The sequence below is a fragment of the Miniopterus natalensis genome, chromosome 10 (genome assembly GCF_054644295.1).
Source record: "Miniopterus natalensis isolate mMinNat1 chromosome 10, mMinNat1.hap1, whole genome shotgun sequence".
In the NCBI taxonomy this organism is placed as follows: Eukaryota; Metazoa; Chordata; class Mammalia; order Chiroptera; family Miniopteridae; genus Miniopterus; species Miniopterus natalensis.
In genome coordinates this window covers 72777276-72891823 of record NC_142090.1, presented here as the reverse complement: position 1 = coordinate 72891823, position 114548 = coordinate 72777276, and the positions used below count along the sequence as shown (strand labels likewise).

Genomic DNA, 114548 nt, shown 5'->3' with positions numbered 1-114548 from the left:
TGTAGTTTCATGTTTTTCATTACTTTGAATATTTCTTGCCACTCCCTTCTGGCCTGCAAAGTTTCTGTTGAGAAATCAGCTGACAGTCGTATGGGTGCTCCCTTGTAGGGAATTAACTGCTTTTCTCTTGCTGCTTTTAAGATTCTCTCTTTGTCTTTAACCTTTGGCATTTTAATGATGATGTGTCTTGCTGTGGGCCTTTTTGGATTCCTCTTGTTTCGGACCCTCTGTGCTTCCTGGACTTGTAAGCCTATTTCTTTCCCCAGGTAGGGGAAGTTTTGTGTAATTATTTTTTCAAATAGGTTTTCAATTTCTTGCCCTCTTTCTTCCCCTTCTGGCACCCCAATAATATGAATGTTGGGCCTCTTGAAGTTGTCCCAGAGGCTCCGTATGCTATCTTCATATTTCTGGATTCTTTTTTCTTTTTGCTCTTCTGGTTGGGTGTTTTTCATTTCCTTATGTGCCAAATTGCTGATTTGATTCTCTGTGTCCTCCACTCTACTGTTGATTCCCTGTAAATTATTCTTCATTTCAGTTTGTGTAGCCTTCATTTCATATTGATACTTTATTATGTTATCGAATTCTCAGTTATTTCCCTAATAGTCAGCTTAAACATCCTTATAACCAAAATTCTGAACTCTGTATCTGTTAGCTTGCTTGGATCTATTTCATTTAGTTCCTCTTCTAGAGATTTCTTCTGTTCTTTCCTTTGTGACCTGTTTCTTTGCCTCCGCATTTTGGCTGCTTGCAGGTGTTTGTTTCTAGGTATTAGGTAGAGCTGCTATGTCTCCTGGAATTTATAGAGTGGCTTTGTGTAGTAAGTGTCCTGTAGGGTCCAGTGGCTCAACCTCCCTAGCCACCTGAGCTGGGCCTTCCAGGTGCTCCCCTGTGTGGGCTGTGTGCTCTGACTGTTGTAGTTGAGCCTTGGTTGCTGTTGGCGTCACTGGGAGGAATTGAACCCCAGGCCAATGGGCTGTAAGGACCAGCTGCAGCTACAGCCAAAGAGCTGCTGTGCTGGAGACACCCCTATGGATCAGGACTTACTTCAGTGGAGCTTTGGTGTTCACCAAGTGCGCCCCTTGAGTGTGTCACTCGTGGATGTGGGGGTTGTAATCCAGCGTGGTCAAGTCTGACCACCAGGTGCACTGTCTCTGGGGCCTCCCGGGAGGTGCAAAGTCAGTCTGTGCCAGTGCCTTGCCCAGGGCCACCCAGCATGAGCTACTCAGCAAACCGTAGTTTGCTCCTACTTGTGCTGGGCTTGGAGGTGCCCAGGAGAGGCCAAGCTATGAGCCAGTGCAGCTGCCGCTCGTGCCAGGCCTGGGGCCACTTATCAAGCCGTATGGGGCCCGCTGCTGCTTGTCTGAGAGATTTTAGGAAAGTCCTAAGCATGAGGCTCGAGAGGCCCCTTGCACAGAAAAGCCCCTGGAAAGGGCCTGGATGAGCTGCAGGTGGGGAGGGGCGGGGCCCCGGGAATCACGGGGCGGGGCCAAAGGTGGGAGTCAGGTGCTGGCGATTCAAACATGGCGCCTGCCTGCCGCCTGTGTGCGGGGAGGACTCGCAAAGGAGCCACGGCCTCCGCCGGCCCTTCTGCCTGGGAGGAAGCCGCCCCTCCAGCTCTCGCCCGGATCTCAGGCAGGTTAGTTCCTCCCCGAGTGTCCCAGGTCCCTTCAGGCTGCTGCCCGGCGCTGGGCTCAGAGGGAGCGTCCGAGTGAGTCCGCGCCGGGCCCTTTAGAGGAGCTGCTGGGGCTCCCGCAGCCTCCGCGACCCTCAGGGACAGTCCCTGCTGGTTTCACAGCCTGAAGTTGTGGGGGCGTCTCTTTCTGGCCCTGGAGCCCTGGGCTGGGTCCTGCTGTGGGGCTGGGACCCTCACTACTCTGGGAAACCTCCACCCCTGAGATTCCCTCCTGGGTTTAAACCACGGCACCCGGTGTGGGCCCGAGGCCGGGTCTCTGAGATTCAGCCCCGATCCGCCGGCGTCTCCGCCCCTCCTACCAGGCTCAGTGCTGCTTCAGGTCCCTGGTTGTGGGGCTTCTGTTCAGCCAGATTTCAGGAGGCTCCGAGTGATGGAGGTTCTGTATTTTAGTGGTGATTTTGATGTGGTTGCGGGAGGCGGCGGGTACGCGGTTACCTGCGCCGCCATCTTGTCTCTCCCTGGGTTCACATTTTTAAAAAAGAGCTTTAGATCTGGATTATGACAGGGAGCCCCTGGTCTTGGAAACATTTATCAATATGACAGGCAAAATGTGATTTTTCAGTGTTATTTTAAAAATGCCTAGTGAGGTTGAGCATCTTTTCATATGTTTATTGGCCATTGGTGAATTGCCTGTTTATGCCCTTTGTTCTTTTGATTTTTCCCCCCTTATTGATTTGCAAGTATTCTTTGTTGGGGTGGGTTTTAGGCAAATTGAGTTTGAGATAATGTATGTGTAAAAATGTCCAGTAAGTCATTGAAAATGCAGGATGAGGTCTCCAAGAAAAAATACAGATGTGCAAAAGCATATTACTGATCATAGCTCGAGGAGGGAAAGGACCCAGAAGAGCCAAAGAAGTATTCAGAGTGACCTAGAAAAGCATGTCCTCATATGATCCATAGCAGTCACATCTTTTACTACACAATTTAGTGTGGCATGCATGCCTGCAGGGAGTCCAGTCCTTTTTGAGTTTCACTCCCCAAGTATATCCAAGAAGCCCCAGGGGTGCTGGTTCATGTCCAAGTTTGTCCACTGTTTTTTCTTGGCAAGCCCCAAGTGAATGTGCCCCCCTGAGGCAAGAGGATTCCAAAGAGCCTTCCTGATGCTGTAACTCCAGAATGTGCTACTGATGTAATGTTGACTTAAGAGGGGTGGTGCACTGCCTTCTGAAACCCGAGCGGCCTGAGGACATGCCCTGACCAGGCCATGCTCTGGTTGCCCAGTGACCATGTGCCCTCTTGCTACTACTGCTGAAACTGAACCTCAGGATTGTTGTCTGCAGACCCAGGCAAGCCAAACCACTGAGGCTCTAATTATGCCACCAGGGATATTGCAGATCCTAAGTCAGGTTGATTGTTCCTCATATTACAGAGGAGAAATGCACAATGTTTCGTCAAGTGGGATCTACATCAAATATGATGTAGCCTTATCACCTTCAGGCTCTTACGATTCACACTCACTTCCCCGGGGCCCTGCCTGCTTCCGGGTGGCTATGTTGGGGGCATATCCACTAATGAACACAGACCAGGATTCACTTTTCCTAGCTGATTGCTCTACCTATCTTCACCCGTCACCCTGGTAAATTATCTCCGAGGGATCTTGTTCTTCTCTGTTGCCTAATTTAAGTCCATCAAATAATTGTGATTCATTTGAACTTGAGAGGGAAAGAGACAAGCTCTCACTTCCATTCCTCCCAAGAGCTGAAGGCTCTGACCAATACAGTCTCATTCCCAGCAGCATCTAAATTTTCAACAGCAATGGATATGTTTGGGGTGGGAGGGTGCTATCCAAATGTCCTCTTGCGACTCAGGCACAGAGAAGAAACTGATGGCTGCCAGAGGAGAGTGGGATTGGAGGGCTGGGTGAAAAAGGTGATAGGATTGAGAAGTACAAATTGGTACTTAGAAAATATTCATGGGGCTGTAAAGTACAGCATAGGGAATATAATCCTGTTGCATCACAGCAGCACATTCTCTCACTCTCTTAACCAGAAAAATTTGCCCTGAGATGTGTTACTTAATCTCTCTGAACCTGAGGTTCCTCAGCTAGAAATGGAGACTATAATGCGCATCTTCCAGGATTGTTGTGGGAATTAGAGCACCTAGAATGGTGTTCGGCACCTAGTAGGTAATCAAAAGTGTTGTATGTTATTATTATTGTCATTGTTGTTATTATCTATTTGTTAACTGCAAAAAGACCTTTCCTGGAGGAGTGGGAACTTATTTCCCATGTTATCTACGCATCTATTTATTCTCATTTCTTACCTAGGCGTGATCAAAAAGATCCCTGAACATGAGAAGCAGCCAGGAGAATGGGGCTCAGCTCTGAACTCTTAACTGAGTAATTTAATTGCTAGTCACAAATTTTATCTTTCATATCTCAAGTTTGAAGTTTTCTGGGTGATTAGACTGCCTTCACTTTCCCAATATTATATTACAAAAACAATTCATATCTAGGCAAGAAGGCTAGAAAATGTCTTTTGAAACCATTTGCTTTTAGTCTAAACCTCAAAGGGAAAAATCTGATACTGAAAATATAACATAAGGAGTCAACATTTTTTCAAATGAGATGGAAAGGGGACAAGGTGATGGTCCTCAGCCCATATGCCAATAGGTCAAGTGGCCATGCCCAGGAATGTAGTTGGGTCCCCCCCCCAATTAAAGTGCCAAATATATTTATTTATTTATTTTATTTATTTTTTAAATATATCTTTATTGATATCAGAGGGAAGAAAGGAGAGGGAGAGAGAGAGATAGAAACATCAATGATGAGAGAGTCATTGATTGAGCCCACAACCTGGGCATGTGCCCTGACCGGGAATCAGACCCTGATCGCCTGGATCCTAGGTCGACACTCAACCACTGAGCCACGCCCGGCCGGGCGCCAAATATATTTAGTCTTCTAAACTCATGGGAGTCTTAAGTGGGGAAAAGATGATAGCTTGGTGTGACTGATCGGTGCGATTCAGTTGGTTGAGCATCCTGTCATGTGCCAAAGGGTTGCAGCTTTGATTCCTGGTCAGGGCACCCACCCAGGTTGTGGGTTTGATCCCCAATGGGGGTGTGTACAGGAGGTGACTGATAGATGCTTCTCTCTCACATCAATGTTTCTCTCTCTCTCTCTCTCTCCCCCTCTCTCTCTAAAATCAATAAAACTATATTTTAAAAAAGATTATAATTTAGTCACATCCTCAGCTTAAAAGGTATGAATTACATACATAGATGCTCTAATGAAAAAAGACTCTGGAATGAAAGACAGTATCTCAGATACCCTCAAGGAATTATTTGGAACACAGAGAAAACCCAAGGAGACTGGAACATTTTTTATAACTGCTTAATTGACTGTTTTGCCTGTGGGTCATACACTAATTCACTGGAACCGTAGCTTGTAATTAAAATGCTGTTAAGGAGACGACATAACAATGAATCCATCTATGAAAGGATTTCAGCCCAAGGCATTCAGCTCTGCCTCGGAACTCAGGTCAGGTTGGCTGGAGAAAGCACACGCTCTTTCTGAATTCCTTCCCACTGAGCTTCAACGTCTTTCTCCAGTGTATCTTGAATATCCATCTGGGGCCTTTTCCCCCCAACCCCCCACCCTTTTGAGGACAGTTGTATTTATCTTTGTTCTTTCTTATTGCTCTTCTCCCCCTTTATCCCACAAACACACACATCAGAGTGACCCTGTAAACTCAGTGGAGTTCTGCTCCCCCAGCCCCTTCCCGCTGGGGACTTGGAGACCGGATTTTCTAGTTAGCTCTTCCCAGCTTCTCTAGGTTTATTTTCTATCCTCTTCCCCTCCACATTTCCGCATACCTTTCCCCATGCTCCACAAGCATTCCCAACGATAGATAAAACACACAGGAAAAATGACTGATTTTCTAAGTCTCCAAGTATTCCATTGCTGTACCAACATTCAAAATCTGTTGGGAGACTCTTTCATACTTGTGAGGCAATGGTTCAAAGGGCAGCCTTTTGACATGGAAAGGTAGCAGAACGTATTGAAACTACATAGAAAAGCTCTCTGGAAACCAAATTACAAACCAAAGTGCTAACAGTGCTTATATATAGGGGACAACAGATATTTGAACAGAAATAAAAAAGGGAAAACAATTATTCCCATAATCCCTCAACATAAGCTCTTCTTCTTCTTCTTTTTTTTTTTTTTTTAAATATATCTTTATTGATTTCAGAGAGAAGAAAGGAGAGGGAGAGAGAGAGAGATAGAAACATCAATGATGAGAGAGTCATTGATCGAGCCCGCACCCTGGGCATGTGCCCTGACGGGGAATCGAACCCCAATCGCCTAGATCCTAGGTCAATGCTCAACCACTGAGCCACGCCCAGCCGGCCATAGGCTCTTCTTATTTTAAGTTTTACCACTTGTTTTAGGGAAACAAGGAATGGCAGAAATATCGAATATAAGGGAGTTATAAATATTTCAGAGTTCTTTCAGTAAAGTCCCCCAAGCCCATTTTCTCCCGCACAGAGCTTTGGCATTTTATTATAGTGAGATGGTTATACTGATGTGTCTGAAAGTCCAGGTCAGGTCCTTCATGGTGGCAGTCAGCTGATGAGAGGCTGGGAAGGCCAGGCCTGGAGAGCTGCAATGAGCAAAAATGAAAAAAAAAAAAAAAAATCTATCCTTTTGATCACAACCACAAAGGCATTAAAACTATGAAGAAAGCAACGCTCTTGGGTGAATGTTAGGACGGCTCCTCCTTTAGTAAGACTAAGGTAGGCACTAAGAAGAAAGTGACAGGTCAAGTACCTGTGAATGTCTGTCAGTGTTGAAGGGCAGGCAGGTATCTCAGATAATGTATGGAACAATACAGACCTTTAAAAGCAAAATTCTTGAACAAAATTATTTGTTAGGGCGTCTCTGATTTTTACTGAACTCAGTGAGGGAACCAGGAATTACATAATAAGACAAAATATTTGGTTTTCTTAAATGCTTGTGCACACACACACACACACACACACACACACACACACAGAGTTAGCAAAAAACCCCGTTGTTAATTGAGATACAAAATTGGTTAACATTCTACAGGGCAATAAAACCACAACATCTTTGGGGTTGATTACTCTAAAGGCTATAAAATCATGACATCACAGTACAGTAGCACCATTTGCCCTTTTATCAGCTGTGGATTGCTAGTCAAGTATACTTTGAAAACCAAGTGGCCAGGTCCACTAGAATGAGATGAGGGACTGCTTGGTATTAACTTTGCACTTAACAGGGACTACCTAGTATTAACTTAACAGGGACTGCATGGTATTAACTTTGAAAGTTCTCAACATTAATCTTTGCGAGGGAGCCAGTATTTTCCTATACCACCATTGCTAGAATTGTATATAAAGTAGGAATAAATAGGCTCCAGGAGGCAAACCTGGGGATTCAACCCATGACTTTTAGTATTTGGAGTGTGTAAAATCAATTTTGGCTGCTCAGAAGCCTCTTTGGCTCACCAGCTAATTCCTTGTGGAGTTCTTCTATTTAGGCAAAATAATGTTTGTTCCTCCCTAGCTGCCTTCACAATCACTGCTGCTTCTCTTAAATGCAAGAGTCAGAGAACTGTTTATAAAACCAGGACCAAGAGAAATCTTGTGGATGGCAGGGGTTTATTTTTTCTCCTTGCCTTATCGGATCCTTAATCCTAACACGGCACATTCGGTAAATGAGGTAAGCGTATGCAAACTTAACTAGACTATAAATACTTCTTGTCCATGAACTTTACCTAGTGCTGGAATGTGATGAAACTGGGTAAATGGAATGGACAATGCCTGCTCCAATGTCAGTATCTTTTCAGAAAACAAGGCAATCAAATATTCTGTTAACTAACCCTCATGTCCTTTTTTTAAAAGGAAGAAACTGTTTTGGGTTCTTTTTTTATTTTATTGATTTTTTTTTTTTAAAGAGAGACGAAGGGCGAGGGAGGGAGAAGCATCCATTGGCTGCCTCCTGCATGCCTCCTACTGGGGATAGAGCCCAGTGCAACCAGGGCATGTGCCCTGACGAGAATCGAACCTGCGACCTCTCGGTGCATTGGTCGATGCTCAGCCAACTGAGCCACACCGGCCAGGGCCACCCATATGTCTTTGACAATGAAAAATCTTATATATATTTCTTCACTCTCTTGCATTTGTGAGGCTAAGCACCTCCAATTTTTTTTTTTCTTCTTTTATAAATGCTTCAAAAGATATAGTAACTTAAATGTGTTCCCAAATTTGGTTCACTTGTGATTTTTAAAAGATCACCTCTCTTCTTTGGGGGCACTATGAGCTTCTCAGTGATTGGAAATGAACACAGCACTTTGTTGCTCCCTGCACTTGGCGTGAACTGCTACTTGCTTCAGACAAGCAGGGAAAAAGCTGTTTTCAAGAGTAACATGTAATAATATCAGTTGACAGATTCTGTAGTGTTCCCTCGAAGCAAATAAAAATCATATTTTTTATTTGATAATCTGTAATATAGTCTTAGGAAGAATCTTATTGTAACATAACAGCATTTAACTGTTTTGTATGCGTGTTTGTGTGTGTGTATGTGAGAGAGAGAGGGAGGGAGAGAGAGCAGGGTGTTTAAATCTTTGATTTAATTATTTTTTGTTTGGGAGACAATCTAGATTTTTAGAGAGGTTGGGCCCGGCTCACATGAACTCTGTGCTGAGGCATAACGAATCCATGGGACAAGAGCGTGCTCTCTCTCTGCCCTCCGGCCGCCTTACAAAGGGACTGCGAGGAGGCCTAAACCCTCCAGCTCACACACGGCTGTATTTAAGGCTTAGATCCAAGACTCAGGCATTAGTCACGGTTCCTGTCCTCTGGGTAGGGCAGGATGCAATTTGCTCAGATGAAAACTGCAACTAAGGGGAGGAAACTCAGCAGGGAATTAACTAGTAAGAGGAGAAGTCCCTAGAATCAAGCGATAGCTGATTTTCATAGGCAAAGCGAAAAATCCCACAGTGGGAAAAATTGTATTTGCTGCTTTAGAGAAAGCTCTAGGGGATCACCAGCCGCAGTCACAGTGTCCTTGGAGAACACTGACTTCTCCGTCGCTGCCAAGGGGAAGGTTAAAACGAATATTTTACTTCATCCGTTTGGGAGCCCAGTTTAACCTCAGAGGAATGGAGACTGCCTGAGACAGAACACTGATTTCTTACTCACAGTTTATATCTTGCGCTCATTCTGTCTCTAAAGCGATTTCCCCAAATCGTTGTGATTTCCCACCCTCTTCCCTTCTCTGGTTATATGTAAATAAATATCCATATGAGATTAGAGCAAGGAAATAAATTAGAATTAAAAAAATAAATTTTTGTTTTGCAGCCTTCTCCCAAACCCTTCTTGGCCTCTGGAAATTTATTTCTGTGTTTTTCTACAGATTAGCGTCTTTTTTTCTGTAGAAACGTGGTAGAAGGTCTCAGAGATCAGTGAAAAACCCCAGCCTTTAAGAAAAGTAGGACATAGCAACTTAACATGCTTGGAAAAATCAGTATGAACTCAAGACTTTAAAAAAAGGCATCTTTTCCAACTCCGCAACCTCTCAAGTGCCCCAGCAAGACGCAGCATCACCACCAACTCCGGTGAGTACTTGTAATGCTCAGACTTGGGTCTGTGATACTTCTCTCCGCTAGAAAGAGCCTGAACTCCTCTGACTGTAGCAGTTCCCAAGATTAGAGAGGGGGAAAAATAATTAAATGGATCAGGAAATATCCTTTCTATTGCCAGAAAACAAGGATTCTTTAAAAATACAGTAAGGTCAGTGCAGAACCGTCAAAAGGAGAAAATGAAAGGTGTTCCCGCAGACTAAATTTTGAAAAATTAAGAATCGAATGATTATTTTTAGTATTCTAAGTTCATAATGATACTCAGAAGAAAACAGGTGGAGCAGGAGGTGCCATCGTGGGAGCAGGCATCCGCCACGACAAAGGCAAAATGTTCAGCACAAGGAACGCATGAGCCAGGACACCTACCTAAGGCTGTCGGTCACGCTGTACAGGTTTCTGGCCACACCAACCAAGACACCTTTAACCAAGCGGTGCAGGAGAGGTTGTTCATGAGTGGCGGCTGCCTCTGTTCCTTTCCCTGATGACCCAAAAGATGCTGCTTCCTGGCTGGGAGGGCAAAACCACTGTGGTTGTAGGGACTAGAACACATGACGTGTAGGGACTCGAACACACGTCCAGGAGGTTCCCAAACTTAAGGCGTGAGCGGCCCCGCTGGCGCAGCATCCTCAAAGCCAGAGGCAAGGTCCTCACCTTCTACTAGCTGGCCCTGGACTCCCCCAAGGGCTGTGGCATGGTCCTGCTCTCTGGTCCTCGCTAGGGCAGAGAGGTGCATGCATTTCAGCAAGGCCCCTGGCCCCGCGCGGACACACCAACCCTCCCTGCGCGCCAAGGGCCGGGAGTGTGAGCAGGCCAGGGGCCGAGGGGCCAGCCACTGCTCCAAAAACGAACCTCAGATCCCACCTTGTTATTAAAAATAGTTCGGGTGCTGACAAAGAGCAAAGTTAATGTGTAAGGATAAAGGTGGATATAAGACAAAATGGTGACTATGAATGTATTTGTTCAATTTTTACTTACTAATGAAATAATAAGATAGTTATTTGTTTTCAATTTATGTCTTTTTAAAGGATAATTTTTAAAAGGGCATTCTATGTATACGACTCTCTCATGCAGATATTGTTAAAACACAATTCAGCTGAGCAAATTTAAAGATGTAATTGGCATTATTTAATGATTTATGAGTTGGGCAGTATTCCATGTAGCTGATAGAAGGAAGCTCCAAGGAGCTGTACAAAGTGGAAAACTTCTATAGGCAGAAAGAGACCGGGCAAGGAAGTTGTTCTAGCAAAGTGGATTGTTTCAGGCAAGGTCACTCTCCTTTGGGGGACAGAAGGGATCTATCAGGTGGATTACCTCACTCTCACTGACCAGGTAATTCTAGATAGGCTGGTTAAAGTTTACAGTTATGGGAGAGGCTGAATCTGCAACTAGGTCTGTATTGGTTAGTCTCAATTATTAAGTCTTGGTTTGCTAATGTAAGGCTTAGCACAAGTGACGCTGTTATGGACCTGCTGTCTCTAACAATATAGAATGAATCCATGTAAAAGATTTTATTTAACTCATTAGTTAATGAGTGAACCAGCCCTATGTTACCACTTGGTCAAAGGAGAATTTTAAGAAATACACACACACACACACACACACACACACACACACACACACACACGTAATGAGGAATGTTGAAATGAATTTACAAATAGATGCAAAATGGATCTATCTACAGGCAATAATAAATTGCATTCAACTGTTAATCTCCATTTCTATGGACAAGAATCATTTGTACTATTATTAGTTTACTACAACTTACAGAGTTGTAAAATAGTTTGTAGTGAAGGGAAAATATCATTTCTCCTCCTTTTCTAAGTTCTCGGCTGGGACCCCTGTAACAAAGGACAGGCTCACAAGAGAAAAGCATATAAATTTGCATACGTTCTATGTGACACAGGAGCCTTCATAAGGAAATGTAGACCAGGAGAAGTGGTTATGCCAGAGTGTTTTAAAGCTGGGTTTGATGAAGAGTGGAGAGTGGTAGAAAAATATATTAGGACAAACAACAACAACAGCAACAAACAAAAACAAAAAAACCGAAGGGCGTAAGCTGAGTATAATAAACTGGGCTAAGCAGCAAGGCCTGTTTGCTCAGATTCCTATCTTGGAGTAAGGATGTTTCTTTCCTCCGGCAATAGGGACGTCAAGTCTCCCATGAGGGTTTTTATGACCTGTCTCAGGGGAAGGTCGGAAAGTTCTTCCTGCACATGCCATTTCTCAAATTCCTTTGGCTTAAAATATTCAGTATGTCAAGGTGCCATATTTGGGGATAGCTCGTCAAGTTCAAAGACAATGGAACATGGAAAATGTGCCAGACAAGACAGTCAATACAAGGATGGACAGTTGTTTATAAGGAAAAAGACATGCAGGTTATGATTATTATGTAGCTTTATTAACTCGAAAGAATGTCACTTACAACTGTAAACCTACTTTTGCCCACCCCGTATATATTTTTTCTGCTTATTTCAAAGTCTTTCACATTTTTTTTCTGACTATTTATAAGGCATATAAATGTCCTTATTTCTATGTCTGAATAAAAGAAAGAATATACACCAAGAACATCAGAAGCAGATATTGTTCCAAGAAAGAGAAAAATTGATCAACACCAGCAACAACATGAAGAATGGAAGTTTGGCAATTATTTAACATACATAATGGTCATGCTGGAAGATACTGTATTTTAAGAAAATAAAAGAGCCAGCTAGTCCAAAGAAGATAATTAACTCCATAGACTCAATCCCTCACTACCCAGGAGAAGCTAACTCTACATTCTTGCTGTGCAAAATACGGTTCAAGGACTAATAACCAGCGTTGCCATCACTTGAGAGCTTATTAGAAATGCAGAATCTCAGGCCCTTCTCCAAAGCTACTAAACCAAAGTCTATATTTTAACAAGATTCGCAGGTGATTCATATGCACTTTAAAGTTTGCAAAACCCTGATCTAGATACTCTAATTATAGTAAGATATTCATGCAACAGGAGTCTTTGATTGTACCTTCAGGCCAGACCATTATATCACAGTGGTAAGGCTACTGGTTAGATACTGCTGCACCTAGAATACATGGAAGAATGTATGATTTTATAAAGAGAAACCATGTATCAAAATCTTTAGGAAAGGCAACTAATTAAAAGTAAAAGTGAGTTTTAACTAAGATAAAGGTTTAATTTAATGACTAGTGGTTTGGGGTAGAATCATTTTGGACTGTGATTTGGACTGTGATTAGATTCCAAATCCAACTCAGCAGCAGTCATTTGACCACTCCAACCCTGCAGTGCTGGTAATCAATATAATATCGTGAATGTGTTTGTCTCTACTATAAATAGTTTAAAATATTTATAAAAACCTGATGGGTTAAATTTGCGATTTTAAGTAATTAATTAGAGCATATAATTAAATACCTTTATAATCACTGAATATCTGGAAAATTTTAAATAGTTAAATCTGTGATTTGGTGTTTCAATTGTATGAATAGTATATGAATGTTTAGGATAATGTTGATTGTTTAATATTTAAGGAAATGCTACTTGATTAATGCATTAGTTAAGTTTCTTCTGCAATATTGATGCATAAAATGCAACCCCCAAATCACTTATTTCATATTCATGGCCTGCAGGTGGTCTGGGGCGGCTATCCGCCAGACTGTGAATTGAGTTTAGGTAGGTTCCATGTGTTTCTGTTGTAGGATCAGTGGCTACTCAGGGCTTTTCTCAAGGCAGATGGCAGAATTACAAAAGAAGAGAGTGGGATCATGTGACTGCCTTAATTCCTTGGTAGGCTCTCTTTTTGGTCCGCATTCCATTGTCTAAAGCAAGTCACATGCCCAAGGCCAACATCAAGCAGGTAGGAAAGAATGCTCTACCTGTATTCTTATGGGGGGAGGGAAGGAAAAATTGTGAGCAAATAATGTAATCTACCACACTCAGCACATCCAAGAGATCAAACTATTGGATATTATTAACTGAAGCACAAATAGTAGTGATCGTTTTCCATGCACAAAAGCCTCATAAAGAAAAGACTTTCTATGGCAAAGTTCTGGGTAGTGAAAGACTGTTTTTGTGGGGTCGAATGCAATATGATGAGAACATAACATTATTTGATCTTAGTGTTTTTGTAGCAGGATTACAAAATTACTCCTGACATAGAAATTTAGGAGGGGTTTAGTTTCTTTATTTTGTTTATAGACGGTTTGGTCTTGTGACCTAGTAGGTAGCTGGAAAGAACAAAACCAAACCAAACTCAGTTTAATCTGAATTAAAATGTATTCTGATCCAGTAATTTAAACCATCTCTTTAGGTAGTTCTCAGGTTCTTGGATTTCCCACATTTTCACACCTCACTGCCCTCTTATCTGAAAGTCCATGGAAGAGTATAGATTACTGTATTCTTAAGACATGGGGTGGGCAGAGGGGCCCACATGGCCTTCTCCTGGTTCTTGATTGTGTACCGGTTAGTTCGCTCAAGTTTTGGCTATAGACTTCAGTGGCTGCCAAAGTTATCTACTTTTTTTCTGGTTTAGTCAGGGCCTAGTCACCCTTCCTTGTTGGCTTTCCCCCCCTTCCACTCTCTCTGCCTACAGACCCTTGAAAGTATCCCCCCACTCAGCCCCTGTCCAGGCTGTTCATCGCCTGAGGTCATCTCCCCCATTGCCACAGCAGGTCCCACGGCAGGCTGCTGGCTCTCAACTCTGTGTCTGTGTTACCAAGGGAGGCTCGGGAGTACAACTGAAGTTCTCCAATCCCCCTACCCCCCCGCCCGCCTCAGGGACCTCAGCACTCTAGTCTCCTAAATGCCAGGACATCTCTTGTTGAGATGAAGCCACTGAGCATAGACATCTCAGGATTCCACAGGATGGGGCCAGATGACCACCTTGGAGCATGCATTTCTCACTGTCCACCTTTCCCTTCCTCTGATCCCTCTTTTCCTTCTCACCACCCCCTGGACCACCAGTGGGAAAGTCCAGTTTTACTTCTATCACATCTTTCTACCACAGAGTAGAAAGTTTCTTGGCATAGTGTTCTAGGCAAAGAGGAAAAGCTCTATGATCTGGTTTGCCAAGTCTAGCTCCTAACATGTTAGGTGAGAGCCAAAGTGATGTAGAAAAATAATCTCCTTCACTTTGACAGTTTCTCACTGCAAAATCCTGGTTTATATGTCAGAAGCCGACTGTTACTTCTTTCATTCCTAATTACCATCCGCCTCCAGGCAGGCACGCAGATGGATGCTTTCAGTTCCATAAAGAGAAAGCCATGACTAGGAAAAGCAAAAAAGAAAAGCATGTGAATTTTTCAAAGTTTTGTTCTTGGTACACTGACACTTTGCATTTGTCAGGGCTCAAGTTGAATAATATTTGAGGAAATCAGATTTGTTTCCACTTTGAGGTACATGATCTTCTTAGGCAACGCTGTGGAGAGCAATCTAGGACGTACATGATATGAAGGTTGACAGTCACTTGTAAACAGCCATTAGCTTTATGTCTGTGTTTTTTGGGGGGGTTAAGGTGATGAGGATTATCTAAAAATAAGAAAGAAAAATAAATCAGTCATCTCCAAATCACCTGTCATTCCAGGCTAGGCAATAGGAATCACGTTTGTCACCCACCCTTAATCTCTGATCAAAAGAAATCATGCATTGTCATAATTCACCTCACCCTCTGTCTGTGGCCAGACTCTGGGGTATTCAGCGTCAGGACAATAAGCTGCTGCTCTGTGGTATTCAGCACCTCAGAAGGGGATACCACCCTTCTCTTGGTTGACAGCCACCTGGGAAGATTTGGAGCACTGTTCTAGCAGGAGCTATAACTCACAGAATTAATGCTGCTCCTGCTCTTTGGGTTTTTTAAGAAATGGAAACCACTTCATACATAGTGTTCAGTTTATCAAATCCTATCCAGAGTAGAGTTCTGTAGAATCTCCTAGAGGAATTTTCAAACAAGTCCTCAACTCCATTAGGACTTGCTACAATCTAGGAGATGAACTGATTTCTCTACAGAGATGGAAAGGCCAAGTCTACTGCTTCTATTCCATTCTGTGCTGGCACCTGGGACTAGCAGAGATACTTTGATAACAAGACACTGATAGCATCATGCCCAGTGGAGTGATACTATAAGAGTGACAACCTTATCAGTAGTAGATACTATGTCCCTCATATACGTCCCTGGGTCTTTAAAATCCCTTTAACACTCAGAATCGTATTGAGATAAACTTTATGGGGAAATCTAGACTGTCAGATTGGTTATCTAGTCAAAAGGAGAGTTGTAAATATTTTAGAACCATTCTGGGCAAAGAGAGAAACAACATCCCAGGGACCACTACTGTATTACTCACTGCTCTCTATAATATGAACTCAGCATGAGCACAAGGCCGGTGAGGCTAAAGTTATGTGTTCAGATCTCCAGGGCATAGTCATCTTGACTATATTTTATGGCTTTATATGAGCAGCCCAACCCCAACCTGCTTCTGGTCATAAGGAAAGCAAACAAGTGACTAGAATGATGTCCCAAAGCTCAAGTTTTACTGCTCCCTTGGACAGACCCTTTCCAGTCCTGTGAACCTAGGGAACCCTGATTGTATGGCCCAAGAGCCTCAGCCTTTTCACTTTGGGATATCAACTTTGTCAATTTAACCACCCTTTTACAGCTCATCAAAGTTAGATATTTTTTTTTATACCTGAGCAAAGTTCCCTACTGATCTTCGATCCCAGGCACCAAATTTGGGTGGTTGCAAAGATGTCTTGGACTTTTAGAAGAGCCTCAAGAAATTCAATATTTTTTATATATAAAACAGTGTTCCTCCTTAACTAGATGTGGGGTGGGCACCACCCCTGAAAAGGGTGTTTAAGAACCTCTAAGAGAGCCCAGCCGGTGTGGCTCAGTGGTTGAACACCAACCTATGATCCAGGAGATCAAGGTTCGATTCCCCATCAGAGCACATACTGAGGTTATGGCTTGATCCTCAGCAGGGGGCGTGCAGGAGGCAGCCGATCAATGACTCTTATCATTGATGTTTCTCTCTCTCTCTCCCTCTCCCTTCCTCTCTGAAATCAATAAAAAATATATTTTTAAAAAATCTGAGAAGAAATTAATTTTTAAATTTGATTTAATATTTTAATGTACTCTGGGAACTGGATATTAAATGAATTTTCCCTATTCCCTCAAAGTTTTAGCAGAAGCTTCTAAGGCCAAAAATAATACAATAGGTACCATGTACTCTCACGTCCTAAAGAAAAGGCTGGGCTACCTCCGTGTGGCCCCATCTCTGACTACCCACCCATGACCCACTCTCAGACTATCTCAGAGGATGGGAAGCATTCAGGTTTGAAGAAACTTACAAAGAGGGGCAGGGTGCTGTGCATGTCTCCTTCCCTCCTCCAAGAAGGCAGGATGCAGAAGGGAGAGACTTAACCTTCAGCTGAAGCCAGGTGCAATAAGCTTCAGTGGAACCATTTCAAGAACTTGGCATGTGTCCCTGGAGTTGGAGAGACATGAAGAGAGACAGACTCACACCTGAAAAGTTGAGATGCTGCACTTGGATCCTGCTAATTTCTGATAAATTTATTGTTTCTTTGTCTAAAAAGTATTTTTTTAATGCCTGGTTTGATCATTTCTTTGAGCCTCATTTTCTGACCTGAGCCTCATATTGTGATTCTCCCGTGTACAAGTATTTAATTGGTTTTTCTCCAGTTAATCTGGTACTGTGTCAATTTTATTATTTTATTATTAGTCCAGCCATAAGAACTAAAGAAGGGTAGAGGGCAGGAATTTTCTCTCTCCCTGACATAAGAATTAGGAGTTTAGATTAGGACTTAACAGGACTCATGATTTGTTGGGCTGCCAAGCTGCTTTCTGAGATAAAATGGTAATCATTTTTAAAGCCTAAGACTTTTTATAATGAAACTGACAGAGCAAAAGCAATTTTCGGTTTTTCATGAGGATCCAGGGAGTAGAACTCCCTGCCACACTATTAAACATTTCTTGGCACCAGCTTGCTAGATGTGCCTAAGAGCTCTTGGCAGAAGCTAAAATAGAATCGTTCTTCCTCCCTCTCTTAGCCCAGCAATTCACAGTCGATTTATAGTACTTTCTGAGAAAGGCAATTCTCAGTCCTAAGGGACATCAAAATGAAAAGCACACCAAGTGAAGTGTTTAATCTCATCAACCCAAGGATGAACTAAAAAAGTCTCTCCTTTGGGCTTATAATAGCAAAATAACCTTCTGTTACACTTGATTAGATGAGCACTTATAAAATAAACTTCTGGCATAGATGATGTGTCATTTAAAATGTAGCAGAGAAAAACAGTGGAATATAAGCCTGTTCAATTTATTTCTTATGGGACTGCATGCATTTTTTTTTTTTACTGTAACAAATAGATCCTATAATATGTTTCAATATGAAAGATGTTTACCTTTTTAATTAAAAAAAGTTAATAGGCTCTTTTTAAGAGCAGTTTTAGATTTACATAAAAATTGAGCAGAGCCCTAGCTGGTGTGACGCAGTTGGCTGGGCGGCCTGTGCCCGAAAGGTTGCCGGTTTGATTCTGGTCAGGGCATGTGCCTGGGTTTCTGGCTCGATCCCCAGTGAGGGGAGAGCAGGAGGCAGTTGATCAATGTTTCACCCTCACATTGATGTTCCTTTCTCTCTCTCACCCTCCCTTCCTCTCTCTCTAAAAATCACTAATAAAAAAAAAATCTTAAAAAAAATTGAGCAGAAAGTACATAAAGTGTCTATGTACCTACTCTCCCCACAGCTTCTCCTATTACTAACATCTCACATTAGTGTGATGCACCTGTTACAATCAATGAGCCAATATTGACATGTTGTTATTAATAAAGTCCACAGTTTACATTAGGGTTCACGCTTTGTTTTGTACATTCTGTGGTTTGAATAAATGTACAGTGACATACACCCACCATTACAGTATTGTGTTGAATAGCTTTACTGTCCTAAAGATCCCCATTCTCCACTGATTCATCTCTCCCTCCCCACTAACTCCTGGCAACCACTGAGCTTTTTGTTTTTAGTTTTGCGTTTTTCAGAATGTCATATATTTGGAATCATTCCGTCTGCAGCCTTTTCACACTGGTTCCTACACTAAGCAATATGCATTTAAGGTTCATCCATGTCTTTTTATGACTTGCTAGTTTATTTCATTGCTGAATAATATTTCATTGCTGAATATTTCATTGCATGGATGTAAACAGTTTGTTTTTCCATTCACCTACTCAAGGACAGTTGGTTGCTTTTAAGTGTTGGAGATTATGACTAAAGCTGCTCTAAATATCCATGTGCAGGTTTTTGTGTGGACATACGTTTTCAACTCATTTTGGTAAAAATAAGGAGCATGATTGCTCTGTTATATGCAAGATATGTTTAGTTATGTAACAAACTGCCAAACTGTCTTTCAAAGTGGCTGCAACATTTTACATTCCCACCAAGAGTGAATGAGAGTTCCTGTTGTTCCACATACTTGCCAGCCTTTGGGTGTTGTCCATGTTTTGGGTTTTAGCCATTCTAATAGATATGTAGTGGTATTTCATTGTTGTTTTAGTTTGTTCACATGCATTTTACAGTGTCTAAAAACATATTGCTGTCTCCTGATCTGGACCTGAGACATAAGGTTTAGGACCTTCATGAAATTGTATGTAAAATTGTGTGTGGTTTTTCTGGAACATGGGACATTTTCATTATTAGAATTTAAAAGAAGTTTATCAACCACAAAGACAAAGAGCCTCTCTTTTAGTGAATTTTATTAATGTTATTTTAAAATTTAAGTCATTTTTACATGTTTGGATACTGTGCTTTTTAAAAGCTTAGACTATAGGCAGTTACATTCATGGTCCTCTACATCATTTTGGGAGCATCTTTAATGTGACAAGCACAATATTAGGCAATGGAGATACAGTGGTCAAAAAACACATGATCTCTGTTTTTAAGAAAGTCAGACTTGTGTAACTCTGTGTTGTCAGCCAGGGATTGTTAGAGGATGACCGAAAGGCTGCCCTGCCAGTTTCCATTACCTCAGGGTGCTCAGTCCTGCTTGTGCCAGTAGATGGCACTGCTGTGTAGGCCAGCTAACTGCTCCGCTGGCCTGAGGCATGGAATTAAAAAATGTTTTATTTTTTTGTCTTGTTGCATGATGTACATACATAAAAAGGCATCATATAAGTTTTTTTCTCTTACTGACACACACACAAAGCTACTATTGTGGTTATTCTGAAAGTGAAAGGAGATTTCAAAGCCTACCTAAAAAATATTTCTACAAAAGGAATATGTATAACCAACAATACTATGACTCCTGACATATAATGTAGCAACTTGAGACTATTAAGCTTTCCACACGATGATGGAGGTTTATTAAAGCCTCCATGTAACAAAAACCCAACAATAACCGTTACTTTTATTTTATAATAGACTTTTTCCCTGTAAAAAAACAGAGACAACTCGAATACTTCTAATAGCAGTGAAAGCCTTAAATTTTAGCATGTATGACATATATGTTGTTTCAGAGACTACTCTTTTCTGATATAAGAAAAATTTTGTACAAGAAAAAAGCCCTGTTTTAATTTTTAAAGTGCTCATCTCTTCATTAAATAGATTGTGTTAATGCCCGGGATTTCCTAACCCTTGTAATAGCATTGTGAATACAGAAGATGGATATGGAATATGCCCTGTCCATAGGGAGATTATATTATGATCTATTGATTTTTGACACACGTGTTGAGGTAATTTGGTGGAAAAAGAAAAACTTGAAATGCATGCTGCTGGAACAATTGAACATATATGTGCAAAAATGAGAACCTTGACCTACATCTCATACCATTTTACAAACTTAACTCAAAGTGGATCAGAGACCTAAGTGCAGAATGTAAGCTATAACATTTCTAGAAGTAAACAAGTGGAAATCTTTGAAACTTGGGTTAGGCAAAAAAGGCCTTAAATAGCATCCCAAAAGTGCAAACCAGAAAAGAAAAAGCTGACAAAGTTGACTTGATCAAAGTAAAAACCATCTACTCCTCAAGACACTGTTAAGAAAATGAAGGAGAAGCCACAGATTGGAAAAACTGTTTCTAAAACACAGTCTAATAAAAGACTGGGTTCCGTAATAAGGAAAGAGCTTTGGCAATTCAATAACTGCAAACCCCAACATTCATCAGCTTGGGAAGGGATAACTAAACCGTGGTGTGTCCATACTGTGTACACACCTACTGTGATGCATCCCATGACACAGAAAACTACTCAGCAACAAAACAGACAAACCTGAAATGCATTATGTTAACTGAAAGAAGCCAAACTTATAAGGCTACAAGCTGTATGTTTCAATTTATGTGACACTCTGGAAAACTTAAAACTATAAGGACAGACGGAGGCTGGGGATTGACCACAAAGGGGCACATGGGAACTTTTTGGGGTGGTAGAAATGTTTTATAACCTAATTGTGGTGGTTATATCACAAGACATTTGTCAGAATTCATAAAATTATACATCTAAAAACAGGTGAATTTTATTCTATGTAAATTATATCCCCATAAACCTGACCTTTAAAAATGGCCATCAAGTAAAAAAAAGGATTTTGAGTAAAAGGTGAAAAGTTGGCTAATTTGTGCTGGGAGGAAACCCAGGATTTCAGCTAGAAATTTAATTTAGAAGAATTCCAGAAGCGTATATACACACCTGCATGTTCAAACATTTGGATCTGTGAGGTCTCAGGGTCTTCATTAATTAAAGCGCCTCATCAATCAAGCACTTCATTAATAAAGTGCTTCATGCTTGGTTAGATTAGAGTGCTTGGTTATATTAAAGCGCTTCATTAAAGTGCTTGATTAGATTAAAGAGCTTGATTAGATTGGAGAGCTTGGCTAGATTAGAGCACTTCATTAATTAAAGTGCTTCATTAATTAAAGCACTTTGTTAATCAAGTGCTTCATTAATTAAAGGGCTTCATTAATTAAAGGACTTTATTAATAAAGCGCTTCATTAATCAAGTGCTTCATTAGTTAAAGCTCTTCATGCTTGGCTAGATTACAGTACTTGATTAGATTAGAGAGCCTGTTAGATTAGTTAGATTAGAGCGCTTCATTAATAAAGCGCTTCATGCTTGGTTAGATTAGAGCGTTTGACTATATTAGAGGGCTTGGTTGTATTAGAGCGCTTGGTTAGATTACAGTGCTTTGTTAATTAAAGAGCTTCATTAATAAAGTGCTTCATTAGATTAAAGCGCTTGGTTAGATGAAAGTGCTTTGTTAATTAATTAAATATGAATTAAATATTTCTGAGCACCTAGCTCTATTCAGGTACTGGGTAAGGCCTAAGGAGATAAAGATAAATAAGGTATGGTTTCTGTTCTCCAGGAGCTCATGGGCTAGTACACACACACAGAGGGAGAGAGAGAGAGAGAGAGAGAGAGAGAGAGATTGCTGTTCAGAGATTTAAAAATAGGGGTATATGCATGTATGTGCATGTTGCTCAGAGACCAGAGGGTCTAACTCAGTGTGGTGGCTGTGAGCAACTAGTAACAAAAGGGTAAACGACCCAAAAAAGGATATTCAAGCTAGGCCTTGAAATATAAGCAAGGTTTTTCAAATAGACGGGACTGTCCTGCGAGGCAGGGGGAATGGCATATGCAAAACCAGAGAGCAGCAGAGGAGAACATGGCACTTGGAGAGAATGACCAGTCATTTAGTGTGGCTGGAGAGCAGTGGACCAGGGGCCTTAGAATGTATCTGCAAAGAGCTCATGTGGCCAGGAAAGTGGGCGAAGGGTCCTTGTATGCCGTGGTAAAGAATTTGGACTCCTGTAGACAGTTGGGAGCTACCGAAATATTTTACCCAGAGTAATAACATTATCAGACTTGAGTGTAAAAATGCCATTTTGCTGGCATTTTGGAATATGATTTGAAGAAAGAAGAAACTAGAGCTAGGGAAACTAGTTTGATGATTGCTGCAGAAATTTCATTGTGGGGTGCTGAGGACCTGGCCTAAGGCAGTGACAGCGCTTAGATGTAAGCAGAGACTAAGGAACACTTTCAAAAGATATGTGAGCGTGAAACTGATGGACTTGGGAATCGATGGCCCGTGTGTGGGGAGAGAAGAGGTGAGGGGGGAAAGGGAATTGAGTATATAGATCATTGTTCTGGTCTGAGTAACTGGATGGTAAAGCCATGAGTTGGTTAATTTATTATAGAAGAAAGACTGAATTTTAAACACAACTGTCTGGTAAGAATCCATTTTCTTATAGGAGATCTAAAACCAGTACAAATTTAAGTCAGAGAAAAAAGTCAACAAAAGAACCCTGGATTCTATTTCATCTTCCCCAGCCAAGGGCTTGTTTCTCTGCTCTTCATTCAAGTACTGAGACAGAAGGGAATCTGAGACCTTGCACACTATGTGCAATTTGCGGCTGAGCTATTTCACTAGCGCTACAATGGTTACCTTAGAGATGAGATAAACAGGAAAGTGTTCCTCTTTGTGCTCCAAATAATAGTCTTGTTGCCTAGGAAGATAAGTTCTAACCTCAGGCTGTCTGGGATAGGATACCACCTCTTCCCCTTTGTCGGTTCATTTCATTCTGCTTTGAGATTTATTTCCACTGAAATCTCAAAACATGTTGCTCCAAGTTTCTTTGACATGCCTACTTTTTCAATATACGATATACAATTATAACAAGAGTTACTGAGTGTCTACCATGTAGCAGGCTCTGTGCTAGTGCTTTAGTGATATTATTTCTTTAATTCTCAGTATACCTATAAGGTACAAATCAGCCTCATTTTAAATATGAAGAAGAAGCTGTGTGAGTTGAGGATCTTGCCAGTCTCCCTAAATGGTTAGTGAAAAGAATCAGTACCTGTACTCAGGTCTACCTGACTCCAAAGCCCTTGAAATTTCCGTATGTCACACCGATTAGATCTATATGTAAAAACCCACAACTTTTAAATAAAAAATTTAAACATAAACAAAAGAGATGATACTATAACGAACCTCACGTACCCTTCACCCAGCCTCTCCAATTATTATCTCAGCCAATCTTTTTAATCTTTACCCACCTACTTTTTCTCCACTCCCTCCCACTACCACTGAATTATTTTGTAGCACATCCAAGGCATCATATCATCAGTAAATATTTTTGTATGTAGCTTTAAAAGATAAATATTCTTAAAACAACAAAACTAAACTAACCACAGTATCATTATTACATCAAAAGAAGTAGACAGTAAATTCCTTAACATCATCAAATATATAGTGTTCATATTTCCCTGATTGCCTTTAAATTTTTTTTTACTTATTTTTTTATTAAATTTATTGGGGTGACATTGGTTAATAGGATCACATAGGTTTCAAGTGTACATTTCTATGATACAAAATCTGTATATTGCACTGTGTACCCACCACCCAAAGTTAAACCATCTTCAGCCACCATATATTAGGCCCCCTCCACACCCCACCACCCCTGATTGCCTTATACATTATTTTAAATAGTGGTTGTTTGAATTGGATGATTGGAGCTAATTTTTACTTCAGCGACATTGTTTAAATTAGTTAAAACACTACCTCATTTTGGCCTATGTATTATCACATCCACATGCATAGCAGCTAGGAGGAACTCAATAACAAATTGTAAGTGAAATACTGAATCAGTGAGTGAGCTGCAGGTCTTTATTTTTTTTAAAAAAAATTGAGAGATAATTGACATATGGCATCATATTAGTTTCAGGTGTACAATGCCATGATTCAATGCTTGTATATATTACAAATGAGCTCCATAACAAGTCCAGGTAACACCCACCACCATGCATAGTTACATTTTTTCTTGTGATGAGAACTTTTAAGATCTATTGTCTTAGCAACTTTCAAGTATACAATACAGTATTATCAACTATAGTCATGCTGTACATTACACCCTTAGGACTCATTTATTTCATAACTGGAAGTTTGTACATTTTGACTCCCTTTAGCTATTTCTGATATAGCCCAGGAAAGACACAGACAGAAGTCAACCCCATCGGTGATCTGTATGAACTAAATCACCACTTCGGCACCGTAACCAACATGCAGTTTCACAATGTTTGACTGCCTATGACAAGTCAGATGACCTTCCTGTGCTAACTGCTTCACAAACAAGATGAAGAATTAAGTGAGTGCAGAGTTTGAAATGTCAAATAAAATGTCATGCAATGTAAGAACTACACACATTTAGTTTCTGTACAACATCTGGTAATGTCCAGGGGTCAGAATCTATTTCAAGGAGTTCAAGTTTGTGGACTAGGTGATGTTCGTCTCTAGTGCCCTCCCTCTTCTTGTCCCTCTCCAGCCCCCCAGCTTCCTTGTGGCCGGGGTCCATTGTTTCCCTATGTCTCCCTAGAGGCTCCTACTGAAAAACTTAGGCCTGGTCTGACTCTAGATTCACCCATCCTTTATCTCACCCTCTAATCAAAACTTCTTGCCCCAAGGACAAGAAAAGGCAGTGGAGGGCCTGTGGGCTTTGGAGTTAGACAAGTATGGAGTGGAATTCCATCTCCACCACGTTGTGACCTTAGCCAAGCTGGGCAACTTCTCTAAGCATTGGTTTTGAGATTAACCACTGGGTTGTTGACAGGCATAGAACATTTTTGCACCCTATAACTTTCAGGTAGCAGTTTCAGCCAAGCTCTCTCTTGTATCCTGAATCAAAATGATTCGTCCAGGTCTCAAGCCCTGGAGGGGGGCTCACAAAGACTAGTGGTAGAGACTCAGGTGGCCAGAGAGTGGATATGATATCAACTGGCCTTTCTTTGTTTTGTTTTTAGCATAGACCAAGACTCACATGCTATCCGCCCAAAACTGCTTCCTCAAACCACCAGAGCAAAGAGGGTAAAACTGCTTTCTGTTACACCTCACACCCCTTGCAGGCCATGTACAGCTCATTCATGACTGGCAGTCACTTTTCTGGTCTCTTGGGATATTCCCTGAAACCCAATTTTGAGGCAGAGGGACAGCAGGGAGAAGGGAACAGGGTATGGTTTGCTTCAGTTTACTACCCATTAGAAAAAGTCCGCCCATAGACCTATTCATATCAATACTTGGAGGAGAGCAATCTCCTAAAAATCCACGGTTGCTGGTGTTTCATGGCATGGTCATGGGTGAGCAGAACTGGATCCAGGAGCTTCCTGGGTGGAGCTGCTTGTTGTGTGATTCAGCAGACTGCTCTGGGGCTCTTCCTTTCACATTTGAAATAAGCCTTTTTCTGGCAGCCGCTAAGCGAGACAACCAAGTTCTCTAGTGTCTGAATGGGAGGTTTTCAAACGGTGCTCTGGGAAGCCCTGGAGTTTCGATGACGAACGAGTAGGAGATAGGAGAGCAGAAGGGACTTTAGGCACTCCCCTTCCATTCTGTAGGTTCTGCTTCGTCCAGGTTCATTTGTTGAGTCTGGAAGAAATATCATTTGGCAAAAGAACAGGGCTTTGCTGCTAAATACACACACACACCCACACACATACACACATCCTGGCCGGCAAACTCGTTTTGGATATTCTGCTCAAGGGGAAATTAAAGAGGGGTAATGGAGAGAAGGGGCAGGCAGGGAGCAAGCAGCGAGCCTCTTGAACTTGCTATACTATGAGACTTTGTTAGGTGTTCCCAGTGAAGTTAAGAAAACATATGTGTTCATGTTCATATGTGGTTGGTAGAACCTTTCGGATGAGTGGCTCTCAGCCGCGCTTGTGCATTATGATCACCTGGGGAGCTTTAAAAAAATATTTGTGTCTGGGTTTGGCTGCATAGAGTTTCAAGATCCTTGGTGACTAACCCAGCTCTGGTGGCTAGTAATTAAAAACATTTATCTGTATTGTAACATCAGAACAATTACGTATTATATAAATATACATATATAAAATAAATGTATATTATAAATAAAAATTTCATAGGGAAACTTGGCACAGTTATAGAGTTGAATGATTAAGAATGACTATCAATAATGACATTTTGGGATATTTCCCAATTTTCTATTCTCCTCTGCTGATGAAGACACAAGCTATATGGCCATAGGCTTTCTTGGCATTGCGTTAGAACAAAAGAAGCTTTTATCATTTTGTGTTTTTTATATTAACCAGAGAGTTAAGAACATGCATTCATCTTTATGATCTATTACTGCTTCCTGGTTACAATAAAGAACATTTTAGAGAGTTAGTTTCTGAATGGCTAATGTCAAGTACTTGCTCCACAATATGACTATAAGGGGCATTGGTCATGGCCTTGGAAAGCGCAAGGCTATAAATGTTCACTCTGCTTGAATAATGTTGTAAGAAAGTATAAGAGTCAAATAACTTCAGAAGCCATTTATTGTAAATTTACTTTAAAAGTCTGTTATTCTTCAAGATGACAAAATTAAACAACTCACAACCAACTATAACATTAGAATTTAAAGCAAACATGAGAGCTTCTTTTCAAGCATTTGAAAGAGCTGTGGTTCCTAAATCGGTTATTTTTTACTTTTAAAAATGACGTGCTGATAGAGCCATAAAACAATTTGTGCTAAACAATCCTTTAAACCCCATGGAAGTGAGTCATGAAATGTTCACAGCCCACACTCTGATTTCGGAGGGTACAATTCTTCCCTTGTTGATGTAGCGGCTTTAAAGGGAAGATTCTTTTCCTAGGGAGACATGGCCTTTGTTGTCATGAGACAAACAACTTTCCCAAAACTCCTGCCTGTGGGTGCTGTTACCTAACCCTCTGCTGCCGTGGAGCCTGCGAAAGGAAGGAGGGGAATCCTCGCCCCACAGCGACTGTTCTGTTTTGAGATTAACACAGGTTAAGAGGAATACTTCTGAAATTTGGAAATGGCCTTCCAGATTCAAATGCAGACCTGCAAAACCTACTTGAAAAGACTCTGGGAAGAGATAGGAGAGCACGCAAGGGGGAGAGAGGGGGAGGACTGCTGGAAGTCCTGGGGTTGTTCTTGTCCCCGAGGAGCTTCTCTACTGGGTTCTTATGTCAAGAAAAGTTTTAGCCAAGAAGTCACAGGCAGAATCTTTCCATTCCTTGTGCTACTCAATAAGGTCACTAATGAAGGGAAATATTTGGGGAAATAAATAAATAAATAAATAAATAAATAAATAAATAAATATTCTACAATGCCTGTCATCCCTCCCCCCCCCCCCCCCGCCTCCCCTTATTCAGCAAATGACATTTCCCAACAGGCAATAGGCAGGGAGGAAATGAGCATTTATTGAATGCCAACTACAGTTCAGGTGCCGTGCTAAGCACTTTTATATGTGTCATCTCCTTTAATCCTTACAAATACCATGCAAAATTGTTATTTTACAGGTTGATGATTTAAGTTGCAGAGAAGCTAAATAATTTTTTCTAAAGTCATAGGCCAGGAGAGTGGTCAAGCCAAGATTCATATTGTAGCCTGAATTCGATGTCCACATTCTTTTCATTATACCAAACTGTCTTTTTTAAAAAGCGTGATGAGCTAAACCACATGAAACCAAATACATTATAGAATCATGAAGAGTTAGTATGATGGGGGGTGAGGGGTGGATGAGAGTGGGCCAGTATAGAGCAGTGGTTTAGCACATGGACTGTAGGGTCGGCTAGACCTGAATACCAGATTCTTCACTCAGCAGCCTGGTAAGTTTGGGGAACTTACATACTTCATAGGGGCTGTTCTAAGTTTTGAGTGATAGTGCATTAACTAAAATCCTTGGCTGTGCCTGGCGCATAGTAAGTGCTCAATAAATGCTGGCTGTAGTTGTTTTTATCTTCAGGAACTTAAAGACTCTCTGTTCCCAACACCCTAACAGAAGTAAAAGCTAAGGTTCAGAGAGTCTAAGTGAATATCTCAAGGAAATTGAGTTAATCGGTGACAGAATTAGAATTGGAACTCAGCTCTTTCGAGTCCTGATATATTCTCAATGTCTTTCCAAGACAGTGCATTCACAAGAGGCCTTCAAGAGAGCTTTTGAGATAGCCCTCTTAATGATGACCATGTTTGTAAATCCCGTGGAATGGAATATTTGAAATCAGTACTGTTCTTGAAAAATCTGGGATGTGGACACTGCTAGTATCTCAAGAGGCATAACTTTCTCTCCCCCTTTCCTAACACAACCCCGATTTGGTCCAGCTATCGGCCCTTTCCCCTCTCCAGGGGTGGATTCCGTTTAGTTTAGGGCAGTGGTCCTCAAACAGCAGGATACATGGAAGACTTGTTAAAATCAGATCGCTGGACCTCACCCTCAGCATTTCTCATTCAGCAGGGCTGGAGCGAGGACTGAGAATTTGCGTTTCTAGCAGATTTCCAGGTTCTCAGAAGCGTAAGCTGCTGGTCTGGGGACTGTACTTGGAGAATCACTGGTTTAGAACAATCAATGTCACCCCTCTGTTCTGGGCGTGAGGAAAGTGGCCCAGTCTGACTAGAGGCAAAGATTCCTATTCCTTGGTTGGAGGGTTTACTCTTTCCTGATGAAGATGAATAATGAACGGCTATTGGTTGCTGGCAGCATCTTATTGCCACGAGGAGAGAGCCAGCCTCAGTAATAAGCCAATGCTGTAGGTGGCAGAGTACAGAGAGGAACAGAGCCCAGGCCTTTGATGACAGTATTGAGCTGCTGAACCAACAGAGCCAGAGGCTTAATCTTCCTCTGCACCTCCTGGTATGCAAATTGTGCACATTTCCTTGTTTAAGCTACTTTAAATCAGAGCTGCTTTTACTTTGGCTACATGGAACTACTTAATGTCAAATAAATTCCTAAAACTCAATAAAATGAAAATACATGTATTTTTTTTAACTGACAGGAGGGGGGGGGGTGGACATCAATTTTTGTTGTTCTTTCCTCCCATCCATTCACTCATTGGTTGATTCCTGACCAGGGATCGAACCCACAACCTTGGTGTTATCCAGATGATGCTCCAACCAACTGAGCCACCCAGCCAGGGCAAAATACATGTATTTAAAATGAGTGACATTTTAATTTAATGCCAGCTTTCCTTTCCCAAATAACTGGCAATGCTATCTTCCATTAATGAGATAATACACATATAGATAACCATCTATTTCTACGCTTTAAATCACAGAAAGTACGCAATAAAAGCACGACCCTATTCTTAATGCTTTCACAGTACACCTTGAGCAGGAAAAACAATTTTCTTTCAAAAGATTTGATGTCATTTGTTAGTGGTTGTCACTGAGAAACATACTCCAGTACTTTTCTAAATTAGGAAACACTTGAAATTCTTAGACAAGATAAATTCCTTCTAAAGAAGCGGATCCACATCATCTTAACAATTGCAGTTTGTTAGAGCCTGTTTCATAAGTCCAGGTAGGAGCATAAGTGAAAAAAAATTGCCTTACCTCCTTCATGTTTCATGTTGTTATTGTAAATAACTGCAACTATGAGGAGGATATTAAAAATAAAAAAGCAAAACTCTCAAACAGTGTATTAGCTCTTCCTTCTTGCATCACAAAACTGCAATATATATATACATATGTATACCCAGTTCATTTCTTCCTTGTAGAAACATGCCATTCATGCTTCATGACTGTAAACAAGCAACGTATTTGTCCATGATTCTGGTACATTTCCATGTAAGACTTCTCTCCGCGAAAGGTCATATTATTGTGGCATGAGCATTAGGTTCTCTTTTAGGAAATGTATGTTACCTGAGGGCAGAACCTACCTAAGTCTTTCAGTTATTTTGAAAGGGGCCAATAACAAGTTTTGAGATTTTTTACCAAAAATCATGATGAGCAGTAATAACAGCATCTGTTAGTCCTCTGTGTCAGGCATTGTGCTAAGGGTTTGACAGGGATCACCTCATTTTATCTAATCATTAACTCATTCAACAACCATTTGTGGAACACACAGTGTTTGCCAGCCTGGTACTCCGGACCATTTTGAGCGAGAATGTTATCAGGGTGGAGAAGAACAGCAGTCTGACTTGGGATCCCAGGGCAAGAGCCACATTGCTCAGGAGTTGGCAGATGGAGAAGATAGAAATCACATCTTCTCCTTTTTACTCCTGGAGTTTCTGCTCCCAGTATGATGGGCTGTGTTTCTCAAAGTTTATTTCTTGATATTTCTGCAAGAGAGTGATAATCGGTGCTATTTTAAAAGTTTCTCTGACTAAAAATTTTGAAGGGAAGCATGGGGAGTCAACCATTAAACAGAAATCTCTACTACAGGAGTTCTCAGTGCCTTGAATATGCTTTTGGGCTCTCTGAGAAGGTGCCACATCCTGCATTGTGTATTTCCCAAACTTATTTGACCATAATCTCCGCGACCCCCACTTCTACCCTCACAGGAGGGTAGAGAAAAAAAAAAAGCTATTTTTTTGCTTTTAAAAGCTTTTTTATTCCTCCTCCCATTTCAAAGCTTTCTAGTGCTCTAAGAGCTCCAGTTTTTATTTTCCGCAATTGCAAAGTCCCCACCTCCCTGCCAATCTTCTGCGTCTTCAACACATCTAGTTTTCAGACATCACAGACATTTCCAGTCAAATTTGAGATACCTATAATAGATATTGGGTTCTCAAACCCCTTTGTTCCTAGATGACATAGTGGCCTCAATCCACACTGGCTGGGGGAGGAGAGAAGAGGGCATAGGGAGAAAGGTTATGCTCAGAAAGGAAAAAAATGTAAATTTCAGTAAATAAATTTTGGTACAGCTCTTCCGTAAAACTGCCAACTCCTGACTACAACGAAAATGCATAAATATTAAAGTCATGGATTGTGATATCTCGGATGCAAAAATGAAAGGGAAATCTTGGAACCTGCCTGCTTAATCTGGTTATGTTTCAAAGTCAAGACCAATAATTCTTATCGGAGGAAGTGTGGAGAGGGAGGGAATGGTCTTTGGAACTTGGGCCCTGTAATTTGACATTTATGTTAGCCAAATAACCCTTTCCAAAGCTGGATTTACTCTGTGCTGTGTAGCTGTGTATGGTTATGAGTTGCTGTTCTGATAAAGTCCAGTTAGAAAACAATAGTGTAAGTAATGAAAAGAAAACTCGCCCTCTAATACATCCGTCAGGTCTCAACGTTCTCTGGAAATGAGAAAAAGAGAAATAGCTGGCGTCAAGTGAGGAGAGGGGGAACCTAGGGAGTTCTGTAATTCACAGCTTCCTTTTTGAAGGGGAAGTTTTCGTGTGAGCCAGAATCCTGATAGGAAACGGAATTCTCCACTCAATATCGTCCAACGGAAGAGGTGTTTATTAGTAAAGGGACTATTTACAGAGTTGAGGGCATGGCTAAAAGGGAGCCAGCAAGGATGTCGAGGTACTAGCAACAGTGGGAAGCTATTACCACTGTAGGTTTGGAGAGGCAAGGAGAGCAAGGGCCTTAGCAGCTGGAGAAAGTGTCACTCCCTAGAGGCTGGACTTGTAGATGCAGGACATCGAAGCTGGAAGGAAGCAGGAAAGAAATCTCTCTCTCTCTCTCTCTCTCTGCCCTCAACTCTCCTGCTGGTATCTCCCACTGGCTCAAACCAGACAGAACCAGAGATCAAAGCCCAGGGGATGCAATATGAACAGTGAGAGCCTTCCAGGGACCAGAACAAGCAACCTCTGGGGAGGAGATGGACAATAAATAGGCCTCTTTTGCTACACTTCTAACTTCTGGGTAAAAACTTTGAGCAAAACCCCAATATGTCAACTAAGGGAACATTTTACTTTCAGATCAGAGTCCAGTTCCCTCATTTTACAGATGACAAAACTGAGATCCACAGAGCTTGGTCAGAATCACACATCTTACAAGGCCAATGTGAGGTTTCAGCTTACTCCTGACTTCTAGTTCCACAATTGGACCTTTCCACTATCCCACTCTGCATCTTTTAGACCCTCTGGATCTGCTCATTACCTTATTTCTGCCTCCAAATTCAGTTTCTCAGACCTTCCATGTCTCCTAGAGAGGAAAAAGAGAGATTGAGATTTTTCTCTCCAGGGAGGTAGATGCCACCAGCACTAGGCTGTTTATCTGAACCAGGTGCAAATTGCACAGAAATGGAAATGTGATTAAAGCCCACCTACATTTCTTTGAGCAAACAGGATGACTAAGAAGAAATTGGCTCACCAGGAGAGGTCAACTTGATCCTTCCAAATGCACCACAGGTAATAAGTGACGAAGTGGTCAAAATGCTGAGTCTGTTATTAGGTTCAGTGGTGGCTTTGGCCATCTAGGGAATGCAGGATACTTTAGGTTTCAAAACTTTGATGCTGGCCTTAGGGAAAATTGGAAAATGGTTGACTTTTGCCTTAAATCATTTCATGCCCTCTCCTCCTTCCAAGATTCCTTCCTCTCCTTCATTCCTTGTTAACAGAAAGCTAGTTCCCAGCTTAGCCAGGAGCTGGTCTTCAGCTCCCCCTCCCCCCGCCCCCGCCCCTTGAATGTGGCTCCCTTGGACGTGGCTCAGTATTTCAGACTGTCCTTGGCCCTTTGCTCCATGGAGGTCTACCTGTCTTTTAGGGTTTCCCTTTCAGTGAGATTTCAGCAGGAGATCTGCCAAACAAAAGTGTGTTTAACTGTTTAAGGTTGTTACTTAGCATGCACTGTATTACCCTTCCCAAGTACTCTCCTCACATTCTCATTCCTGGCCATTGTCTCCGCATTTACAGTATTTCAATCCAATAAATAGAGCCTATGATGGGATACTCACATACTCCAGTCAACCTGTGACAGAGGGGAAGGTCATCTAGCACCATTTCTTGGCTGGGATGCAGAAGAAGATAATTTGAAGGCAGCTCTGGAAAACTCTCTGTCAGATGAGATTTGAGGCCAAGTTAAAGCTTCTTTGGCCTTTAGAGAACATCACGCTATCAAAGGTTTACCCACATTTTCAGAACCTGTTCTGTCTATGAGTCATTCAAAGAAAGATCTTTCTAGGAGATTTTTATTTCACAACACCATCAAACACCTGTCAATGTTCTCTTTCCCCCTTGTCTAGAAGGACTAGTGTTATCTGTATCAGTATTAATCAACATCCCATTTTATGGCTGATAGGTTAAATTACTTAGTTGTAGAAACTGTCATTAACTATTTTCAGGCTATAAAGTCTGAAAACTCAGCTAGTTTTTACTCTTTATACATAACCCCTTTCCCACTCCTCTGGCCTCAACCCTGTTGGCACATTTTTTCTCAGAAATGTTCTTTCTACAATGTCAGCAACAGTATACTGGAGCTAAACCAGCAGGACTGACCAGAAATCACCTAGACCAGAAAAATCTCTTACCACCAACTTCAGGCCACCATGTACGTGAAGGCAACTAACACATGCAGTCTCAGGCTCACCACAGGGACTTAATGATTGTTGATCTTGCAACTAGTAGAAAAACAGGCCTTGGAGATCTGATGTACAGTACAGTATAGTGATTATAGATAACAATATTATATTATTGTATTTTAATCATTGAACTTGCTAAAACTTTAGGTTTTAATTATTCCAACCACAAAAATGATGATAATTATGTGCCACGATAGAGGTGCTAACTATAGCTATAATGGTAATCATATTACAATATATAAATATATCAAGTCAAAATGCTGTCCCCCTTAAATTTATATGATATTATATGACAAATTTATTTTAATTAAAAATGATTATTGATTCTGAATTAAAATGTGGCTGAGCAGTGATATGCAGTGAAATGGACCCACAGAGATGGTTTAAAATTGCAGAGCATGAAAAGGTCTGCATTAGTCTTCGGGGAAATGCAAATGAAAACCGCAGTCAGATATATTACATACCCACCCGAATAGCTGAAATTTGAAATATTGACAAGGATGTTGAGCAGCTGGATCTCTCATATTCCACTGATGAGTGTGTAAGTGATATAATTATCTTGGGAAATGATTTGACAGAATCGTGTAAATGAGAGCATATGCTGACCCTAGACCCAGTAATTCCACTCCTAGATATGTACCACAAAAGTGCACATACATGTGCGTTTGAGAGTCATGTAATAGCCCTCCACTGAAAACAACCCAAACATCCATCGGCTGTAGAATTGTCAGATACATTGTGACATATTCATATAGCAGAACACCATTCAGCAAGAAAAAAGAATAAACTATAATGACAAGAAACATGAATAGATTCCACAAACATAACATGGAGAGAGAAAGTCATACTCAAAAGTATATATTCTATATGATTCCACTTATATAAAATTTAATCACAGGTCTATTAAAGCAGTAGGAGTCAAAACAGGTTATTTTTGGAAGGAAGGAGGGAGTAATGATTAGGAGCAGGTCCAATCAGACTCCTGGATTGCCGTCAAATTTTTTTTTCTTGGCCTGGGTCAGGGATTGTAGTGTTTATCTGTAACAATCTACTGAGGTAATTAAATTTTTGTTTTCTCTAATTTTTTTTATATGTACACTTCAACTAAAACAAATGAGAATTGCAGAGTGGCAGGAATGATCCAAGTCAACATAGCCTGCCCCTCCTTGACCCCTTTAGCATATATATCCTTCAACAGTCCCCCCGGTTTTTCTCAGCTCCTGTTAGTGTCTTACTTCCCATGGTCTCCAGAGTGAGAGATCTCCCTAGATATTGTCAGGCTCAGACATCTACATTCCTTCCGTTTGCCCTCCCTATTTTCTTTCCTAAAGCTTTGCTCTGCCCTTTCTTAGGGACATAATCATTTTATATTTGCTAATTTTTGATGAATGATGTGACTTTTTCTCGGTGTAATTCAAATTTGGAAAAAAGATCCTCAAGAGTGACTTTAGGGATTAGTATCATGGTTCAGCCCATAGGATATTTTGGGGAGATGGCACCTTTTAAATGACACAAGATAGCTGGGCATGTATCCCGTGCTTGTGCTGAGGACCTGCCTCCGCTAAAGCAGAGAAACCTAGGGAAGGTGTTCCTTGGTTCTGCCAGCATACAGGTACTAAGAAAGAGCAGCTTGATGGTGTCCTTACTGAACATTGCTGATGATGTTGAATTAGCTCGCCGAAACTTTATATTGGCATAAATATCAGGGTGGGGTGATGGTGACTAAGCATATGAGAACAAAATGTGAAAAATGGAAGTATTATTCATGCACTGGACTCTCCTAATCCAAGAATTACATACTAGAGTGAGAGGGCTGGCAAAACTCTTTGGGTGTGTGGCTCTTCCTGCCATTTCCCTTCACCCCTCTCCTTCCCAGACTCATCTACCCATCAACCATTACTTGTGCTTGCTGAATTATTTGGGGAGACTACTGGGCAAGGAAACCAAAGAAGTATGTGACCCCTTTGCCGCCTCTGCTCTCTGGGTGAGAAGTTAACACATAGGAAACAATTTTGGAAATATTCAAGGTGATGCACAATGAAGGGCTACATGGACTACAGTGGAAAGACTTTGCTTCTGATGAATTCAATGAGTGGTCAGAAAGGGGAGAAACCATGTGTACACTTGGCCTATGGACTTGGGGTTGGGTGTGCAAACCTGAAAAAGATTCGTAAACCAAGCCAGGACAGTGAAGGACAACCACCGTCTTTTCATGTTCTTCATTAGCCTGTATTTAGGAAGTTCTTCTATGGGCCAACCTATTACTATGACGAAGCCCAGTTCTACTTTGAGGTGGTGGTGTCTCTGTTTAGTATAGTTACCTATCTGCTTTTTTTCTGTGTCTTCTGTTATCTGGGCCCCATTTGGAAGAGACAATCTACATACAAGTTTGTGCTTCTATACTAAGTACTCACTAGTGAGGTCTTTTGCTCCCGCAGTAACAAGAGCTTCCCTGTGGGGTTTCTGAGAGTATTTTAAAGAACTATGAGTCATGAATTGGCTGAAAGGAAAAGGAAGAATGTCTGTCTGAGATTCACTGGGCAGAATTAATAAGTGATGTGCAGTCTGTCATCTCTTTATTTTGAAAAATAATATATACCTCTTTTTTTGGTTATCAAACTAACTCCTGTTTACAGTAGAACATTTGGTAAATTAAAAACATCTGTGAAGAAGAAAAGCAAATTCACCCATGATTTCCTCATGCGTCCGTGTTCCTGATACAGAGTCCTGATGCAAACATTAGCGGAGCTGTGATCATGTCACGTGTGCCGTTTCATATGCATCTTCTTCACCCTTTTCCCAGGTCGTAATTATATTTCGACATGACTCACAAAAAGCTGCATAAGTAGGCTCACCCAGCAACAATTCTTCTAGAAGACATTGGTTAATAAAGTGCTTTAGAAGATATATGTGGATATTTTTCATTTCCAATCACTTGAGGGTAGCAGTTAGTCTTAGGTTTTCCAACCCTATATATATATCCTACATATATACACACACCTCTCTCTCTATATATACCTATATAGAGAGGTATATATATATACCTCTATATATATTTGCCATATATACACACACACACACACACATATATATATATATATATATTTGTTGTAAATATGAACAAGATTGGCTCCACAGGGGTGGGGGGGGGGGTGGAGATTGGCTCCACTGTTAAAAGACAAGAAAAAGAAGACTTTTCCCTTAAAATATCTTTTATAAAGATATTAAAGTTAATTTTAATAGATGATTTTTTTGGAAAAATACGGAGAATGTTTTCTTTTTTCTAGATGTTATTCCTAGAAAAACCTGTAAGCAACATTGAAGGTAAAGTTCTCTTTGCAAAATGCAATTGGTCCAGCTTCTTCCACTTGGTCCACAATTCTGGAAGTCTACTTATTGGCTTATACAAGGTGAAAGGTGTAACAATTCATTTAGCATATCTCAAGCAATACTGATGGGAATCTAATAAACTTATTTGCAAAGAGGTAAATACATTTCAGTCGTTAGTATAGAATTGTGCCTACGGCTAGCAGAGGCTAGCAAACATGGGTCGGGAAGTTCTGGAATATGCTGACTTTCACAAAGTAGGTTAAAAGCATTTCCCTTCTAAAACAGAATGTTCCCAGGCATTTTCCTGGCGCTTTGCTGCTCATATATTAATAGTTACGTATAACAGTTAACTGCATACTGTCATTGTTGAAAATTTTTTTTATGTGCACGGATTGCGATGGAAAGGAGAGTGGATTACAAACATAAACTCGTGGTTCGGTTTTACTCTGGAGGAAAGACAATTTCAAGTGCCTTCTACACCATCCTACCACTGCAAAACGGGAAGTGAAGTCAGGCAGTCAACGGCTTCCTGTCTTCTTGCAGAAAGGAAACAGATATGTAAATATACTAGGCAGCCTGCAGCTCGCTCTCTACTCAATCCATCCTATGCACGGTCCCGATTCGGCATTAGTAAATGCTATGCTGTCATTTCTATGTTCTCAATCCTGGGTGTACATTAGAATCACCTGGGAGGCTTTCAAAATAAACCCTATATCCAATCCCTACCCCCCCACCCCAATTTTCTGATTTATTTGGTGTGGGTGTGGTTTGGGCACTTACATTTTTAGAAGGCATCCTAAGTAATTCTAAGAAGCAGGCAGGAAGCCACTAGGTAAAAGGACAGAGCCTGAACATCTGAAGTTGCACTGAAGGCACTCTACTTTCTGTCCCCAAGCTAGCTTGCTAGGCTCTGGCCAGCCCACAGGGCCTCCCATGCCCTTTGTCTGTTGCTTGTGCTTTCCTCTTCCAGGCATTCCAAGAGGTTCTTCCTTACACATTTCTTTTTTTTTTTTTTTTCTAATTCAAATTTCTGTCCATTTTTCAATACCCAGATCACTATTACCTCCTTTGTGAAGCTTTCCCTGACTGCCCTTGACTGCAGGGCTTACTCCCTCTTCTGAACACACGTAACACTTATTGCCTAAGAAATCCTCTGAATAATTAGTCAGTCATGTACTGCGTTGTGTCATCTCTTTCATTGTTGTGGTGGATGACTAATCTTTGCTTAACTTTTCACCTGTTATCCAGCTACGTATACTGTAAGCTTCTCGAATCCCTTTGCATTCTTGTCAAGCTGAATGCCTTGCTCAGTGCAGAAAGTCAATAGATATTTGCCCCTCCCTTCCAGCCCTACTTCCACAGGTGTGGTTCAGGCCTTCATCTCTCCTGCAGTTTTGCCCTGGTCCTAATGGGCCTTCCTGACACTGGACTCTCTGGTCCTTTAAATCAAGCCAACACATGGTGGCTCACATGGATAATGGCCAGCAGAACTGATTGTGTCAGTGCACTCCTCTGTTCACTCTTGCTCTCTCCCTGTCTTATGAGCTAGGGCGCCCTTTGGATTCCTTTTTCTTTATGGACCCTCACTTTCCTACTCCCTGTTCTGCTAGGACTTGATAGCAGAATGCCATTTCTCTGGTTTTGACTACTTGTGTTCTTTAAGATGTCAGGGTATAACATACTCTCTAGATCTTCTTATCCTTTGGGTAAACACTTGCCCTGGCCAGGCTCTGGCCCAGCTGACCTAAATTATCTTGCCAATATTCCACCAATAACCTGGTCTGAGCTGTCAAGATTCCCCTTAAAGAGAACAGATACTCTCTACACTGGCTTTAGGATTCTCAGCCTTTAAAAGAAAACTGATTGTGTTGTTGTTCACATGATCAAAATATTCTGTTGGTCCCTCATTGCCTGTAGAATAAAGTCTAAATCTGAGCTGTCCAATATGGGAGCTGTTAAAATAAAAATTTAGTTCTTCAGCTATACATTTCAAGTACTCGATAGTCACATGTGGCTAGTCGCTATCATATTGGACAACACAAATGCAGAACATTTTCATCTTTGCAGAAGGCTCTGTTGGACGGTGCTCATCTAAATACCTTAGTGTAGCTCATGAGGCCTTTTCAATCATCTCAACCTTTTGCTTTAGCTTAATTTTTGGCTGCTACTCACTTTTCAGTCCTACCCATTTTTCCCAATGCTCCCTACCCACTCAGGGCCTTTTCACAACTCCATACCTTTGAACATGCTGTTTTCTCTTCCTGAAACGCCCTTTGACTTTATTCCCCGGTAAACTCCTATCTCTCTTTTAAGATCCCATTCAAACATCATCTTCCTTGTGAAGTTCCCTGACTTTCTTAAACACGATAATTTCTTCCTGTGTGTTCTCCTTGCTCTTTGAACTTAGCTCTGTTGCTCTTATCACTGCATTTTGTTATTATTTGCTAACAATACTGGCTGTGCTCTTGGAAGATAGATCCTGTCTGATGGTCCTATAGATCTGCTCTAACGATTGCTTGAGATTGTTTGCTTGAAGCCCTTTTGATATCAAGTAATATATTTTCTTATTTATGTGTGGCATGTTTGGAAAGGTCTCTTGCTGCTTTAGAAGTCTTTCCTCTTTCTAGTAAAAATCTAGAATGACTTCCTGTCTTCCAGGTTGAAGGTCCACTTTTCTTCTGATTAATTCTGTTTGGATTTGAAAGGATGTGGTAGGAGGAGTTGACAAGGTCAAAAGCAGAGGGACTCTATGTAGGAGCTGGCTCAGATGTGCTCAGGTTCCAGTTCTTACACAAAATAACGTGTGTTTTGGAGAAAAGAGTAGGGAGGCAAGATTGGGGGGCTGGGGAAAGCCATGGAAAGAAAATTGGGAAATTGTATTTGGCTTTTTCCAGGCTAAGGCCAAAAGCAACGATATAATAAATTAGGAAAAGTTTTTAATTACCATTTTGTGAAAACGTACATTTCTCCCCCTCCACCCCCCCCCCCATTAGAATTTAATAAAATTTTGATAAATTCTTGTGTCTCGAATTACTGGGAAGTCCTTCTGACCAAGAAATTGACCTATCAATTAGCTTCCCTTCCGTGATTATGGTTAACATCACTCGAAAAGGTTTCTTTTCTGCTGAGGGGGGCACAAGAGGGTCTCAGAGTCGAAGAGACCTTTACTGATCGCTGCTGCAAATCTCGCAGTCAATCATCTCCCTTCGAGCGCTCCGCCACGCCCACTGCCGAGACCACGCCCACCTCCCGGATCCGCCCCAGGCCCAGCCGAGGAAGATTCTCATTGGTGGAGAAGTTGTTCTGGTCCCGCCTCGGGCGACGGCGATAGGCCGAACTAGCGTGGGGCGGTGGTGGTTGGTTGCCGGGGGACGGGTCTCTCGTCTTGCCTGTCAGAGTGGCTGGCGGCAGTGGCGGCTCTCGGAGCTGGGTTGTCAGTCAGTGAGCCGAGGGGGAAGATGGCTCGTCGGGAACCGTTTTGCTAGGAAGAAGGGGGGCAGGTGCCGCTGCTACTCGGGAAAAGGCACAGCTGACGCCTTCGCCGTCGCTGCGAGCCAGACACGTCGAGTTCTGGAGGTGGAGCTCCGGGAGCCGCTCTGGTGAGTCCGGTCGAGCGACCCACGGCGGGGCCCCAAGGCGGCCGCCGGCCGATAACTTTTTTGTCAAGGAGGAGCCGGGGCGCGGCCGCGGGGAGGGCACCGGGACTTTGTCCTCCGGGCGGCGGCTTCGTTGAGAGTAACGGCTCCCGCGCGAGGCGACGCCGCTAGGCGCGGGACCGCGCTGGGCGCGGGGGGCGTCGCGGGCCGCGGGCTGCGGGGCCGGGTGAGGGGTCGGCGGTTGCTCGTCCCGAAGTTGGGCGCCCCCTCCTGCTGCTGCCTGGGCGGCGGCAGCTTTGTGCGCGCGGACTCGAGTCTGCCCTCCTCCCGGCGAGGAGCGGTCCAGACTCCGGGCGTGACCCGGGTGCCGCCGCCGCGGGGGAGACCCGCCGCCCCTCTGCGGAGTCGACCTGGGGTGGGAGCCCCCCCCCCCAGCCCGCGGTTTATGCTCCGGCCTGACCTCCCCCATCCCTTCCAGTCCAGCGGGGGGCTACCGCTCTGGGTCCGGACCAGTGGCCAAAATGGTCACCGTCGACCCCCCCCCCCCCCCCCCCCGTTCTCTGAAAGCGCTCGCTTGGGTCTTCGGTCCCCCGCAGGTCCGAAAGCAGCTCCGACTCCTTCCTCGGTCATTACACTGGAGCGAGGTCTCCTCTTCAGCCTCCGCCTCCCCCTGTCTGTGAGTTACTCCTCTCCCTAGGCTGATTTTTTTTTTTTTTTTTTTTTAACATATTCGAGAGTCTGGGTTTTGTCTGAAAATTGTTGCCTCTGAAACCCCAAGTTTGCACGCTTCGGCTCTGCTGGGTTGAGACGTTCCTGGGAGATTTTAATTCTGCCCTTAGCGGTGTGACTGCAGGGAATGGGCTCCCTGAGGAGCGGGCTCCCGCCGCTCGCCCGCGGCCGCTGCGCCCCTGGGGAGGGGGGGGGGTTGTTCCCCTGGCCCGCCGGGCCGCTCACCTCCCGGGCCGGGCTGCAGGCTGCGGGCTGCGGGCTGCGGGCTGCAGGCTGCAGGGCCAATCAGTCCTTTTGCAAATCATTTGTCCTGTTGAGTTGTTGGAGCAGGTATGCCACCTCTCTGGCTCACGGCACGCTTTACAGTTTGAGGTTTTCAGCTTTTAAAGCCTTATCTGCATAAAGTCCTAAGGATCGGGGTAACCTTGAGTCAATGTTACAGCCCTGGGAGGCTTGTTTTCCTCACATCCGAACTCTGCCCTCTCAATCCCCTCCCCCCAATTTCTAAGCTTTTTTTTTTTTTTCTTCCTTTTTCTTTAGGTTAATACATTTTAAGGTTTGCAAGATGAATATTAGTCCAAAGCACCATGTCTTTAAAGCTCAGGGAAGGGCAAGAAAGAAAGAAAGAAAAAAAAAATGCCTGTGGGATACTGCTTGGCTAATAGTAGCTTCACAGTCAGTTATTAAAATAATCCATTTAAACAAAGCGGCAAGGGGGGAAACACCGTCGCAGGTTTAGAAAACACATTCTGGATTTGGCTGCTGCTTTTTTGATTCACTGTGATTATCACCAGAGAGGGATTGTAAGCCCTCTTAGTTGTCAGCGTTAATGGTACCTGGATGTGGACCTGGCATCCACGTGAGGCACTGGCGAAGTCAGTGTGTTGTTCCTGCTTCCTTTCCCTGTTGTACTTCTCTTTTCTGAAATCTGCTCTTGGTCGCATCTTTTTAGAGTGGTGTCATTTTGACAGAGTTTAAAAATGTCTTATAGTCGAGATATTTGACTATTTAATTCGGGATCCTGTTGCCTGGTATTTATTTTATAATGCATATTAAGAAATCTTTAAAGAATGTTAGTATCAAGATCATTTTTAGGGTATCATTTTGCAAATAATTGAAATTATGCCAAACAAATTTATTTTGTACTGACCCAAGCTGATAGGTACTAGGGATACAGAAATGAGTGTCATAGCTCTGGTCATCAAGGAATTAACTGTCTAATTTACAAGGCAGGGAAGTAAAATAACAATTATACTACCATGTGACGAGTGTGATTAGAGATATGCCTGGTGTAGCAAGGGAGCAGAGCAGGAGCTGGCTAACAGCTTGGTGTAGGTAGAGTCAGGAGCACACAGTAGTTTTGAAGTATGATATAATTTTGCCAAGTGCAGGAGGTAAGTGAATCATTTTCCAAGAGGAGAATATAATAGGTGAGAGGGCAAGGAGGCATGAGAAACCATGACAGTTTAGAGAAGTCATTCTCAATGACAAGTCCAAAGTCAGTAACATTGACATTGACAGGGCTTGAATGCAGGGGTTGGGGAAGTGGAGAGAGTGAGAACCGAGAGGGTGGTAGAGGGCCAGACCAGGGCATTATTTCCTGGCTAAGGGGATTGGATTGAAGGTGATCAATAAGAAACTATTTAATGGATTTGTGTTTTAGGCCCTCACTCTGGCATAGTGAGGTAGAATCTGATTGGTCCTGTCACCTTTGGGAAGAAAGAAGGAGGAATCAGGACCCTGAGGATTTGACTTCCTTCCATTGATTGGAAATGAGGAAAACATAAAGGGAGGGAAGATGATAAATTCTGTTTTTCATTTTTTGAGTTTGAGCAAGCCATGGAGCATTCAGGTGAAGATGTAGGTTTTGGTCTATGGGTGTGGAATTTGTAAAGGAGATCAGGATTAGAGGGAAGATTGAGGGATAAATTGAAGCTGTATTGATTTGGTTATGTTGAAATGAGTCAGGGAAGCCTTTAGCATGATAAAAGCAGCAGCCAGAGAACAGACTCTGATAAAGAGCGGAAATAAGTAGAAGTATAGTGTGAAAGAGATAGAAGAGTACTGTAGTAGTTAGAGAAAGGTGGGAGAGCCATCGGGAGAGATGCTAAGAGTGAAGAGATGTACACATAGAGGGGGGTGGCTCAACAGTTTTGAATGCTGTAAAGAGGTGTCAAGTAAGGAGAGGACTCCACGGACCAGGAAATTTGTCAGCAGTCCATAGGTGACTTTAACAAGTACAGTTTTAGCTGAGTGGTGATTCAGAAACCAGTCTTCAGAAAATTGAGAAAGAATGGGTGGTGATAATGTAGACATGCTTGAATGAGGCATTTCAAGAAAACAAAGAATGGAGAGAGGAGATAACGATAGCTATAGAGCAGTGGTTCTCAATCTTAGCTGCACATTTACTATCATCTGGGCAGCTTTTAAGAATCCCAGTTTCCAGGGGGAACCCCCATGCCAATTTGTGGGGTGGGACCTAGACATCAGTATTTATTTCAACAGCTTGATTGAAGTGTAATTGGCATTTAGTAAACTACACATATTTAAAGTGTGCAGTTTGTTTGACACATGTTTACACTCGCAAGACCATCATCGCAATCAAAATAACGAACATATTCATCACCTCCAAAAGTAATCTTTTCCTTTCATCCCTGGAAACTACTGATCTACTTTCTGTTAGGATAGATTAGTTGCATAGGTATTTTAAAGTTCCCTGGGTAATTCCACTGTGCAGGCATGTTGAAAACCACTACAGAGGGATACAGGCTGAAGGAATGTTATGTTTGTTTCTTTATGTTCTTAAGGAAAGCAAGAATTAAGATATTCAGGAAAGATTAGATAGATATTTATTGGAACTAAGTCCCTGAGACAACAGAAGTGGTTGGAATTTAGAGCTTCGACCGATAAGAAAGGAAGACAATTCTGGAAGCAACATCTTTAACAAAGAATATGATGTTAAAGATGGTATATTTATTTGTTATCAGCATTGAAGTTGTCATTGTGTAGTATCAAGATTGGTTCTCTGGCTGAACCGGGTGTGGCTCAGCAGTTGAGCATTGACCTAGGATCCAGGAGATTGCGGTTCGATTCCCGGTCAGGGCACATGCCCGGGTTGCAGGCTCGACCCCCAGTCGGGGGTGTGCAGGGGGCAGCCGATCAATGACGGCTCTCTCATGATTGATGTTTCTCTCTCTCTCTCTCTCTCTCTCTCTCTCTCTCTCTCTCTCTCTCTCCCCCCCTGAAATCAATAAAGATATATTAAAAAAAAAAGAAATAAGATTGGTTCTCTGAAGTACTAAAAAAAAATTAGAGAGCATGTTAATTTTGTGAAAATGGATGCCTTCAGAAAACCCCTTAAATGGAGCCTGAGACCCCTGGCACCACCATGTTATGTTTTGTCATTTCTTGGAGGGGAGCAGATGGAATTAACAGTTGACTATTGCTTATTGTTGAGAGCCAAGTACTGCCAGAGTCTTTTTGGCCCTCTCCGAGTTAGGCTGCATATTTGCACTGAGGAAAGAGAACATTTAACGTTTGAAAATCTCCTGTTTACAACATCTTTGCTCAGAAGAAATCCTGCTTCCTTGCCCTTTGGATATATGCCTTTTAAATATATTGGGGGAGAAAAATCATTCTTCTGTCTCTCAAATGAGACTGAGAAGAGTTGTGATTAGAAGTGTCAAAGGCCCACACTTTCTATACTGAGAAAGATAATACCTATATCCCCCCCCCCATTCACTTTTTAGGAAAAAATTTCTGGCTCACAATTGGAATGTATGTAAAAGCTGAGCCCTACTGGTTCTGAGGTCCAGGGCTTGTTCCTTACTTTTGATTCTTACATTTGGCAGGGGGCTAAAAGCAGAATGGCTAATATCTAAATATTTTTTGATACTGTACTTGATCATAAATAAAGGTGGAGTGAAAACTTTTGTTTGACTGTTTTCTAGAGTTCTGAAAATTTCTTTCACTGTGATTAAAGTATCAAAGTATGACCTGACGTGGAGAGGGTAGGCATCCCTAATTTTGGTGCAGCCTAAACAGAGTGGGAATATCAATGTTGGCATGATTTTGGATACCATTGTTACTGTAGCCACAGTAATATTGTAAACATTCTGTATTTTCTTAATTACTAATGTACTACATAATAATTGTAGGAAAATTGTAAGATTCAGGAAAGCATAAATGATAAGTAACTTTATAATGCCTCCACCCAGAGATAATTATTATTAACACTTTGATGAATATTCTTACAGGTCTTTTTAATGGGTAATTTTTTTAACAAAAAGAAACCATATTTTATGTAGTGTTGTTGTTTTTGTATGTGCTGTTTTGTCACGTATTTTCACTTAATAGAATGAATACTTATCTGAGTTAGTAAAATATTATTTGCTTACAACATATAACATCATTTTAAATGTGTGGCTGTTATTCTGGCAAATGGGTTTATCATCATTTATTTAACTACCGTTCCAATTGCTGAAAACTTAAGCTTCTTTCAGTAATTGTGAGTGAATAGTGTAGCAGTTAGCATCTTGGCAGATTAATCATTGCCCATACCTTTATTTCCTTAGGATAAATTCTGAAGTCAAAAGTTATGTATATTTAGCCCTACCCAGTTTGGCCAGTGGTTGGAGCATTGTCCTGGGGACTGAAGGGTCCCGATTTGATTCCAGCCAAGGGCACGTACTGTGGTTCCAGGCATGTACCTTGGTTGTAGTCTCGATCCCAGTCGGGGTCGTGCGGGAGGCAACCAATCCTTGTGTGTCTCTCACATTGATGTTTCCCTCTTTCTCTCCCCTCCACTTCCACTCTCTCTAAAAGCAATGGAAAAAATATCCTCAGGTGAGGATTAAAAAAAAAAAAGATATGTATATTTAAATTATTTTAAATAGATATTGATAGATTGCCTTCCAGAATGGTTTAATTAAATTTGCATTTATTGTTTTGAGAAAGCAAGCAACCTTTCCATATTTGGCACTAGCAGTGAAAAACTGCCATTTTAATATGAAAAATTGTATCTTCTATTTTATTGTATCTTCTATTTTAAATTTTATTTCAATATTAGTGACACTAAATATTTGTATTTCTTTTGTGAATTGTCCATTAGTGTTCTTTTTTATTAAGATGTTGGAGATTTTAAAATTTGAGTTATGAGAGCTCTTTGTATGTAAAACTATTATACCTTTTTCAAATTACATTGCAAATAATTTCTCCAGTTTGTCATCTGCATCCTAATTTTGTTTTTGGTATAGGTTTTTCTTTTTAACAGGTTTTTTTTAATCCTCACCTGAGGGTATGTTTTTATGGATTTTAGAGAGAGAGGAATGGATAGGAAGAGAGAGAAACATCAATGTGAGAGAGAAATATCAATCCGTTGCCTCCTGTATGCACCCCAACTGGGGATAGAACCTGCAATCTGGGTACGTGCCCTGACTGGGAATCAAACCCGAGACCTTTTGGTGTACGGGACCACAGTCCAACCAACTCAGCCACACCAGCCAGGGCTTTTTACACAGATATTAAAGCATTTTTAGTGTAGTTAAATCTATCAAATTTTTCTTTTATGGTATCTGTCTGTTAGGAAAGCCTTCTTGAATTCCCAGATTATATAACTATTCACTTCTATTTCCTTATATTACTTTAACAGTTTTAAAAACATTTACATCTTTAATCTATTTTGTATGTACTTTAATGTAAAGTGCTAAGTAAATTATTTTAATACTATTTATTGAACAATATCTTTCCTCAAAGGTTTTATTTTTTTTTATTTTAATTTTTCTTTAGCTTTACATTTATTGTACTTCTTAAAGTCATTCTTTTTTCCTTTTAATTGAATTTATTGGGGTGGCTCTGGTTAACAAAGTTACACAGTTTTCAGGTGCACAATTCTGCAACACATCATCTATACATTGTATTGTGTGTTCACCACTCTAAGTCAAGTCTCTTTCCATCACCATTTGTCCCCCTATACCCTCTTTCACCTCCCCCAACAATCACCACACTATTGTCCATGCCCATGAGTTTTTTGTTTTTCTTTCTGGCTCAATTCTCCCCTCCCGCTGCCAGTCCCCTACCCCCCCCCCAACAGCTGTCAGCCTGCTCTCTATCTATGAGTCTGTCACTATTTTGCTTGTTAGTTCATTTTTTTCATTAGATTTCACATATGAGTGAAATCATATGGTCCTTGTCTCTCTCTGACTGGCTTATTTCACTTAGTGTAATGCTCTCCAGGTCCATCCATGCTGTCACAAAGGGGAAGAGTTCCTTTTTTATGGCCAAGTAGTATTCCATTGTGCAAATGTACCACAGCTTTTTTTTTGCTAATCCTCACCCAAGGATATTTTTTCCATTAATTTTTTTAGAGAGATTGGAAGGGAGGAGCAGAGACAGAGAGAGAAACAGCGATTGCTTGCTTCCTACACGAGCCCCGACTGGGGCCAGGGCTGGAGCCTGCAACTGAGGTGCATGCCCTTGACCAGAATCGAACCCGAGACTCTTCAGCCTGAGGGTCGATGCTCTAACCATGGAGCCAAACCCACTAGTGCTTGCAGCTTTTTTATCCACTCATCTGCTGATGGACACTTGGGTTGCTTCCAAATCTTGGCTATTGTAAATAACACTGCAATGAACATAGGGGTGCATATATTCTTTCAAATTAGTGTTTCAGGTTTCTTCAGATAAATTCTCAGAAGTAGAATCGCTGGTTCATAAGGCAGTTTCATTTTTAATTTTTGGAGGAACTTCCATTTGTTTTCATAGTGGCTGCACCAATGTGCCTTCCCACCAACAGTGCACGAGGGTTCCCTTCTCCCTACATCTTTCCTCAGAGGTTTTAAATGTCATCTTTATTATATACCAAATTATGTTTATATATATCTATACGAATTTTTCTATACTTTTTGTTCTGTTTCATTGGGATCTTTATTATTTTGATCGAGTAATTTCAAACATTGTAATGATTATAACTTTTAATATATCTAAAAGAACCCCATTGGAATTTCTAAATTAATGTTTTTAGAGATAATTGTGATATTTTTACAATATATTTATCATTTCTCCAAGTCATCTTTAATCACTCAGTGTTTTATAGTTTTCTTCATGTGATTCTGCCTATATTTAAAGTTAATTTGATATTTTAAAACTTATTGTTGCTCTTGTGAATGTAATCATTTTTCATTGTATTTTAAAGAGGATTTCATCTTCTAGATGGAATATAGAGAAGTTGGTGATTTGTGTATACTGTTTTCTAACTGGTCATCTATGAATTCTTAATTGTAATAGCTTTTATTGTATTTTTGTAATAAGGCAGTTATAGCATTGGAAATGATCACTTTTTCTTCTTGTCAATCTTTAATCCTTATTATTATTATTTTTTTTAAAAATTACAATTATCAGAACAACTAGGATAATGTTAAATTATAGTAGTGAATAGTAAGCATCTTTGGCTTGTTTCCATTTAAATGAGAGTGCTTTTAGGGTTTCACAGTTGTGTGTTATTTTTGACAATTTTTTTTAGCATGTTAAGAAAAGTCTTCCATTTCCTAAAAAAAAATTTTTTTTAATTGAGGTTAAGTAGATCTGGAATGGGAATGGGATAATATTTGTAAAATGCATTTTATATAATTCACATTTTAATTTATTGGGTGTTCAAGAACAATTTGTATTCCTGAATCCTGTTTGTACCTTGTAAAGAATGTTATGTTAAGTGCAACACATATAAGAGATTAAGGGGTTTTGGAAACTGTGTTTTTCCACTGTAGTTTAAATATTTGCCATTGTTGAGGCTTGCATCAGGGTAGCCTTTTAGTAGTAAATGTTAAGTGATATTTGTTTGGTGTGTGTTTCTTGAACAAAGAGTCTTTTGATTAGCTGACGAACATTAGTTGCTTTCTCATATAAATGCATAAAGATTCATTCAGTTATTTGCACTAGACTTAATGAAAACATTGTATTTCAGTTCTTAAGCTGTACTATGAAAGTTATTTGAGGTTATAGAGTGACTTACAGGCTTGGGAATTTAAGAGAATGATGTAAGCCTTAAAAGTGCTAAAATTGGGCCAGCAATTATGAACTCTCTTATTTTTATCTTTTTGAGCTCTTCTATTTTTTTTGCCCCTTTCAATGTAAGTAACATATAATTAATTCAGTTAGGGTATTGGTTCTAATCAGTATACACATACTATACTCCCCTCTTCCGCCTACGTGGGGCATAAAAAGTTGCCAGTTTGGCCTCTTTAAACTTGCTGGGTACACATATGCCCCCCCCCCCTTTTTCCCTAAATTTCAAGTTTCCTGCTGATTTGTTAACCCATAGATATTATGGTGGTAGATGGAGTGGCATCATAGCCCCCATAACACTATACACTTTAGTAGTTTAGAAGAAGGAGAGACTTTTCAGGAAATTATAAAACTTCAGGTGGGTCCTGATGAATAGAGAAGAAGGTGAAAGTATTTTAGAAATGGGTTGGGGGGAAAGCATCCACTAAGTAGAGAAGGTAGAACTGTGCCAACCAAATAGACTGTTAGAGAGGAATAGAAAACCAGAAGGATGGTTACATGGGTGATAGACTCAGAATTCTGAGGTCAGTGACATCTTCTTAGTAGAGTTTCAGAAGGGAAGAACTTGTGGCAAGGTTAAAGAGAAAGAGTGAGTATTGAGAAAGAATGATAGATTTATTTATAAGACCACAGAGAGTACATGATGAGAACCAACATACACTGTAAAGGGGGTTAAGGAATAAACTGGTGGTGCAGTAATTGAAGGCAGTGGCAGTAGATTAGGCTACTAAATCAGGAAGTTAATCAGTGAAGAATAGGTAAGGATGGAAGTAATGGGAGGGCATTAGAATCTAATTAAGCCCACCTCTCCGTCTCTCTCCATGCTCTGTTTCAGGAAGTGTAAGATCCTGAAATTCGTTCTCAACTGATAAATATTTTGTTAGTGATAATTAGAGCTATGCTTATGGATATCTGTGGTGTGCCAGTGCTTTACTTGTGTGATTTTTAATCCGTAGGCATTCCTGTAATGTAGATGTTCTTACTCACTTTTCACAGTCAGAAGCACCCTTGTTAAGTCTGAGGTCACTATAGTAAATACCAGTGATACACTTTTTCATCTCTTTTCCTTCATTCCAGTCATTGAGAAAAATACTGAAACCAAGAATTTCCTGAAAGTTTATGCTAACAAGTGGCAGAGCTGGGTCTAACTGTGAATTAAAGGACTCCAGTGCCCTACCATGTTTTTTCTATGACCCTGTGGTTTTCAACTTGGCTGCCAAACAGAATAACCCATGTAATTTATCTTTGCCTACCAATTTATTTTGGAATGAAAATATTCTAGTTTTCAATTTGGAATGAAAATATCAAGGTGAAAAAAAAGAATAAAAGTAAATTATTCATAAGCAGAGTATTGGATTGTTGATAGTATGAATGGTGATTGAGAGTGGGGACTCTGGAGTTGGGCTGCTTGGGATCTAACCCTCACTCAATCACTTACTAGTATGTGACCTTGGGCAGGTTATTTCTTTAGGCTTCAACAGCAAGCAGCTGCTCCTTCCTTCTTCCCTCCCTCCCTCCCTCCTCCCCCTCCTCCTCCTTCTCTTTGTTCTCCTACAGCTTGTTTTGTGAAGTAGAGATTATATTAATTTACCACTTAGGAAGACTGTGAGGATTAAATGAAAATTCCCATAAAGCAGTTAGCATGGTGCCGGACACATAAGTGCTTGAAGAATGTTCGTAGGATTAAATGAAAATTCCCATAAAGCAGTTAGCATGGTGCCGGACACATAAGTGCTTGAAGAATGTTCGTCATTATCACAATATTATCCATGGACGTCCATCATTACTATGTATGACACATTTGACTCACACTGAGTGTTTTCCAGAGTTTATTCCCAATGATGCCAATTGTGTCTGAACAGTAAAGGATTCCATGGTCATATGCACTTGGGAAAATACTATATTCTAAACACCTTTCTTGGAGGTTTATAACACAGATTTAGCATATTAAAGGCCCTGAGAAGTCCTTTGATTAAGCTAAAGAGAAAGAAAACTCTTTAACTTTCTTGAGTGGTTAAATTTTCACAGGGAAAGCCTTTTTTTCTTTAGTGCCACTGTTAATATCTCCCTGACTAGTTTTCTTATAATAGCAGTTCAGGAAGCACTTCCTAAACTATTTAATGTACTTGTGTTTACCTCATTTAGTGAATTAATGCAGAGGGTAATCCTTTTATTTTCCCTGATTCTACCCTACAATGACAATATGATGTGTAATTGGAAGGATCCAGGAGTTGGGGATTCTGGTAATATTTCTGTAAGTAGGAGAGTGATCTTATATTGAACCTCTATGTGTGTTGATTTCCTAATGTGAGATAGATTGGCTAGATCTCCTAAGCTGTTCTACCTGTGAAATTCTTAATTTACAGAGATTTCAAGAATTATATCTTTTTTAAAGTAACTAATGGGTGAATGACTGTAAATAGTTACATTGAAGAGATATGTCATTGAAACTTGCCTATCAGATTTGACTTTTTTTCCAGCTTTAGTGACAAATGTTATAGAACCAGCCTTGCAGGTACATTCTAGGAATAGGAGCTAAACCCTGATAAAGTCTCTGATATCAAATTAATTATAGAAATAGTCACAAAACTGCAATATGGTTAAGAAAAATTACTTGAGCACTTCAACTATCTTGAAGGTTTGAGAAATCTGGTTAAGAAAAATTGAGTCTAAATTCTCATAAGAAGTTGAGTTTAAAAAATTTTTTTACAAACTTAATTTAGATTACTTTATCACATTCTGATAAGTGTGAAGCCTAACAAATAAAAAAAGATAAAATCTATCCTCAGCTAGAGATTTTATGTTAAAGTATTTCCTCAAATCAGTACTAGTAATGATACCTTACATTCATTTATCATTCCACAGTTTAGAGTGGTTTTGTATTTTATTTTCTCCTTCTAACTATTAAGTGTGGTAGGTAGGACAGTTGTCATTTTTTTTTTTTGCACTTCAGTGTCACTCAACAGCCAGGTCACCAAAACTTTCTTAGCCTTGATTTCCAAATTTGCCATGTCACGTCGGAATAATTGGTGGAAACAGAACTCTGGCCCCAGTTGCTATTCTAGCTTTTTTCAGCATTCTTAGTATATTTTGTTCTGTTGGAGTCACAGATTTAACTTCCTTGTCCTACATATTTCCTATTAATGCAGCTCTATGTGGCATTAACTTTTTTTGGTGGTTATGTTACATTTTAAAATTCCTCTTAAGTACCTAAATTATTTTTTTTCTGTAAGTAGTCATGTTTCTCCACCCTTTTTTGTCCATTTTTCAGACTCAACTATATGATCTTCATTAATTTCCATTCAGCTTTACCTTTTAAGATTAAGTGCAGAATACCAGCCTGTCACAGAATGTGCTTTGTGTAGGTGTTAGCAGGACTGGAATGTTTGTGTCTGTCCGTGAGCGTGTGAGGGGTGAGGATGGGTTGGCTCAGGTTACTTGTCTGTGGTAGCAAAAAGTTTCTCTTAGTTATGAACTAAACAAGCAATTTTATTAGCTAACCAGGTTAATATATTTCCCTAATTGGATTATTTGTTTTTGAAAAGTTCAGGAGTCTTTTCACATAATAACATTTTATGAAGCTTGTCATCTTAGCAGTAGTGCCAACATTTCTTCATATCATGTCCATGGCAGCAAACTTTAAGACCTGTAAGTTTAAAATGTAAAATATGACATGACAATCAAATGGCAAAATTCTTATAGGTTAGATTTAATTGGAGATTAACATACTTAAGTACAATAAAAAAATTAACTGTCAGACGGGGCAGTTATTTATAATTAACATGATTGTCTATCTAGGACATTCAAGGTATTAGACTGAAGGATTGTTAGAAGCCTGAATAACTAATTCAGTAAAACTGATAGAAATAATCAGAATACATAGGGAAACGATGGCTTTTCTAAATACTTGTAATTAGGGATTATAATTACAAAGAACAAAACATAAAGTTTAAAAAGAGAAGAGCTCATTTATAATAGCAGCATAAACTAAGCCCTATTAGATAACAAAAGGCACTTGTAGCCCATACTGCTGATTTTTCACAAATATTTGTTTTTCACTTCTTTCTTAGGAGTAGAAACCAAATTTTTAGCTATGTGTAACCCTGCTAAAGATTATTTTGCTTAGCTTCTTCCCATAATGCTGTGTGTGGCCATTAATACGGAACTCGGGCCAGTGAACTGTAAGTGTAAGTTTATAAAGAGCTCAGGGAGGGAAGTCTCTAGGGGGGAGGCATTCTCTCTCCTCCTCACCCTCTCTTCTGGGGTGTAGGCAGGATGGCTACGTATAGGAGAGTCAGAGACCCCACATACAGGAGAGGTTCAGGGGCAGAAAGTTAAAATGAGGTATGTATATAGGGCATTCTGAGCTAACAATGAGGTACCGTGTGTTGGGGCTTCAAAGGGTCATTACAGGACAATAAGAGGAGATATTGAGTAATTAGTAGTTTGCTCTGCCAGATAGGTAGGTTAAGAAAGGTAATTGCTAATGATCTCTTATTATGGGTAATGCCTTTAACTCAAATTCTTCTAGTTAAAGGGGTTGGGGGGACAGAAGTTTCTCTTGAGCCCACAGGGTCTCGGTTGTTTTTAGCTCAGAATAATCTGAATACCACAGAGATACATCTTGGGGTGACTTGTTCCGAACCCCTACAGCTCCTTCCTCTGGAACTTCCTGAGAAGTATCACATTCAAGAAGTTGGGTTGATAGAGATTGTTCCATATCTCATTAAACCAGTCTCAGGCTTGAGTATAGGTCAGATCAGTTAAACAGTTGTTACTCTGAAATGAACAGCTATTATTCTGAAATGGAAGTAGCAATGCAGGTGGGCTCCCCAAATTAGTCCTATGGTGCAAGCACTCAGGTATTTAATAAGAGATATCTCTACAGAAACAAAAGAAAAGTGAAGGTTAATGATTGGGGCAGACGATAATCCCAGTGTCTGAGTTCTGAAGGCAGGCAGTAGCAAAGATTTCTAGATGTCATCTATAGCTAGATTTTGAGCAAAGGTGCTTCTTTAGATGTTTGTACTTAAAAAAACCCCAGAACTTTCTTTTTCCCCTCTTTGGTCTTAGAAATTGAGGATGGTAAAGATAGGTGGGCTTTGAACAGCTTCTAGAGCTACATTTCTGGTTTCACAAAGATTTGTAAGATAAGGACAGGGGTGCTCAATTTCTCAAGTGATATCATAGGTTGACCTTCTTCCCCAGCTACTTCATCCCTAATTAGCTTTTTTTCTCCTCTGGGTTCATAGTTTTATTTTAGCGTAGGGGAGGATGTTTTATTTTTAACATATTTTTTTTTTTTTTATTGATTTCAGAGAGAGGAAGGGAAAGGGAGAGAGAGAAACATCAATGAGGAGAGAAACATGGATTGGCTGCCTCCTACACGACCCCCACAGGGGACTGAGCCTGTAACCCTGGCATGTGCCCTGACCTGGAATTGAACTTTTGACCTCCTTGTGTGTGGGATGAAGCTCAACCAACTGAGCCACACCCACTAGGCGGGGAGGATGTTTTTAAAAAAATCCTATCACACTCCTTAAGCCTCCAATTTTGCCAAATTCCTGATCAAAAAGTTACTAAATCTTTTCAAATAGCTTGTCAGGTTTCAGCTGGAACAAATGGTAAATATTGCTGGCAGTATTAAGCAATTGCATGGACTCAAGAGGCTGTGCAGGTCGTTACCTTCCAGATTATTCCCTCTGATAGCCAAAAGAAAGAACTGACAGCCTTCATGTCCCAGGCAGGCAGGGGAGTTTCCTGGTGAGACACAATGTCTGTGTCCACAGTGCAATCAGATAAAAGAGATGCAATTACTTTACATGAAGCCTGTTCAAAACTTTTACCTTAACTCCATCAACTCTGAAATCTTAAAACTCTTAAAACGATAGCCTCCATTAGAACTTTATTAACAGGTTTTGGTTTTACAAGACTGGGTGGAAGAATTGTTCCCTGCCAGGCATGATATCCTTTCCCATAAAACATTAAGATAAAGTCGACATAACTCTTTTTAACATAAAGCCTGTTTAAACATTCCAATTTTCATAATCTTATCAGTCCTTACATTTCTATATTCTTTTAATCTAATTGTAGCCTGAGTCAGGGCTCTACCAATGGGTTTCGTACCCATAGTTCATGAAATTCTCATATCAAGGAGTCCTAGAAACTTCTCATTGTTTTACCCCTATCAGTATTAAAAGGTAGGTATCTCATTTTGTTTTTTGATTTGGAAGCCCTTGCTTTTAAGTGCACTTTTAAATGATCTAATCTATTTGGAACATTACTCATAATAGCCATTGTAATTTTAGGTTATAATTTCCTTGAGGGCTGGCAGCAGTTTGGTAGGACTGTAGTGATAAATGGAGTTTAGCCCGCATTTCTGTCTGACCATACTTTGGAGCTTCCAACTTGACAATTACCAAGCTGAGTTCTTAGGACATAGAATGTATAGATTGTCTTTTAATAGGATTTTGCCTTTTGCTTTTTTCTGTTCTTAAGTGCAGGACAGTTATACTTCCAATATCCATCCCTGCCTCCCTCCCTGCCTCCCTCCCTGCCTCCCTCCCTGCCTCCCTCCCATCTGCAAATGTCTGAAGACAAATAGGAAGGTTTCTGATTGTACTTTGATTTTTGTTCTAATTCCTGTCCCTCCATCTTATTAAGGGAATCTTAATGACTAGCCATTATAACAACATGAGAGCTCTCTAAAAAATTTTTTCTTTCTTTTTAATTTAGAATTTTTTCCAATTCAAAGAATTTGCCTATTTTCTGGCCTTGGGATCTTAATAGTGACTCAAACCAATATTCTGGATGTAAGAGACATCCCCAAAGGAGAGTGCAAAAAGATGCAACCCTCACAAGATAAAGTTGACTCCCAGAGTTAGAAACAGCCATTCCAAAATACAGGGAATCATGTTTCCCCCCTTCTGAATGGGGTGTTTAGATTTATCTAAGCTCAAATCCACAGCCCACTTGGCTGCCTGCCAGATGCATATAAATTCTCCAACTAGTGGAAAACAAGAATGAGGGGCCCTGTTTTTACCATCTCTGGGAGGCAGTGGATAGACATAGAAAACTCCCTTGAGAGTTTAGCCTGGCCAGATAGAGAGCAAGGTGCACACAAGCAAGTGCAACCTCTAGATAGTGGAAGCCAGAGAGAAACTTCTTATTGGTCATAAGACCAAGCTCTCAGTGCACATGACAAGACAGAAAGAGAGACACCAGACACAGAGAGAAAAACAGAATTAACAAAACCCATAAGTACTCATACCAAATAACCAAACATGGATAAGCCCAAGAAATTAGTTTTACAAATATTTTCTCCTGCTAATCTAAATTTAGAAAAGGAAAATAGAAAGAACTCTCACCACTCTACTCCCACTGGACTGTGCTGGTAGAAAACTGGGGAGTCTGATCTGGTAAGTGTTCTTACTTTTCTGGGCTTGCTAGCTGTATGAGGATCTTTCTGTTGTAGCAGCTTCAGGGTAAGCAGTGCCCAGCCAGTGAGTTATCCTGTTCGCAGTGCCAACTGTGGGGTAGTGGTGAGGGGAGCAACTTTCCTCTACCCTCCTAGGTTCTTTGGACTGGTTTAATAATTAAATCTACATGAGACAGATTAACAAGAGAAAAGAACCAAATTTTGTTATATGCATGTATGTGAGAACCCCACATACAGGGGAGAGAGAGTCCACATACATGAGAGGTTCAGGGACAGAAAGTTAAAGTGAGGTATGCATATAGGGCATTCTGAGCTGAGGATGAGCTAAGGTGCCTTGGGACTTCAAAGGGTCACTATACGACAGTAAGGAGCAGGTGTTCAGTAATTAGTATATATATCCCCAAAATGTATATACACTTTAATAGCTGATTTCTATTTAATAGCTGATTTTGAAAATGAAGTGTATTTTAATAAGCACTGTCTTTATAATTATTCAAAGTGTGTATACACTTTTTTGGAATACCCTGTATATAATGAAATATTACTTGGTCATAAAAAGAATGAAATCTTGCCATCTGCAACAACATGGATGGACCTAGAGGGTATTATGCTAAGTGGAACAAATCAGACAGAGAAAGATAAATACCATATGGTTTCACTTATATGTGGAATCTAACTGAACAAACAAAATAGAAACAGACTCATAAAGAACAGACTGATGGTTGCCAGAAGGGAAGGATGTTGGAGGGCTGGATGAAAAAGGTAAAGGGATTAAGAAGTATAAATTGGTAGTTACAAAATAGTCATGAGGATGTAAAGTACAGCACAGGGAATATAGTCAATAATATTGTAATAACTATGTATGGCTCCAGGTGGGTACTAGAAATATTGTGAGGATCACTTTGTAAAGTATATGATTGTCTAACCACTATGCTATACACCTGAAACTAATACAAAATCATATTGGATGTAGAAAAAAAATCAAAGCACAAATTGACTATCGTACCAGTTTGAATGTAGTAGCAGTTATAAGGATCCAGCTGTTTTCTATTAAGCTGAGACATTAAAGAAATTTGTAAAAATGCAAAACAAGGCTACTCTTCTCGGTAATTTTTTTTTGTTTAGAAAAATTTATTATACAGACTGTCCTTTTCCTACTGAATTATGCTTTCACTTTTGTCATAAATTGGGTAACCGTGTATGTGTAGGTCTGTTTCTGGCCACTCTGTTTCATTGCGCCCCCCCCCCCGACTCTTATGGTAATACCAAACTGGCATAATTACTATGGTTTTTGGTAAGCTTTATAGTAAGCCTTGATGTTTAGAAGTCCAAGTCCTCCAGCTCTCTTGTTTTAAAGATTGCTTTAACTATTCTTGATCCTTGGCATGCCTCTCTTGATTCCTTTTAACCTTTTAAAAATTAATCTTAGCCCAGCCAGAGTGGCTCAGTGGGTTGAGCATTGGTCTGTGCACCAAAAGGTTTCCAGTTTGATTCCCTGTCAGGGCACATAACCTGGGTTGTGGGTTCAATCCCCAGTTGGGGCACATACAGAAGGCAACCAATCAGTTTTCTCTCTTACATCGATGTTTCTCTCTCTGTCCCTTCCTCTAAGCATATCCTCAGTGAGGATTAAAAAGCAAACAAACAAACAAACAAAAATTTGTCTTAATTTTAAGTAGAGCATTATTTTGAATATTTGTGAAAATTTTACCTCAATTCTCTGTAACTTGATGTAGCTTGGTTCTATCTGTGATAACTTTCTTTCCTAGTTTACTAGATAAATAATGGATAAATACAAAAGAAAACTCGTGTGCATTTATATTTACTGTGCTTCATTTTGCTTCACAAGTGTGTATAACAGGATAAAAAATAAATCCAGGCAAAAAGGAAATAAGTGTAAGAGTATAATATAAAACAATAGGTAAGGTTAATTCAGCCCTGCTTTTTTTTTTGGGACAGAGTTAGGACAGAAACTTTGACTCTCATTTTACTGGAGTCAATGCAAAGAGAATCAGTTATGAGATTCATCGTATCCATAATATGAAAGCAAACCAGTTGCTCTAAAGGACAGAACCAGGTTTTCCTGGTTCTGAAAATTGAAGATGTGATTTTCCCCTCCATTGGATTTAAAAGGGGATAATGTAGTCTAGCAGCATTTTCAGTAACATTTTGGACGTAACTCCAAAGTGCAGTGCAGTTTACCTGAACACAGTTCTGTGAAATCAACAATATGGTATAAATCTGTGGTTTTCTGATTGTCTGACTTGATCCAAGGATAAAATTTAGAATTAAATAATGGGCTATTTTTTATTCTAAAAAATAAAACGTGTATCTCTCAAGTAATTCTTCATGAACACAAATTTGTGTATATATGTTTCTCTTAAAAATGTTTTTCCTGAGAATTAAACAGAAACTTTAGGATTTATTCTTTAGCAAGGACCTTGTATCATTCATTAAAGCAGAAACTGTATGAGTTGATATCCTTCAATGATAATATCTCATAGTAACACTTTATTGCCAGGTACTGTAATCAGTTTTTCTCTTTGCAATTTTTTGTTGAATTCTCACAACAACTCCTTGAAAGTAGGAACTATGGTTATCCCTATTTAACAGATGAAAAAAGACAGATAAGAAATAAGTTGCTTGCCCGGCTGGGTGTGGCTCAGCGGTTGAGCGTCGACCTAGGGTCCAGGCGATCGGGGTTCGATTCCCAGTCAGGGCACATGCCCGATTGCGGGCTTGATCAATGACCCTTTCATCATTGATGTTTCTCTCTCTCTCCCTTTCCTTTCCTCTCTCTGAAATCAATAAAGATATATTTAAAAAAAGAAAAAAAAGAAAGAAAGAAGTTGCTAAATGTTATGCTCCAAGCAAGTAATAGAATCAGGATTCAGTTTCCAGCAATTCTGCCTCAGTTTCTACTACTTGGTAATGCTGATGAAAATGAAGAAGCCTAATGCAGGATTGGTACCTGAATTAGGAGGTTAGGAAATTTAGATAGAGCTAAGATTTTCTTCAAGAAACAGTTTCTAAGTCTACTCTTTTAGATGGATGGATGAAGAAAACTATGTTGTACTTTGACAAGTTTTGCTTGAGATAAATTTGTTTTGTATTTCCTTAGCTTCCTTTTTCCTTATTTGTACTTAAGTAAGTCCAATCTTCTGAATAACTATTGTTGAATATAGTCATTATCTTGGATATTATCACGTTTGCTTTTGTTTGATGAATATTAAGCTTTCAGGGAACCAAGTGGCTTGTCTGGATAGATTGTTGTTCTTATAAATTACTGAAATATAAGTAAGTTAAGTTGCTTTAATGCCTTCTATAAAGTCAATTTTGGATGTGTGTCTTTTTGAAAATGCAGTTTTAAAATATTTTCTGCAATTTTCTTAAGATGCATGATCTATTTGAAATTATTTACTTGAAACTAGGAAAAAATGTCCAGTATTTTTTTTGCAGCTGGCATTCCTGAAAGCTGAATGAAAATTGCAGAGCCAATTTCATCATATTATGACACTTATACTTTTGTCAAAATTCTTGCATTTTAATGCTTGTTTGTGCACATTGGTTTTGAAATGAACCCAGTAATTTATGTTTGAAATTGCTTTAATTTTACAAATAAGAAGTAACTAAATTCTATAGGTTTATTTCTATCTATAGTAATCTGACTATAAAGAAAATGTACTTAAAATTTTAACAAATTTTTATGTTAATTTTCAGGTTGAAGGTTTAGACAGATGTGGAAAGATGTTCACTTCAGAAAAAGGGGTTGTGGAGGAATGGTTGTCAGAATTTAAGGTAATATTTGTTGTAATATAATAATTATATTCCAAGGAAGTTTTGTCTGAGGTTTAAATTCTAGTGGCTTTTAAAAAATATGACTGTAAAGCTAAATATTTGTGGAAGCAGAAGTATGTTCCAACAAATCTTAATAGGGAATTATTTACACACAGTAATCTTTTCTAGGAGATCAATTCCTTTTTCTTCCAAGTGGTTCAAACAGTTTGTTTTCTCTCTTTCATGGCAACACCACAAAGAATGGTTAAAGTGTCTGAATGTTGATGTCACTCTTTTCAGCCACCATTGAACTCCCAATTTGTGTAATGGGAGTGGACATGATCAACAATGAGGAGAAAAAAGGGAAGATATTTTTCAAACTTTTACCAGTGGGTCTTTCTCTCTAGTTGGCTAACCCAGTGACTATATAAGGGCTATATAACTTCTGGTTAGTTGAAGAAAATAAAACTGTTTTCTTGTTTCATGAACTTGTCTCTATGATAGTTAAAATTGTATTGCTTTAACCAGTTAATTAATTACCTTCTCCTTGTCTTCGGGTCTCATTGTTACACATAATTATGTGAACTTCATGATCATGAACCACAGGAACGAAGGGTTTGGGCTGCAACTGTCACTTTTTTTGTTCAGCCCTATCAGCCCATGACCTTCAAGGGACAGTCTGACAAAGTCAGACTTTTTGGCTTGTTTCAGTGAGGGAGACTACATAACAGATACCACACAGGCATCTTGCCAAACAAAGGAAAAGATAAAATTGTTATAGGATTTAGAGGAAGGGTGGAGTTCAGATGAAATTTAAATGAAGCTGTATTTTGATGGACTTAAAACAAAGCTGGGCTACTGTAAATGGGGTGAATATCTGGCCTCAACTTTGAAGTAGACCCAGGGTCCTGTTGTCTTGGAAACTACAAAGTTAACATTTATGTGGAATGTTGTGTTCAGAAACCCTCCTCTGAATCTGTACCTGGGTTAGAAATCGAGCCTGCTTCTCTGTGTCAAGGTGACTTAGATCCTCCAGGCAAGAGTGGGATGTTTCATTCTGACTGATACATGTTTAAACAGCAAAGTTTTTGATATCTATGATTTTAGATGATAAGGCTTCTCAGTGAGTAACAACATAGTAGTCACTTAAAAAAAGGAGGTTATTATGATACTTTTTGGCTACAGTGTGTCCTTGACAGAAACTGTGTTTCCTATTAAATTTGCAGCTGGCCTTCTCAGTCATTGTTACCGCATCCTGATGAATGAATGGCTGGGCAGATTATTACTTTTTCAGCTTTTATAGTCATGAATTGAGTATCCTTCTATGGAACCCCCAAGTAATCATAAAATGATGCAGAATATTATATAAGTGCACTGTATAAAGTACCTTCTACATATTGTATATAATAGTTTGATTAAATCTTATATGTGCCTTTTTTATGCATATCTTGTCTTTGTGAATTAAGTGTTCAAGGTGTTTTTAAGCTTTTTTCTGCTTTAAAAGTGTTTAATATGGTTTATTATATCATGATTTATCTATTTTTTTGGCAGTTTGATGGCAATTGTCAAGTTTAACGATTGAGTACCACTTCTAGGGCATTCTTATGTTTAATGAAGTCAAATTTGCAAAAGCAAATATACCCAGTTAGCCGTTATTTAATAGGGGAGTTATGTAAAGATGCCATGTTAAAAGATGGGGTAGAGCCCTAGCCAGTTTGCTCAGTGGCTAGAGCATCGGCCCGCGGACTGAAGGGTCCCGGGTTTGATTCTGGCCAAAGGCACCTTGGTTGCAGTCTTGATTCCTGGCCCCAGTAGGGGCTTGTGTGGGAGGCAACCAATCGATGTGTCTCCCTCACATCGATGTTTCTCTCTCTCTCCCTCCTTTCCATTCTCTCTGAAAAGCAATGGAAAAATATCCCCAGGTGAGGATTAAAAAAATAAATAAAATAAAAGATGGGATATAGAGAAGGGGTCGACTATTAAGGTAGATAATTGAAAATCATGACTGGTTCCCTTCCCTTCCCATCTATTTGTTTATTTTGTTCCCCTCCTGGCTCGACGATATAGATACCCTAGGAAGTGTAGCAGTGAGGGGTAAGAGAGCAGTGTAGCAGTAAAGGCAGGGATGTGCCCTAGTGTTTGAGGAAATGGGTTTGGGGGGGGAGGGTTGCAGAGATGGTATGTAGAAGACTCAGCCAGAGTGGTTACTTTGCACAAATAAGTAATATGGAGGATAATGAGAGTTAGATTTCTCTGTGTGTGAGAAAGGAATTAGAAACATGGAATGGGGAAAGGCACGAAAGAACCCTAGAACCCTAAGATGTTGGATTGAAATTAGGAGAATCAGTATGAACTCATGGATCTAAATATGTATATGATATATTTACATGTATATATCCATACATATGTGCATACATATATTTCCTAGCTTTTTTCAGTAGAGGGCCAAGAACGGATGGCATCCAGTAGCAATGAGTACACCAAGCACACAGATCTTATTTATTTATTTATTTATTTATTTATTTATTTATTTATTTATTTATTTAAAATATGTCTTTATTGATTTCAGAGAGAGGAAGGGAGAGGGAGAGAGAGATAGAAATATCAATGATGAGAGAGTCATTGATTGGCTGCCTCCTGCACGCCCTCCACTGAGGATCAAGCCTGCAACCTGGGCATGTGCCCTGACCGGCAATCAAACCTTGAGCTCCTGGATCCTAGGTTGATGTTCAACTACTGAGCCACGCCACCCAGGCAGATCTTGTTTTCTAAATACCATCTTCTATTTAAAGAAACTAGGATGTGAGAAGAAAAAGTATTATCTAAGTAATATTTTGTCAATAGAACATATGCAGGAAGGGGCAAAAGTAGTTTTCAGTTGATTGTATGGAAAATAATACAATAATAAATAATAATACAAGAATAAACTTTGTTTCACATACTCACAACTGTATAATTTCTTCTTCCCCACCCTGAATTATGTGGATAGTGATATTTTATTAGAATTTTTATAAATTTAATTCAAGGGTAAGGAAACTTTTCCATTGGAAGGAGAGGAGTGAAACCCTGGACCCCATGAAATAAAAAGTAATTTAATTTAATTTCCCCTAATCCTGCAAGATTAAAATTACCCAATTTTCAACCAATTTGATATAACAAGTATTTTAAATTATTGTCTAGTCTATATTATAGCCAGTTAAAGAGATGTTAGAGTATCTTGTTTTTTGAAATAATTTGTGATGTTAATTACAATTTTGGTTAAAATTTGGCAAAATTTGAAGACAGATGCTTCATACGAAAGTATCGTTTGGCAGACAGTTTTTTAAAAATGTAAGGATGTGATATGGGTTGGGAAGAGAATTAATGAAGATAGACAGATGGATGGAGAACCAATAAATAAAACAACTGTTCAAAAACATTACACATAAGACTGGATTTTTGAGTCATATATATTTATATAAATATAAGTATATATTTAGAAAAAGCCTTTGCTTGGTTATTTAATTTAATAACCATGTGCTAACATGGCCATGGTCATCATGATTGGTAAAGTGGTACAAAGTATATTGGTCCGAGAAGTCAGAAACCCTTTGATCTAATTATAATTCTCCTGCTGGGTGGTTTTATGCTATTGGACAAATCGCCTAACTTCTTTGGGTCTCAATATTCTCATCAGAAAAAATTAAGTGTAGGTAGTCTGTGAAGACGGTTTTGGCTCTTTCTATCCTGTTCCATGGTCGCAGTCTGAACTCCCAACTTCACAACTTCATTCAACATTCTTTCAAATGTACAAAGACAACTCAATTTGCTTTGTGTAAATCTTATTTTTTCCCTTTGGACGAACCATTCAGTGTATACTCTGGCTTTGGGCTCTCGTTTTTAGTGCTCTTTACATACCAACAAAATTAGACTGGGACTTCATTATTTTAAGATTTCATGAATTTCAACCTCTAGCTTTTCAAATATTTATTTGTACCATGTTATCTTTAAGATTGCATTATTTTTTGTAATGCTATGTGTAAATTTATCTAGCAGATTTCCAGGCTCCAGACTCCTACTTTTTTCAATTTTCTGGTAGTCACTGAATCTCAATATGTAACTCAAATCCAGTCTTATGTGTAATGTTTTTGAACAGAGCTGTTTTATTTATTGGTTCTCCACCCATCTGTCTATCTTCATTAATTCTCTTTCACCCAACCCATATCACATCCTTACATTTAAAAAAACACCCATCTGCCAAATGATACTTTCGTATGAAGCATCTGTCTTCAAATTTTGCCAAGACTAATTTTCCAACATAATTTCTCATTATTACTTTTTTGTCTCCGGTTCTGTCTTCTGAAAAGTGTGAAAACTTAGCTGGTATTTAAGAAGGCCAATACCTTTGAACTGATACAGTGCAGGAAACTTTAAAGGTTTGCTGTAAAACTGTTTAAATCGTTAGGCTCTTTTAGATCTTGAGTTTTTCAAAGCACTGTTCATAAACACAATTATATCTTCTCCCCTTCTATAAACACAATTAACTTCTACATTCACAAAATAGAATAATAATAGAATTATGATAAAATGTAATAGTTCATAATACTAATTTTTAGGAGACCTGTCATTTAGCAGTAGTAGCCTAGGTCTAGGGTATATTCTAGAGCTTGTCTTTTCCAAAAAGAGATGTTTTTGTTTGTTTGTTTGTTTGTTTTGTCTTTGGCTGTTTCACAGAAAATATTTTACCTCATGAGGGTTAATTGGTACATAAACTAAAAATTATAGTTCACATTTTTAATGAATGCTCTTACTAGCCTAAATAGTATACATAGAATTATAATAATCTTTATTTTCACTATTTTTTTAAGATTTATGTTTCAATTCAGTTTTAAAATTTGTAGTTAGACACACATGTATACATATGTAAAATACTGTATTTTGAATATATAATTCAGGTTCATTTCCATCCAGGGGATTAAAAATCTGCTGTTTATTTGACTTATTCCCTTTATATAAATTCCCCCACTATTAGGTTACTCTTGATCAAATAACGGAAATGAAATGTTGCCTGGAGATCTTTTGTTACATGCTTTTGAAATATTGAAGAATGCCCTAATCTCCTCTTTATGTAAACAGGTGCAGTAAAACTCCCCCCCTCCACCACCACCCTCTAGAAAATGATAGAAGGTTCCCAGATAGTTCACATTTACTTACCAGTCTGCTGAACAAAACTCTTTTATTAAATTAAAAAAGAATCTATTCACTTATATAACCTAAGGTGAGATGTGACCTGTTTTTAAAGAATCTACCAAAGTGTAAACATTGACAGTATTCATTTCTTATTCTATTCACCTATAATTTCTTCAGCAAAAGTTTGAGTATGAGGCTGTGTGCTGAGTGCTGTGGATGGAGAGACGGTATAAGATCTTGTCCTCAAGGAGATCACAGTAAAGTAAAAATGAACCAGATATCCATATTATAAAAATTTATGCTGTTTAATTTTCTATGTGTATTTATGCACACATATACACCTATGTACACTAACCATAACCCACTTTAAATCATGAAATACTAGGATACGGGACATGTAAGAAACAGTATATCTTCGAATGACTGCTAGCAATATCTTGAGACATTATATCTACTGCCACATTAACGTTTGTTGATTGATTGCTTGGAGAAAGTTATGTGCATGAGAAAGAATCATGACTTGGGAGACATATGTTGTTAAGGAAGGGGTATATTTTAGGAGGATAGGGTTTTATCCTTTGTTATGAAGTGTTTTGTTTTTGCTTTTCAGATTTTCCTACTACTTTTACCCCAAACCATCTGACTTACTCCTGGAGTTTTCTCTCTTTTCATTCCTCTCTTTTGTCATGATGTCCTTTCTGAATGGATGATGCTGGCAAGCTCTGATTAGTTGTCTGTATTTTAAATGATATTAGGAAAACTAGTTTGTTGGTAGTGTGGCTACCCTGTTCTGCAGTTCTGAGAAGTCTAAAATTTCTCCCCAATTCTATAAAGGAGAACAGCCATACCCAACTTAACAGTCACAATTGTAACTCAGGAGAGTTACTTTGATAATGATCTATAGCTTTCAGGTTTGAAACATTATTTGATCCATATATAACAATGTTCATTAATACAATGTTTATTAAAAAAGCAAGATTGAAAAAAAGCAAGATCAATATGGCTGATGAGATTTTTAGCTTATATAATGCTACAGAAAATGTATCTTTGGCTTACACATGGTCTATATGCTCATTTCTAACCCTACACTGTGATCAAAGATGAAGTGTTGTTAATTATGTCTCTGTTGATGATAAGAGGATTATCTATCTATCTATCTATCTATCTATCTATCTATCTATCTATCTATCTATCTATCTATCATCTATCTATCTATAGATATATATTGTGTTTTGTTTTTGCAGTTATTTTGTTGAGATATAATTCACATAACTTAAAATTTACTGTCTTAAGGTGAAAATGCAGTGGGTTTTAGTATATTCATAATGCTGTTCAACCAATACCAGCATCTAATTCTGGGACATTTCTATCACCTCAAAAAGAAACTCCATACCTGTTAGTCACTGTCAACTCTCCCATCCCCCAATCTCTGGCAACAGCTAGTCTACTTTCTGTCTATGAATTTGCCTATTTTGGACATTTCATAAAAATAAAATGTTTGGTTTTTTTTTAATTTGTTTAGACACTACCAGAAACATCTTTACCAAATTATGCCACAAATTTGAAAGATAAGAGTTCTTTAGTTTCATCTCTTTATAAAGTTATCCAGGAGCCACAAAGTGAGGTAAGTGCTCTTACAATTTATTGTATTAGTACTATTGATTGTACTAGTACAGTTGGTTGATTTTTAAATTTTCATTGTGAAATATAAATAAAAAGTGTAAGAAATAGTATGTGTTTAACCAACTATAGTGTACATTATGGAGTGTTTAGGTAATTACCTTTGAGAAATGGGGTGGAGGGAATAAGAGAAGAATACTTTGTTTAAAAATGGCAGAGTAAAAAAGAAATTATAATAAAATGAACTCCAGTGTACCCTCTCCCAGGCCAAGAAATAGAATTATACCATATTCCAAAAGCCATCTCTGAACATGTTCCTCCTGATTATCTATCTATCTATCTATCTATCTATCTATCTATCTATCTATCTGTCTGTCTGTCTGTCTGTCTGTCTGTCTATCTATCTATCTATATCTATCTATATCTATCATCTATCTATCTATCTATCTATCTATCTATCTATCTATATCTATCTATATCTATCATCTATCTATCTATCTATCTGTCTGTCTGTCTGTCTGTCTGTCTGTCTGTCTATCTATCTATCATCTATCTATCTTACTTGAGGTAGCCTAGAAAAGTCTGGGTCACTACATTCTTTCACTCCTTCAGCAAATATTTGCCCTCTATGAACTGGCTGTAATGCTAGGCAATAGAAAATCAAAGATGAGTAGCACATGGTCTTCATCTCAGAAGAGGAAAGGAGTAGAAAATAAGTAACATACTTTCAAGGCAAATTCCTAACTGATTCTAGATGAATGTGCTTGAATTTGCCAGGTGTGCAAGATAAAAGGACATTCCGAGCTGTAGGGCTAGTATACAGAGTCCTGAAAAAATGTAAGGCATTTACAGAAAGGCAAGCACTGGCTGGTGCTTTTCCCAGTCCTTCCTTTTTCCCTCTTCCATCTTTTCTTTTTTTTAGATAGAAGATTTAGGTTGAAGGTGATAAAATTATCTATACTCCAGATTCTGGTGCTTATAAATCTCACCATTCTTAGTAGAAATAGAAAAGGGTTAGAAATAGGGTAGAAAATGAAAAGGCATGGCATTTGGGAAAAAAGCAAATAGGCTAACACAACAGTTAACGAGAGAGGATAAGACTGGTAGGAACTGAGGTGGAAAGAGATTTTGGTTGTAACCATGGTGGATCTTGAAATCTGTCATAAGCAGTTTAGACTTTCTTTGCACTGAAGGGATGACTTGATTAGATTATTCTTTTAAGAAAGTGGCTACTCGAAAGATAGATTTGGAGAATGGATAGATGAGACTGACGAATGTCAGAGGGATGGAGGAGGGCAGGTGGGTGGAGGGGGAGAGAGTAACCAAAGAATTTATATGCATATATGCACAACCCAAGGACATGGACAGTGGTGGGGAGAGGGACTGGGGAGGGGGAAGGGACAGGGTGGAACAGGTCATTGGGGAGAAAAAGGGACATCTGTAATATTTTAAACAAATAAAAAAAATTGAAAGCAAGAGATTAGGCTGCTATGAAAATAGCCCAGGAGGGAGCTGTTGAAAACCTGACCTGGGGCGATGCCAGCTGGAATGAAAAGAGGTGGAGCAGAGGGGAGGAATGTGAGGTGTGTGATTCTTTTGTACTGATTTTGGAAGAAGACATGATAGGCTCGAACACTGCTAATCTCATTATTCTGGTAAAATAACTTATACTCTGGAGTTCAGTCCTCTATGGACCTATGTGCCTTTGGGATGAAACTATCAGAACTAGAGTCCTTGGTTATTTGAGTAGTTCACCTCTTTTGGAGGAGGTCTGGAATAACCCAGCTTCTGCTGAGTGTGCTGTAAAGTACATCATGAATTTTAGGTGCTGAAGGAAAGATTAGGAACTATAGTGACAAGCCAAAAAATGTTAGTTGGAATAACTGAATAGAATAATCATACTTTGCTTGTCCCTCCCTCTTCCCCAAAGCTACTTAATTTGTATAGTATGTGAAAGTTGTTTCCTTGAAGGGTTTTAGATTTTAGTGTGTTTGGGTAGAAGCTGTTTTCAAGTTTTCCATATTTAGTTGAGAATTATTTCACCAAGTACAAGTTTAGCTATGTGCTTTATTATTATTTTTAAACAAATTAAATCTTGTTTATCATTTCATGATTAATATTTTTGAAAGACTTAAAAATTATTAAATTATTCTTCTGATGAAGTATGTTTTAACCAGGCTACCTTGGATAGAGTTTGTAAGGTAGTACAAACTAGCCTGATAGACTAGTTTTACTGATAGGCTAGTTTGGTTCACAGCATTTCTTTTATTTAGATTGACAATGAATACAGCTCTAATGGTTCATAGCACTATTTCTCAAACTGTGGTGAAAGACCAGTTTTTAAAAATTTTCAATCTGTCACAGGATGTGTGTTCCTAATGTTCATGATGAACATGCAACTCACATCCCATGTGAGGCTCCACATGAATTCGATAACCCCTAACTGATCTATACTCTGTTGAATAAGTGCTGATCATCCACTTGGATGTTGTAGCAATATCAAGTTGCTATAAAAGTTTCTAAATTCTTCCTTTCAGTTTCTGTATTTATATTGTTGGGGACTGGTAGCAGTTTGTTTATGGTCTTTAGTCCATGGACCACACTTTCAGAAGCACAGATTTAGGAGGTTTTGCATGTAATTTTGTTTTATGGTTTTTGCCTGATCAATGTGGTGAAGACAGTATGTAATCTGTATTCTTAAAAGACAACTCTACTTTAAAAATTATATTTAGAAGTGCTTCTAAAATTTCACAGTGTAATCTACTTTAACATCACAACCTTCCTTTTGCTGTTTAGATTATTTGGAGATATTCCTAATGAGTTAATAACATTGTCTTTTGGCATTTTTGAAATTTGGGACATTGGTTCTGGTGTTCTTTGAAGTCTGGCAAATTTGGTATTTGGATTTTACTGATAGTACATTTTCATTATTCAGTTTAATTCATTTAATAAATATTTGTTGAACCCCAAAATGTTCCAGAAATAACTTAGAAATATAGTAGTGAACAAAATTGACTAAATTCTTGATCTTATGAGTTAGAATTCATACTCTGGTAAGTGGGATACATCAAACAAATATCTAAAGGTATAATACAATGCCAGTTCGTGATAAAACTATGGAGATAAATAAAGTGGAGTAGGGACTGAGGAGGTGATAGTTGAGTCAAGGTCTGAATGCGTGAGAGGGAGAAAAAAAACTGGGGGCAAGAGCTTTCCAGGAGAGGAAATAGGAACTGAAAAGGACCTGGGATAGGTGGTATGTGTGGTATGCTCAAGAAACCATAAAGAGGCAGTTTATGGTATAGTGAAGTTTTCTTGACTGGTGCTTTTTAACTGACTTTTTATAACTTAAAGATAGGCACATGATTGAAGGCTAACAATGCTCAGGTCTCTTAAGAAACCAGATGTTTTTTGAAAGCACCACATAAAGTCTCTTTAGTGTTCTAGGTGTAGGGAGCCCAAAGTGAAGAGAGGGTCAGTTCAATGGCTACTGGCACCTGAGTAGTAATTTCCTTCCTACTTTTCTATATCTTTTTCCACCTTAGTAGTTCAATTAAAAAAAAATTATTTTTACAAGACTTTCTTGTAAAATTACCCAAACTTAACTCTTTCCCATCTTCTATTTCTGTTTTAGTCATTTAAAGGCATTTTAAAGTCACATTTCTATTACCATTAGAAATCTCTCTTAGGAGACAGACATTTTATAAATGGATTGTTGTAAAAGTTTATTTGTAACTTAGCTGTTTTAGAATGCAGACTGGAAAGAGGGTACATGATGACTAGGTTCTCGTTAGACCCATAAAAAGTCCATTTAGCATGTGAAAATATATGCGATGTGCAGTTCTCTCGTAATATACTAGAAAACCTACCCGCCAAGTACAACAGTGTTTCCATGAGAAAAATACATTAAAAAATTCACACCATACACTAGGAACGAACAGCATGTGCTCCATCGCTTGTCTCAAATATATTCAAGTTACACAAGTCAAACACCACCTGTAATTCCCCCAAAAGGAAACACGTTTACGTTTCAGTAATTGCCAACCAGGGAAGAACTTGTATATTTTATCTGTCAGTGTTACTCAAATACAACCCAATCCTAGAACTAACGTTTTGTCCTCTTACAGTTGCTGGAACCTGTCTGTCACCAGCTCTTTGAATTCTATCGCAGTGGAGAGGAGCAGTTACTCCGATTTACACTGCAGTTTCTTCCAGAACTGATTTGGTGCTACCTTGCGGTCTCAGCCAGCAGAAATGTGCATAGCAGTGGATGCATTGAAGCTCTTCTCCTAGGGGTTTACAATTTGGTTTGTATTTAATGTGGTTAGCAAAATGTTTTTTGGCAAAAGCAAATACATAACCTTTTCAGCAAAAGCAAATACCTAATAGCAACTACTTTTCATGTTTGTAAAGCTAATATTTGTTTTTTGTACGTCAAATAACTTAGCTCATTCTTCCAAACATAACTTTATGGCGCTTGAGGGCTTATACGGGCATACATATAATTATGTAAATAAATCTTTTGGAATTGACTGAAGACTGAAAATCAGACCAATTCTTTTATGGAGGTATCTGAAAATGTAATTATTGAAGTTAAAAATTTTTAAACTTAAAATCCATTGCCTATAAATTGTTTTGTAGCCTCCACAAAAAGTTTAGGAGAGAAAATTTGATTTAACATCTACCACTAATAATTCTGTAAAATCTGGACTGTCTCCAGAGTTTATAGCATTGATTTAACATGTAATTGGAATTACTAATAGTATTTGTATATTAATTATTATGACATTCTATATACTTAAGGTTTCTACTTTTTAAAATGGAAAAAAAAATTGAGCCTTTTCTTAACATATTTCATAACTGTGTCAATTGATTTAGAAAATGTAACTTTTTACATTAAGACATTACATCTGTATTTCAGCCATCCTTAAAATTATGTGTTACTTATATTTTAAAAGTGGAAGGTGTTTGTGAATAATTGATAATGGATTATCATAATTTAAGATTTGAGCTGACTTTAAAATTCTTTTTTTTTTAGGTCTTTTTTTTTTTAAGAATAATTTAAATTTAGCTTTAAATTTATGTGCGAAAAATAAATATTTTAATATACTTTCTTTTACTTTTGTAGGAAATAGTTGACAAACAGGGACATAGCAAAATATTGAGTTTTACGATTCCATCTTTATCCAAACCGTCTGTGTATCATGAAGTAAGTGACATTTTATCAAAGAATGCTTATTGTTGCTATCTGAAGTTGCCATAAATTAGGGTGTGGTTATTGAGGCAAATTTTTTTGATCAATTTATTAGTACCTCAAGTATAAAACAATAAAGTATTTGCTATTTCCAAATTTGAAATGAGAAATAAAAATCATTAAAGTTTAAAATCTGATTGTAAGAGATGTATTCAAAGTATTCATTTTGAAATATTTTTCTCCCCTTCCAATGGATAAGACTAGTCTATTTTTTTTTGTAGCAATTATGTATTTTCATGGTAGAATTTTTGAAGCTAACCTATTATTTCTATTTGTAGTTTGGTTGTTAATTATTTATTAAATCTTTGAGCAGAAAATTTAATAGACAATCTGAATATTTTTAAGATATATGATCATGGCAATTATTCTTAGTGGTGTATGTATTCTAAGTATCACATATTTAACAGAAGATTTTTTATTTCTTCTTTATTCAAATGTCTTATCTTTAGCCTTCCAGCATTGGGTCCATGGCTCTGACTGAAAGTGCACTATCCCAGCATGGTTTGTCAAAAGTGGTGTACAGTGGACCTCACCCCCAAAGGGAGATGCTGACAGCACAGAATAGGTATACTGTCAAGATATAACCTACACTACTACCGCACTGATAAAAAAAAAATTTCCAGCAGATTTATAAATAATGTTTAATGAGTTGTATATAGCAATTTTTAAAAATATTGAGTCATTGTACAAAAGAAAAAACACATCTTCCTGATTTGTCACTTACACTTTGCTTTAGATGTCATTGGAAACATCAAATTTTTAAGGAAATTTTCACATGACTGTTACTTGGGAAGTCATCTTTTTCCTTTTAGTTTAGTTTAGTTTTGTTTTTTTAATATATCTTTACTGATTTCAGAGAGAGGAAGGGAGAGGGAGAGAGAGAGATAGAAACAATGATGAGAGAGTCATTGATCGGCTGCCTTCTGCACGCTCCCTACCAGGGATTGAGCCGCAGCCCAGGCATGTGCCCTGACCGGGAATCAAACCGGGATCTCCTGGATCCTAGGTTGATGCTCAAACACCGAGCCACGAGAGCTGGGTTCCTTTTAGTTTTGTATTGTTGTTGTGATTATTTTGTACAGGCCTGTTCTATAACATAACACCTCTTCCCAGTGCCTGCTTAATTACGGATGACTTAGAAATCTAAGGATTTGTAACTATTCTTTTGTTTATCTTTAGGTTTGAAGTGTTGACATTCCTTTTGTTGTGTTACAATGCTGCCTTAACCTATATGCCCAGTGTTTCTCTTCAATCATTGTGTCAGATTTGTTCAAGGTAAATTAAAATTTTAATATTGAAGTATATGAATCTAGAGTTGCTAGTTTGTTATATATCTAAGTTATTTTTGTTTTATCATTTGTTTAAACATTAAATAAGTTAATATGAAGTTCAGCCTAGCCAACACATAGGAAGTTTCTTATAAATTATAGTAACAAAAAACACAAGAGGGTAAAGTTGAATAGTATTCAATGGGATATTTCATTAGAAAAGGCTCATACTATATAATTAAAAGGATGGAGGTGTTATGTATTTCAGTATTTGGCATGTGGTTGGTTTCTCTTTTGTTTGCTTACTTATTTTACAAAAATTATTATGTATTTCTGTTGTACTTTAACTTGGTACCAAGAAATAAGTAAGATATACTGGTTTTTAAACTTTCCTTGTTTAAAAAAATTGAGCCAATGGATTGGTTAAATAAATTATGATAGTGCTTAGGTATACTATGCAAACATTTAAAAATTCCAATTTAAAAAGATGCTTGCTGGTAGATTATATATGCTCTGACTCCAGCATTGACTCTGCATGACAGTAGTTACTTCTGATCGGTAGGATTAGGGTTTGTTTTACTTTTTCCTGTGTGGTTTTCTGTCCTTTTCTCAATTTGCTGTAACGGACATGTTACCTTTTTAAAAAAAATAACAAATTGAAACAAAAAGACACAGAAAATGTCTTTAGTAATTCAAGCAAATGGGGAAAATAGAGAATTAGGGAGCCTGTAAAATAATTTAGATTTGGGAGACTTATATAGAAAATGTAACTTTGAAATGTTAGTAAGAGGGAGGCTGCAGAGTGCAATACTCAGAAATCAAAACAAAACAGAAAAGCAGAAATCGATCCTGAGTAGGATAGAAAACTGTACAGGACCAGGGAGAAAAGGTTGATGTAAGGAGAGGTGCTTGCCAGAGAAGGTGGAGATGTGCAAAGCTAGACAATTCCTGAATTAGCCTAATTACATTTCCTAGACCTTGGAAGATGATACCCATGTGCCATCTCTCCCACTTACTGAGTTTCTCTAATGTGTTTCTTGTTTTAAATCCTTTAAAGTCACAGGTGCCCAGACTTTTGAATTTTACAAGATCCATAAAATTTCAAAAAAAGCTGGAGTGGGTGGAGTATCTACACAGTGTTGCCAATGTTTTATCTTGCCAACTGGTATTATAAATATCTACCATCAACATTATTTAACAAAACAGAGAGTATTTTAATATGAAAAAGCAGGGAGAGGAAAAGGGAAGAAGAATAATTTATAAATTAAAAATGGGATGTTTTGTCTTTATTTCTCATTTCACTGTGATCTAGTAAACTGTTATGGACTAAAATGAGGATAAGGGCCAACACTTCAGAAAAACTCTCTTAAGGAGTGACTTGATGCCGCCGTTTTCACCTTTAGAACTTACGGCAGATGACAAAGTCCAGCTTCTACTCTGAAGCAGTGTCTTATGTGGTAGGACCCAGGAATGATGATACAGATATAGATATATAGAGACATCTATACCATGTATCTGAAACTTAGCATCTCCTAAAACAGTGTGTCTTATTTGTCCAAGTTCATTTAATGACACTGCCATCCAGACGACTATCCACACTAGTGTAGGAATAAGTATACTCCTATTATTCCTTTATCCCCACTCTTGATTTTACTTTCTAGATGTGACTCCAACCCCACCCTTAACTCCTCCCCACAATACTACTTTAATTCGGCTCACTTCATCTCACTTGTGGGGTATTTGACACTCTCCTCTCCCGTTTCAGTGACCTCTTCCAGGATAACCTGAGTGATATAATCAAAAGACCAATCTGATCATGTCACTCCCTTGCTTAAAACAACAAAACAAAAACCTTTAGTTGCTTCTCACTGCCTACATAATAAAGCCTCGCTGATTATAAGATACGCTGTGATCTGACCCCTTGCTAGCTGCTCCATTATTTTCTAGTGTCCTAGCATTCTGTCCCACTAGAATTGCCTATCTCCCTGAGGGCGTGCTGTTTCATCCTTTTATCTTCAAGGCTCTGTCCAAAGGAATATCTTTCTGGGAAGACTTCTCTGACCTTCTGCTTCTTCCACTAGAGTTTTCCACTCTCTGCTTTTGTTACCTCTGTAACTTGTTCATTGCAGATATTTGTTTACTATTCAATCTCCATGGTTAAATTGTGAATCCCTGTGGGTGCTACAGCTTTCACCTATATCCCTAGTGTCTGACACAATATAAATCTTCAATAAGTATTTACTGAATGAATAAATAAATTGAAAAATTCTATCTTTCATATATTGGTTCTCTGTTATTTACTACCACCCCTATCATAAAGGTGCAAGGTGTAAGAAAGTAAGATGGCTCTAAGTTTGATTTTTTAGATGATAAGAGTAAGAGGAGTCTATTCTAGTTTAGATTTAAGTTTTTGTAATAGCAAGAAACATTTGAATTGGTTTTATTTCACATCCAGCTAATTTTTCTCAGTTTCTGTCTTAGTCACCTCAAGCTGCTATAACAAAATACCATAGACTGAGTGGCTTAAACAGTAGACATTTATTTCTCACAGTTGGGGAGTCTGGCAGATCGAAAGTGTAAGTGCCAGCAGATTTGGTTCCTGGTGAACGCCATCTTCCTGGCTTGCAGGCTACTGCCTTGTCATCGTGCCTCCACATGGCAGACACCTCTGGTCTCTCTTCTTCTAAGGGCACTAACCTCATGGTGGGTGCCTCACTTTCATAACTTCATCTAAACCTAGTTACTCCCAAGGGTCCCATCTCCAAATATTACCATATTGGGGAATTAGGTCTTCAACATGAATTTGAGGGGGACACAAATATTCAGTCCATAAGTATCCCTGCTCCCCTTTACCCTTGGTTCTAAAGAGTTTTAAGATCCTTTCAATATAAAATGAATTGATATTTACTCTTTAAAGTTGCTTTGAATTAATGATATCCTCAGGGGGATATTTTTGAAATGGTCTGTGGTATACTTGGGCATGTTTAAGGAAAGGCTTAGGTTCCTTGAGTAGAGGAAATATTAAGTTCTAGGTAGTAATTGCATGGGGGGAAGGAGTAAATAATTACTATCTATTGACTAATACTGTATTAAGTAATGGTTATATTATATCAACCACAGCACATTATGAAAAAACAGCTATTTTCCCATTTTATTAAAAATAGAAACTTATAAAAGGGACATCTGTAATATTAAAAAAAAAAAAATAGAATCTTACTCTTTATTTTAAAAGCAGTGCATGTTGATTATAGAAAATTTAGAAAATACATAAAAATATAAAGAAGAAAGTACATCACCTGGCTGGATGGCTCAGTTAGTTGGAGAATTGTCCTGCACACCAAAAAGTTTTGGTTTCAATCCCTGATTTGAGGTGCTTATGGGAGGCAGATAATCCATGGTTCTCTCACATCAATGTTTCTCTTTCTCTCTGTCTCCCTTCGTCTCTCTTAAAAAAAAAATCAATTAAAAAAAAACCTAACATATCCTCAGGTGAGGATTAAAAAAAGGGAAGAAAATACTGCTATAATCCCACAGCTCAGAGATAACTCTCTGACTTTGTATATGATCTTTTTATAGTGACACATGCCATTCACATATTTGTTTATTGTAAAACCAGATTAGGCTTCATGTGTTGTTTTGTACAATTTTTTTCCCTGTCATTTAAGTAGACTTTCAAAACATCATGTTTAATTGTTTCATAGTATTATCTGAGTGATTTAGAATTGGTTCCCTGTGTTGGACTTTGGGTGGCTTCCTATTCATTATAATAAGTACTCCTTAACTTTAATACTCATTAAATATTCTTCACTATAATAAATACTTCTTTACGTTTCAATTCTTTTTAAAAAAAATATATCTTTATTGATTTCAGAGAGAGGAAAGGAGAGGGAGAGAGGGAGAGAAACATCAATGATGAGAGAGTCATTGATCGGCTGCAGCCCACAACCCGGGCATGTGCCCTGACCAGGAATCGAACCCTGATCGCCTGGATCCTAGGTCGACGCTCAACCACTGAGCCACGCCCGGCTGGGCTACATTTCAATTTTTTATGATAGTTTCTTTAAAAATTTTTGGTAAAAATCGATTGATCTTTCTTTAGGATTCTACCTTTGTTATCATGTTTAGGCATTCAAAGAATATGTATTTGCTTCTGTTTTATTTCTCATGGTTTTTAACATTGAAAATTGCAACCTATCTTTAGTTTATTAATCTTTAAAAGATGGCATTTAAATTCCGTCAGCATTTAAATTCGGCCAGCGGGACCCACTCCTTGCCGGGAACTAAAGTTCCCTTTCATCAGATAAAAGTTAAGATATGTACTGTGTGATGTTTGAGTCTAATTTTAGAGGGTTTTTTTTGTTTGCTTCATTTTGTTTTTTTGTTTGTATGTTTTTGAAGCCTACAGTTTGTGACAAGAATTTTGTCAGAGATGGAGAATCACACCACAGATCTATTGATGATAAATAGTGCTGAGTTCCATGTAATAAGTTTTACAGTGACCAAAAATTATTAATAATTGAATTGATCAAAATTAGTGAATCAACTTAGAGAATCTGGTTCACTTACTATATACTAACATCCCTCTAACTCTATACATTTTTCCCCCAGGCTGATTTGCTCAGGAAAATGTTACAGACAGATGTCCTGTTTGGGAAGATTCTTTGTTTCATAGCTGTTAGGTTTGTTTAGAGAAGAGAGCATACCTAGTATATTGATGGCTTATAAATGTTCAAAAGTAAATTACCTAAATTTTTAACAATTTTACAAATATATTTATTTTTGGTCTTTCTAGAATCTGTGTTTGTGGATATCCCAGACAACATGTCAGAAAATACAAAGGTGTAAGTAGCAGGATACCAGTTTCTTCAGGATTCATGGTGCAGATGTTAACAGGGATTTATTTTGCTTTGTAAGTTTATTTCATATACAAAGTAAACATTTGATCTTTTTGGAAAATTGTAGTTTGTTATTTTATTGTTACTATATACTTATCTCAATAGATAAACAATTGGCATATTTTTGTGAAAGAATATGAATCAAGATCTTGATAATAGAGCTTATTATTTCAAATATATCTTTTAATGTTCTGAAGAATTTGTATTCAATTGAAACATTTTATCATTTTTAAAAAATTTAAGAACAGAATGAAAATTAGTAACACCTAAATATACTCACAGTTCCTTTTTTCATTACTCTTTTTTGCTGTAATTTCCAAATAGCTCCCTGCCAATGAATATCTTTTTCCATTCTAGAAATTTTAACTCTTGAAAAAACAATTTAGAGCCTCTTTGATCACAAATAATTTATTAATTTCTAATATTGATGCTCAGCCTTAATGCCTTAGCTACTAGTACTTTTCTCTGAACCCTATCTTTTATAATTCTTTTTTTCCCCTTTTTTATTGGATTTATTGAGGTGACATTGGTCAATAAAGTTATTTAGGTTTTAGGTATAAATTCTATAATGCATCATCTGTATATTGTATTGTGTTTTCAGTACCCCAAGTCAAGTCTCCTTCCATCACCATTTATTCCCCCTTTTACCCTCCTCTATCTCCCCTACCCCCCTTTCCCTTTGGTAATCACCATATTATTGTCTGTGTCTATGAGGTGTTATTGTTTTTTCTTAATCGCTTCACCTTTTTACTTAGTAATTCTTTTGATCACAATTTATTATTAATTTGCTATTTATTCTATTAATTTCTAACTAGTATTTAATTGCTTAGATATTAGTATTTTTCTTTAAACCCTATCATTTACTTGGTGATTCTCTTACTACACATATCTTACTATACTTTGTATTATATTCACTTGATACTTTAATTTCCCTAGTAGATTATAATCCTTTTGACAGAAGGCAGAATTTATTATCTTTGGGTCAAATCTGGCTTGCTGCCGATTAAAAATTTTTTGTTGTTGAAACACAGCCACATCCATTTGTTTTCATATTGTCTATGGCTGCTTCTGTGCTGTAGTGACAGAACTGAGTAATTATAATAGAGACTGTATGGCCCCCAAGCCAAAAATATTCATTATCTATTCCTTTAAGAAAAAGTTTGTTGACCCATGTGTTAAACCTTTAATATTGTCCCATTCTACGCAACACACACTTTTCCCCCAATATATTGCTCATATTTGCAATGTACATCATGTACACTTCTAAATGACTATCAAAATGCAAAGAAGTAACTCCTTAGGGTACTGCAAGCCACAGTAGTTGTGGATTCCCATTAAAAGCTGTGGGAGTTACTGAATAATTTGAGCATAAAGTGTTGGAACATTATTCTAAGGTATATAATTTATTATGTTCTGACTTGCTTTGAAAGTGTAAAATGCTTTGAAATTCCCTGGCTTTTTTGATATCTGTTCCTTAAATAGAAATGTCTTTAGAGAAGAAATGTATATCTACCAAATGTTATTTTCTACTTATTGGCTTTCAGATACAATTGAAAGGAATTCAAAGATTTAAATATATGTTTTTAAGGAGTGTGGAATGCTGAGCAATGTGCTAATCTGACCGATTATTTTCCTCAGTAAAGATAGTTTCTCATTATATTTTATTCAATTATATAGAATTAATTTAAACTAATTATATTTTATTTATTTAATTTTATAGTTATAATGGAGAGTGGGATCTAGCTCAAAAAGCATTGGATGATATTATATACAGAGCCCAGTTAGAGTTATATCCAGAGCCATTGCTGGTAAGTGCCTCACTTACTTACGCAATTTTTTAATTTAAAAATTCCCAAATTAGAACTATAAATTGAGGAATTCATAGTACATTAATATGTCATTAATACTCAGTGATTCATGCTCCTGTTATACTAGGAAAATTTTATACTTGAAAAGGTATATATATAAAATAAAATTTGAAAATTTCATTTAACTAACTTCTTGGATACCTGGTAAATAGTGTTTTTAACTTATAAGAATGTTCTCCTTAACATGCTAGAGCTACATTTATTAGTTAGCATTAGGCGTTTGGAAATATAATTCGATCTTTGGAAATTTCATCTCTTACATGTTGTATTTAACCGTACGTTTTCCCCTGAGCTCGTACTCCTTATTCCGGAGGGTTTGTGTATCATCTTATGGAATACCTTAGAGAAAGTGTTCTTTTTAAAACCTGTTAAAATTGAACACTTTGTCTTATCTAAGGGTATAATAATACATTTTTAAATACCAATCTTAAACTGTTATGTTTCCTTCTTAGGTTGCTAATGCAATAAAGGCTTCATTGCCTCACGGTGCCATGAAATCTAGTAAGGAGGGTACAAGGTGTATTCAAGTTGAAATCACACCAACTTCCTCTAGAATATCAAGAAATGCAGTAACCAGCATGTCAATAAGAGGTCATAGGTGGAAAAGACATGGTAAGAAATAAAAACCTCTACACATTAGAGGACTGTTGAGTCTATCACATTTTTCTCTGTCCTTACGGTGCTATAATTCCTGGCTTTAGTAAACGGTATCATAGTGGCATGGAAAAGAGTTGTTGGGTCACTTTTAACTTCTAATTTACTGTCAATGAGTGACAGGCTACAAGGAAAATACAGCCCCTTATGTTACATATACAAATGAAAGTTTATTTAAACATTGGCTTTTAAATTATATTTCAATAGGGAGAAAAGTATGAAAATGCATGTAAAAGTTATCCATACATTTTGAGTTTCTTTTCACAATTACTTGCAAATATTTCTTAATGTTTCTGATTTCTCAACTAGCCTTCTAGTAGGTTCACTTGCATATTGAAGTAGAGCGGCAAATAGGGACTTCAGCATTTCTTCTGGGTTTCCTGTAAAGGATATCATAGTACTGATGCAACTCTGGGCATTTCTGTTTTCTGGAAGTTAATTTTCTTCCACGATTGTTTGTTTTAATATTCCTTCTTTAGTGCTTCATTTTATTATTTGAAAATTCTATTGGAAGTTAATTTATTCACCATGGTCTTCTCAGTGCTCTCTTATTTCTCTTCCTTCTAATTAATTATTTCTTATTTAATTTCTTGTTCTTTTTATAACTTCCCTCCTACCTGGAAGTTATTGTAGTGGCAGATATCAGTGTATAAGAAGATTGCTGTCACCTTTCTCAGGAGGTAATAATAGAGTGGGAGGCACAAAGTCCCTTCTCTGCCTAAGCAAACATTGATTAGGAGTAAAGCAAAACCAATTCTCTACTTTCCTCTTCCCTTAAACTGATGAAAATGGCAGCTCCTTTTGGAATATTTAATTATATTTGTCCCTATGGTCTCTGTAGAGAAATGCAAAAGTGAGAAGAATGAGATTATTTATGGTGAAGCAAAGCTGATGATGAGGAAAGTTGCCATTGTTTCTTCTCCCGGGAAACCAGGAGATAGGATGTCAGATAAAGAGTGGTGGTGAAATTTCCCAGCTTCATCAATGATCATTTCGAACCTTCTTCTTTTTAGAGTGTGACAGTTCTTGAAGGCATAAGAAAGATGGTAATGTTTGCCATTAGCAAGGCAAATCATGTTACTATTTAAAACAAACAGTCAGACACTTCAGTCTCTTCAGTGAAAATTATGTTACTGAATGGAACTAGATTATAGGTAGAAAGCCATCTAATTAGACATGGTGGTACCCTTGAAATCAGTGGTTTGTTTTGACATAAATAGGTGAACATAGGCACAGAGGCAACAAACCAGATCATGTGGGTCATTGTGGCCATAATGGCTCCCAAATTACCACTCTAGGAAATGTAAGAATGAATTTTAATTCCCTTTCCACTTTCCTTTCTTGCTATTTAAGTGGACATATTGGGAATTAGGGAAAAATATATAGATCCTTCAGTTAAAAATGTAAAATATTGAAGCTCAATTGTATTTGTGCATGTGTGAGAGAAAAAGCTGTGTGGCTGTCCATGCATGCATTTAGCAGAGTAAGATAGGCACCCTGCAGTCAAATGTATGGCATTTTCCAGAAGTAACTTTAAAGAAATAAATCGCCAAAACAAGAGAAAAGACTGCTTGAGGTATCTGGTATCCGTTAGATACTTACATGCTTTCCAGATTACATTTTGGCCCCCACTTGGGCATTTGGCACCTAGTGCTACAGCCTCATTACAGTAACCTTATTATCTATTCCCCTACGCTTATTCAAACTCACAACTCTAACACTTGGGCAACTTCTGTTTTATGGTAACAAAAGTCACAGATAAAGATTTAGAAGAGAATGAACTGTAGAAAGAAGTCAGGTGCATGGAGCAGATACAAAATATAGCTTAGTCCTGTTTACCACCCTACTGTAGTACGAGTTCTAGGTTGCATTCCCTCTTTTTTAATGTAGACTTGGCTTTCCTTTTTATAGCAGTATTTTCTGTTGTTACCCTGTTCGCCTGCATTAAAGACTTCTCAGTTTTCCATCTTTGTTGTCTTGAGTCCTACTTGAACACTTTATTGTCGCTCTGAGCTCTTTAGCTGACACTGGCTTCTTACGGGGAAGATAAGGTATCATTGCTATAGTTCTGAAATATAGAAATAATACATTAATTTTTGCAGAAACAATGCTAAAGGGCTTATAGATTCCGGAGTGACCCACAATGTTTCTGAAGCAGATGGCTATTGACTGTAGGTTAGTTTATGACTGTGTGAAAACACATTTAGAGTTTATTTGATGGAACGCTAATGTGTTTCTTATTCCACTTATATCTCTACTACTCCCTTACCACACCAAACCTCCCAGGAGGAGGGATTTCTTCCCAGACTCCAACTATATCACACAGTAGGAACATGGAATATACAACTTGAAGCCCATGATAATTACGATTGGGGAAGAAGGAGGGAGAAGCTGCATGAACTTTAAGGAATATTCTTTTTCTTTTTCTCCTTGCCTCTTTCTTTGTTACTGCCAGTGCTGGGAAAGAAGAAAGCCATTGGGCCTCCTTTCCCCCTTTTTCTCTTTTATTTATGTTTTTTTAAAATTGAGATATATTTGGCATGTAAAATTATGTTAATTCAAAGTGTGCAATGTGATGATTCAATATATGTATATATTGCAAAATGATCACCACAGCACATCTAGTTAACATCCATTGCCACACATACTCACAAATGTTTTTTTCTTGTGATGAGAATTTTCAGATCTATTCTCTTAGCAACTTGCAAGTATAAAATACTGTTTTATTAACTTACAGTCACCATGCCACCTGCATTACATCACCAGGACTTACTTTTTTTTTTTTTTTTTAATAACTGGAGGTTTTTACTTTATTGACCAGTAGACCACTTTCACCCATATTCCCCCCACCCCCCCCAGTGCTCCCCAATCACCAGTCTGTTCTCTGTATCTATGAGTTTGGTTTTTTTATTTGTTTAGATTTCACATATAAGTGAGATCATATGGTATTTATCTTTCTCTGTCTGACTTATTTTACTTAGCATAATTCCCTCAAGGTCTATCCATGTCATCACAAATGATAGGATTTCCTTTCCTTATTTTTTATGGCTGAATAATATTCCATTGTGTATGTACCACATTTATGTTTTTTAAATATATTTTTATTGATTTTTTTCCTTACCACTTCAAGATTCTCTTATATAATCTATATCTGTTTCCTTAAGCTTTTCCATTTCCTCTCCTCTTCCAGAGCAAATTTAATTGCTACTTTTTTGTCCACTTTACCATGGCCATGACTCACTCTTCTAATTTTAAAAAAATTATCTATACGTGGAATAATGTAACCAACTTTCCTCCTTTTTTTATTTTAATTTTTTTATCCTCACCCAAGGATATGTTTATTGATTTTAGAGAGAGAGGAAGTGGGAGAGAGAGAACATGAGAACATTGTGCCCCAACCAGGGATCAAACCGACAATGTGGGTACGTGCCCTGACCAGGATAGAACCCGAAGCCTTTGGTGCATGGGACGATGCTCCGACCAACTGGGCCACCCGGCCAGGGCCAGCATTCCTCCTTTTAAAATAGTTGTTGAAATACCACCTCTTCATTCTATAAAAGTCCCTAATTAAGTTATGATTGCAAATAATGAGTGCTTTAGCTTTTGCCAACTAGTTAATAAAAAGGCTTATCTGGTGAAACCCCAGTTCTGTGTTACTGCTCACCATTCTTTCCACCTGTGCATTTGTGAGCTAATGAGACAAGGAAGTGAAAAGCACTTAGCACGCTTTAAAGCACTACAACCGTTTGCAACCGGTAGGTATCAGTAATAAAAGCAATATTTGTAAACTAGATCCTTTCAATTTTGTCCTACATTGGGGCCTGGCACATTATTTTGATAACATTGCATTTCATTATTTTGATTTAGGGGATCCAAGAGTACAAAGTTTTAAGTAGTGAAAAAGGAATTGAAAATAAAACTATATATATTTTTAAGTTCTCTAACAGTAATACAAAATAAGTACCGTGGGAATTTTAGAGTAGTTAATTACATGGAATATTTTAGTGAAAAATCAAACAAAATACAATTTACATAAGTGAATTTTACAATTTACATAAGTGAGGTTTCGTGTTGTTACAGCAGTTTTATTGCATTTTCAGTATGAAGTTTCTATTTAAATGATGCCAAGGTGTTTAAATAAAAATAAATGAGTGTAACAAAATTCAGAGTCCTGTGATTATGTCTTTTAAAAATGACAAAAAATGTGATTTATTTCAATTTGTTCAGTGGTTTAGTACTAACTTATTAGATGAGAAAAGAAAAGGAACAATAAAAAGTAGCAGTTCATTTTGGAAAATAATTTTTAAAAAACTGCTTGTCAATTTAGAAAATGTTAAATTTCTGTTGTATAATAACATTGATGAAACAGGACATTACTAACTTTCTAACTGTTGAACACATCTGAATAATTATAAGAAGTGTATTTCAGTTAAGTATTTTAAATATTATTACTTATAAATGTTTCAAAACATTTAAAGTAGTCTTCTTTCTAGATACTGCAATATCTTTCTAGATATCCATAAGCCTTGAGATAGAACATTTATTTTGTGAATCTGACTTTCTATCACTTTATGAGAAAAGCATTTAGTGGAAACAAAGTTGCTAATGGTTATAAAAAGCATTTTGAAAAATGCAGAAGTGATCAAAGTAGCAAACGTTAAAAAATTGGCTATTGGAATTTTACTTCTGCAATTAGAAATGTATAATGTTTATGTTTTTAACTTAAAAGTTGTCTATACTTATTAAGGAAATTTAGGGGGGGGAAACTAGCAGTTTTATAAAAAGGTATAAGTGTTTTTAGTGTAATTTGAGAAGCCCCATTATTTTCAGACTCTAAAATGCTATTTGAGGAACAAATTTTCCTTTCCCAATATAGAGGATAAAACATTTAGACCAAAAATAAGCATTTCCTTCTGGCCAAAGTTAGCATTGCATGAACTTTAATGGGCATTCTTGATATGGAACTTTATACTCACGAAGGATAAAATAAAATATTAGGAAATAGGAGATGACTAAAAGAAAGGGAAATATTAACTAAAGAGCTAAAATATCATGCGGCTACAATCTACACATGAACATTAGGTTTAAAGAGGAAAGAATCCTGGCTCAGCCAACTTTAGAAGAGTACAAAAAAATCTTAGTTTATTTCTGGGTAAAAGTAAAATAATCTATACAGAGAAGTAAGGTATTTTAGAATTATTGCTCTTAGGCAAACACACTTGTTTGTAAATTATTGGTCTACATTTACTGCTACTTATTATTGAGCACCACACCACCCTTCCAACCCCCTTTTTAGGAACAGGTGTTGCACACTGCACGCAGAGGAAGAAATAAGCTTTTATAGATAGTTTTGTAATAGCTATTGCTTACCTGTTTTTGGTCTGTCTGGTCATGAGGATCTTTAATCATCATGAAGGATTCACCTGATCCAGCAGCATCCACGTTGCAATTCTCGAAGGGATTTTTTTTTTTTTAACTTGAGACTTAATAAAGATGACAAAAGAAGTTATTGAAAGTGACCGAGTCCACCTCAGTAAGGAGAATTGTATCATTTAGTATATACGCAACAAAAGCTAAGGACTTGACTCTTGCCCTGGCCCAGTTGGTTGGAGCGTCATCCTGTACACCAAAAGGTCGCAGATGTGATTCCCGGGTCCGAGCGTGTGCAGGAGTCCACTGATGAATGTTTTTCTCTCACTTCGATGTTTCTCTCTCTCTCTCCCTCTCTCTCTCCCTCTCTCTCTCCCCCCCTTCCTTCCTCTAAGATAAATAAAAAATAAAAAAAAATAAGACTTGACTCTTCTTTATTAAGGAAACTGGTAATAGCTCTAATAGCTCCTAACCAGTGTGTCTATAAACTAGTCATTCTGGTCCAGGCTGCATTTCCTATGTGTTGCCCCTTTCGTATTTGGAAAGTCTACTTCTGGCTTCAGGAGCCAGAGTGTGGTCCTTTAACTGCCAGGACCTTATTCTATGTTTCTATGGCAGGTTCACTTTCCTTTAATATGCCTTGCAAATTACTAACCTAGGCTGTGAATTGTTAGTGTTTTTCTTTCTAACCTAGGACACATTTCATGCTCATTATTTTGTCTTACACAAATATGACTTCTGCTGATTAAAAAATGCTAATAAAGTATGCAAATAGTTTATCTGTGTACCTGTCAGTGGCTGCCCATTGTAATCAGAACGATATCTAAGCTCTGTACTATGGCATAGGTGGCCCCAGTGATATGATGTCTTACCTACCACTGCTTTTACCTAATTTGAAGACCACTCTCACTCTTCCTTCTAACCCTTCAACATACTAAGCCATTTCTGCCTTTGGGGCTTTGTACTAGCCATTTGGGGTATTTGAGCTGAAATTTAAATGAAGGCCTCGGGGGAGGGGTGGAAGGGGGTCAATGGGGGGAAAAGGGGATATCTGTAATGCTTGCAACAATAAAGATGAATTTTTTTTTTTAAAGGTGCCAGATTGAACTCTTCCTCCATATTTTGTGTACCATCATTCAGATACCAGCTCAAATATCCTTCCCTCACAGAGAGCTTCCCAGACCACCCATCTAAAGTAGACTTTCTCCCCTAGTGCCCTGCTTACTCTCCCATTATTCTCATTTTCTTCATTGCTGCGCTGTTTCCACTACCTAAAATAGTCTTATTTACTTAATCCCTATTCTACAGAGTAAACTCTGTGAGGGCAGGGTCTTTATCTGGTTGACCATTGTGTCCTCAGAGCCTAAAACAATGTCCGGCACATAGTAGGTGCTCAATAAATAGTAGTTGAGTGCATGATGGGTGAATGAATGATACATTTATAATATAGACTGAGCAGTGTGTTCCTCCTTTTCTCGTGTTGAAAACAGTATAACAACATGATAGCAAACTGGGCTGAAGGGTATTCACTTATAATCCCAGTATTTAAAGAGTTATGATTTTACAATTTTTTCATATGTGTATATGTTTTTCATAATTGTGGTCTTTTTAAATTTAAAAAAATTATTATTTTTAACATTTTGCTTTGTTCAGTTAACATCTTCAAACATTTTCCCGAGTCCTAGTAACTCCAATTATTTTAATGGCTACATAATACCACATTGAGTTGATACTCCATCATTTACTTAACTATTCTTTTAATATGTTAAATAATTTTTTTCTAATTTTTTGCTATTATAGATAAGACTGCAATGAATAACTAAATGAATATAGATAGCATTTTTATTCCATTGAACAGAATAAATTATAAACATAAACTGACTGGATTAAAGGTTATGAAGTTGTTTAGATATTTTATGGCATTTTAAATATATCCTATAAATAAATGTATATGAATTTATTTGGAGTTTACTCTAAAATACTTTTAATAATGTCAAAACTGTACGATGTAGACATTTAAGGTGTGGATTTTTTCAAGCTTCAGCTTATTTTATTTTTGCAAATAAATTTTATAAGTGCTTTGGGTCATAACCAGATTACGTAAGGCTCATAAAGTAGTCTGAGTGCAGAGCTGTGTGAATTGTATGAATAAATTGGTTCTTAATTTAAATTACTTTTAGTAAGCAAGGCAGCCTTTAAAATATAAAAGCTAAAGCTGGGATAAAGAGTTTCATTAGTTATAAAATGGAGTGGATGTTTGGGATTATAAAATTACACATGGGAGAAATCACAGCTTTTCATGATCAGTTTTAATAATATTTGCAATTTGTTTCACCTTTCCCCGCCCTCAAAGCCAGAAGAAATTTTGTAGGGAGAAATTATTTGAGTGCCTTTGAGAACCAATTTGGAAATGTCTACTAAAAGTATTCTTTAACTCTCCTCCTTTCTGTATGTGGAGAGAAAGCTACCTATATATATTTTATTTATACAAATAAAATATTCTCTGAGAAGTTTCTCTGTGGATCTGTTTTGAACTTTCCGAGTTATTTGAAGTCAAATGTAAGTATATTGCGCTTATAGGGATAGAACAATCATGACACCTTTTGCATAGATTTTTTAAGCTCTGGGATTTTAAACAGATTCTGTTTTCTTATGCATTTATATTCCCTTAAGACATTTCTATAATATTCTTAAAGAAAGGATTAACTGCTCTTTTTAGCTATGTATGTGATCCTATGGATGACATAATAAAAGAACTATAGATTTTTAAAAATCTTTTTGATGTTACTAAGCATTTTACTAAACCAATATTTAGAGGTGGCTACTTCACTTTTCTAAAGCAAAGAGCCGTTGCCTTTCTCTGTCAGCTAAAAAATTCTTATTAGCATAAGCTGTATATTATTTTTCCTTTTCTAAATTTAAGTAACACATTCCTAGCCTGCCTTTCTCATGTCTTCTACATGTTTTATTTAATAATAATTTCACCTCATAACAGGAAATTCATTCAATTCATCAAACAAATATTTATTGGGCGCCTACTATGTGCAAAGTACTTTCCCAGGTACTGGGTATACAGCAGTGACCAGGCAACAATCCCTGCCCTCATGGAATTTACATACAGTGGATAAGATAGATAAATAATTGTAGGTTAGAGAGTGATTAAGTGCTAAGAAGTGGGGAGGAGGGCACATGAAATATGGGGCATATGATCAGGGAGAGCTTCACTGAGAAGGAAACTTTTGAGAAAAACCCCGAAGGAGAAGTAAGGAGATGAGCCATGTAGTTCTATGGGAGGAGCATTCCAGGCGTAGGGAACAGTAAGACCAGTAAGAAGGTGGGTGTAGTGGGGATTGGGTCACAGAGCTATTTAGGGGAAGATGTTGGAGAAATAATGGAGGGCAAGATAAGATAATGTAACATGCTTATTGGAATTGCATAATTATCTTTCTTTACTCTGTAATTTTCCTGAGAATTAAATTTCTGTTCTTTCTAGCTCTGTACAGAATTTCCTGCTTTTCTTTTTATGAATTTAATAAGCAGTTAAAATTTTTGCCATTTTTAACTGATAACATGCATGTATTAATTAGTTAAAGATTTTGCTTGTGGAAAAAACACATGATCTTATTTTTTCTACTTGCCATCTAATTTCATGTTTTAAAATTTTAATATCATGGCTTCTTGGGCTACAGATCTTTACCTCTATCACAGTAAATGTGATTAGTAATCCAGTTGCTAATCCTAGTGCTGTTTTATATTATTATTATTGTCATTTTATAGTTTTGCTTGCAGAATTCTAAATTTTCACCATTTTAAATTAATAATTTTATTAGCACCTTTAAAAAATAAATGCAACTTAAGAAAAACTAACCTTGAGAGTTATGACTGACTCAGGTTTTCTTAGAGACGTTTATTTGCTCTTCCTTCTGTTTAGCCAAAGTAAATTACCTGCTTTCTGTGAAGTGACTAGGAGTCCAGCAAATAAGTTAAACCTAATTGAAAGATGTCAGAGGACATTTAACTCGAACTGATTTTAATGAATGGAAGAGTTAGAATTTATAGTATTTGAAGTCAAAAGATTTTTCTGTTTAGCTCCCCATTGAATAGTCGTGTGGCTCTTTCTGAACTTCAGCTTCCTTGTCTGTAAATGTGAGTCAAATTGCCTACCTGAGAGGCTCACTGTAACACATTGTTTTGAGAATATAATTGAATAATATGTGAACACACTCAAAAAACTATTCGATGCCGTTCAATGTAAGTAGTATTTTCTGTTCTGTTAGGCCACCTATGCATATATATATATATTTTTTAATATATCTTTATTGATTTCAGAGAGAGGAAAGGAGGGGAGGGAGAGAGATAGAAACATCAATGATGAGTCATTGATCAAGCCCGCAACCCGGGCATGTGCCCTGACCGGGAATCGAACCCCTATTGCCTGGATCCTAGGTCAGTGCTCAACCACTGAGCCACACCCGGCTGGGCTTTTTTTTTTTTTTTTTTAATATCGTTACTGATTTCAGAGAGAGGAAGGGAGAGGGAGAGAGACAGAAACATCAATGATGAGAGGGTCATTGATCGGCTGCCTCCTGCAGGCCCCCAACGGGATTGAGCCCGCAACCCGGGCGTGTGCCCTGACCAGGAATCAAACTGTGAGCTCCTGGATCCTAGGTTGATGCTCAACCACTGAGCGGTGCCCGGCCAGGCTGCATAACTTTTAAAATTTTGTATTAATATTCATTGGCTTTGTTATGTCTGGATAATTTCCACCGTTTATAATTTTTTGGCTTTATGGTCCCTTTAATAGATAGGATTTTACTTGCCCTCACTTTGAAGACAACTGTTAGCAATGGGATAGGCTTGGAACTTTCTGGTCTCATTAAGCCTGTGTTATAGGGGTACCTAGAAGCTGCAGAGTGATGCTACCTTACCAACATGCTTTCGTCTGTCTAGGAAATAAAAATTTCATTTAGGGAAACTTCAGTCAAATTTTTCTGAAGCACTAAGCAAATGGCTAATTATACCAGCACACTGGCCAAAAAGCCCAGGGCAAAATGAAGGTTTGAGGACCTCCAGAAATACATATTGTGTTGGGTATGGGGTACCCAGGGCATCCATAACAACTTTTGTTTTAAGTTTTCAAAATTTGAAAGAATCATATAGAACCATGGTTCCCAAACTTTGCTGCACATTAGGTACCTGGGAGCTTTTAAAAATCCCAGTGCCCAGGTCATACGTCATACTAATTAAATCAGAATGCCTAGGGTGAGAGCCAGGCATCAGTAGTTCTTCAGGATCCCCAGCTGATACCAATGTGCCGCAAAGGTTGGGATCCAAAGTTTGGGAGTTTGTGGGTCTGGCCTCCATTCTTTTACTACATGTTACTGTTTCAAATGCTTTAGCACCATTAGCGAGAGCATTATGATCTAATCATGAAAAGCATTTGAAAGTAATATGTAATGTCCCTCAAGCAGATTTGTGGTCTATGCTTTTTAAGAGTATAAAATGTTTTACATAGTCTTACATTATTTTGAACTTTTAACTTTCATTACTGGCCCATGGCAAATATAGTCATGTTATTTTTTTCCCATTTCTTACAGATATTTCCTTAACAACTCTAAATAAAATCATGCCTTTCCAGTGTAAGACAAAAAGAATAAAATGTCTACAAGTATTAACTAGTTAGGAGGCCCATTCCTTTGTTTTTATTACAATGACCATTTTCAGAATAAAGGACCAACACACAACTTGTTTTTCCAAATCCATTTTTATTTTTCTCCAGCTTAGTAATGAACTGTTACAAGATGGACTAAATTTATGGAATTAGTATGAGTCTGAAGGAGTGGGCTGTTTAGTTATATCACAGCTGCATTAATATTTACTAATATACAAAATGATTGGTATGTGAGACAAAAACTATACCTGTAGCATTATTAACCATGATATCATAAGTGAATGAGCATTTCCTCAATATTGTGATTTATTAAGTCAGCCTCAATGTAATAAGAAACAGAATTTTAAGTGTAAAAAGGGGAATTCCTAAGTAGCTTGTTTCCTTTTGTTGACAAAAGCTAGAGTTTTAGCTGTATATCCTTGAACATTTGCCTAAGGCTTTATAAATAAGTTCAAATGGTCACACTATTATCTTAAAACAATGGAAATCCTACTTTGATTTATAAAAAATTTCTGTTTCATAGTCCATGTCAAATATGTGTGTGAAAAAATGCAGAACATGAGTTGATGCTCTCTGAGTTTTTCGTTGTCATTTAAAATGAAAGAATATGACCCTGTCGTCTCCAGTGTCATCAGTATTATAAATTATGGAAATTTCTGCAGTGCAAATATTTGACTTAATTTATAATGTTCAGTCGTCCGGTTTTTGTTTTGGATCTTTTGTTTTTCTTGTTTTGCATTTCTGTTTTGTTTTGTTTCCAGCCATCATTTTGTCTTATCATCTTCAATTCTAGAGCAACCTGACAACAATAGTGATGCTACTGAATTGGGCATCCTTGTCATTCCTGAGATTAGTGTCACAAATGTGGCCGGAGAGAGAACCGGGAATGGGGAAAAAGGCAGAGCACTAGGAGAGATTGACGCTCAGCATATACAGGGTGTGCAGGAAGCAGCCACAGATCCTAGAACTGAAAGCAAAGGCTTGCCAGAGATCAGGAGGCAAAAATCTGTGAGGAAAGTGCTGGAGGACGGGATAAACTCCCCTGGCAGAGGGCAGTGCTAGCCCGGCGCTGGGCAGCCGCTCGCCAAGGTACCTCCCGCAGAGGGCCCGCCGCATGTCTTACGCAGCAGTTGCACAGTCACAGAGATTTTGCATGTCATCTAATCAAAATGCATGAAGTATGCACCGTAATTTCTCAATGACACTTAATGCTCTTTGGAATGGCTATACCTATGTTGTCTCTGAGTAAATTGTTATGAAAACTGAGGCAGAAAATTGCTTCCAAAATGATTTTCTGCTTATGTTTTGAGATCAAAAAGTTAATTATTTCATCTTTGTATTTTTGCCATCTTTGATCTGAAGGATAATGTATATAGAATTTTAACAAGTTTGAACTTGTGATACTTACAGTCTACTTTTTATCTTTGTAAAATCTAGAATATAGTATACAACCTTTAAAATTTTTTGTATTTTTATTTTTTTATTTATTTTTAATATATCTTTATTGATTTCAGAGAGAGGAAGGGAGAGGGAGAGAGAGAGATAGAAACAGCAATGATGAGTCATTGATCGGCTGCAGCCCGCAACCCGGGCATGTGCCCTGACCGGGAATCAAACCCCTATCGGCTGGATCCTAGGTTGACGCTCAACCGCTGAGCCATGCCCGGCCGGGCCCTTTAAAATTTTTGAAAATATTTTAATACCCTTTTAAAATGTTCCTTGGTAAGGGCTGTGATTTTTTACGGCTTCGTTACTCAAGAAGAGCTTGCCCTAGTTGTACTGTGTGGTATTTTTCCTGATTGTTTCTGACCTTTTGCATGGATAGTAAGAAGACTCTTTCTAAAAACACAGTGGGCTGTGGTTTATGGCATGCTTTTTGTTTCATACACTCTAAATTACTGTTATTTAATTACAATGAACTCTTTTTGGCATTTTATAGGCCGTTTTGATTTATTCTTTGATTTTGGTCTATAACCAGTTGCTTTACCTAATTATGCTGAAGTTTAATTTATCTAAAATGTAATTGATTTGGTATTAATCGTGAAAAAAATGAAAATACTTAATCTTTCTTATTTCTTTGTTTAGGAAATACAGAATTAACTGGTCAAGAAGAACTGATGGACATATCTGAAGCTGACGAGGGATTTTATTCCAGGGCTGCATCTAGTACCAGCCAGTCAGGATTATCAAACAATAATAGTCACAATTCTAGTAAGCCAAGTGTAGGAAAGACTCAGAGACGGTCAGGAGGAAGCAAAACTGGAGGAAAAGAAAAAGAAACTACAGGGGAGTCTTGCAAAGATCACTTTGCTCGAAAACAAACTCAGAGAGCCCAAAGTGAGAACCTTGAGCTTCTCTCTTTGAAGAGACTGACGTTAACAACCAGCCAGTCCCTGCCCAAACCTAACAGCCATGGTTTGGCTAAGACTGCTGCGACTGTGTTTAGTAAATCCTTTGAACAAGTTAGTGGTGTCACAGTCCCACCTAACCCATCCTCTGTTGTTGGCTGTGGGAGTGGGACAGATGCCAATAGGTTTTCTGCTTGTAGTCTCCAAGAAGAGAAGCTTATTTACGTTTCTGAAAGGACTGAACTTCCAATGAAGCACCAGTCAGGTCAGCAGAGACCTCCTAGTATTAGCATTACTTTGTCCACAGACTAATCTGTAAGAGTTTTCTCATGTGACCAGTGAATCTAGAAACGTGGCTTTGCTTCTTTATGAAAGTGTGCAGGGTCTTTCATCCCTGTTCCTGACGGAGCCCCAATGTCTTAAGTTCTGAAGGCTTTATCAAGGGAATGATGTCTAGGTTGAGTAAGTTGAAATATGGTTTTGTTATTTTTTTGGTTGTGTTTTTTTCTTTGTTTCTGTTGCCCTGAGGTTGTCAGTGTGATGATACATTTTGGCAGGTTGGTTACATCTCCTGAGGTTGTGAGTTTTCCGCCCCCTCCCCAGCAACTCCTGTTTTGGCAGATGTAAGTTAGGCCTTCGGAATAAAAGGAAATCTCCATGGATGGGAACTGTTTTTCAAAGGATGAAGCAGAGGTGCAACTCCAGGAATTGTACAGCTGGCTATGCAGCAGCCAGTTTTGAAAAACGGGCACATGAAAAAACAAAAATGATGTGAAAAGTGCCTGATGTGAATGATTGTAATTAGACCATCTTTCAGATTAGTAGAACAATTTATATAAAGCACTGAAAGTGCTTGGTGGCTTAGAACCTAGACTATTATATGATTCCAAGGGATGGGCAGAGGAATTTCTGTTGCAATCTTTGGAACATTTTTATGTCAAAAGTCAATTTGCTAGTAGATGTGTTGTTTTGAAGTGTTTGATCTGGATTGAGCAGATGAATCCCTTCCGATTTCATGTAATAGACCATATAGCTGACTTACCCTGCTGCTTGATTTCAGAAATCCTAGTTAGTTTAGATTCCTATAATTCAAAGCACACATCATTGAAGACTTCCTGGAAATCGTAAATCTTACAGCACAGCTCTCAAGATGCCAGTGTCAATCATATTGTTTGTCTGCAAATGAAGGAAGTTAGTTTAGGTAAATTGTTTATCTAAAAAATGTCATAAAAAAATAAAGAGTGAAATGGATAAAGGATATTTACATATGAACTAATTTAGGGTTTATGTTTGTGTTCTTAAATTTAAAATTATAAAATATGAAAAAAATGTGTTCTCTATTTTGTGAACAGGCCTGTTTTTTTAATGTTTTTGTTATGATGGAAAGAATAATCGAGGTAGTTACCCCCAATGAAAAAATAAAAAAGGCAACACAGTAGAAGCTGAGCAAACTCATATGTAGCTTTAGAGAACTATGTGACCTCTAAATGGATGTGAAAGCTTGGTGTTTGCTAGTGATGGTCATTCAGCTATGGTTGAGTTTGCCTGTAAGTCAAGAATATTTAAGTAATAATTCAGAGTAAGAGAGAGAGCAAGACTGAGGATGAGAGTAAGCTGACAGGGAAAGAAGGCCTTGGGAGCTGTCCACTGTTCTCTTTGACTGTTGGTACACAGTGGCTTCCTTACCTAGCTGGGGTCACACAGACAAAATGCTCGTTTTCTTCTTATACCTGCTTGTGCAGAGCTTAAATATGTGAAAAATGTGTGTTGAGTGCTAACACATTTACAATATAAATGCAGTCCTGACCATAACTGCTTTGGCTACTATTTTAAATCTAATTATTCAAAAGGCATGAACTCATTTTCATTCATTAACCTTGAATAGAAAATGGTTTTTCACATAAGTAAATTTGATTGTTGTAGTCCAGTAACAGAAATGGAATAAGGTCTCTTGACATAAATTGAAGTTAAAAAAAAGAAAAGAAGGCAACCAGACAGTGAAAGCTGATATAGTATTAATTTAATAGGAATCCTGTGTACAATTTAAAATGTTTGTAAAAATGTCACTGTGAATTTCCTGTTGTCTTTTTGTAATTCTTTAGCAAAGAATTTCCCTTAGGCATAACTACTAGCAGTATTAATAGTCTTAAGAACTAATTTAAAAGATCAGCATTTTAAGCAAGTTAAGATGCTTGGGAAATACTGTAGAATAAGTTTGTGGAGACATTAGCTGGCACAAATGAGAAGTGAGATCTTAATGTGTGACTGCTATAATGGAAACTGATTTTGGTATTATTCTAGATCATTGCCACTCATGTGGTCTGAGGACTGGTATGTAACATTGATATCACCTGGCATCTTGTTAAAAATGCAGAATTTTAGTCATTCTAGATCTACTGAATCATAATCTACGTTTTAGCAAGATCCTCGAGTGATTTTTACGTGTGATAAAGTTTGAGAAGAGAATATCAAAGTGCAGGCAAATCACTTATCTAATATTTAGAGTTTTCAGTGGTCTCACAACCCTAGATCAAATATGTTAGATACTAGCTCATTATAATCTTCATTGTTTTAATGGCAAGTTAATTTTTTAATAGTGTCAATAACACTTGACTTTTTAAGTCCTCTAGTTCTAAATCTTTTAATGATTTTTATTTTACAATAAAAATGTAACATGTTATATTTTTCTTGTTAACCATAGATGGAATCAGAGCTGTAGATGTCTATAATTTTAAGTGCCAGGAGGAGTACCACACTTTTATAAAATGCACAACAAATCTGGACGTGTATATTCTTTTAAAAACTCTGAAGGCTCACTAAGTGGAGTGGTTCTGAATTTTTGCAATGACTAACTTCTGTCAGTTAATTTTCTGGAGTATGGAGTTATATATTAACAGTAAAATTCTTTTATAGTACCTTTGATACTATTTCAAATAAGAATTATACATTTGAAATTTTCATAGCTATTATAATATTGGATAATGCTAACTATGATAGCAATTGTAATTGTCCCTACTATTCTCTCCCCACTCACCTGTCCAAATTTGAAAGTTGGGGTGGCTTTTGTAGGTCATTTTCTCATGAAGATGCTATTGTGACCATTTGGCCACACACCTACATATCCAGAATAACACTTTTTATCATGAGAAGGACTCTGCACAAGGTTGGGGCCTTGTACCCTATTGCTCAGAGGATGTGAGCAGAAATTGTAGCTCCACTCCACATTTTAAACCTCTTACTCTTAAAATACCCAAATATCTGTGGTATTCTAGTGAAACTGGGTCCCAGCATTTGCCTTTTAGAATCCAAGTGGGGAATGAAACAAAAGATTTTCAAGGGAAGCAAAGTAGACTTTTCCCAGGGGACCCAGGGCAAGTAAGCACCCTGGAATCCTTTGTACACCATCAATGAACTTTTTAAGGACCTCTGTAGACCTGTAGAGTAGAATTCTGTCTTTAAGTGATGACAAAGTTCATTTTGAAAAAGCAATATTTTATTGTCCTTTTCAATTATGATGTAACGGCTTAGCAAACATTACTTATTTAAAAATAAAAATTTGAATTAAAGGGAAATATATTTTTTAAACCAAAATAGGTAAAGAATCTCAGTTGTAAGGGATTTTGCCTATTTTGGAAGAATAAAATTGAAGTGTTAAAATCTTTAAGTTACAGGAAAAAATGTACTCAGAATTTTAAACAAATATTTAAAGTAGGCTATTAAAACTTGAGTCTCTAGGCACAATACATTTACACTCTATTAAAGGGAAGCACTCAAGGAAATATATATGTTAAATAATGTAACTGAAAAAATATTTTTTAAAAAGCCATTTAAAAAGAAGGAATAATTTGATGGGCACTTAAACTAAGCACTGTAGATAGAAATTAATGTATAATAGTGTTTTCCCAGCCTTTGGATGAAAAATAAAAAACTCTCCAGCTCTTTAATTAGCATGAACTTACGCTTTTAGATTTGCTCCTTAGTAAAATTATACTCAATACTTTGACTTACATTTGTGTTCAGTATTGTTAGATCCTTCATCAGAGAACATAAATATGCTGTCTTCTATACTTTGTAACTTGTGCACATCTAAAGACACTAGCAGTGAACATTTGGAAGATATTTTTGTGGTTTTTTAAGAGTTCTAGAGTACCTACCTGTGTCTTGCTGTGAAGTTTCTAGTAGTAAACTCCACATTCTATTTCACACACTGTTGCTTCCTCTGAAGTGGAGTTTATTGTGTACCTCTTCTCTTTACTTCTGATCATGTAGCTATACTAATTTTTTCATAGTAACTGTTCCTGTTTCTAATTGTATTCCAGAGTTTACATTCCTAAAGAATAAACTATGACTTTGGATATTTTTATGTGTTCTTGACCTTTTTAACACTATGGAAATTAACTGGAGTTTAGTTTTTTGAAGTTTTATATATTTGTGTAAATGGTTTCGATATACAATACTTTATACAACAGTGTTGACTCTCATTAAAATAAAAACTGAAAATACATTTTTTCCAGATCATTTTATTCATTAAAAAGATCATCCTAAAATTTTGCAAAAATCATGATGTGGGAGAAGAAAATAAAGGAGGAAGACAGACGAGCTGAGCCGCTGAGAGAGAGCTTTGGGGAGTAAGTCACAGGGCAGTGGCGTCTCATTCCTTGCTTTACGTGTTCCTGGCTAAGGAACGAGAAATGTGACAGGTCCACTAGTGTCCACCCAAAAGAAGGTGAGCTCCAGGGGCCATGTACCACTGGCTGATTATTTGTCATACCCAAAGCACAGGCACATTTAGATAATGTTTTGCCCTTTTATTTTTAATATGAGTGTTTATCTCTTGAGTGCAGATTATATGCCCAAAGTACTTAGCATAAGACTTTGTGCATGGTAGGTACTGAGACATTTAATGAATGAATGGTTAGACTGGTGTTAGTTTTGGGAAAGAATGAAAGATAAGGTCTCCAGTGTGTTATATCACAGTAAAATTTTAGAATTTTCATTTATTGGCTCTAGGAGATCTCCCTGGCTTTACTTGAATTGTATTACTGTATGCTTAGAAACAGGACTCTCTTAGAAACTTGAAATAAAAATGCTGGTGTTTAGTTGATTACATATTTAGATAATTCCATTTTATCTGAGTAATTTAGGAAATATTTGGAGTATTCATAGAGAACCAGAACAACCAGAGCAGTGATTTTGTAAGCAGTGTGATAACCTTATGAAAAATACACTCTTCTAGTGACTTTACTAATCCCAATTAATTGTTGACTTACCTAATAGACTCTGACCTCGGTAATATCAACATAATTATTTTATAATTATTAAGGGAGACTTTTACAAACAATTCTAGTCATTTGGTAATTTTCCTTGCATTGTTATTGTGGTGGTAATAATACTTGCAATTAAAATTATAATCTCATTTAACCTTCAGTACAATCCTATAAAACGAGTATAACCCCCATTTTACAAAAGAGGAAACTGAAGCTCTCAACAAAGCAAGTGAATTGCCCAAGGTTACCTAGCTGCTGGGTGGCAAAGCTGGGGCTTGAGCACAAGATGTCACTCACTTTTATATCACTTGGTAAAACTAAGTAAATACTACATAATGAACATATAATTGAAATTCACCCGATTTGTTTCATAAATGATAAAGTTTTAAGTTATAAATAAAAGTTTTCCAAAAATAAGTTGTTATGTTTTAGAGAATTTTAGATAATTTGTTTCAGTGATACAGTGAATGCTGCTTATTCTGATATTAAAAACATGGTTAAATGCAAATTAAGATTTTTATATCTTCTCGGATAGATGAAGATTTAAAGGATTGATACTAGCATTGGTGTAGGTGTGGGGAAATCAATGGTTTCTCGGGGGAGACCATTGGCAGGATTGTAAATCCATACAACTAAATTGGTGAGCAATTCAGCAGGATCTGTTCACATACCCAATTCCACACCTACCAATTCTACTCTCCTGTGCTTATTCCACTCTATATTTTACAGGAATTCTAGCACAAATGTGTCAAGGTATTCATTGCAGCATTGCTTGTAGTAGCGAAAAAAAAAATCTAAATGACCATTAATAGGGGACTAGATAAAATATGGTACATGCATATAGTGGGATATAATGTAGCCATTAAAAACAACACAGGTCTGTATGTGATTATTCAAAAAGATTTTAGCCTGGCCTGGTGTGGCTCAGCGGTTGAGCAGTGACCTAGGATCCAGGATTCCCGGTCAGGGCACATGCCTGGGTTGCGGGCTCGATCCTCAGTGGGGGATGTGCAGGAGGCAACTGATCAATGACTTTCATCATTGATGTTTCTATCTCTCCCTCTTCCTCCCTCTCTCTGAAATCAATAAAGATATATTAATAAAAAAGATTGTATAATATTCCCTGAAAAAAAGTCTACCATAGAACAATATGTAGCGTGTGATCCCATCTTCCTAAGGAATATGTGGAACGTCTAATATGGGTAAATATATATATATATTTCTCTTAAGTGTGACCTAATAACAGCCTGAATTAGGGACAAACTGGTGCTTTTAAAAATAGATTCGTGGGCCTTGTGCTAATGCCCCTGAATCAGAATCACTTGGAGTAAAGCAACAAAACCTGTATTTCTAACGAGCTCCTCAGCTGATTCTTACACAAACTTAGCACTTTGCTTTTAGTAGGTGACAGCAACGAATCTTTGTGTCTCTGGTGCTGGTTTGTAGTTACAAAGGATTATCCCTCTTTTTTAAATGATGGAGGTGTAATTGACATATAATGCTGTATTAGTTTCAGGTGTACAACATAATGCTTCGATATTTGTATATATGTGAAATGATCACCACAATAAGTCTAGTTAACATTCCTGAAGAGACCTTGTCTTCTAAATGGGGCCTCCCTAAGATAAAGCCAATTAACATTGATTAACAGCCACATAGACCTGTTAATGAAAGGAGACTTGGCCCAACATAGAAAAATGATCTACTGTATAATACACACCAATTAAATGAGCAATCCTGTTTAAAAAAACACACACTCTTGTTATTGTTGAACTCTCCCAAATATCATCAGACAACCTGTTAATAAAGTAAAACTAAGTACTAAAACTGCAGTGGGAGGGTGCACCTCTGATACACTCAGCTGTGTCTCAGAACCAGAAAATTGGATATTGGTAGAGCTTTGGGATCTGTGCTCAAACGCTTTAAGGCACATCTGTGACCACAGGGAACTGATTGGATTTGGCAAAGTTAATGAAATGGTTTCGGACTGTCGCAAGCAGCAAGCGAGGGTCCGGAGGAGTTTGATGAGCTGGCAGTTTGCCCAGGTAAGAAGGGGAGTGAATGTAGGGTAAATGGTGCCCGCCGAAGTCCTTAATCTAACACATTTAGTTTGCCAAAATTTTAACCTCAGTGAGTTTTAACACAATTATTTTTTTATTAATAATTTATTTTACTAAGTAAAGAAAACCATCTCTTTCAAAGAATTACACAAAGTCTAGCTTTTAGTGTGAGTTGTTCCTATGCCTGTGTTGTCGTTTATTTGGGCTCTTTAGAGTAAAATTTGAAAGTTTGTACAAAACTGGCCTGTGGTAGATCATTATGACCTGTTAGCAAGTGGATGAATAGTGAGTGAATGCATCCAAGTGGCTACTTTCTGACTACAAAAATGAAATTTGATAAGAGATCAGTTTAATTTTATCCTAGCAGATCAGAATTTCTCCCGAAGAGACCATTTTGCCATACAGGAGATGAACATAACTGAAACCAAAACAAAAACAAAGCAAAACAGGAAAAGCTTAATTCGTGCCATTGGGTTGTTTCCTTTCCTATTTTAGAAAGAAGATGGGCGTCATAAACAATTTTACTTGTGATTTTGTTTTAAAAAGCCTAAGTAGCATTTTGAGTATCTTTTATTAAATATGTTTCAGTACAATATGAATATGCTTGGGAAATATGCTTAATTAGGGGAGAAAAGAATTGGCATTTGCAAAGTTTAATCAAATATAAAATGCTTGGCTTGTGGAAGCCAGGCCTGTGATTTTGAAAGCACATTTCCTACTTTCTTCTCTAATGGGAGCTCGCGGCTCTTTGCTAATGGGGAGTGAATTATAGATTCTCTAGGGCAGAGACTATTTTCTGTCTTATTAGCGACTTGTATGTACAGAGAGACAGGTTGTTCAGCCTCATGATGATTTATATTTTAATAAATGCACACTCGGGCATTATCTTACGGAATTTTCTTAGCCTCCTGAGGAGGTAGTCAAGAAAAATCCTCCCATGTTTGTGGATTAGGAAGCTGAATGAATGAAATATCTGAAGTCACATGTCTTGTCTTGTGAGAGTTGAGCCTGAGGCCTGGTCCTCAACCCAGTGCTCTTTCCTCTGCATCAGCGTCCCGGGTCCCCTGCCCCACTGCATAGCTCCCTGGAGTTGGGCCGAGTATGCCTTGCATGGAGGGAGCCTCTCCTGCCATCTAAGGATTTCCCAGAGGGACAACGTGGTCACTTACTGTTCGGGGTTGTCCCATTTAGTACCCCTGGACCTCCCTAAGTGCCAGCATGGGCCCCTGTGGGGTGACATCCAGAAAAGGCCCCTCACGCGACCAGCTGCGCCCGGGAAGCGCTGCTGTGCCAGTGCTCTCCACCACCTGCGCCTGCTGTCATCAGGGGCAGGACTTGCCGCCTCAAGGGGTGAAAACAGTCCTGGGAAAGCCTTTGGAACATCTTTGACCGAAGACGTACTGTAGGTAAGGCTGCTTTAGGACACAGGAGGAGATGTTTAGAGGGGATGAAGGAGTATTTGGAATCCCTCGACCTGGGGCAGCACCAAGGCTTAAGAAAGGAGCTACCGTTGGAGTAGAATTGCCCCCAAACAATCATGAAAACAACAGCGAGTTATCGCCATGTAACAGGCGCTTTGTTAAGCCACTTATATCATCTCATTTAATTCTCACTGCAGCGCCAAGCAGCTGTTGCTGGCATCACTCTCCCGTCACGGACTAGCGAGCTACCATCATCCCTTGCCGCGGTCATTGCTGTAACCCCCTTTCCGGTCTTTCTGCTTCCACGGTTACCCCGATAGTCCATTCTCCACAAAATCAACCTGAGCCGATTTTATGACATGAAATCAGATCGTATCACTTCTCTGCTAAAATTCTCCCACTACTTCCTGTCGCTGAGTGAAATCTAAAGTCCCACGGTGGCCCACAGAGCACTGGCCCCACATACCTCGCCGACCCTGCCGCCTCTGCTCGGCCTCACGCTGGCCTCATTCCGGCCACGCTGGCTCCTGGCCATTCTGGGAACAGGCCAAGCGTGTTCCCATCAGCAGTCACTGTCCTCTCCCCCAGATGTGGCTCAGTCCCTTACTTCCTTTAGTCTCTGACTTGACCTCACACCCAGAGAGTCCTTTCCTGAGGGCTCCATCTAAAACAGCCTGCCTTCAGTCTTCCCTTCACCCGGCCTCGCCTCCCCTCGCAGCGCTTAGCGTTCCCTGACAGCATACTCAGTGCCTCTTCACCCATCTCATCTGTTCAGTGCTTCTCATTTCATAAGACTGGGAGCTTAGTGAGTGTGGGCTCTGTCTTGTTCGCCCCCTAGAAGACTGGTTGGCATATAGTAACTCAGTATCTGTTGAATACACATGGCTTAGAGAAGGTAAGTCGCTCGCCCAGTGTTCAGAGCTAATCAGGGGTGGATTTGCACTCTGGACTCCCAGATGTCAGAGAAGACTCCTCTTTGGGAAAAAATTAGGTGGCAGAGAAGCTCAGAATGGGAGATGGAAACAGAACATGGCCTTTCTTCTCTGCAAGGGAATGCCCAGTGGAACTTTTGTTTTTAAGGTCCATGCAAAAACAGAAATCCATGCAATAACCAGAGAAAATCGTACATAACTAAGGTATAGACACTTTTAGAGACTTCATCAAGCCAGGAGTCTGCAGCTAAACTGGATCCAAAGCCCACTTCTCCTCCTGGGCCCTGCATTTGCCAGACAGCAGTAGCTTTAGCCTTGCTGCTTAATTGTCATATGAAAGGGATTCATGCAACTGTGAACTGCATGCCCTTAAAACCAGCTCCGTAGGGGTCAAATTGAACAAATTAATTCAGGATTAGTTCAGAAATAACTAAACCAGAATTTCGGTCTGCCCGATAATGTTTGCTTTGTTCCATTGCTTTAGAGTCGTGTCCAATTTATGAATTTTCCTCTTGCAGTTCTTGGCATTGTGTCCTTTGGTCCCCTGCTCTCTCTGTACCATAACCCCCAGGGAGCCTAGCTGGCTGTATGTCGAATACTTAAAAAAATTATTTTTAAAAAGTAATTATGCAAAAATTTTAAATGGCCCATGTTTTTGGCTAGAGGGAAGCAAGGGAAATCTACAGACTAGATCCTCAAGTGATATGGACTCAGTCTCTTGCTGGAATTTGCAAAGCCAGTTTAAATCCAATCTTGGATTAACCAGAGAATTTATATGCATATATGCTCAACCCATGGACACAGACAATAGTGTGATGAAGGCCTGGGGTGGGGTGGTAGGTGTGGGGTAGAAGGGTTCAATGCGGGGGGAAAAAGGGACACTTGTAATACTTCCAACAATAAAGATAAATTAAAAATAAATAAAAATACTTCACAGGAAAATAAATAAATAAAAATAAATCTGATCTTAGGTTTTAGAAGATTGGTTTTAAAATATAGAAATTCAAGAAGGCAGCTTTTGAGAATGCAAATTCTGAAGAACTTGGGATCCTTCAGATATAATATAAACCACAGAGCTCATCGAGCTGAGTATCACAGTGTGTACAATATAAGGAAACCACAATAATAAAAACAGCTTCTCTGCCTCCTGAGGTTCGGTGCTGCTTTCGCCCTGCACAATTTCCTGCATGCTACTGTGTAGAGAAATAGCACTGCGCATGAGGGATCTGGTAGGTGGAAAATTAAGTTATGACAACTAGCTGAGAAGCAATGAACGGACTTCAGCAGATGAAATGTGATGACATGCAATGTGGAAGCGATACTTTAAAAATGTTCAGGGTGGTTTGCATCACTGTCGGGGGCAGAATAAGGTTTATTATGCAAGAGGGAAAACTGAGAAGAATCCAGACATCTCGTAGGAATTAGGAGGAAAATGCAGCCCACAAGGAGGAAGGGGAGGGAGGAAGGCTGGCCCTCTGAGGCGGCCCACGTGCCTGTGGGACTCCGGGATCCGGGCTCCCAGGGGGGTGACCCACCCAGTGGGGTTTGGCGCTTGTCAGGTCTCCCCCTCTGACCACTTACATAGCCTGTGCGTTTCTGTCGTTTCTGCCAGTTCCTCTGCCGATGTTTTTTGCAAGATAGCATTTGCACATAAACGCCTCCACCAGAACTAAACTTTAACAGAGCCTGGCACTATAGAAAGGGTTACAAACGAAGGAAAGGGAAGAAAGAATGGGCGTCCTTTCATTCAATGTCACATGCTTATCTTTCCACCATGCCCAGAACGCTCCTGGACACCGGGGAAATGAATTATAATTCTACAGAAATTACTGTATTAAACACACACACACGGGGAGTCCAGACGCTGTCCAATGGAAAACGCAGAGGACCCGCTTAGGTGAGCCCGGAGGAATAGCGCCCGTTACAGGGACAAGGTCTGAAGGATGCATCGCGCCCGGCAACAGTCCACGCCCCGGGGAGGGCTCCAGAATGGGCAAGAGAGGCCGAAGGAAAGTCCTTCCTATCTTTACTGTGTTAATTCTTTATGAGGAGAGCCTATTTATGCATTAATTATTTAAGAATGAATTTAAAGGAGTAAAACTACTTGTATTCTGTGTCACTCCGATGGTTTTGTACATTTCTGTGGATCTTGTTCAGCGGGACTCAGGTTGTCACTTACCCCCGGTGGAATGTCTACATTCGTCCCGAAGCTTTAGGGCGAGAGTCTGGCGCGGAGGGAAAGGAGAGAGAGTGTTTCTGCGCTTAATTTGATCTTTCCCACGCTTTTCTCATTGCCTTTTCCCGCACGATAGTGGCCATCTCACACTTTTACCTCAAGGTCAGGCCAAACCCCCTGAATATAATATTGATGATGGTAATAATATGAATGAAATATGCAAATGCTGCTAATAATAAATGAGAATAGCTATGCCCTTTTTGGCATTAACTCCACCCCAGACACTCTTCTGAGCACCTCCATGTATTATCATGGTTTAAGCTTCATAGCCACTCTGTGTGGTCAGTACTATAATTATCCCGTTTTGAGGTTGAGAAACTGAGGCTGGAGGAAACCAATGAACCTGACTGCAGCCACATGGCTGGTGAGCGGAGGAGCGTGGATCTGAGCCCAGGCAGCCTGAGTCTGTGCTTGGGCACAGGGAGGTGTCAGCATTTCTGGTGCTTGGAGAGACACTGCCGACCAGTGTCCGTGGGAGGAGAGCATCCAGTGGTGGAAAACACAACCGGTCTAACCTAGACGTGTAGGCCTTTGGAGAGACCTCCTGTCCCATCTGGCTCCCCGTCGCTTCCTCTTATGCTGCTTTGAGCCTGTTCAGGTTTCAGCTGTCGCTGGGCCACTCCATCAAGTGCCTAATTCTCTCAGGCACTGTGTAGTGAGGGGAAGAACCCGTCTACCATGTACAAGCCTCGCAACGGTCTCCCAGTTATCAGTGCCTCCTACTTAGAACAGCAACAGTAAGAAGCGTCTTTTAGAAGAGAGAAGGGCTGGCTTCCTGGGGGCCAGTGAAGAATAATTCCGTTTCTTTGAATATTGACTTTGGATATGTCAGTTTTGTTCCTTACGGGCGTGGAAAGCATAAAGTGGTAAATTTTGAAGTGGTTTTTATAGTTTATGAAGAAAGGTACTTTATATGCCAAATAAGAAAGTTTTCTCCCAGCCCCCCACTTCTGTCCAAACTTTGGGAATTATTTCATAATTTTTCTGTTCATGACCAAAGCATCTCTGATACATCACAGAAGGTGCGTTTAAATATATGTACATATACTTATGTATATGTGTATGCATATGCTATGTATACAAATTTTTAAAAATATGTTTTTATTTAATTTTTAGAGAGAGGAAGGGAGAGGGAGGAGAGAGAGAAACATCGATGGGAGAGAAACATTGATTGGCTGCCTCCTGCATGCCCCCTACTGGGGATCAAGCCCGCAACCCGGGCATGTGCCCTGACCAGGAATCAAAACCGTGACCTCTTGGTGCATGGGAGAACTCTCAACCAACTGAGCCACACCGGCCGGGCTATGTATATATATTTATGTGTATAGGTGTATCTCTAATACAATATGATGTGTGTGTGAGTGTGTACCATCGGATGGAGAACTGTAAAATGGCTCTCCCATTCCCAGCTACCATCAAGTTTCTGCCTTGAATGCTAAATTGGCTTTTTTGACAGTTGGCTTTTTTGACTTCTGCCAAATCCTGCTTAGGGAAACCACCTGCAGTTTCAAAGTTGTGTTACTATTTCCATATATAGTGTGAATATTTTCCTTTTGAAAAAACAACAGCACCTGCTCCTTTTTTTCTCCATGTGGTGTAACACGTGTGCGTATCAGAGATGAAGTGGGGACGTGCCCTTGTCGTTCTTTGAGCCCCAAGCTCAGGGCCCAGCGCTATTGCTATAGTTTTACAGCCAATGGGCTCATGCTTTGAGTGCCTGCTCTGTGCCCAGCCCTGTGCCTGGGGCCTGAGATAAGGCGGTGAATACGGCAGATGTGAGCCCTGCCCTCCTGCGGCGGATGTCGCACCTGCCAGCCTGCGGGACTCCGCTGCGCTTCCAGTTTCCAGGACTCCAGCACCTCCAGGTGGGTGAGGGGCTTTGACAAATGTGTGGCACCCCGCGCATTTCTGCAAACAAAGCCACTTGTTTTAGGCCTAGGCATTTGCAGCAAAATTTAAACAATGTATCTGGAATGTGTCAAGGGGAGTGCTTTCAGGAGAGCTTTCTGGCTTTCTTTGGTAGAACATTTATAAAGTAAAAGCCTTGTTATCTTTGCTGTCTCACCTAACTCTGCCATGAACTGCAAACGAGAAGCAGGGACTCAGCATGAAGGCCGTCTCAAGAATCTGCGCCTGTTTGTAAGAAATATTTTAGGTCATTACTGAAGCAGATCAGGGCCTCAAGGATTTTTTAACTCAATGCTCTAAGGTTCTGTGTCAGAAAAAAAAAATAATTAAGATTTTGCTGGGCCACAGCTGCCGCTTAAATGTTATCTATTGTGTTATGACCCAAAGAACTGGAAATGCTCCCCAACCCCCGCCTTCTCCACCCAAGAGAAAATGCTGATTCCTGAAATTTCCATCAAAACTGGAATCCTTTTGGTTAGGTTGCCTCACTCCTGGAAAGAAGGCCAATCAACCTGGGAGGACCAGCCCAGAACGTTTGCTTGACATTAACCTTCAGTAGGGAGTCATCTGCTCAGGGCCTGGGCAGCACAGTTCCCGGAGGAATGAGCCACCCACGAGGAGCATCAGGGCGTCAAAGCCTGGAGGGCGGCAGAGAAAGACGCTGGGCAGCCTTGTCCGGGAACGGCCTAAGGGGACACTCCAAGCATGAGGACATCTGGGGACGTGTTGCCTCTTAACTCGGCAGAGGGCCGGCTCGTTTGCCTCTGAGTGATTTCTGATAGATTTCAAAGCACAAAATAGCATTTTTTTCTTTAAGAACATTAACAAGTCTCCGTGCATGTGGCCCAGGTTTTTTTGAGGCAGGGATGTTTTGGACATCGCTTGCTCTTGACCAAGCTGTGACAAGGGAGGTGATCGTCTGCTCCCCCCAGGAGGGCCCCGCCGGTGCCTGTTGCGCTGGGAGGTCAGGGGTGGCAGGAAGCGCCGGCCTCTCTCTCTGCAGCCCACAGGGAACCTTGCACCTCGGGCATTTTCGCACAAAGCGGCCCGAGGTCGCGACGCCCGCGCGCGGGTTCGGCAGCCTTTCCCTGCACTGCTCTGTGCTCGGCCGTCTCCACGGCCCCGGGAGTCCAGGGAAAGACCCGGGCTTCCCGCTGTCTGTGTTCGGGGAGCACAGCGGTCAGGTTTGAGACAGGCCTTGTTTGAACTCTACTGAGAAGTGAAATCCTCACGAGCAGAGCAAGCATTCGCTTCTCGGGGGTATGTGTTGGGGAAAAAGTGACAAAGCTTTTATTTACGCCTGGCATTCGTTATACCAAGCATAATACGTCGGGCCTTCTGAAAAATTAAAGTGGAAACAATAACACCGGAAAGAAGACAAATTACTTACACCGTTGTTCCTGGGTTGAATGGCAACCTGGATAATGTAGTCAAAACATATCTTTAACCATTTTTGTGTGTGTGTGTGTGTGTGTGTGAAAAACCTGTGTCTCTGATTAGGAGTTGGCTGAAGGTTTCCCCCCAAAATAACAGGCCTCTGTCTGCCAACAGCAATTGCTCCGACTTCAGTCAAATGCAATAAAGCCCTGATAACAGGCGACGCAATTACCTTGCTGCTGTTGAAGTAAATAAAATATTAATGGTTTCAGAGGAATCCAATTGGAAGTTACGACGCTGAGTTCTTCTGGTTTATGGCCATAGTACAGTAGTTTAAATGCATTTTTTTTATTACTTGAAATCTTTCCTAGCGCGTAGCAATGGTGGGAAAATTAAATGGCGCTGCAATTTTTGGAAATGAGAAACACAGAGAGCGAAACCGCAAGCACCAGGCGAATGGAGAGAGAGAAGGGTCGTCGGGGTGAGTCCCTGGTTAGACATTAAGCAGCTCTGCTCCCGAAGGGGACACCCTGCGGCTACTGCGTCGTCATCAACCTGAAATCGCACAGTTCCTCTGAGCTTCGTGGTTTTAATGAAGTAAAACAGGAGGTTTTCAAAAAGCAAAGACAACCAAGCAACATTTGTCCTTTTACATAACAAGGTTCTACAAAAATTTCAATGGATTTCACTATTTTAAATGTCACAAAACCGTGAGCTCTGTTTTCCTGCCCCTGTCTTCCAGAGAGTAGGTGCGTCTTAACTTTCCCTAGTGATGTTGATAGAGTGGTGACAATTTTAAACACAGTTAGTGTTATAATGACCACAACGGTGGGTAAAAAATGACATCTTCTCTTCATTAATTTTTTTCAGCCCCTTACATGTGTAGAGGCTTTGGGGGAGGAGGGATACGGTCAGGCCCCCCGACTAGAGGAGCTGGCTCCACACAAATGTTCTCCGTCTTTTGCCCGGCTGTCTAACCCAGAGGAGCATTGGTGCAGCAGGAGCTCAGCCCCAGAGAAGTTTCCAGTGGGAATTCTTACAACACGTTTTGAAAGCTATGTGGCTGAGGCCCTCGGTGATCTGGTACAATCCTAACTCCACAGCTTTACTCGGACCTTCGGAGGGGCTCTCCTGGGCTCCGAAGCCATAATGGGCTGGGGAATGAAGCTTTGTTCTTTTAGGAAGAGGGAAGGGTGAATTTAAAAAAAAAAATCTTTTTTAATTAAACAAAGAAGAAAAGGTAAAACAAAATCCCAAGTCCCATTTGCATCATTTCAATGGAAATTTTCTCCATTGGGAGATAACGGGGGAAACTGAACAGGGACCAGCTCTCAGATGATATCAGAGAATGGGTGCTGTTTTTAGGAGGGACGGTGTTATTGTGGTCCTGAAGGAAAACATGCTTATTTTTAGGAGATAACATGCTGAAGGGGAGGAGTATTATGATGTCTACCACTTATTCTCAAGATATATTGGAAATATACATACAGAGCCCAGGTGGTAAATATTAGCAATAGGCAGATTCAGACGGGGGTATATGGGCTGCTGTGGAATTCAAGGCCTGCCAGCAGTTGGAAGTGTTTCTGGCTGCAAGTAAAAGACAAGAGCTTTTGACACCGGCACACTGGTTACTCCCTAAGCAGGAAGCCTAGAAGCTGTCGAGTCAGGGTGGGCTCAGCAGCTCAGTGACGCCATCAGGGGCCTGGCTCCTTCTGCCCATCGGCCTTGTCGCCCTGGGCTCACTGGCCTCCTAAGCTGTTGGGCAGGGCGGTGTGTGGGCAACAGCCGAGGCGAGCTCTCCTCTCGCACTTGCCTCTTTTCTCAGAAAGCAAATCTTTCCCAGAAGCCCTTGGGAAACTTTTGCTTACGCCTCAGCGGTTAGAACAGTCAGAGGCCAGCCCTAGCCACAGGGGGTCTGGGAAACGGCGTCAGAGTAAGTGACTTATATCCACTGTGACTCATCCCCTAGGGCTCTGGGTGCCCTGTCTCTGAACAAAGTCCACGTTCCGAGCACAAGAGAAAGGGGAAAATGGCAGCTACTTTCCACATGGCTAAACAGATGCCCCTTTTCTCTGGAGGGGAAATTATTCTGGGTTTTTTTTTTTTAGTGTTTGTTTTTTTTTTTTAAACTAGTTAACGAATTATTTTAAATGAAAATAAAACTAAAACTCATCTATATCATGAGGATGTTTAACGGGAAGATACATGGTGCCCAAGAGGGACGAGGTTTCTTGCCTTCCTGAACCTGTTCACTTTGGCCCAGTGAAATAGAAACTTTTTAACCATCCATGAAAACTGTCTTTTTGTTTCACTTTCGAGTTTGGTAATGCATGTTAATACACAGTTTACTTTGAAGATGGTTCTCATTGGGATAGACAGTGTGCAGCAGGACAGAATATAAACCACCACGTATCGTAGTGTTGGCCACAGTTGGTGGAGTGTCCTCTCCCTACAAGGCGGTGACACGGTCTCTCACTTTGCAAGGAGACGGCGCCTGGCTGTTATGGAAATCCCCGGTTCAGTCCGAGGCATCAGACTTAATAAAGAATGAGAAAACCATGGGTTTTCAGCAACTGTTTTAATTTCTACATTCTCCCCAACCTGTGTGAGGCCATATAATCGGATACTCTCAATATCTGGGCTCTTTAAATGAATGCCAGTGATTGATCTTAACAAGTAATAGCCATAACTAGACTTCCCTCTGGTTAGGCCCCCTTCCTTATCTCTTGGTCCCAGAGCAGGCTTTCTGTTAGAAAGATGCTGCACACGCACTGTAGGAGTATTGGACTGGATTCCCCAACCAACAACAGCCCCTGAGAATCCCTGGGAGCCCTTCGAACCCTCCTTTCCCCAATAAGGATGGGGAATTTCCCAAGTTTTCCTTACTCTTTTAATTACTAGTCAACGTGATTGTTTTCTGTCCACCTAAGAGGCCTGGAGAGGCATTCTCTGAAGCCATACCCTCCGAAAGGCTGACTTATTTAGACTGGAGTATTGGTTCTTAGGCCATACTCTAACTACTTGTTTGGTTTATTTAGTATCCTCTCAAAGTGTATTTTCATTTACTTGCAAAGTCCAGCTTTTTTTTTTTTTTTTTTGGTTACTTTACAGAAACTGTGGTTGGCACAGCAACTTGGCCAAACATTACTTTGCATGAAACAATGAGGTAGCTGCAATTTTTTATCTGTGAGAGTAGAGGACGGGGAGAGAGAGAGAGGAGAAACATTGATGCGAGAGAGACACATCAACTGGTTGCTCTTGCAGGGGGCCTCAGGGGGGTCAGGGATCGAGCCTGCAACCCAGGTACCTGCCTGCCCTTAGCCGGAATCCAACCAGGGATCCTTCAGCCGCGGGCCGACGCTCTAACCACTGAGCCAATGCAACGTGTCTCTTAAAACCAACAGGGAGTAGTGTTTCCATCCGCAGTCGCTCACCCCTCGCTCTTCCCCCAGACTGCCTCGGTCACCGCCTGCCGTGGCGTCCTGGGGTCGTGTCCTGCTCCAGGAGGGAGATGGAGCAGATGGGCACGGCTGGCTCACTGTGAGTGCCCCTCACGTCCCCCTTGCTCCCGGGAGTGAATGTCAGAGAAGCGACCTGAATGCCCTTCAGCGAGCCGTCTCTGTGCGGCCCTCCCTGCTCCCTGGTCTGGGGCCTGGCTGATCTTTGCCACTGTCCTCACCCCTAATTTGTGACTCAGAGCCCAGATTCCACAGACGTGAAGTCAGTAGAACAGCAGAGTCTCTGCAGAGTACAAATTAGCACCGAATCTGGCGCTGATGGGGCGGCAAGAAGGAAGGGCTTCGAGTTGACACAGTGGCGTTTGGCTCCAAGCCGATAATGAACCTCTTTCTCGCAAAGGTTTTTGTGTTTGTTTAGCTGTTCCTCGAGCTGTCAGATAAATAACTGTATGTCCCACGATGGGCCGAGAGAGTCTATTCTTGGGTTCCAAGCTCCCTTTACCTCCCTTCTGCAGGGGGCCTGCTCTGCGGCTGTGGTTACCCCGGAGGCTTTGGCCAACCTGGCCAGCACAGCACTGACCATCGCCATTCAGAGGGACGGGATTGTGAGCCTCACCGGTGACGACAGAGGCCAGCTGGCTGGTGAGCTGCACCGCCCTGGGCATTGGGGGCCCTCTAAACAGCTGAGAAGTAGGCCTGGCTCAGTGTTCACGGGCGATGAGCCAGACAGTCAGGGCTCTGAGAGGGGCAGAGACGTAGCCTGTGAGAGAAAGATCCTTGGAATCAAACAGACCTAGATTCGAATGCAGTTCAAATCAGCTCTTACCAGCAGCGAGTCACTTAATTTGTCTCGACTTTACTTTGCTCATCTATAGAATGGGAGCAATAATGACACTCCCTTCCCCCTCCTGCCCGCTCAGTGTGGGGAAGGATTCTGTGACCTACAGGATTCGTAAGGCCCTTGGCACTGTATTTGCACATAGGAAGCACTTAAGAAATGGGTGCTAGTGTTATTATCAAAGGGATATATAAACAGTACTTTCGTGAGAGAAGCCCCTCAAAATACATTATAGAAGTTCCTTGGCAATTTTAGACCTAGAAAATAAGCGCACTAAAAGGTTTTGTAAAATTCTTGCCAATGATAAGCGTCCACTTTTCCCCCCAAAATCCATCCCCAAATGTGACTGTTGATCTTCACTTATCTGACAGTGAGTGAGAGGCAGATTTTTTTTTTCTTTCAGTAATGAAGCTAAATGGAAGAATCTGGCATCTTCTTGTTTTTTTTCTTCCGTTTATA

The 114548-nt window shown here is 39.1% G+C and overlaps 1 protein-coding gene and 1 pseudogene across 3 annotated transcripts; both read left to right on the top strand.

The window, feature by feature from the left end:
• Positions 1-7304: 7304 nt before the first annotated feature.
• On the top strand, positions 7305-10169 carry LOC148092292 (large ribosomal subunit protein eL18 pseudogene; annotated as a pseudogene).
• Positions 10170-40306: 30137 nt separating this feature from the next.
• On the top strand, positions 40307-96961 carry HYCC1 (hyccin PI4KA lipid kinase complex subunit 1). 3 transcript variants are annotated; one of them, XM_016217025.2, is made up of 12 exons: positions 40307-40473; positions 60419-60496; positions 67167-67268; positions 71392-71571; positions 72393-72473; positions 72968-73083; positions 73698-73793; positions 78579-78695; positions 80402-80489; positions 81002-81161; positions 93038-93333; positions 94330-94418. In XM_016217025.2, the coding sequence occupies exons 2-11, from the start codon at positions 60446-60448 to the stop codon at positions 93304-93306; spliced, it is 1260 nt and encodes a 419-aa protein (XP_016072511.1). In that variant the 5' UTR covers positions 40307-40473; positions 60419-60445; the 3' UTR covers positions 93307-93333; positions 94330-94418. The 3 variants fall into 3 exon arrangements, with proteins under 3 accessions (XP_016072511.1, XP_016072510.1, XP_087677330.1); XM_016217024.2 differs by lacking the exon at positions 93038-93333 and having other exon boundaries at positions 40321-40473; positions 94330-96961; XM_087821204.1 differs by lacking the exons at positions 40307-40473; positions 93038-93333 and adding an exon at positions 41130-41146 and having other exon boundaries at positions 94330-96961.
• The last annotated feature ends 17587 nt before the right edge of the window (positions 96962-114548 follow it).

Coding starts and splice junctions, on each gene's coding strand:
- HYCC1 (XM_016217024.2), top strand. CDS start 60,446: ATGTTCACTTCAGAAAAAGGGGTTGTGGAGGAATGGTTGTCAGAATTT. Junction 71,572..72,392: donor TCCTAGGGGTTTACAATTTG/GTTTGTATTTAA, acceptor TTACTTTTGTAG/GAAATAGTTGACAAACAGGG. Junction 80,490..81,001: donor TATATCCAGAGCCATTGCTG/GTAAGTGCCTCA, acceptor TTTCCTTCTTAG/GTTGCTAATGCAATAAAGGC.